Source organism: Carya illinoinensis, chromosome 12 (genome assembly GCF_018687715.1).
Source record: "Carya illinoinensis cultivar Pawnee chromosome 12, C.illinoinensisPawnee_v1, whole genome shotgun sequence".
NCBI lineage: Eukaryota > Viridiplantae > Streptophyta > Magnoliopsida > Fagales > Juglandaceae > Carya > Carya illinoinensis.
In genome coordinates this window covers 15,860,361-16,004,539 of record NC_056763.1, presented here as the reverse complement: position 1 = coordinate 16,004,539, position 144,179 = coordinate 15,860,361, and the positions used below count along the sequence as shown (strand labels likewise).

Here is a 144,179-nt window from a genome sequence, read left to right as displayed (position 1 = left end):
TTCTTTCTTTTCTTCCCCACCCCTTTCCTTTCTTCCCCAACCCCCGAGCCCCCCCGCCCTCCAAACTTACGATAATCACCATCGCCCTCGCCCTGCGACTGCACCGCTTCTCACCATAGTCGCAACCTGCCCCAGTATACAATCTATCCCCAACCCACGCAACGTCACTGAGTCAGCCGCAATTTCCTACTTAATGCCCTAGCCTCCAAAACCACCTTCGCAGGCCACAATTGGTGCATCCCCTCTCTCTCTCGGCTTGGAGATACAGTAAGCCTCTCTCTCTTCTCCATCCGTCTTCTCTCTCTATTGGTAGTATGATTGTTTACCATTTGTTAGACTTTGATATGATTGTGTAAGATTTCTCTACTTCTCTTATGATATGGTTGTGGCAAATCTATGTAATGTAATTTTTTCTCATTGTCAAGATTTTAGAGATAATTTATAACAATGTCCGCTATTTAGGCAGAGGACTTTGTGCTGATTAGCTAGCAATGATTTCTGCCACTATTTTTTATTTATAAGGACATGCTTTAACAGCATGCTTTAACTCCATCCGTTTTCTATAATTCGAGACAATTATAGATCTAAGATAGCTAAGCAAATTATTTTAAAGGTCTCTCTAGAACTCTTTGAAAACAAATCTGTACACAAAAGTTAGAGTGCTTTATTAATGTTAAATCCAAAACCTCAAATTGCCATTACTTCAGGATGCTAATAAGATCCGAATGAATCTATACATATTATTATTCACAGCATTATTAATCATCTTGAGCAGTCCCTACCTTCAATAAAACTCTGCATGTTTTTTCTTTCCTTTCTTTTTGTGGGGTAGAAAAACAGAGAGAGAACATGATGAGCTTGGTATTTAATAACCCTAGGTAAGAAGATGACATTTCTTGAGCAGCCTCGAACCTATAAAAATCCTTGAGGAACAAACCCCGTGTTTGCCGACGAAAGGCAATCTCATTCTTATATTTTTTTTTTTAAAGTACTTTGGGTCTGAAGCATAAATATTGATAGAGAGTCACATACGCACACATTCCTCAACCATCTAACCAGCTGGCTTTTTTTTTTTTTTTTTTTGATATAACATTAATCACTAGAACAAAGTTTGTCATCAGATATGAGAGAAGAAACCACATCCGGTCCTTCCTCAATCCAAACAGTTTCTGTTACAACAGAATAAGCTAATCTAGCTAGTTCATGAGCCACTTTGTTGTTCCCTCTGCTGGTGAAGGACAGATTCCAACTCGGGTGTATCGCCAGCTCATTTTTGAGATCCTCAACAAGCTGTCCATGCCATGCAAAATCTGGACTGGAATTTTTCACAGCATCTACAACCAGCCTTGCGTCCCCTTTAAAAACAACACTCCTCACTCCCATTTCATCACATAGGGTAAAGGCTCTCCATAAAGCATACGCTTCAGCCATGAAAGCTGAGGATACCGAGTGTTTTTGTGCAGCCAACATAAAGTGTGGCTCACCATAAAGTCTCGGGCTATAATGCCCATTCTCATCACCAAATCTGACATTTTAAAACTTGCATCAAAGTTAACTTTTAGCCAAGAAGATGAGGGAGGGTGCCAAAAAGAAGCAGCAGCTTGATGTGTCAAAAGACTTTGTCTCACCAAGCTTTCACTTTGTGCCAAAGAACAAATCTCCAAATCAGAAACCACAGAAGATAAAACAGATTTTGGACCAATGAAATTATTTCTAAAAACAAGGTCATTTCTTCTATGCCAAATTCTATAACAGACTATAGCTACCAAAAACAGGTTCTTAGCTTCGAGTCTATCATAGAATTCAGTCCACGAAGATGCAAAAAAATCAAAAGAGCTTCCCCACTTAGCCACTGGTGATTCCCGATCCCCCCAAACATCTCTAGCTACCGGGCATTCCCATAAACCATGCAGAGTAGTTTCTATCCCCCTATCACACACCGGGCAAAGAGGGCTATCCAAAATCTTCTTCTTGAACAGATTTTCCTTAGTGGGAAGGAGATTTGAGACTGATTTCCAGAGGAAATGCTTTACTTTCCCTATAACTTCCAAGTGCCAAATGGCATTCCACCAATGCACAAATTGATTACATCCTGATGGTTCCCCATACTTCTGATGTTTTGTATCCAGATCAACAAAATAAGCACTTCTAACTGTGAAAATACCTTTCTTTTTATAGCCCCAAATAGATGAATCCGCAGCACCTCTGAGACTAACTGGTAGGCTGCAAATTAGCTGCGCTTCTTCTGGTTTAAAAATAGTTTTGACCATCTCAGTGTTCCACTTCATAAGAGCCGAGTCAATGAGGCAAGAGACTTTAGACTCTGCTGGAATCGTATTGGGGCAAGTCTGTACTTCAAAAGTTTTTTCTTTTGGGAGCCATTTGTCCTTCCATATTCGTATTGAGTTACCATTGCCGACTCGCCAAACTGAACCCTTCCTGACTAGATCCAGAACTGAACATAGACCTTGCCAAATATAAGAGGAACTAGACTTTGTTTTTGCTTCCAAGACTTGGGAGTGCTTAAAATATTTTTCTTTGTAGAGCTGAGACACTAGAGAGGAGGGATGTTTATGAATTCTCCAAACTTGTTTTGCCAATAGTGCACGGTTAAAACACTACATATGGCGAAAACCCAGGCCTTCATCTTGTTTTGACTTTCCCATCTTCTCCCATTTACGCCAATGTACTCCTCTTCCTTCCTTCTTGTGGTTCCACCAGAAATTTGAAAACATCATTTCTATTTCTCTAACCAACCTTATCGGGAGTTTGAAAATGCTCATAGTATACGTCGGAATGGCTTGTAGAACACTTTTTATTAAGATTTCTTTCCCAGCTGTTGAGAGAAAGGAATTTTTCCAGCTATTCATCCGCTTCCAGATTTTTTCTTTTAGACCATGAAAAGTGTTGTATTTTGTTCTCCCAACGAGAGTAGGAAGCCCCAAGTATTTATTATAGTCATCACAAGAAATCCCTGCAGCCCCTTGAAGGATAAAAGCTTTTGTTTCTTCTTTGGTATTGGAGCTAAAGAAGAGGGAAGTTTTCTGCTTATTGAGAACTTGGCCCGATGCTCTTTCATAGATTGCTAGAAGGTACATAATTCTAGTCCATTCCTCCATTTTTGCTCTACTGAATATAACACAATCGTCGGCGAAAAGGAGATGATTGATCTTGAGGCCCCTTTTAGAAGCAGAAACTCCCTGTATACTACCATCACGTTCTGCTATTTGGAGAAGCGAAGTTAGACCTTCAGCACACATAATAAAAAGGTATGGAGATAGAGGATCTCCTTGCCGTAGCCCTCTTGTAGGAGTAAAGGTCTCACCGGGGATCCCATTGACTAAAACTGAGTAACTCACTGATCTAACACACCCCATTAGTAAGCTGGTCCAGTTCTCTGAGAATCCTAGCCTTAGAAGAACCGCTTCCAAGAAATCCCACTCGACCCTATCGTAAGCTTTGGACATGTCAAGTTTAATGGCCATACTCCCCATTTTACCTTTGTGTCTTGAACTCATAGAATGTAGTAACTCATAAGCCACCATAACATTGTCGGAAATCAGTCTATCAGGGATAAAAGCGCTTTGGTTCCAAGATATTATATTATTATCAGGGATAATCAGTCCAACTGGCTTATGATAAGGTGGTACTGTTTGTATAGCTAAATCTTATTGAGTCTGAAGCCCCATATTTGTTTTCTCGAACAGACATGCATGCATACATGCCCAAAGCATAATGTACTGAATACGTGCAAATCCAAATTAAAGTTATTATGGAACTTTGATTATTTTGCTCTTCCTTTTCTCGGCAAGGGAGGTCTCGAGAATTAGTTCTAGTTCCCCCTAATATAATATAAACGTCATAATTCTAGTAAGTTTAAATATATAACAATCCAATGGCTGAGGCTTTGCATTTTTCAATGCACACTTTTGGTCCAAAATAACTTATTGCCTTCAAGAATTCATGTTGGATAACATAATCAATATTAATCTGAATGTATTTATCCAGTTGTCATTTCATGATCTATCGTATCATCTACTTTCCATTTAGGTAAACATATATCCTGTATGTGGTTGGATTCCCTATATATTTGTTCGTGCAACATTAATCATTAATCATTTGTTGTGAAAGCATTACATTGATGGATCGGAATATGGATTGGATAAAGTGTCTCTGCTACCAAATCACACAAGAGAACGGTGATCCAACCAACACACACACATAGAGAAATGCACTCGTGTGAATAATATAATTATATATTAATTATGTTAATAGTTTAGTGTGGGGATTGGTTGCAACATGTTAAATTTTTTCCCCCTTGGTGAAGGGGTTGTCTACACTAGAGTTGCTCTTCTACTTAATTTGACACGTAAAAAAATTGGATTCACACAACTAAATTGGTTTATGCTATCTGGGTTGTTGAATTTGCGGTTTTTATTTATTTTTTAGTTTGTCATTATATTTATCTTTTAAAAATGTTTAAGGGAGTTAAACAAGTGTTTGTAAAAAATAAACCAAAAAAAATGCAATTGTACAATTGGTGAAGAATTTTCGTATTTTAAAAATTAGACTTAACAAAACATCAATAAACCGATTTTTTATTTATCTTTTAAAAATGTTTAAGGTAGTTAAAAAATGTTTGAAAAAAAAGTTTATGCAATCCGTGAAAAATTTTGGTCTATCTTTCGAGGTATAAAAAATATATATATGGCTTTTGATTGATTAAAACTCAAGGCTTTTATTAAAAATAAGATATGCTTTTGATTAAGAAAAAGCTGGTTGATTAGAGGGCCCTAAGGGACGCGTGGTAAGGTGAAATTTCTCTATTAGGGTTGGCTTGGTGCAATTTCTCTATTAGGGTTGGCTTGGTGCAATTGTTGGTATGGCTACCGTCAGGGGTGCTCCTAGCCCCTTAGCGTCGACCGACAAAGCTCAGTCTTTCTCGAAATTGCTGCCTCAATCCCCTCAGGTGAAGATTTCTTTTACGTTTGACAGGTTTCTCTGAAGGCCAATTCCCTGTTAAATATCTTGGGTTCCCATTATAACTGGAAGAATGAAATGATTTTATTTGGAAGAGTTGTTGCAGTGTGTTCCGCATAAAATAGAAGGTTGGAATATGAAGTTTCTGTCCCCAGGTGCAAGACTGATTCTAATAAAGCACATCCTTACTAGCATGCTAGTTCAATTGTTGGCAGTCACAGAAAGCTCCAAAATCTGTTTTGCACAATTTGCACAGGCCATTTAGTAATTTTTTCTGGGGTTCAGCAGATGGTAAGTTGAAGCGTAAGTGGATGTCTTGGAATCTGCTTTGCAAGTCTACTAATAAGGGAGGTATAGGTTTGAGAGGTATCTTTCATATTCAAAAATTGGTTCGCATCAAATTTGCTTGAAAGTTGTTGACTGGTAATATGATAACCTGATCCTTCTTTCTTATATAATTACGAGTCTCGTTTTACGAGCTGTACCTCGATAGCTTGTTTTAAAAGATACCAAGTGGATTTTAAAGCAAGTCTAATATTTTAAAAGCTTACGGATATTTTAAATATTCTGAAAATATTTATATGTGATATTTCCAATATTATTGGACTAAACTTATTTTTAAATAACACAATTATAATATTTTGATGAGCTCTAAAAATATTATAATTGTGAAAAATTATTTAAATAAAATTATTTTAGCCATTTAAAAATATTAAGAGATTTAAATTTATGTTGAAAACTCTAAATTAATTTAAATGATTTTATTCTCCTCGAGTGATTAACGAGACTTCATCATTTTAATTAATGATGAAGGAATATTATTGTATAAACTTTAGTTTATAAAATAATATTTTATCTTAATTCTTCCAGTTAAACTCACCGATAGATCATTTTGAAGATCCCGAACGAATGACCTGGATTAAATACTCAAGTCTCTCTCTTTTTCCCCTCACATTTTCGCTTTCCCTTCTCTCTCCTCTCCCTCCCTTGGACCCAACGTACACAGTCCTCTCTCTCTCTCTCACTGTGTAGCTTCTCCTCTAGCCCACCTCCACCACCGATCTTTCAACTCCACCTCCACCACCGGCAGCCTCCCTCCCTGCTAGCAGGTCCCTCCTCCCACCAGTGAACTCCACGGTAGCCTCCTCCTCCTTCCACGGCAGTTTAGTTAAGATGAGTTTTTACCCTATTTCTCCACAATAGTGCTACCATACACAGCCAGCTTGGCCTCCGACCACTACCAACAACATCCTCACACCATGGGCTTCATTTCTATTGTCTCCTTTCCCCCTACCTCTCTCTCTCTCCGATGGATCACACACACACACACACACGGTTTCACCACCGTGCACGGCTACCCACGCCACCTTACCACTACCACCATGATCCTCTCACCACTAGGACCTCCCCAAGCCATTTTCATGTCCAACCAAGTTACCCACAGCTCTCACTCTCCCTCACTCTCTCACACGGATTACACTACTCATGGCCGATCCACCACCGTGCAGCCACCACCTCGCCACCACACCTCCCTCAAGCTCTTCCATGCCTAGCCATGACATCCAGCCCGTCCCCACTTCTCTCACAGGTGCATTGTTCACAATGAGATGCCACCGTGCTCTGCCACCCAGACCACCATGAGGCCACCTTAAGCCTTTCCAAGACCATGCCTAACTATTCCCAAGCTCAAACTACCTTTTTACGAGGTGGACAGCCACTGTACGTGGCTAACTGCCACTGTATACAGTGTTAACCGCCACATACGACTCCTCCAAGGCCTTGATCGTGAAGGGCAGCAAGCAACGCACGGGTTATCTTATCTATGGTATAACCTTCTATCTCTTATTATTTATGATATATGTTAGTTGGTTGGTTGGACTGTAGACTATGTTATTAGTAATTGTGGAGTTCGCTGCCTAGTTGTGAAGTGAAGTATGGCTATGTAACGAAGTGTTGGACATAACTGTGTAGTATTGTGGACTGTGCTGTAAAGTATGGGCGTGAGATGTATGTCATAGTTGTGATATGGCTTAGTGTGTCAAGGGAGTACATGTGGAGCGTGCTCCATATAGTGCAACGACACACCATGTAACGTGCGCCATAGTGATGTGTGGTATAGAGTGAAGCTAGTGCACATGGCGTATGCCCTATGTTGTGTAGTAATGCACCATAAGGCGTGTCCCGTATAAAAGGATGGTTGCGTAGTTGAGAAGCGTAGAGTGTATCGTGTAGCGTCGAGAACAGTGTAACAATATCCCAAAGTAGCTATGACGTGGCCTGTAGTCCAAAGTGACGGGTGTCATCTTGTGGTTGATTTACAGCTGAGAGTATTTGTGAAGTGGTAGAAAAGTGTAAAAGTAGCACTGCGGAAGCATGACAAGCGTCGTGCCGTAACTCGAGATTAGTCCTAAGCTGCGTGACGTGATAGAGGCACATTTGTGGATGCAGTCCTCTTGTTAAGTGTCGAGATGAACTTGTACAGGGCCGAGAAGTAGGAAGAGTCCTATCAACCGAGTTTGAGCAAGTTGGTATCAGAGTATGGAGCTTGTTTATAAAAGCAGGTGTTCATTGGACTATAAGTTGGTCTTAACTGATAAAAGGGATAAGGTACATGTGCCTCTAGCAAAACACTTATGCCGAACAAATTTACCATATGTAATGAGTAATTTTTCCTCGGCATGGTTGCACGATATTTAAACCTCAAAGTTGGCTTAAAATCATGTGGCTTGTATGGATGGGAATGAGGATTGAGTATGGGCTAGGATACATGAAGGTAGTAATGGATAAGTTGTTTTAGGATTAGGATGCGTGACTTAGTCAGTTTGAGTCATGTGTCGACATGTGGTTGATAGAAGAATAAGATGAAGGTCTTAGTGTCTTAACCCTATGGTGAATCACAGAAGTTCACTTTAAGGAATGAGACTCCGAAGGCTTTAGCATAGTAAATGTCACGTAAGAGCCCAGGAATGGATGGAGAATGTTCCAAGTGAATCATAGTTCTAGTTCTAGTTTAGTTGCTTATGTATTAGATAGAAAATGACGTAAGATTATGTGTATGCATGTAGGTTGTCATCTGACACGCACACGAATAGACTGCATGGAATGAGTATGGCATGAAGTCCAGGTAAGTATTACGTTCATACTCTTCTAGAGTTTTTCTTAAATAAAAGAAGATGAAAACGAAATTTTTCTTAAGATGCTTTATGAACTAACGCTTTTCTCTACAAAACACGTTTTACGAAAATGAAAGCTAAGCATAAGCTTTCAAGTATAAGTACGTAACGGCCTTCCTTGGCAATCCCTTTTTACGCACTCAAAGTAAGTAAATGTATGCATATGGATAGATGCTATAAGTGGTACGTATTATATGTATGTTCACGAAAGGAAACAAACTGATGCTTTAAAAGATGCATGAACTAACGTTTTAAATGGTACCATGAAAGAAAACAATTTTTAAAATGTCCAATGCTTTTAAAATGACTTTTATGAACGAAATGACCGTAAGAACTGTAAAGAACTGTAAGGACTGTAAGAACTGTAAATGAATGAATGGAGTAAAAATGAACAAAATGACTAAAAAGGAATGAATGGACTGAATGTTTAATGTATGAAGATACCAAATGGAAAGGAATGGAAAAGGTACCAAATGACTGGACTGGGCAGATTGCAATGTCGGGTAAGTAATACTGGTAGTGCACCCAGTGCTACACCCTGACGGAATGGATTCCCAACCCATAGCCATGGGCGGAATCATGTCCAAATGACTGCTAACCCCAACACACGGGGTGCAACAATATACAACAGCCAATGAAAGCGATAAGAAAAAATGTATGCATATTAAGAAAGAATGCATGTATGTATGACAAGATGTATGCATGAAAAAACTCTTTAAGAAATGAAGGTAGCAAGGCATGGGAAACTGTTTTACAAGAAGAAAGTATGTTTAAAGAAAAACTTCACCTCGCAACGTTTTAAAAGGAACTGAATGTCCATGCATGATAACTATATGATATGTATAGAGTGATAAATGTATGACTAAAAACCTATGTTATTATATTTTAATTGTATGAAGCAATGCTTATGAGTCATTGACTCATTTTAATTTTTATGTGTGCCCTCCCAACGACAAAATGAGCATGACATGTCAGGATGGGCATAGCCCAAGGGGAAGAGCAGGAAAGCCTAGGCATGATATTTTGTACGGGAGACTTTAATTATGAAATTTAATATTTTCTATTGTAACCCTTTTAATTAAGAAACGAGATTATTTATAAACATGTAGTCTTTTGTATCCTAGCACGAAAGGAAAGAAAATTTCAAAAGGAATCGTAATTCTTGTCTATTTTTATTAAAATCATTTTCTAAAGGACCCACCACAAGGACGAGTGTTACAAGTGACTCTTTGTGGTTTCATTTCTTTCTGGTGAAATATGTGCGACATCAACATATCTCACTTGTAAATCCAAAGAAAGGTACTAGATTTTGGAGGATGGTTATGGCGTCGGTTCCATTTGTTCTTGAAAATTCTAAATGGCTTGTAAAGGAATGTGTTGCCCAGATGACTAACACAAGACGGGGGTGAATAGAGTTGTATTTAAAAAAAATAACAATTATAAATCAAATATACAATATAAAATATAAACAAAGTACGAAACAGTAATAAATATAAAGAGTAAGGGTAAGAGAGAAGCAAACTCAGTATGTTAACGAGGTTCGGCCCCACTGCCTACGTCCTCGCCTTAAGCTACCCCTTGAGGATCCCCAAATTCACTATTCAACCTCCTTCAGGTGGAGATAGAAACCTATTACACTTTTGAACAACACCGCTACAAAGGATCTGTGTAGAACACCCTCTACACTTGCAATCACCTTACACGTGGTGATTTAATTATTCCCTGTGTCAAACACTTTCTACACGCACAAGGGTTATACACACCATTTTACTGATACAAGAGCTGATAGAGGGTAGGTTATTAGAAAACACTCCTCAATGAGTGAAATAAGAACAATATAGCGCAAACTATATCTCTCAAAATGAACAAGAATTAAGGCTCAATGCTTAGAGAAGAGAGAATGAAAGTTTTGAATAAATGTTGTATGCTCTCGGTGTTGTAAATGTGAAACTCTCAAATGATCTATTTATAGGCATATGAGACTTCATATTCAAATTAAAAAAGATTCACATGTCAAAAACAACATCATTCACTTTTTTCAAAAAATTCAAATAAAAGGTTCTTCTTTTTCAATTGTCAAAGACAACATCATTCACTTTTTCAAAAAAATCAAACCTAATATTTTACTTTTGGCATATGACAAAAGGAGCACACTTTCCTTTTCAAAAAATTCAAACCTAATCTTTTACTTTTTGTATATGACAACAGGAGCACACTTTACTTTTTAAATTTTTCAAACAAAATCATCTACCTTTTGTATAAGTCTAAAAAAGAATCAATCACTTTTGAAAATATTCAAATAAAACATGCACATATGAAATATGACAATCAATCATCTTTAATATTTTCAAAATTCAACCCTTTAATCAAGGCATGCACATGTAAAAGATGACAATCAATCATCTTTAATATTTTCAAAGTTCAACCCTTTAATCAAGGCATGCACATGTAAAAGATGACAATCAATCATTTTTCAAAATTTTCAAAAATATTCACGCACATGTGGAAAATGTATTTTAATGCTTTATGATAAAATATTAATTTTGAGCATTAATCCTAATTTTGAATTTTAAGAGATTTACAACATTACTGTATGACTTTAATGTGAACTTGTTTCCTTCTTGCTCATGCTTGGTTCTTTGATGTGCTCGACTCCATTGTGTGGACAACTTGAGCTTAAAACTCCTTTATTCTTTGAATTCATTTATCATCATCAAAATCCATGTGTAGATTTATAATCACGTGAAACTTGAAACCTTGGGTTCAACAATCTCCCCCTTTTTGATGATGACAAATACTTGATAGAACTTGAAACCTGTATTAATACTTAAGCTCCCCCTGAAAATATGTATTAGTTTTTCAAGCAAAAGTATAAATATAATTCCAAGCATATATAACAAGTTTAGCAATTTAAACAATGTTAATGTTCTAGTCTAAAACTTCTCCCCCTTTTGGCATCATTAAAAATGATCGACAGCAAGTAAATGGACTGAAGAAAACGATGCTTTTAATAGTCACTGTAGATAGTTGAAAAAGGAGCCGTCCGTGACCTGACAAATGCTGCAAAGTCTCAAGGCCTAACTCTATGAATTTAGTGCTGCTGGAGATTTAAACAATCGCTTGATGTTGTTGACAAACGTGATTGAAGACTCTAAATTTCTATAAAAAAAATGAGCATTCTCATCTATCAGATGCCAAAAAAATACATCGCTTCTTGACCTGAGTTCTGTTTTTCCACAATGATAGAATAGCTGAGCAATTCTCTTCCACTAATATTCCAGACTTGAATCAGGAACCCTTGACGCATCAATCATCAATCTTCTCTCCTGAGGCCGTCAATACCATGATAGAAGTAGAGAATCGTTTTTCTAGTAAGGCTGATTCTGAGATTATTGCAGAATCAAGAATGCTCAGTAGTCAATATGCTGCCTCTATTACGATCATGTCTCGGAGGTTAATGGCAAGGGTGAGGGAGATTGATCATCTTAACATGCAAATATCTGAGTTACGACAGAAGCTTGCTAATAAGGATAGTGAGAATAAAAGGCTAAAGCAAGAAAACCAAGAGTTGAAAAAATTTGCAGATTGGTATGCTTATGATCTGCAACCACGAATAGAGGAGCTGGAACGAGAAAGGGTTCAAATACAAGGTCAACATCGGCAGATAACAGCAGAGGTTCATCGTTTACTAGAAAAATAGGGACAATCTACTGTTAATCTCGCTGGCTTAGTAAGAAAACTTTTGACAATGTGTGTCTAGCATATTTTGTATTTCTTTTAACTAAATAAGATTTGAAGAGATAATAGTTTATCTTATTCTTTATGCTATCTCTATAAAATCAGTCCTGAAGTTCATCCAATCCGCATCAAGTTTTCTTCTCATCTCTATAACTCATCTACATTCCTTTAACATTCTCGTTTTAAGCCTTCTATTCTTTTCTCAATAGCTCATTCTTCTAACATTTCTCTAGATCCATCCATGAGGTATTCTGCATCTCAACCTCCTGTCCTTTCTACAGCTGCCATTGGTGCCATGTTGCAGCAGGAAAATAATAATCTGACTAATAAGTCAGATTCTGATGCTATTTATGACTTGGTGAGTCTTGGGACTCACTACTCTTCCTCTATTGTTGCTTTTTCTCAGTGGCTACAAGCCAAAAATCATGAAGTTGAAAAGCTCAAAGAACAAATTTTTGTACTTCAACGAATTGTTCAAGAGTCTCACACAAGGGAAGGAATCATTCGGCAGAAGAATAAACAGTTAAAATCTTTATTAGATTCTTTATTCCGCTTGCTGGTTCCCATGGATAAGAATGACATGATATTATATGAAGAGAATGAGCGTCTCAAACATGAGGCTAAGAATCTCAAGTTTATGTAAAAGTATTTAAAAAATCTATCTCTATTTTTATTGACTCTAGTCTATCTTTTAAGAGATATTCATAGCATGCATCATACCTATTTCTCTTCTGATCATACATAATCTATCTTCTGGTAAAGGCTTTGTGAAAATATCTGCTAACTGATCATGTGTGTTTGTGAATTCTAGTACTATATCGCCTTTCTGCACATGATCTCGAAGAAAATGATATCTTATTTCAATATGCTTAGTTCTAGAATGTTGTATTGGGTTCTTTGAAAGATTTATAACACTTGTATTATCACATTTGATTGGAATGTGATTATACATGAGTTTAAAATCTTCAAGTTGTTGCTTCATGTAGAGAACTTGAGCACAACAACTACCCGCAGCAACATATTCTGCCTCAGCAGTAGATAGTGCAACAGAATTTTATTTTTTACTAAACCAGGAAACTAGTGCATGACCTAAGAAATGGCATGCTCCACTAGTGCTTTTTCGATCTATTTTACAGGCAGTATGATCTGCATCTGTGTAGCTGATTAGATCGAAAGATGTGTGCTTAGGGTACCATAACCCTAGGTTAATTGTACCACTAAGATATCTAAGAATGCGCTTAACTGCAATTAAATGTGATTCTTTTGGAGATGATTGAAAGCGTGCACATAAGCACACACTAAACATAATATCTTGTCTACTAGCTATTAAATATAATAAGCTACCAATCATACCTCAATATATCTTCGAGTCAACTGGCTTACCGAATTCATCTTTATCAAGTTTAGTTGATAGGCTCATTGGTGTTCCAATTTCCTTAGCGTTTTCCATCCCAAACTTCTTCAGTTATTCCTTAATATATTTTGATTGATTGATGAATGTCCCACTTTTTGCTTACTTAATTTGCAATCCGAGAAAGAATGTAAGTTCTCCTATCATGTTCATCTCAAATTCTTCCTGCATAGTCTTAGCAAAAACTTGACACATATTTTCATTAGTAGCACCGAATATTATATTATCAACATAAATCTGAATCAAAAGAATATCATCATTTTCATATTTAATGAAAAGAGTTGTGTCAATTTTTCCTCTTGAAAAACCTTTTTCAATCAAGAAACCACTGAATCTCTCGTACCAAGCTCTAGGAGCTTGTTTAAGTCCATATAGTGCTTTTGTGAGTTTAAAAACATGATTTGGGAAAATATGATTTTCAAAACCTGGAGGTTGCTCAACATATACCTCTTCATTTATAAAACCATTTAAGAAAGCACTTTTAACATCAATTTGAAAAAGTTTGAAATCTTTATAACAAGCATATGCAAGTAGCATTCGAATAGTTTCTAATCTTGCGACAGGTGCATATGTCTCATCATAATCGATTCCTTCTTCTTGATTAAAACGTTGGGCTACAAGTCGAGCCTTATTTCTAATAATGACTCCGGACTCATCTTTCTTGTTTCTAAAAACCCATTTTATTCCAATAATAGTATGATTTTTGGGTCTAGGAACAAGTGTCCAAACATCATTTCTTTCAAATTGATTCAACTCATCTTGCATAGCTAGAATCCAAGATTCATCAAGAAGTACGTCATCAATATTTTTGGGTTCAATTTAAGATAGAAAAGCAGTATGATTGCAAATATTTCTAAGATATGATCGAGTACTTACACCTTGTGAAGGTTCTCCCAAAATTTGTTTCACTGGATGATCTTTCACAAATTTTTACTGTTTGGTTGCATCTTGTATTAAATTTTGATGATCTTTCCTGATGGCTCCATGTTGAACTTCCTCTACTGTTTTCTCTTTGTTGAGATTGAGACTTTCCGTGTTATTTATACCTCCTGTTTCTTCATCAATAGATTTCTTGGAGAGTGGAGAATTAGATTCATCAAATACTACATGCATAGATTCTTGTACAGTCAAAGTCTTTTTATTGAATACTCTATAAGTTTTATTATTAGTAGAATACCCGAGAAAGATACCTTCATCAGATTTTGCATCAAACTTGCCTAAATTATCCCTGTCATTCAAAATAAAACATTTGCATCCAAATACATGAAAGTAACCAATGTTGGGCTTTTTCTCATTCCAAAGCTCATAGGGGGTTTTATCTAACTTAGACCTTAGCATAACTCTATTTATAACATAACATGCAGTACTTACCGCTTCGGCCCAAAAATAACTAGGCAAGTTGTTCTCATTGAGCATTGTTCTTGCCATCTCTTGAAGAGATCTATTTTTCCTCTCTACTACCCCATTTTGTGAGGAGTTCGAGGAGTAGAAAAATTATGCACAAAACCATTTTCATCACAAAATGTTTCAATACTTTTATTAACAAACTCTTTTCCCCTATCACTTCGGATACTTGAAATAGTATAACCCTTTTCATTTTGAATTCTCTTGCATAACTTGGTAAAGGCATTATGTGCCTCATCTTTATGAGCAAGAAAGATGACCCAAGTATATCTAGAGAAATCATCAACAATAACAAATGCATAATATTTTCCTCCTAGACTTGCAACTCTATTTGGTCCAAAAAGATCCATGTGTATCAGTTGCAATGGTCTAGTAGTGGAAATATGTTTCTTAGTTTTAAAAGAAGTTTTTGTTTGTTTACCAAATTGACATGCATCACAAATTTTGTCTTTAAGAAAATTTATTTTTGGTAAACCTCTCACAAGATTATTTTTTGAAAGTTTGGAAATAAGTTCCATGTTGGCATGACCTAATCTTCTATGTCATAACCAGCTAGTTTCATTTTGAGTTGAAAAGCAAATAGCATCTTGTGAGGTAATTTCTTCAAAATCGATTGTATAAACATTATTGTTTCTAAAAGCAATAAAACAAATATTACAATCATGATCATTCAAAATAATGCACTTATCCATTTTGAAAGTAACTGTAAATCCTTTATCACATAATTGACTTTCATTGCATGAGCTACTTGAATCATCATCCCTTGTAGCTTTCATTGCTTTCTTGCCCTTGTTTCGATCTTTCTTTAGCAGAGGACAATCTGGCTTGATATGACCAGGCTTATTACATTTATAACAATTTAAAGTGTCATTTTTACTTGAATCTTTCTTGGAAAACTTTTTGAAGAATTTCCTCGGGGGAATTTTATTTTTCTTTAAGAACCTCTGAATTCTTCTTGTTATCATCGCAACTCCTTCATCTTTGTCTTCATTTTCCTCATCTTCATCACTTTCACTTTCATGAGGAACAGCTTTAAGTGCCAAGCTCTTCTTTGGCTTTCCTTCTTCTTCTCCTCTTTTCAATGTGTACTCATGGGTGATAAGTGACCTGATGAGTTCATTCACTTCGAGCTTCTTGAGATCTCTAGCTTCAAGAATCGCTGTCACTTTTGATTCCCAGCGTTTTGGTAGAGAGTTGAGAATTTTTCTTACTATCTCCACCTTAGAATAAACTTTGCCAAGAGCTGTCAACCTGTTTATGATGTTAGTAAAACGAGTGTGCATACTAGAAATAGATTCATCATCATTCATCTTAAACATTTCATATTCATGAGTAAGAATATAAATTTTTGATTCCTTGACTTGCGAAGTTCCTTCATAAGTAACTTCTAAGTTATCCCAAATTTCTTTTGCCGTAGCACAAGTCATTATTCTATTAAACTCATTTCCATTGAGAGCATTAAATAATAAATTCATAGCAGTTAAATTCAAAGTATAAAGTCTATCGTCTTCACGATCAAACTCTTCTTCTTCCTTTTTGACCTTTACTCCATCAACCACTTTTGTTGGAATATAAGGTCCATTTACAATACATTTCCAGGTTTCTCGACCTTGAGCCTGAAGGAATATTCTCATTCTAACCTTCCAGAATGAGTAATTATCTCCACAAAAGAGTGGAGGCCGACTGCTAGATTGACCTTCACCAAATGAAGCTGCAATGTTAGCCATAAGATCTTAACTCAAAAGATAGTTAATCTTATACTAGAACTCTTAGCTCTGATATCAATTGTTGCTCAGATGACTAACACAAGAGGGGGGTGAATTGAGTTGTATTTAAAAAAAATAACAATTATAAATCAAATATACAATATAAAATATAAACAAAGTATGAAATAGTAATAAATATAAAGAGTAAGGGTAAGAGAGAAGCAAACTCAGTATTTTAACGAGGTTCGGCCCCACTGCCTACGTCCTCGCCTCAAGCTACCCCTTGAGGATCCCTAAATTCACTATTCAACCTCCTTCAGGTGGAGATAGAAAACTATTACACCTTTGAATAATACCGCTACAAAGGATCCATGTAGAACACCCTCTACACTTGCAATCACCTTACACGTGGTGATTTAACTATTCCCTGTGTAGAACACTTTCTACATGCACAAGGGTTATACACATCCTTTTACTGATACAAGAGCTGATAGTGGGTAGGTTATCAGAAAACACTCCTCAATGAGTGAAATAAGGACAATACAGCGCAAACTATATCTCTCAAAATGAACAAGAATTAAGGCTCAATGCTTAGAGAAGAGAGAATGAAAGCTTTGAATAAATGTTGTATGCTCTTGGTGTTGTAAATGTGAAGCTCTCAAATGATCTATTTATAGGCATATGAGACTTCATATTCAAATTAAAAAAAATTCATATGTCAAAAACAACATCATTCACTTTTTTCAAAAAATTCAAATAAAAGGTTCTTCTTTTTCAATTGTCAAAGACAACATCATTCACTTTTTCAAAAAAATCAAACCTAATATTTTACTTTTGGCATATGACAAAAGGAGCACACTTTCCTATTCAAAAAATTCAAACCTAATTTTTTACTTTTTGTATATGACAAAAGGAGCACACTTTACTTTTCAAATTTTTCAAATAAAATCATCTACCTTTTGTATAAGTCTAAAAAAGCATCAATCACTTTTGAAAATATTCAAATAAAGCATGCACATGTGAAAGATGACAATCAATCATATTTAATATTTTCAAAGTTCAACCCTTTAATCAAGGCATGCACATGTAAAAGATGACAATCAATCATCTTTCAAAATTTTCAAATTTAATTTTCAAAAATATTCATGCACATGTGAAAAATGTATTTTAATGCTTTATGATAAAATATTAATTTTGAGCATTAATCCTAATTTCGAATTTTAAGAGATTTATAACATTACTCTATGACTTTAATGTGAACTTGTTTCCTTCTTGCTCATGCTTGGTTCTTTGATGTGCTTGACTCCATTGTGTGGACAACTTGAGCTTGAAACTCCTTTATTCTTTCAATTCATTTGTTATCATCAAAATCCATGTGTAGATTTATAATTATATGAAACTTGAAACCTTGGGTTCAACAGAATGACATATTTCTTTCTAAAGGGACAAGTGGCTGGATTTTGGTCCTGTATGTGCTCAACAGGAAACTATGGCTCTTCCGAACATGAGTATTATGCAATGTATGGTGTAAAATAGTTGGGATGTTGATCTCTTAATGTAGCTGGTGGGCAGTGAATGTACTGATCATATTCTGTCTAAGATTGGAGGAACAAAAGAGGGGCTGGATATTTTTATTTGGTTAGGGAACTTAGATTGTAATTTATCAACAAAAAGTGCATGGAAGCTGGTGCATGTAGTAGCTCCGAAAAGGCAATGGTCAAATTGGATATGGCATTCAACGCTGCCTAAGAAGCTCTCAGTTACTATGTGGAAAGCTTTATCTCAAAGCTTGAGTGTTGATGATCGTATACGGCGTATTGGTATACCTTTGGTATCAAAATGTGAGTGTTGTGAGAAGGGTGCTTTGGATGATTTAAATCGTGTTCTTTATAGGGGAAGGGTAGCTACTAATATATGGAGATTGGCCTCTAATGCTTTGGGGATTCCTTATGTTGCTCAAAGAACTTGGAGGGAGTCAGTGGAGGCAAGGTTTAGATGCACACAAAAAAACTTCGCAGGTTATGAATTTTTAATTCCAATAATTATCACTTGGAGCCTGTGGTGTTGGAGATGCTCGACTCGTATGGAAGGGAAAAGGGAAACTATTGTTTCTTTATGGAGGTCGGTTAAGTATTGGATTAGTTGGGTAAGTATTAAACTTAAAGCTATCTCTAGATTGCATTCGAGACATGGAAATTTTGAATATGTTGCATGTCCCTATTCAACCTCCTAAACCGAATAAGGTGATTGTTCTTTCTTGGCAAAAACCAAATTTGGGTCTGTTTAAATTAAACATAGATGGTAGTAGCAAAGGGGAAATCCTAAGGAGTCAGGTGCAAGTGGTGTTTTGCACAATGACAAAGGTATTTTGCAATTTGCATATACTGCCAATCTTGGAGTCTATTATAATAACAAAGCTGAGTTGATGGCTTTATTGCTGGGACTTCGACACTGCAAGGAAATGGGTTTGAACAATCTTATGGTAGAGATGGAATTGACGTTAGTCATTTCTAGGTTGAGGGAGGATCATTGTAGTTTGTGGTATTTAGAGAATCTTTTGGAGGAAATAAGGTGTCTGTTGCAAGAATTGATGGTTCGGGTTTGATTACGCCCAAAGAATAACATGATAATTATAGCACAGCTTTCGAGTGTCAATTCTACAAGGAGACAAATTAAAAGAATAGTAGAAGGAATAAAGAAACTAAAGAAAAATATTAAATAATTAATGGAGGATAACAATTAATTTCAAATGTAAATTAAAGTGGAGCAAAGTTATTAACAGAAGAAGTAATCAAATTGACAAACAGTAAAGTGTCAGGAATCCCTTGCACAATTCTGGTATTTTAATTATTCTTAATTCATTGGATAACTCAATTGGGAACTCAATTCTTGAAATTTCCAATCGGAATGTATAGATTTATAAACCAAAATTAAATCAAATGTAACCCTTTAAAACATCATTCACCACTTTTAAAATACGTAAATTACTATCCCTATTGAGAAAATCCAACGACGACAATATACTCAGGAAACAATATTGCAGCAAAGAACTAAATCAATATAGATAAATAATTGATCCAAACATAATCAAATAACTAATCCATTCAATAGAAAAAGTATGACTGAATCCATAAACAGAATAAATTCTATGATTATTCGGAGAAGAAAACATCAACGACGAATTGAGAATGATAAAATAAAAAAGTTTTAGTAATTGAAAATCAAATACATAAATTAAAAATACCATCTAATGTGCAAGTTCATCCATAACCTTACTTAAGAATTTAGTTACCCATAAATATAATGGACAACAAAAATCTCTAGAGAAAGATAAAGCAAACGGCAGCCATAGAAGTGATTTTCTCCTCTCTTCAAATATGCCTCTTGTGCCTCTCCCCCTCCCATATTTCGTGCTAATGATATGCTTATATATGGTAGAAAAGAAACCCTAATGTCTTCATAATTTTTGCATAAAAAAATCACATAAATTTTAGGACTCATCTTGGCAGCCACGTACACACTTCAGGAGTTCGAATTTGGAAATACTTATTAGAGATAAGTTTATATCCATTTAAGATACTTTCTAATGCATTAAGAATCACATTAATCTCATATGTGAGTAAAAAGTTACAATCAAATTACTAAAATATATCCAGACTGTCTTCTAGCAAATTTCAGATTTGGACTTCTTGCAATTTCCTTTCGTGATTTTTTTTCTTGATCCAAATTGCTCTCAAATCCCATGAAGCTGCTCCTTTGAATTTGATTAGGATTTGACTTGCTCTTTTATAAACTCTGAAATTAAATATAAAAAACTGATTAGGAGTATCGTTCCTAACGTAAATAGAAACTCAATTCAAGAATACACATTAATTCCTATGATTTCTATTTACATTCTAGCATTTTAATCCAATAATAGGGTATTTAGAATGCACTTTCGCGTACTCATCAAGGTTCAACATGTGTTTAGGGAAGCTAATTGTATAGCAAATGGTCTAGCTAGGACGGGTGGCTATGGCTATAATTCTGTCTAGTCTTCAGCTCAACATCTTCCTTCTCGGCTTATTAGTATTCTCAGAACTGATAGACTTGGTTTACCATACTTATGACAGGTTTCATGTGCTAGAATGGTTTAAAGTGGTTCTGGTTTTGCTTTTACCTTTACATGTTTTATACTTTTGCTTATAGGGGAGGAGTTTATATGCAGGGTATATGGTGGCTTTTTTTTTTTCCTTAGAAAGTAGAATATTTATAGATAAACTAACGGAAACAAGATACAAGTTTGATGGGGTGCGAGTCCCCTACAATCTTCCCAAAGCCAACACACATTACAACACAAAAAGAAAAAACAAAGGAGGTGATCGGAACCAAACAAATGGCTCCCACCCAATTCCCACAAGGGGAAAACCGCTTGGTGACGGTTTTTAAATAGTCTAATAAACAAACTATAAAACTGCAGCTGGAAGATGCAGTGAAGAGGGTTGTGCTGCAACGTGTACGTTTGGACTGACTGGAATGAACTATCACATCCATTTTCACTTGATCTTTAGTTAGGAAAAGCAGAAACATAGTGTAGCCTCTGAAAACTGTGTCGAATCTCCGGTGAGCTAGCGGAACACATCTGGAGAGACAAGACTGGTTGGATTTGAAAGATATGATGCCACAGACCCCGAAACTGCAACCCGTGATGGCAGAAAGCTCCCCGAGGCGCAGCGGCGTGTGAAAATCACTCACAGCGTAAGCCGCGGGTGTGACAAACGCGCCGCTTGAATGAGCAGATATCTTCAGCCACTTTGACGATCGGCACCAAGAGAAGCTGAAAATGGGGCGCGTGTCCGCCCTAGGCTGCCGGAAAGCAGTAGATCGACAAAGTTGAACGGAGCAACCGGAAATAAGGTAAAAAAGCAGGAAAAAAACAAAGAAAAATGGAAAAGAAGGCCTTGGCCGGCAAGGAGGGGAGGTGGGTGGTGGAGCCGAAGCACCAAACCCCCTACCCCCGGTGAATGAAAAATTTTTCTGGATTGTGCGATACAGACGCTGGAGAGAAAATCCACTGAGACTTTTTCAAGACCGCATATTTTTGGTATATGGTGGCTTTATTCTTGGTATATAGTGACTTATTTCTTTTTAGAATAAGTTGGCTGACATTTGGAATATATAAGTTATTCATCTACCAAAATTGAGGGTTTATGTTAATAATAGGAGATCTCTCTATCTTTTAAAAAAAAAAAAAAAAAATCTGGTTATGATTCTCCTTAAAGAAAAACTTAAGAATTGGACTTAACAAAACATCACTAAACCAAATGTTAAATTTTTTAATAGTCAAACAGATTTTTTCCTGGTTTAAGGTTTGTATTTATCTTCTTCTTTTTTTTTTGTTCTTGCATTAGCCAATCCGGTATCTTGGTTTTAAATGTGATGTCACTTTTAATTTTTTAGAAAAGTGAAATAGATTTTTTGTGGTTTGAGGTTTATATTTATCGTGCATTAAACTATGGTGTATTTGGAACTAATCTTTTTATTTTCTAATCTATCCAAAGATATTTACCAAAAATTGTTTTGTGCATGAAATTTTTCATTGATCAAATTTTTTGTAAAAAAGCCATATTATTTTTGAAGAAAAACCCTCTCATCTGGTGGTCATCTATTGCTAAGCTCAAAACTATTCTCGAGTATTTTTAGCTCTTGTTGCAACCAAGGGTACTTAAAAGCTACAATACTTGGGGCTTTGGGAATACTACTCAAGGCTTAAATGTTCAACAGAAGACCTTCCACTCCAGATAATCTCCCCTTTATCTGAAAATTGTGTTGTAGTAATGCTTTTGATTTGAGGTTGCCTGCCTCCTATTCTTGTGTTGTTATTCTTTGGGTTTTATTCATTGTGTTGATTTGAAGTTCAGCTCTTGTAATGCTTGTGTTGTTATTCAGTTTGTTTATCTTTATAGTCATTGTTGCTTATGATTAAATAAGAAAATAAAGGCTTTACAGTAGGACGGCACAGTACTCTCTGGGGTACTCTTATGCAATAATTGTAAACAAAAATCCACACTTAAATATGTCTCCATTTGTTTTATGTTCAAGGAACTCCAAAATCCTTCTTCATTTGAATTTCCTCACAACACTAACAATCAAAAATCTGGATCAATTAGCGAAAATATTAAACAATGAATTAGAAAATGAAGGAGAATCCAGAAAGCACAATCCTCACAGTACACAGTTCAACACCAATTCGTATCAATTAGTTGTAAAACTTTTCAAAAGAATAAAGAGATTCATAGAATCTTTTACCTCCAGTCATTTGAGTTTGAAAACTGAAAAGCCTACAAAAGAAAGTATAGGGAAATGACTTCTAGTCTTTAACTTTAGAACTTTATGGGTGAGTCTAATGAAAAACACAAGCCTTTTTATATATAAAAAAAATAAAAAATAAAAAGAGAGAGAAAAAAAAAAACTAGGAACCCTTACTTATTACTCCTACAACTTTTGGGCTACCCTCATTATTTCATCTATCTAGAAATAACAAGGGTTAACTACTTTATTGTCTAAGGGAAATTACCTAATAGATGAAGTGTATCATCTTAGATGAAGTTAACCACCTTAGGAAAGACAAATGGTTTTCTAGGGAAACCAAAAGCCTAACATTCTCTCATTTGATTCGCTTAATAGGTAATTGAAATGGCCAAAAAATAATGCCCTCAATTCTATCAAGGTATCCAATATACGAGCCATGGCGATATTGCTCTCTATAGTGAGCATTTTCCTTCCATGCGTCACAATACATAGTATCCCTTAAAATACTTTATGAACAACTAACAAAATTCATTCAGGCCCAACTTAATCACCCAATAGATATGACGAATTCATTATATTATGCACAAAACTTAAATTGAATTCAACATTATTCTTTGTGGAATATATAGCAACATGAGAGAGATTGCACTTTAGATAGGCCCAAACAATCCACATGACCCTGAAACTGTTTTATCAATAAGCCTTTGGTCATTGGATCAGCTAACATCACCTTCTTCGCAACTATCCAATGTTGAAGACCTGGGTTACTTTGATAGCAACCCAATAATCCAACTGCTAGACATATGTTTTGATGGGTGTAAACTTGATCATACATCAAGATAACCATTGCAGATGCATAAGGCACACTTTTCATCTACTCATGTTCCAATGCATTTTTAAGTGATTGACCTTTATGAAATTTATCACCTTTAATTATGGGAGCTACAAAAGCTTTACAATTTTTCATACCGAATCTCTGTAAAACTTTTTCAATGTAGGCCTTTTAAGACAGTCCTAAGACTTTTTGCTTCCTCTCTCTGTGAATCTCTATGCTAATGACATAAGAGGCTTCACCCATATCTTTTATTTCAATGTTTTGGGAGAGAAATTGTTTAGTCTCATGTAATAAGCCCATATCACTTCTTACAAGAAGAATATTGTCTACATGTAATAATAGAAAAATGTATTTGCTCCCACTAACCTTAAGGTATATACATTAATCAACAAGATTCTCGATAAAATCATATGAGAAAACAATCTTGTGAAACTTTAAATACTATTGATGAGAAGCTTATTTTAGTCCATAAAGAGACTTCTTCAACTTGCATACTTTCTAATTATCATCACTGAAACCCTCAAGTTGTTCCATACCATTTTATCAAGATCTCCATTAAGAAAAGTCATTTTTACATCCAATTGATGTAGCTCTAAATCAAAATAAGTTATTAAAGCCATGATTATCCTCAACGAATCTATCTTAGAGACTGGAGAGAAGGTTTCATGATAATCTATGCCTTCCTTTTAAGTGAATCCTTTGGCAACAAGTCTAGCCTTATATCAGTCAACATTACTCGAAGAATCTCATTTGGTTTTAAAAACCCATTTGCAACCAACTGTTGCCGCCCCTTCTAGCAATTCAACAAGACCCCAGACTTGGTTCTTATAAATAGATTCTAACTCATTCCTCTAGCATCCAACCAAAATATAGGTTTATCTCCACTCATAGTTTGTGAAAACATAATTGGGTCTTCTAGAAGTCCAACATCAAAATCAGACTCGGTTAGGTATATAATATAATCATCTAGAATAGCAGGCCTACGTATTATTAAGGATCTTTTTAAAGCCACTACTTTGTCATTTGGAGATGACTCAATTGGCTTATACTGTAAATGCAGAATATTGAACCCCATTTACGGGGACATGATGTTCTTGAATTGGTGTCACTACATGATCTTGCGATCTATTTTACTTTAAGACAACTATTCTTCTTCCAAAAGAAGACAAAGTAGCATGTTCAGGTATTTCCTCAAAAGTGATCTCTTGAGGATTCACACTCCCACTAGGTTCAACATCCTCAAGAAACCTTGCATTTTTAAGATTCGACAATTCTAGGGCTATAACTAAGACAATAAAATCTATATTCTTTGGAGTTACTTAGATACCCAATAAAGAAACCGTTAGTTATCTTTGGGTCTAACTTCTTTATGTTAGGATCATAAATCCTAACTTCAGCAGGACAACCCCATATGTGTATATGATTTAAGTTAGGTTTCCATCCTTTCCACAACTCAAAAGATGTCTTAGAGACAGACTTGGATGGAACCTTATTCAATATATACACTGCAATTTTAAGAGCTTCACTTAGCAAGGAAAGCTGCATGTTAAATTTACTAATCATGCTCCTTACCATATCCATTAGCCTACAGTTCCTTCTTTCAGCAACATCATTTTGTTGTGGTGTGCTAGGCATTGAATATTGGGCAACAATGCCTTCTTGTTGAAGAAACTTTGCAAATGGACCATTCATTTGTCCTTGTTCTATGTACCTACCATAATATTCCCCTCCTCTATCAGATCTTACGATCTTGATCTTCTTTTCACTTTGATTCTCTACTTCTACTTTATAGGCTTTGAAAGCATCTAATGTTTAAACCTTCTCATTCAGAAGATGGACATAAATATGCCTAGAATAGTTGTCAATAAATGAGATAAAAATATCTCTGACCATTCAAGCAAGGGGTAGAAAATGGTCCATAGATATCTATGTATAATCTCTAGAATACTTGAGCTCCTTCTTGAACCTTTAGAATTTTTGTTGGTCTGCTTACCCTTTATGCAGTCCATACAATTCTTGAAGTCAATAAAATCAAGATCCTATAGGACCCCTTCTTTTACTAACTGTTTCATCATCTCAATAGTGATGTGTCCCAATCTCTTATGCCTTAGTAGAGAAGCTTTTCCATTCAAAAGGTTTCTCTTAATGCCAACTAAATGCAAGGAGAGTAATTCTCATCAAAATCAAGATGAATATCTAATTTAAACAAGTTATCAAATCAAGTTCCAGAACCAACAGGAGTTTTATTCTTAAAAACAATCATAGCATTCTCAAAGAGGAAACTGTAACCTTTGATAATAAGTCTGGAAATAGAAATTAAACTTCTACTAAATTCTAGAATATAAAATACATTATTTAAATCCAAAACATGTCCCGATTTGAGAATCACTCTAAGAACTCCAACTACAACAACTTGTGAACACCCTTTATTTCTGATGAAAACCCAATGTTCACTTGTTGTTGGTTTCTTATGTTGAGAAAACCCTTTCTTTTCAAGCCACTCTTTATACTTGATGCAGCTCTTCTTTACATGGTCCTCTTTCTTGCAAAAGAAACAAGTCACCTTTTTGCCATTAGATCCATTGAATTTTGATGGCACATTATGCATTCTTTTCTTTTGAAATCCACCTTGGCCTTTCTCAGTCTTAACCTTTTTATTCATGATCATATTTATATTTTCATATCGATCATGCTTCATCATTTTCTCTTCTTGTACACACATGGTCAAAAGATCTGTAACTGACTAGTTTTCCTTATATGTGTTATGAGAAAACTTGAAAGGTCTATTCTCAAATGGCAATGAGTCAAGGATGAAATGGACCAAGAACAGCTTAGATATCTCTATCTTTAAGCCCTCAAGTTGAGAAACAATGTTTCTCATTTTCATAATGTATGCACGCATACCATTAGAACTGTCAAAAGTTTTAGTAGTGAATTTCCTTATAAGAGTGTTAGCTAAAGCCTTATCAGAGCAAACAAACTATTCCTCAATGGCCTGCATTAATTCCTCAATTGTAGTGCAATCACCAATAGAACGTCTAATGCTCTTACTCATACGAGACTTTATGAGCATTAGACTTAGGCGATTAGATCACTCCCACCATTGGCGATTTTCGATGACTTTTTGTGTATCCGTATCTATGGCAGCTCGTGGTTGCTCCACACAGAGTGCATCGTCAAGGTCCATATACCCTAAAGTAAAATGAACCGAATCTTTCTAGTCAGAATAATTAGTGCCATCAAGTATTGAAATAAAATAAACATCATTAGCTAAGGATTGTGGAACAATAGCAGCAAAACCAAAAAAAAAAAAACTTTAATGCTATGAATTCAAGTAAATTTTAACTTTTTGTGGGAAAATGTTGCATAATAGCATAATTACCTATCTTTATTTATAAGACAAATTATTCTAAATATTAACAAATAAAACTATCCACACCTATAGGCAAAAGACAAATTTTACCGTCAGTACCGAAAATCATTTTCTTATGTTAATTCAATCACAAAAATTAAAGATTTCCCTATAAGGATATATCCTTAAAACTTATTATTTAATTCTAATGAGATTCAAAGTTTATTTATGTATTCTTTTAAATAATAAGAATGTTGTAGCATTACCATCATTATTTAAAAGAAATACAACTAGACATCTACTAAAATAGGTAAAAACCTATTAACTGTAAATTAGCCCAAAGGTCCATAAATATGTACAAAGCTTGAAATTAAGCCGAAAGTCAAAACATGCCTTTGAAATCCATTAATATAGTTATGAGCACATAACCATCCAGATAAGAATTCAAAGACAAAAACTTAAAAGCCAAAAGTCAAGCCCATCTCTGAAATCATTAAAGACTCATTCATCAAGCCCACAAATGTTTGAACAAACGACAACAAATCATGGACAGAATGGATAACATTGTTCTAATACATGCGAAAAGACTTCAATAATCAAAATTTTATTTTTCCAAAAAAGATGCACTCTAAATCATACCCAGCTACTCTCGTACGATACAGATTATGATAAAATCCATTGATCATGCCAAGAGAATAAAAAAATGAAAAAAATTAGATTTCAGAAGCCCACTATATGAACAAAATTGAAATGCTAATCATTCAAACACAAAACTAAAAGGTACGGCTCTGATACCAACTGTAAAACTTCTCAAAAGAATAAAGAGATCCATAGAATCTTTTACTTTCAGCCATTTGAGTTTGAAAACTAAAAAGCCTACAAAAGATAGTAGAAGTTTTATGTAGGGAACGGAATTCTAGTTTTTAGCCTTAAAACTTTATGGGTGAGTCTAATAGAAAGCACAAGCCCATTTATATAGGCAAGACTAGGGACCCTTGCTTATTACTCCTACAACTTTTGGGCTACTCTCATTATTTCATCCATCAAAAAATAGCAAGAGATAACTATTTTAGTTATTAAAGACAATTACCTATGCTTGATAAATGAAATGTATCATTTTAGATGAAGTGGACCACTTTAGGAAAGACAAATGGTTTTCTAGGGAAACCAAAAGTCTAACATTAGTGACATACTGTAACAATGAATAAGAATTTATAATTCTAGAAAGTACAGTTCTTTGCTTTTTATTGTTCTTGCATTAGTCGATCCGATTTCTTGGTTTTAAATGTGATGTCACTTTAAATTTTTTATAAAAGTGAAATAGATTTTCTCTGTTTTGGGGTTTATATTTATCTAAAAAACATAGATGGTTTTTAGGTTTTTTTTGTTGACAATGTTTTTTTGTTTCTTGAAACACTTTTTGTAGAAATCACTTGATTGTTATACGTTTGGTTTATACAAATAGTGATGTAAGGGGATTTTTTCCTCAGGTCAATGGTCCAGAATATAGGCCAAGAACACGGGAGGCCCAGGCCCACTAAGTAGCCTTTGGGCCAATCAAGAAGTCCCCAACCTTGGAACAAAGGTCCATCCACAAATTTAAAAGCATGAGAAACCCCCATAACGTAAAGACAGAACATGCCACCTCAACAGCCTCCAATGGAGCCTAGTCCCATGTAGCCTTGAGCAGACAGGCAAAGGGGAATCACGAAGAGCATTTTATATTCTAACAAACAAAGAAGGGGGAGACCTAACGGCATGAACCCAAGCGATGAATGGGATAGGGAGTCACACCACATTTATTGCACCACACCAGGGAGCCACGCCGCATTAAAGCAACCTGACTAAAGAAACTACTAAAAGGACACATCCTCCTGGCATTGTGCATGGGCAGCTAACCCAGGAATCAGGTATAAAAGGCAGATTCCCAAATACAAGGAACTCTCTCTAAAATCTCGATACTCTTGCACTAAACTCTAAAACGATACTGACTTTGGCATCGGAGACTCTCTAGCTCCCACTATGGCCCCATTTCACAGTGTTTTCTTTGTTTTCGCAAGCCCAAGACCAAAGACTCAAGTTACTAAGAGCCTGGTATAAAGGCATGCGAAACACGACATTAACAGTGGCGTCATATGTGGGATCTTCATAGACTTCACAGGTCTTTCGTATGCCTACAAGAACTCGTTCTCAGATAACTCGGGGGTATGAGGAAGTAGTGTCAACAAACACGGAAGCTAGATTAGCAACAATAGAGAAACTGTAGAAAAATTGACTACTGAGATAGGTGTCCTCTGAAAGGAGAAGGCGACGTAGAGGAGGAGAGGGAGAATATGCAAAACGAGCTGAGTAACCTCAAGGGAAAATATGAGGAGATGACAAGGAAGATAGGCACCTCGTCATCAGTGGACCAACTGCTTACCAGCACGAGCCTACCATACAACAAATAGGTGATGATGGTACCCTTACCACTGAAGTTCCATGTCCCCCTCATGGAAATGTACAACCGGACTAGGGAGCCGTTTGACCACCTAGAAACCTTCAGGACATACATGACCTTGCACGGTTTCCCAGGGGAGGTGGTCTGCAAAGCCTTCCTGCTAACTTTGAAGGGACCAATAAGAGTGTGGTTCAGGTCCCTAGTGCCTGGTTCCATAGACAATTTCGAGAAGTTAGTCCGATTGTTCCTTACATAGTTTATGGCAAGTAGGAGAAGAAGGTGCCCTATGGCGTACCTCATCACCATCAAACAAGGGGAGGATGAGAACCTGAAGGCACACCTATCTAGATTCAACAAAGAGCGCATGATGAAGAATGATCATGATGGAAAGATCACCCTGAGAGAGCTTCTTGGAGGAATATGGCCTTGGTCCCAGTTCATGGCAAAGCTAGCTAGAAGAACCCCCACCACACCACATGAGTTCATGGATCAAGCCGACAACTTCATCAATGCAAAGGACATGCTTCACACCCTAACCAAGCTAAGGAAGAAAGAACTCGAGTGGGTGAACAAAAAAGGGAAAGCCCCGGCTAAAGGCCAAACTCAAGAGAGGGCGAAGCGAAGACCCCACGATGAAAGGAGGGAAAAAAGCCCCCTCGAAGGGCTTGGGATTTTGGCTAGACTAATCAGTGCACGCCATCCAAAAAGATGACCCCCAGCTCCCTGCTACTACACCTACCACCAATCCACCACCCACAACATAGAAGACTACCACTGCTTAAGAGGAGGAAAGGACCAAGCAGATCGGCCAACGCCGAGGTATCCTCCTGCTCGTCGGCTAGAGCAAGTGTGAAGGAGGCGGTCCCAAGAGAGAAGCACCAAGAGAGGCAACAGGCCGAGGAAGGCAGAAAGCCCTCGACAAAGGGAAGCTAAGTGAAGGCCTTTGCGTGGCTACTTCCAATCACCAAGCCAAGAAAGACCCATACTGGGCAAGATCAAGACCATTATAAGGGGTTTGCCAATAGAGGTGCGACCACTTCTGAGAGAAAGGCTCATGCCAGGGAGGCTCAGTACAAAGAGGTGTACTCGGCTAAGTACCACCTAGCTAAGTACAGGAAGAGTGAGCCATTCACCATAATCTCCTTCAAAGAAGGTGACGAGGAAGGGGTTCTTTACCCACATGCGACACCTTAGTGGTGACCATGCTAGTCACCAACTTCACTAGAAGGAGAATCCTCATCGAAAACGGCAACTCGACAGACATCCTCTTCTAGAAAGCATTCACTTGGATGGGAATAAATGCCTTCCGCCTCCAACCAGCTTCAATGCCACTCAAAGGCTTCTCTGGGGAGACAGCTCAACCAGTCGGGACCATCACACCCTATCATGGCAAGCAACGCCCCTTGCACGACCTCTGTCATGGTTGGCTTCCTAGTAGTAAGGGCCCTATCATCTTACAATGCCATAATTGGTCAACCAACCCTCAATAGCCTGAAGGTGGTCACCTCCACCTACCACCTAAATATGAAGTTCCCAACCTCTAAAAGAGTAAGGGAGATCCAGAGAGAACAGATCCTGGCAAAGGAATACTACGTGCAAAAGCTGAAGCCAAGAGCTGGCTAGGTACACACGACGCTCCCCCCGACCCATTAAGAAGATGAAGCCGTGAGTGAGGAGGTCAGCGGGGAAGTTATATATGCGCCTCATATAAAGCCACAGATAGTCTTCGTTAACGAGTCCCCGTGTAGGGCTGTGGGAGGAGTGGAGGGCACATATAGCAAAGAACAAGGGGAGCAAACCGCCGCACTCTCAGGGGTCTTATAAACTTGTAATTTTTTTTTGTTTGTGTATAAACTTTATTAATGAAAGCACAAACTTTTCAAGAACACAATGTGTGAATTCAATATCTCCATCAACATATATCTCCATCAAGAGAATCCCCAACGATAACCTACCTCCCCACGAGGTACTAAGGAGATAGATCACACTTAAGTGTTGCTCTATCCTCCCCGTGAAGGAGTACGGGCCAGCTTTGGCTACCTTCAACTTACCTTCCTCATGAGCGTCAATAGGTAGGAGCAAGTCCAATCTCAAACTGCCTGATACTTACCTCCCCGTGGGTGCCAAAGGGTAAGAAAAGCCTTAAGGCCATCCTCTCTCTCCTACAAGGGAGAGTGAGTCAGGCCAAACCCGATAACTTACCCCGACCTCCGCTGCGAAGAAGAGTGGGGTTAGCACCGACCTATCCCTCACTTACCTTTCCTATGATGCCAATGGTGGGTCGAGCCCCTCTAGCGACCAAGCCTACCCCACTAAGGAGAGCTGGCCTAGCCTCTCGACCACCCAAACTTACCTTTCCCATGGGATACCAAAGGGGTGGGTGTAATGCCTAACTAAGGCTTCTTGATCCCTCCAATAGTGAAGTGCGGGCAATCCTCAAACTTCAGTTACACGTCAACGTACCTTCCCTATGGGCATCAATTGGCAGGAGTGGATCCAATCCCAGACTACCTGGTAACTTGCCTCTTCGCGGGGCTCCAAAGGGTGAGATGGGCCCAAGGCCATCTTATCCCTCCCATAGGGGAGAGCGAATCTAACCCTCTGGTCCCTGACAACTTACCCCGACCTCTCCACGATGAAGAGTGAGATCAATGCTAACTTGACCTTCACTTACCTTCCCTGCGATTCTGACGGATGGGATCGAGTCCAAAACTACCCAAGCAACCTACCTCTCCATGAGGATTGATAGGCAAAACCAACTCCCTGGGTGGCCTAACCTCCCCACTGAGGAGAGCGGGCCCAACCTCTTAGTTGCCCAAGCAGCTTACCCCATCCCCATCGCTGCGAAGTGCAGACTAACTCCTTAGACATTCGATAAATTACCTCCCCAAGGGACAAAATGAGAGGGCATGGCCGGAGGCAGCCCTACCCCTCCCTCGGCGGAGTGCAGCTTAGTCCTTCGGCTACCCGACATAACTCTAGAACGCTATCTCCAAAACCCAGGGCCCCCGACTTCCGCCACTCCTTAGTATAACAGCTTAGGTATCCAAAATTTTGAAAGTTATTTAAACTAACCAAGTTTTTTTTTTTTTAGAAGAAAACTTTGACATTCATGCATAGATATAGTAGTCAAATACATAAGTCACCATCATGGTGACAATTACAGCAACTAATAAGCAGCAATTAACAATAAACACCAGTTGCATCCACTTCAAGTCCACTGCAGAGAAAGTATGGAGGGTCATTCAACAATGCAAAGTATCAACCACAAACTGAGCTTGACGAGCTAGAGTGTGCACACCCTCATTTCCATGTCTTCCAACATGCAAAACCTCAAAAGAAGGGAAAGTGCACAGCATCTTCTTCACCTCATGGATTACAATACTGCACCGATTTAGATCCTCTCCCCTTGAGCATATAGCCTCAATCACAGCAAGTAAGTCCCCTTCTAAAATCAATTGAGATATACCCAAGTGAGAAATTAATTGCAAGCCCCATAGAGCAGCAAGTGCTTCTATATCTTCCACTCCATGAATACCCAACTCCCTTCTTGACAAGGCCATAACCATACAACCCTTGTCATCCCGCAGTACAGCACCCACCCCACTAAGATCTAAGGAACTAAAAATAGCTCCATCTAAATTTAGCTTAAAAGACCCACATGGTGGAGGAAGCCAACACAATATGGAAAGCTTGTTATGAACATTGACATGCTTTTGAATTAACTGATAGTTCTCAACATAATCAAAACAATTTCCAACCACAACACACGCATCAAGGTTTGTCTATCGAAATAACTTCAGATTTCAAAATTTCCACACACCCCAGGCAATTAACTAGAAGCGGATCAAAATAAAAGGATCATTAAGCCTCATAACTGCTCTGACAGCATTATCAAACCCAAAATACCCATGTATCAATCTCAAATCTCTTCCAAAATACGTTTCCCACACTCTAAGAAAGTAAGGACACTTACATAAAATGTGGAAAACATCTTCACAAGTACCATGACAAAAATCACATTTGGAAGAAACCAGAATATGCCATTGGAATAAAAGCTTCTTTGTAGTTTGAGCATGCAACTCCTACCTACCTTTCCATCGAGGACCAATAGGCCAGACTGGCTCCATTGTGGCTTGGCCTGCCTCACACCAAAGTATGGGGCTCAGTCCCTTGACAGCCCAACATAACCTAAGGCAAGCTCTACCTTAACAAGCCGCTCAGCCCCCCATTGCAGCAAAGTGCGAATTAGCTTCTCAACAGTCTGATAGATTACCTCCCTAAGGGGACCAATGGGGAGGGCATGGCTTGAGGCATCCCTACCCCTCCCTTGGCGAGGTAGGGGTTCCACCCTTTGACTACCCAATGTAACCCCAGGGCGCCATCTTCCACAGCAAAACACTACGAGCCTAAGGTACATGACAGCAGCTCTACCAAGGTCAGTAAATCTTAAGAGTTGTTCACGCTAATTAATTTGACTATTTGCAATGTGGACAAGCATCCCCCGCTTATCTTCTTGTTGAGAACCGATAGGTTGGTCCAGCCTTAAGGTGGCCTGACTTGCCTCATGACAAAATGCAGGATCAATCCCTCGACAGCTCAACGCTGCTTAATGAGGGATCAGCCTAAATACAATGCCCAAACACCTCTAGAGACTCGTGTTGACCTTGGCCCTATGACGAGGCAGATGAACAGGAAAGATCAAGAACCGCCCGACCTCTTAAGTGCCTGAAGGGCCAACTTGGATACATCCTTACACAATTGGCATGGCTGCACACATGTGCACTCTGCGCAAAGGAAGGGACGACCCAAGATGCCTAGCTTCTCCCCCCATAGAGAAGGAACCCAATCTCCCTCAATGCAACTCGAGCTACTAAGGATATGTGCGCACAAAGTATAAGAAAATGAAGGGAACTAGCTTATAAAGGGGTCAGCAAGGAAAGGCAAGTACCACATCCCCACAGGCATGCCTCAGCCCTAAAGTGCACTCTTAATACTCTATTATTTGATTAAAATGCTAAAACTTAAATAGAAATAATAGAAATTAATGTGTATTCTTAAATTAAGTTTCTATTTATTTTGAGATACTCCTAAGCAGATTTTTATATTTAATTTTAAAATTTATAAAAGAGCAAGTCAAAACCCAATCAAATTTAAAGGAAGACTTTCCTGGGGTTTGAGAGTAATTTGGATCAAGAAAAAAAGAAAAAAAATCATAAAAGAAACTGCAAGAAGTCAAAGTCTGAAATTCTCTAGAAGATAGTCTAGACATATTTTAGTATTTTAATCGTAACTTTCTGCTCACATATCGAATTGATGCCATTCTTAATGTGTTGGAAAGTTATCTTAAAGCACTATAAATTTGTCTCTAATAAGTATTTTCAAATTCAAACTCCTAAAATATATACATGGCTACCAAAATGAGTCCTCAAATTTAGGTATTTTTTTTATATGGGAATCATGAAGACATTAGAGTTTCTTTCTTACCCTATATAAGTATATCATTAGCACAAAACTGGGGGGGAGAACCAGCAGCGCCATGGTGAGAGGAAAAACTGAAGAACAAAGAGACGAAATTAATTTCCATGGCCGTCATTTGCTTTATTTTTCTCTTGAGATTTTTGTTGTCCATTATATTTATGGGTAACTAAATTCTCAAGTAGGGTTAGAGATGAAATTGCACAGTAGATGGTATTTTAATTTATTTTTAATTTATGTATTTAATTTTTAATTACTAAAATTCTTTTATTTTATCATTCTCAATTTATTGTTGATGTTTTCTTTTCTGAATAATCATAGAATTTATTCTATTTATGGAATTAGTCATGCTTTTTCTATTGAATGGATTAATTCTTTGATTATGTTTGGATAAATTATTTATCTATATTGATTTAATTCTCTGATGCAATATTGCTCCCTGAGTATATTGTCATCTTTGGATTTTCTCAATAGTGATAATAATTTATGTATTTTAAAAGTGGTGAATGATTTTTCTAAGGGTTACATTTAGTTTAATTTTGGTTTATAAATCTGTACCTTCCGATTGGAAATTTTGAGAATTAAGTTCCCAATTGAGTTATTTAATGAATTAAGAATAATTAAAATACCCAATTTGTGCAACGAATTCTCGGCACTTTACTGTTCTTCAAAATTTGAGTACTTTTTCCATTAGTCACTTACTTCACTTTAATTTACATTTAAAATTAATCTTTGTTCTCCATTAATGATTTAATATTTTTCTTTAATTTCTTTGTTCCTTCTGCTATTCTTTTAATTTGTCTCTTTGTGAAATCAATACCTCAAAACTGTAGCTACAACTACCACGTTATTCTTTAGGTGTAATCAGACATCAGGGTTGAGAGGAAGCTGGCAAACGTTGAGGGCTCGCAAATATGCCTCAAGCGCCTAGGAGCTTGCTTGAGGGTTCAAAATGACATAATTTCACATCTTCTTGAGGCCTTCAATGTACCCATGCACCCAAGCCTAGTCACATACAAAAAGGGTTGTCCCAATTGCCTACTTAGGTGTGAAATGATGTCCTGCACCTGGGTCAGGTCATTTTGCAAGTCAGCAATAACCATGTCCTAAGCGGTTACCCTTTGTTGGGCTTCCTTTAACTCCTTCAATGCCTCCTCAGCTCTCATCTTCTCATGCTTGGTCATGGTTTAAGCAGCCGATAATGAGCCCTCTCGCTGCTTCAAAGCAACCTAAAGGGATGAGCACTCTCCCTCTAGCAATTTGAGTTGTTGGGCATCAGAGTCTTGGTGGCCCCTCAGCTCCGCGCTCTCTACCTAAAGCTAACCAACCAACTCTTCCAAGGCCATCACCGAGGCGAACAGCATGCCAACTGACTTCTGGGCCGAGGCAATCACTAACTCTACCTCCAGGCGCCTTTTCTCCTTCCTCTCTCAACTCGTGCAGCTAAGGGCCACCTGCACCAAGGAACGAAGGTCCCACATCTCCACTTCAATCAACTCTTGGCTACTCATAATGAAGTCAGCCAACAGGTTTGCTTCCTGCAACCCACCACAGCATAGGCGAGAAGGGCCAAGAAAAAGAAAAACAAACAAAGAATGGAAAAGTAGGTCAAAGAACAAGGAGAAACCTCAAAGAAGAAGCCCCTCAGGGAGTCAACCACCCATTCTAGGGCCTCCGCCCGAGCTCCCCTAACTTTAAAGAGGGTGGACATAGGGATGGCCTCCGCTAGGCTACCTGTAAGAGATGACCGCTCAGCCGCACCTGCACTCTCGGCTCCACTCACGACCTCTTCAGTTGTACTAGTGTCTAAAGAATGTGAAGGGCCCCCAAAGCTAGGTGGTTGCTCATCCCGGGGAATGGTGCACTTCATCCCCTTGTCAAGAGCAAGATCCTTTTGTGAAGTCCCCAAAAGTATCCCCGAAGACTTGGTCCCTGACTGCAAAATAAGCAGTGGAGGCCAAGGAAGGGATCATCTCCACGTCCATCTTGGGAGACGACTCAACCAAGGCTGATTGCCATGGGGCCTACTCCAGGAGGGCTCCCTAGAAATGCATCTGGAGTGTGTTAGCCAACCAAGACAATTTGGCAGCCGCATGGGCACGGCAAGCACCTATGGAGAGACAATCAACACAAGCTCCACAACTAGAGCTACAACGGGAGAAGGAGCAACTGACGCACTAGGGCTAGCGGGGTTTTCTCCCTATAGCCTAGGCACTGGAATTGCGAGAGACACTTGGGTGGCTAGGTGTCAAGCAAGCGTCAAGGGTTTTGGCTGCCACACTTTGACAGCCTTCGAAGATTGGCCTAGAGGGTGCTGAGAAGGAGACTTGGGGTTGCTATCGGCCTTTACCTTCTCTGCACGAGGTTTCTTCCCCTTGCCATAACGGGAGGGTTGGGGGAACGCTCCCTAGTCAGGGTAGCTGACGACCAAATATAAATATCATGGTTGGCATGAATGGTGTGACTGAGGGGAGATAGATGCATGACTATGTTCTCCTCCCCAAGGAGAGCCTTCAAGAGAACAATGACTAGGTGCTTCTTCACCTACTCCTTGACAATGACTATACGACGTAGCTCGTCGAGAGTAGCCATCGGGCGTACTACCTTGTCATCAGGAACAACACCCCATAAGGCCCTGACAAGGAACTCAGCATGGTTAATTTTCCCAATGGAAAATTCCCATCCCCAGCCTGACACAAAGAAGAACTTCCCGGTCCAGTCTTTGACTTTGCAATACCACTACTCCAATATGACGAGGGCATTCACCACCCTGAAATTGTGGGTTAGGAGGAACTCACGGTTGGTCAAGTTGGCATGCTCTGGAACAAACCTCAACATTGCAGGCTGCCATAAAATCCAACAACACATCAGAATCCACCAAGCATTCGGGTGAAGTTGGGACGGAGCCAGCCTAAGACAATCAAAACTTTGCGAATGGGGCAAGGGAAAGGCAACCTTAGCCCACAAGAGGAAATGCTAGGGAAAAGGGCAATGCGCAAGGCAGAACCATCGACATCGTCGGACCCTTCTCTTAGCCACCATGTTTGAGATGCGGTAGGTAGAGATCAATGACAGCAAAATTTTGTGAGAAGCCCCCAAGCGCAAGTGGTGACCGACGTAGCCCGACTCCAGAGAATCAACCTCAGGCATGTCTTGCTCCCCAAAAATCGTAGGTTCAGCAATCTTATTGGCAGCCATTGGAAATAAAGATGAGAAAGGAGATAAAGAAATGGGGAAGTTGAACTAAGAAAGGTAAGGGAACAAGGATGCAAAGAGAAGGCAAATGAAGTGAGAGGAGAATAGCAAGAGCAAGACGAAGCTTATATAGAGGAGCAACAGTTGGCCTTCCAACTTCTACAAACTGGATATGAGAAATGGAATGGTTCGAGTCCCACAAGACAAAATGGCTGTAATCAAGTACCAGAACCCAACCGTTGAAGACCTTGTTAATAAAGTTGGAGAGTAAAGCGTCACACATCGCATCAAATGATGAAAAGGAGCCCAGAGGCCTGACATGTGGAGGAGCCGGGTGGTGAAAGGATACCAAGTGACGACAAACGCCTAAAGACATCAAAGGAGAGGAAAAAATGAATTCCCGTCAGACTAGTCTGAGGGGAATTGACAGGATAACTGTAAGGGAATTTTTCCCTCGGGCCAATAGCTTAGAATATAGGCCCAAGAACACATGAGGCCCAAGCCCACTGAGTAGCCCATCAACCCAATCAAGAAGCCCTTGACCTTGGAACAAAGGGCTGTCCATGAATTTAAAAGCACGAGAAATCCCCATAACATAAAGAAGGAACACGCCACCTCGATACCCTCCTACAAAGCCTAGTCCCACGTAGCCCTGAATGGATAGGCAAGTGGGAATCGTGGAGAGCCCTTGATACTCTTGCACCAAACTCTAAAACGATACTAACTTTGGCATCGGAGAGTCCCCAGCCGCCGCCACGGCCCCCGTCCCCCGTGTTTTCTTTGTGTCCGTAAGCCCAAGACCAAAGACTTGAGTTGTTGAGAGAGAGTCTGGTCCAAAGACATGCAAAACATGATGTTAACAAGTGGGATTTAAAACTAAAGTAGGAGATTCCAAGAAGAAAAAAAAAACAAAAACCTAAAGAAAATTCCAAGTTTGATTCTTGCAAGCATGAACCAGACCACAGTCTATAACAGAAAGGGGAATGATTTTTTTTTTTTTTTTTTTTTGGTTTCTATTCATTAATTTATTCAATAATCAATTTTTTGTAAAAAAAAATGGATGATTCAACTTGGTGTAAACCCTAATCTACTCAAGCAACAGCAATACAAAAACTTCAAAATCCTCTTAATTGATCCCATACAAGATAACACAAAATGATCAATTATACTACAAACAAACCAACCAGCATTTTGAACTAATCTTTCTGTTAAATTTGTATTAAACAAGTTTAGCAAAATGATCAATTTGTTAAACTTGCATTAGACTATGATGTATTTTGAACTAATCTTTTTATTTTATAATATATCCAAATATGTAATTATTATATTTCAATAATCTATTATTATCCAAAGATATTTATCAAAAATTATTTTTTTGTTTCTATGAATTAAATTATTCATTAATCAAAAGTTATCTACAATAATATCGTTCACATTTTTTTTTTTTTTTTGTTTAGTTTTTTAACGTAGGAATCGGCATCCTTGTCACCTCATGACCTCTTCTTCACCTACCACATCGTTGGACAACGTTATTCCTCAGGAAGGTTCTGGTGCTTATCCTTTTTATTTTGTTCTTTCATATCATAAAATTTCACCATTTTATGAAGCTTTCATAGCTGCTTTCTTAATTGAAATTGAACTTCAATTTCTTCACCAAGCTGTTAATCTCCTTACAGGTGTAAGGCTATGGCAGTAGAGATCAAGGTCCAAAAGGCAAATGCCATTCAGATAGGCCTATAGAATGCTACAAAATTAGATCAGTAGTTACGAGTTATACCCGAAAGAAACGACTTCACTTTATAAAAACCCTCAAATACTTGGGGCTTTGGGAATGATACTCAAGGCTTGAATGTTCAACAGAAGAGTTTCATTCAAAGCCATTGACATTTTTGTAATGGCATGTATGTGTGTGCGCACACCAATAATATCGTCTGAAAAGAAAGATCAAATGATAAAAAATGACTTTTTAATTGGTGTGTACAGCTCCTATTCTAGCTTGCGTGAGCTGATTTTTTCACCGCCTGATGGGAGGCTGCCGCTACCTAACCTGAAAAAAATATTAGCACCCTTTGCTAGTCAAACCATGCGATGCAGAACCGTTCAATTAGGTGATCAGCTATGCCGCTCCACCATATATGATCTTAACACTAAATAAATAGAAAGACTAAGTTGATTATTGTAATTTTGGTCGTTTTATTATTTGTATCGTAGCAGATAACGGTATGAAAACTTCCTAGGAAGCACTTCCTCAGCTTATAGATTCTTTTCTGACAAAATCCAACCAATTTCCAGATGGAACTTTTCTGCTACAAACTCATTTTCTATGTGTTCTTCTGGACGTTTTTGTATCCCCTACATCATTTGAATTGGTCGTTATGATGTTTGCCTCGGATAAATTAAAATGATAAAGATGAAGACTAGTGGGATTTTCAGGAGAGGAAAAGTTCTATATATAGGACCATTATTCCCAACCTCTGGAGTATCCCAATAGTTCTAAAAACCAAAAGCCGATTGCAGCCATGAAGATTCCATCAAGTTCACACGTCCATATGCTGCCATACCTCGTTATGTTGTTGCTTCTCCCCTTGCTTTCCTTCTCAGCCGACCCCGATCCATTACAGGATTTCTGTGTGGCGGATCAAAGTGCCAGCTCTATATCAGTTAATGGCTTCCCTTGCAAACCAGCCTCAAATGTAACTTCAGATGATTTCTTCTTTGATGGTTTGACCAAAGTGGGTGACACATCAAACATCTTTGGCTCAAACGTTACTGGAGGTAATGTCCTTACTTTTCCTGCACTCAACACGCTTGGGATTTCAATGAACAGAGTGGACTTTGCTCCGGGAGGACTTAATCCACCCCATACTCATCCTCGTGCAACTGAGAGCGGCGTGGTCATCGAAGGGCAGGTACTTGTGGGGTTTGTGACAACTGGGAATGTATATCACTATAAAGTCTTGACTGCTGGGCAAATGTTTGTCATTCCTAGAGGACTTGCACACTTCCAAAAGAATGTTGGGGTAGGGAAGGCCTTTATCATCACGGCTTTCAACAGTCAGTTACCAGGGGCTGTGGTCCTTCCCTTTACTCTCTTTGGTTCAACACCCTCGATTCCAGATGATGTCCTAACTAGGGCCTTCCAAGTAGAAGAACAGGTTGTCGAATCTATTAAGTCGAAGTTCAGTTCTTGAACTAAGACCTTCCACTCCAGATAATCTCCCCTTTATCTGAAAATTGCGTTGTAGTAATGCTTTTGATTCATTGTGTTGATTTGAAGTTCAGTTCTTGTAATGCTTTGTGTTGTTATTCAGGTTGTTGTTTATCTTTATAGTCATGGTTGCTTATGATTAAATAAGGAAATAAAGGCTTTACAGCAGGATGGCACAATACCCTTATGCAGTAACTGTAAGGTCCCTTGTACTAGGAAGTGAAAGGAATTCACAGGTTAATTTTAACTAATAGTACACGGTATTCCTCCACCAAAAGTGAGGGCTATTAATAAAATTGAAATTCTGTCTTCTTCTTAAAAAAAAAAAAGTTTCCATTTGTTTTCTGTTCAAGGAACTCCAAAATCTTTCTTCATTTGAATTTGTTCCCAACACTAATAAACAAAAATCTGGATCGCTTAGCGACCATATTAAACAATGAATTAGAAAATGAAGGAGAATCCAGAAAGAACAATCCTCACACTACACAGTTCAACACCAATTCTATCAATTAGTGACATACTGTAACAATGAATAAGAATTTATAATTCCACAAAGTACAGTTCTTCGCTTACATGTCTTAACAACTAATGTTAACCTAGGAGATTTTTTCTGCATACTAAGGTAATTGTATAAAGTTAAAGTTTATCTAGTTAATGATACATGAGAAGATCAATCCATTTTCTACATAATGATATCATCTTAGTTCAGACAGACAGGAAACTCATTTCAACACCAGATGATGAGAAACCTTCGCAAAGCTGGCCATTGATTATGGATGACGAACTGAAGTACCAATAATCCTGCTCCTGATCCGCTTATGCCCACGATACTAAATTGCTCTTTCGAAACGACCACCAACTTGCATGTGCAACCATTTAGGCTGTGAGGTTTGAGCATATTCCCTTGTTGCTTGTGATCCAAATATAATTCCAGAAGCATCAAATGGATGTGCACCAAGCTGAAAATCAAGATTAATTGGTTAAAAAAGCATAAAGCATATAACTCCAGTAAAGTTTTGGGGGAAATACGTTTTCTGTCCTCCAACTCACATGTTTTCACTTGACACCCTAAACTACACAAACTAGTGTATCGCACCCTGCAATCAAATTAGCACCCTCCATTAAGAGTCGATAGTCCAGATTGTGCCATGCCCTCTATTTCTCGCCCTCTTCCCAGTCAGACTTCGATAAAGAATGCAATTCAAGAAAAAGTAATAGTTGGAGGGACCAATATGTCAGTTTCGGTAGTTCAGCGTAAAACATATGTTAGAGGATGTAAATTATGTTGATCCCTATTCTTTTATTTTCTGATCTATGTGCTACAATTGACAAAAATAATAATACCCTTCACAAGAAGAAGATTTATCATATATATTACCGACCAAAAAAAGAAGATAATTTATCATATATTATCTCCTCAGTGTATCCAACAAGAAACTGTGCAACAAAAGACTCAAGTATGATTTGGAAATAACAAACAACCTAACATTATGACATTGAACCAAAAAATAGTCATGATAAACGTGTCAATGGACGAAAGGCATTCAGGGGAATCAGTATGAGGCAAGGAAAAAAAGGGCACCGATTGGTAAAAAGGAGTTGGCATAGACACGCACAATGAAAGCCAATGATTGCATCACTGCACAAGAAGTCAGAGTTCTGCAGCTCTGGAAAGGGCAAAAAAATGAAATATAAACTAGAAAGAAAATAAAAGGACGGGTTGATCAACATATGACTTCATGCAGATGAGGACTAACAAAACAGGTTCTTGTTGCCAACCCCAATTACTTGGAAATAACCTCACTTGAGTGCCTTATCAACATCTTAACAATATTCACATATTTCCTCCTTTTGTGATGGGTTTTTCAACTGCCGCAATATTGTCCAATGGGGAATGAATTCATAACTTAAATACAACTATTTCCATCGTGACTATGTCCTTTGGAAAGCCTTGCAACGACTTACAAAGCTAAAATCTGAAGGCATTATAGTGAAAAGATAACTGAAATGAAACAAGGACAACAGAATATATAGGACATTGGTGTGGTTACTCAAATCTACAGTAGACAAGACAAAACACGAGGATGATGGGAGCTTCAAGCTATGCCACACAAAATTTTGGTTAAAAGAGCAGAGAGATCACGTTGGTCCAGGCCTTCGATTTTTACAATAGAGTACAAGACCATAACTTGCATCTATGTTATATTTGTTCTTATGTGCTACAAATTATTTTTAAGCAATTATATTATATGTGCAAGCTGCAAGGGGCGCAACCCAAGTATACCAGAAGTATTCATGAGAAGAACCATAAAAATAAAAAATACTGAGCATATATGCTACAAATATATACACATGTATGTTACATATGAGAAGAACCATCAATAGCGCTGTGGAGGAGATGCGAGTTTTAGGAACTGGTGTGGAGGAAGGGATGGGTTTGTCATTGGTGCCTTGCAAGGTGGGCTTTTTAAGGCCTGTCCACAGTTTGGAGCGGAGTCTGCAAAAGATGTTGTCCCCCTGATAGGTCTCCCACCGATTAGCAATATAGCTGATTCATCATGAAATTGGGTTTTGGACAAGATAAACGAGATACAGCAGTGCGTGGGGATTACTTGTGAAGGATTCGAGGACCAATTCATAGCATTACTCACTGCAATAGAGATGGGTCATGTAACAGCACAAAATCCAGATCTAAGAAGATCAAAGAGCTAAAGCATCTTACTTGGGCAATCAACTATGACGATAAGGGAGGGAGGACCAGAGGGAAGACAGCACCAATTGTATATTTTTAGTAGGCCCATTCAGAGTTTACAAGTACCGAGAAGTATGGGAAATTTACAGTGGCTTGGTATATGGGCAAAATCTGGTTTGGTGGGATATGAGGCATTGGTGCACTGGTGGTGGTTTGGGGCAGGCACATCTTTGGGCTTGGGCTAGGGCTTTGTTAGGTTCATTTTCCTAGATGGGTTTGTTGTTGGGCTAGGGCTTTGTTGGGTTTATTGTTCCTTACATCTTTTTTGCACCCCAACTAGGTGTTTTCTCTTGTATACACATCCAGTGTACTTGGCTACACCTATTGGTATTAATAAATTTTTTACTTACCAAAAAACAAACTTATTCTTGCTTTGTTTGACTTTTATCTGTTGTTGATCCAAGGGTATTTTGATTAAAACTGAATGGTGTAAATTTAAATCGGTAAAGAACACCTCTTCACTTCTTCTAGGTGCATTCAAATCTAATCCACTGAATTTTCAATTTGTATGTATATGGCTATATGCACCATATTATAAATAAAATAGATCCAGTGTACTTGGCTACGCCTATTGATATTAATAAAATTTTACTTATAAAAAATATATATATAATAGTATATTCTATAACATAAATGTGTTAATAAGTCTTAAATAATTACATTTGTACAAGTTATTATACAAAATATACAGTATAAATATATAGTGTAAGTTAGACTTGTAAAATGTATGCATATGTATAATATCGGAATTCAACAATCAGAGATAAGTTTATATGCTATAATATCAGTATACAGTATTGGATTTTGCTCAATATATCAAATTAAACCACATGCTCAATTACTTGTGCAGGCCCCCCATTAATTCCTTTGAATTCCCTTTGAGTTTCGGTCTTGCACACTTAGGCAGAGTGTTTCACGGATCAGCTAGGCCCCTGATCCGCATATACCATGAGTAAACACTCATCATTAATGGCATGGAATACTAACGTATCTAATCCCGTTCACTCCACATGCTTTTACATTCTAGAGTCGATAGGAGCTTCAAGAGCTGCATTCAATGCCTTAGACTGGCGTCAAATAGGCGGTATTTTACGCACCCTTAAAAGCAATAACGTAATTTCCCCATTCTCCCTGTCAATGGCTAAATAAAAGAAATGAATTCAAACATAACGCACCAAAAACGTTTTTATAATTAAATATGAATTTTATTGATAATAACAAGCGGCATAGCCCAAGCACTAATGCCTCAAAAGGAAATAAGCAACCACAAAATTCCAACTTGCTAATTTTATCTCATCTCTGTCCTACCAAAAGTATAGCGTCTTACAATTATCAAAACCACAGTAAGGAAGAAATGAGATGCTTTTAGCTTTAAACTATTGTAAAGTTGCTCCTGTTGGTGGTGACATTATTTTTCCATAAAAATACACCAACATTGGACCCTTTCTCACTCAATAAATGGAACTGTGATGTTCAATGGTTCAGCTTCGAACTTTGAAGTAGCCAATAAGTAGTTAAGGCTGGGTTCAGTTTAGTTTCCGCTCAGGTTTGATAAAGTCTAATACTTGGTGAATGAAAGTCCATTTCAGAAGTGTTGACAGTGGCCATGAATTATTTTCCCAAAATTAGTCAATAAATGTTTTACGTCACCAAGGCAGGGGCCCTTTCGACCTATCCTTGAGGAGTAAACCCAAGATAAATGGCCCGTCGCCAATCTCCAAAACATATGTCGGGTAATCTGGGAAAACTCCTAGTGGAGAATTGAGTGTCTGCTTGGGATTGCTGCAGCTATATAGAGCTTTTTATTGGAAAGATTTTAATTGTAGAACTTTGTTAGTTCTGCTGAAAAGTTATTTACTGTTCGGTAAACATACACCTAAAGCACTTTTAAAGTCAGTTACAATGGTTTTTATGTTATCTGCAGGAGCTTTTCTACTCATCAAAAAAAAAAAAAATCAGCAGAAGCTTTTCAACAAAAGCTTCAATTTGATGCTTTTTAAAAAAGTTTATCTTCAGCATTTTTTAGGTGCTTAAAGGACTTTTTATAAATATACCAAACATACCATTTTTTTTTATAAAAGAGCTTCTAGACTATTTTTTTTTTTTTTTTTTATAAGTAGAGGTTCTAAACTATTAAAAGTAATTTTTAACCTTCCAAACTCAAAATCAAACAGGCACTACATCCAGCACATGTGAGACTACAGCTCATCCCAAGCCTATCCTTTGACCACTAGGTTACACCCCGATGGGTAACAAATAGATGATAAATTAATGAAACAAAAACACATACCTAAGAAGATATACCATAAAAAAATAAATAAATAAAAATTAAAAAAGAAATCGAAGCTATTTGCATAAAAAGGTTTATGATAAAAAACTATGTCAGGTAACCAAGCAGTGTACATAAGCTTACGTCTTTTGGAGCAAATCCCTCAATGGTGGGGCTCGTATTCATTCTTGAATTAACTGCTTCAAGCTTCATTGAGAGGAACTGCAAAACCCAATAATTACAGCAAAGGTTCAGGATCAGGAATGGAAATTATCATAAAGCGGCAATGGAGATACACACCTCAACCTGGTGTTGCAGCGACTGGACATAATTAATAATCTCATCAAGGACAAGTGCTTTTCCAATAACCTGTTCAGTGGGGAACCACGATAAGTCAAGAAAAGCTGAATTTGAACTCGCCTTTAGATTTTTGCAAAGTTATAATTGGTTTAATCTATTCATGAGGTAAGAAAAGTGAAATATGGAAAACAAATCACACAGAACCCTTAATTTATTTTCATATGATAAAATTGTATATCACTAATCAGAGTAACGAAAGTAATGGTACCTCTACTAAAAACCAACACAAAACATTACATACCTTGTTGCATCCAGGGACAAAAGCTTGGAGAATTTTCATCCTCTCACTGATCTTCTCTCTCCTTGCCTGCCGATTCAGGTAGGTAAGTAATATGTTTCCAAATATAAATATGTGCTGTTAACCAGCTTTACCACCACACACGTCCTAGACAACAGTGACCCAAAGTAAATTACTAAAGACATATCTGGATCTAGAGCTCCTGTAACAGAACGAAAGTCTAGTTTATAATTTTCAGGAATTACGTAATTAAATGGAATGCTGAGTTCAAGGAGACTGAACGGGATTACCCTCTCTGCTAGACTGTGGCTATCAGTAGCTTGGCCCCTTCTCGCCCTCACATGAATATAGTCTTGCTTAGGTGACTCAGAAGGTTTAGAGCTTTCTTCAGCTCGCTTGTTTCCAGCCGCTGAACTAGCTTGCGCTTTAGCTATTGAACAAGCATTCTCCTCTCGGGATCCAGCTAGTTTCATCCGTTTACCATTTAATTCTTTCTGTTCGAAATGAATAAGCACTGTCAAACTAGGGTGTGAAAACTTTAAAATTAAGCAAATTCACAAGCTAAATTACTCTTAAAAAATTGCAACCAATTCCGTAAAAATTCAAAATTACACTCCATTGTTTTACATCACAATCTTAGTTATAAGCCAAATAGGAAGAACAAGACAAGAAATTCCTGAAAGTTTGCAAAAGTTAAAAGAAATCTAAATCACACGCAAATAACCCAAAAACCCAGTTAAATTGCCAAGAAAGCGTAGTAAAATAAGCCCTTTTAACCCAAACGTTCACATTCAGGCTCAACCGCAGTCGAAGACAAAATCCACTTAGAATAAGTTTCTTTCTTTTCTTTTTTTTCTTTTTTTGGATAAATGAAATGCAGAGCAAAAAATTTTGAACCTTTGTCCAGTTTCGGAAACTACACAGGAAAAGATACCCACTCAAACCAGCTTAAACCGAAAATTCAGGCTTTTCATCCATCCAAACATAAAACCGAGAACAACATAAAACATTAGACTGAAAATCTTATCATTTTTTCTGCTTTTGTTTCCTATCACTTTCCTCATTTTCCCGAGATCCAAACAGAGAATTGAGGCAAAGAAAATCAAAGCGAACGAGTGTAAGCGAGAGACCGACCAAGTTGTTGTCACTACCACAAGAAACCATCTTCGACGACTCGCCCTCCGAGCTCACTTCTTTCCTCTTCTTCCTATTACCACCGCCACCGCCACTCTGCTCAGTCACCGTAGATTCCTCGGCCGAACCGTCACGATTAGCGGAGCTCTCGCGGAACGCTAGAGGGGCCTGACCAAAGTTTCCAATCCGGAGCCCCAGTCCCCCACCACCGGGATCCGTAACTAGTGGCCAAATCTCCGCCAAGCTGTAGGCGGAAGGGTTGGCAGCCGGGAAAGAAGATTCGTTTACCAGTGGAGGATCCATTTCCACAGACCCAAACTCATCCAACTTGCCACGACCTGAACGAAGATTCAGGACTTGGTCTAGAATCCAAATTGAGGTTATAACTTCCAAGTTTCAACACAGAGAGCCAGAGAGACAGAGAGAGAAAAACTGAGAGTGTGAAGCAGTGGAAGCGGAGGAATTTTTGGTGGGAGTGAGAGAAGAGTGACTGGTGCGCGGTACGCCCAGTGTACTTTATAGTGTCCATCCGTCACATTCAGAACTGAACTACCAAAGAGGGAAAAGGGCGGGTCCCGTTCCTTCGGAGAAAGGGATTTGCTTTCCTATTTTTGTACAGGGTGTCTCACTGTCTCTGCAGTCGCTGGGAGCCGCTAGTTATTTTTATTTTTATTTTTATTTTTTAATAATTTTTAATATTATTAAAAATTATTTATATAATTATTAAATAAATTAAAAGTGTCGATCCGCACTAGATTTTTTTAAGACCAGATCCGAAATCCGGAATCCGGGTATAATCTAGGCGGTTATATTTTTTAATAATTTTTAATATTATTAAAAATTATTTATGTAATTATTAAATAAATTAAGGGTGTGCATCCGGACCGAATTTTTTTTCAATCTGGATCTGAAACCTGGAATCTGAGTGAATCCGGGTGGATAACCGCCCGGATTACACTCGGGCGGTTGAGAAAAAACCGGATCCAGTTTTATAATCCGGTAATCCATAACCGGATATTACGTTCGGACTGTTTCTTTACCCTTGCCGAAACGACGCCGCTTATTTCCATCTCACATTTGATTTCCTCTCAACCCGAACGGATCCTCACTTCGGTCATTCTCCTCAGTCTCTCGTCTCTCAAGTCCTCATCCAAAACCCTAGCCGTGCCTAGCCATGCCGATTGCAAATCTCTGTCTTTGTCTTGAAACCGAATGTATGCTAATCTCTCTCTCTCTCTCTCTCTCTCTCTCTCTCTCTCTCTCTCGATTTGATTGGATTTTTCTAAGTTGTGTTTGATTTTCACTTGGTCTGTTTGGGTTGTGTTTGATTTTCGCTTGGTGTTTTTGTCTTTCTCTAGGTTAGGTTGGATTTTTCTAGGTTTGTGTTTGCTTTTTATGCTATGAAATATGAAACTGCAGGCTATCCAAAGTGACGTCCTAAGCCAGGGAAAATTTTGTGAAATTATGAGGAGAAAGAAAGAAAGATAACCTTTTGATGAACACATTGGTCTGCAAACTCCTACTGACATTTCGATAGTGTGCCGTCTTTCATTAAAAATTAAAAAATTAACAGCTAAAATGAAAAAAGGTGGGGCAAATCCTGTATGGGTATGAACATATGGAAACTGGGCTCACCTATGATGCCTGTGCCCACAGGAGATCAGCGTACATGATCCAGTATACATTCACCACAACCATGTGGGGCATGCTAATGTACATACTAATGCCAACATAGCAACATTTCTACTTGTTTCTTGGATTGTATGATATATATTATTTGGAGTGAATGTCACGGAGACTTTGGAGTGAATGTTATGGTTTGTTGAAGTGCCAGAGTAGATTTTATTTGTTTTGGGTTTGGCTTTGAATAGTTTATTTGTTTTATTTATTATAATTACTTATAATAAATAAAAATAGAGACAGATTACAAGCAGTTGATTTCATTGAATTTCGCATCTATTTGGGTTTTATTTGATTTGTTTTGGCAAAGCTTTTTTTTGTTCGTATTTTTTGCTAGAATTGACATTGAATTCTTTATTTATTTGTTCTGTTTTTGCCAATGACTGGCATTTGGGTTTGGTGGTTATGATTAATAATTAATATTTCTGGTTAGGAAGTTGTAAAACATGGATTTGGCTGTTTTTAATGTTTTGGCAAAGAGACAAAGTCATGATTATGGTCACCTATACTGTTACCTATACTGTTTAAGTTCACTATATGTATGTTTTTGTAGTCTTCATGTGACATTGTTTTTGGGTTAGGAGAAGCTCTGATATTACCATAAATTTGTTGGTCTGACCTGAAATTTAGATTCAATGGATGCCCAATCAATGAAATTTAGAAAGTGGTTGATTTTTATTTTCTGGGATGATGAAGTAGTCATTTATATCGTCCCTTCCTGGGAACAAAAACCATCTTCTAAACTTTCTTGGGGGGTTTCATCCGAAAAAACAGAGTTTTTGGTACACTTGATGCCTATTTCTTCTTGTAACATTGTTGGAAAATCATTAAATAATATATTTAAGAATGTAAAAGAAATATAATTTTTTTTTTCTCTTCCTTCGTTAATGGTGTTTGATGAATGTGGCTGCAGCCCAATATATAAGCATTGATTTCCAGGAACCATACCTCGAAGCACATCTTGACGTTGAGAATGGAAGTATAAAGAGTTATCCAAGCAATGGGATCAACTTTGCTAGTGCTGGCAGTGGTGTTTTCCACAAACAAACCAGGACAAGGAAATTAAGAAGATAGACTATCTGCTTTTATTTGGAGTTGATCATACTGCCAAAAAAAAAAACCTTCCCTTTTAAATTTTTAATCATCCGAGAATTGATGATATTTATTTAGGCATGCATGGGAACTGATCTTAATTGGCTGTCATGGAATTTTCTACTTGCTTTTCTGTGATGAGAAATGCTTCATGTCCCGATAATGAAAGGAGGTATTACTTTCTTAAGATTTATTTTGTTCTTATAAAAAAAAAAAAAAAGATTTATTTTCTTCATACTTTTAGCATAATCTTGATCAAAACAATGGTTCTTATCTGCCACTAATATATTCCTTGTTTCCTTTTTAGTTTCCCTAGTTCTCACTTATATTTTCAATTGAGAATGTTGGTAAATATATATTGTGAAGTCCAATGCTTTCTCAATATAATACATGTGCTTAAGCCCTTTGCTTCTTAATTTGTTGATTACAGGCCATCCATTTATCAGATCAAGGTGAAAGAAATCAAATTTTTTTTCAAATTCAAGATTCAAGCTGTGAAGAGTTTTGATATTGTGTTGATTTAATTAGATGTGATGTATTATTATTTATTTTGTTCTTTGTAAATTTATGTTTTGTATTGTGATGTAACAACACTATTATCTAGCTTGCATTTTTATTTATTTTGTTCTTAAATTAATTTTTTTAGAAAATTCTTTTAAAGTGTGTTAATTATTTTTTTAAAAAAATATGGGCAATTTAAATTTGAGATCAGATTTTTTTTTAAAAAAAATGCTACAATTGTTTTAGAATTTTTTTCAAAACCGGGATTGAATCCGGGTATAACCCGGATATCCATGATTAAAGCCAAAAAAATAAAAAAAATCTGGATATCCGGTTACAATCCGGATATCTGGATTGAATCCGGTTATCCGCCCGGATTGAGTCCGGATAACCGCCCGGATTTTGAAATCCGGATCCTAGTATCCGGCCATAACCGGATCTGGATCCGGATGCACACTCCTAAAATAAATAATAATAAATCTCAACCATAATCTGAACCAGCGAAAAGAATACATTTTCCGTTACGTTTTCTCCGCACAACCTTTTGCTTTTGGAAAAAGTTATACAATTTCTTTTTATTTACACAATCTCGACCCACCATATTTTTTTTATCAAATATTTAATATATAAATAATAAATAAAAAATTAATTAATTTAAAAAGAATAAATTCATAAAAAGTTTTAAAAAAATATGAAAATATATAATATATAAAGATTGGAGAGAGGTTGAATAGTATTCTATGTTTTTTCTAGACTGATAATTACGAATAGTCTGACATTAAGGGAAAGCTTTTAGAACATTCACATTCGTTATTCCAAAGCACTGGATTTTCTATAATTTGATATTTGTTATACGGTTTTGATCAAAATACTCCCTACATCTGGATTCTTATTTTAGAAAAAATGTTTATGAAATGAACAGTAATTTCTCATATTTAGGAAATCACTATTTATTTCCTAAACTATTTTTATCAATATTTTATTCTAATACATAAAATAAATTATTCTTTCAATCATCTATATTTTCTATCATATTCGTATCCATTATAGTTTTAAATAATAATTTTAAAAATAATTTAAATAATTACAAAAATATAAAAAAATAATTTTAAAAATATTATCATACCCATAAAAAAATAATTGAAATTTGTTTAAAATATTTACCAGAGTAATAGTTCAAAATATTTAAAAAAAAAAGTAATTAAGTTTGTAAATAAAAGTAAGAAAAAAGTAATAGAGAAATAATAGAGAAATATTATTTTAATAGAATAGAAAAAGTATAGGGAATAAAATATAAGAGATTTTTAAAAGATGAATAAAATTTAAAAAAAAATTAAAAATATCATTTTTAACTAAATTATATAAAATTTTATGAAAAATCCATGTGAATGCTCTCGAACATGTATGTAATTTTCCAGACTGATGATTACAATATATTTTATCTGATATGCAGGAAAAGCTTTCTACATGTATGTAATTTTTTGGCGATAAATTTTCCTTGCTGTACCGTAAAAATCAGACTGTATACTTTAATAACGAGCAGAAATTTAATTTCTAATTCATAATTAGAATGTATATTATAATAAAAATCTTTATTTTTAAAAATTATTGATTAATTTAAATTCTAGAAAAGATTTGTTATGAATTATGTGATTTTAATATTTTTTTAGTATGTAATTTATTAATGGAAAAAGATATTATGACAGCTAAATATGTCCATCAAATATATTCAATCATATAATTTTTTTTTAATAGTTAAGAAAGTGACTATTCATGAATTTATTTTTTTTTATTTTTTTCTTAATAGTTAAGGATATTTAAAAAATAATTATAAATAAATAAATAACTCATTTATACTAGTGTACACATTTGATAGTCACCTTAATATTGTCCTTTATGAATTGCTATATTAATATAAAATATATATATAAATAATATGAAATAATTTCTGAAATCCACAACTATCAAATCCCTCAAAAAAACTCTTTAATTTAGTGAAAACAATGATATAATAATACCATATATAGATTATGGATAGCAATATATGACACGATCCGTTAAACAAATGCAAACACGATACAATAATAGCGGGTTTGGATTTACTCTTAATGGATTCAAGTCAAAACGGGTTGACGCATTAAGACGTCATTGTTTAATGGATTAATAACGGGTCAACCTGTTTTAACACGTTATAACCCATGATGACCCGTTAAAAAAGTTAAAATTATAATTATACCCTTATACTTAAAAGTAACATTTTTTTATTTTCATTTCGATATTTTTGTTGTTTGGACTATAATTTTAGACTTGTAGTTAGTTTTATAATTTTCGTAAATATTGTGATTTTAACATTTATCTAAAATTATACTAAATTTAATCAAGTCAAACCAGTTAATTTCGTATCTATTCAATCCATTTACATAAACGGGTTGAAACAAGTTAACACAACACGACTCGTTACATTAATGAATCGTGTTAGGGTTTGATATTTTGACGCAATAAGTTTAACAGATCGAGTCCTAGGTTTACCTATATGGTATAATATATATGTCTTGACACGATATAAACACGACCCATTAACACAATTTAACGACTCTAATATAGATTGGAGTGACTGACAAGCAAAGGGAATAGAAGAGGCTTAACAGGAAATCAATGCATTTTGACACGAGAGAAATGATATTTGCATTATTAAATTGTGCAAGTTTCAGAAATGATATTTGTATTATTAAATTGTACAAATTTCGTACATTCTTTTTAAACAAATAGATAAATATGGAATACAAATGAAAAATCCCTTTTTAGAAAAGAGACCCTACTTTTCCTCCAAAAAAAAAAACTAAAACAAAAACAAAAACAAAATTTACACGTCTTAAAATTGTATCTACCGTTGCTCTTGCATCTCATGACCCTTGGTTATGTTGGGCAATCTCCAACGTGCCAAAGACTCGGGATCGATTGGTCATAACCATGTATTCAACAGAAATCACACGACACTTTTGATATATTATTTTCTTATTAGGTACTTCAATGCCGTGGGTCCTCCAGAGTTTGGCCGCCATTTCAGTTTAGTGCAACTATACCCAAATACAAACAAATTTCTACGTTAGATTCCGCTGAAAAATTAGCAGAAGGCGAGGTAAGATGCCACTCTTTAGCAACTCTATTTACGGCCAGATTGGTTAACCCAAAAGGATTATGCAACATAAGAACTCCATGGCTGGCTTCGCTTCTTAGAGAAACGAAGTGAAAATATGATCTTTTTACAGCACGTGTGCTTACAGTTTGTCTGAAAGCAAGATCTGAACGTCACATAAAGGTCCAAAGTACAGATTCATTTGTTCAATATAGTGATCGATAGATGGGAAGAGATTCTTTCAGTGAAGAGGTAAAGAGGTAAGCCTACTTGAGGAGCACATCTATTTCGATTCTACCAACAGATTGAACATCAAACATAAAAGTAATGATCTTTCTCATATCGTCAAACGGTAGACAACATCATAAAATCTGAATACTACAATAAAAGAATAGAGAGAAAATAACCTCAGCCTCGTTTGTTCAACTCTTTAAAATCTTTCTTTTGTACATGTTGAACCTGTGAGGAGTTGTTAGTTATCAGGGATTGGTAAGAATAATGCATTGTTGCTCTGATACAGCATGGATGTTATAAAAACATAAGTGTCTGATTTTCCCAACATACCATAGCAATAAACCCTGGAGTTCCATTTTCCTGAAGAGAGGCTGTAGCAGGGGCTCTTGGCAATCAAAACAAAGAGGTGCTTGACCGATCAGAACTCAACGTGGTAGCACAGCTCGATCAGAAGATTTTGTACCTCGGTGGGAGCTGAAAACAGAGCTTGACGTCACATGAAGTATGTTGATGGGATGCCTTCTAATTCCATGGACTTGGCAGCCGAGCATCTCTAAAAGCGGAGGTACCACCAGAAGCTGCAGGAGAAGGAGAGGATGCCATGTAATTTGTTCCTGATACAGATAATGTGGGCAGGATTGCAGGGTGCCCTGTGGGAGCAAAGCGTGATGGACTACCCGTTACCCCAAAACTAGGTCGCGAGGGGTGTGAAACCTTCATATAAAATTGACATCCAAAAATGAAAATATTGGACTTTCATCATAAGAGACCAAAAACAAAACTCATAAACTAAAAGAAAACACTATCACCACCTATATTAGTTATTGCATTGCTGTAGAAAATATTTATTGCATCATCGTAGGTCTTCTAAGATGCATGAAACATGGTCATATGTTTATCCATGATTTATGCTATTGCAAAATATTAAATAGGCATAAAATTGTGCAATAACAATAACTTAAGGTCCTACAAATGTTGTTTATGCACAAATCCTAATACAATAACATTAGCAATATTAGACAGATACTACAAATGAGAAATATGCAAACAGAGGCTTTGTTTCACAATTCTAACGTGCATGCAACACTTCAATACATTGACAAACAATAATGCATCATTAAATGAGTAACTTTACAATCATCACGCTTTTTTAAAGGAGAAATCAATATGTCCTTCCTGCTGGAAGTTTATTTAGAAATTCAAACAGCTGTATCAACACTTACTTCTTCATCCTTTTTTTTCTATTCTAACCCGAGTAGACAAAAACTAAATCAGTTCTTTCTTTCTTTTTTTTTTTTTTTTTTATAATGTGGAATAACCTCACCAAGACAGAATCCTTCAGACTCATTCTCAGGGAATAAACCCCACGCCAGAATCGTGCATTAATCAAAGGGAACTACCAGTGTGGCAAATATGACAATCCTTATCAAACAATGATTCCTACTGTTTCTTAGCTTCTTTTGAAAAAAATGTATTAGAACATGGACTGGGCCTTTTACACCTTATTTAGGACCTAAACAAATTTTCTAATACACCTTAAAAGCCTATACAATATGCCTAAGACAATATAAAAACAAAAAACCAAAAATAAAACAAAACAAAATTCCCATTATAAACTTTAATGAAGTCTTTTTTCCCCCTTTTGAGAAGTAGCGTGGTGTGACAAAATATTCTAAACTCACTAGAAGGGAACATCTTTGCAATTAATGTTCAAGATACTCCTTTTTGTTGCCATTGCAAGCATGGCCATTAGGCACAAACAATTTTTTTTTTTTTTTTATAAGGCACAAACAAGTTTACTACTTCAAATGCTAGATGTAGAAATAACCTCAAGTCTGAAACTTCTTTTTTTTTTTTCTCTCTCTGATTTTTATCTAAGATTCCTTATTTTCTCACTTAGTCATGTTATCAGATCAATTGCAAACATATATACACGTACCATATACCAGACATACCACTGTCCTCTTTCTTCATATATTTGAAGGAAGTGCTGCTTGAAATATTATTCATTGGCTGCTCTAAAGCATCATCATTTTGTTTTCTGTAGTTAATTTCAGACACTAAATTTGGTCAACAGCTCATATCTTATTTTTTTATATATAAGTAACAGCTCATATCTTACAGGGGCTAAAGGTTGGGCCTGCCATATGGCACTAAAGGTTTTAAAAGGAAAAGTGAGATGAAAATGAGAGTACTTCTATTAGCATGTGACCAACTCAGCTCAGCCAACCCTGATTGAAAGTCCAAGCTAAAACCTCCAGATAGGAAATATGTATACTCACTTTAAAAGTTCACACCAAACTCAAAAAAATGAAGAAACAATAACGAAAGTAAGAAAAGGTTCAAAAAAGTTTGAAAGAAAACTAGAGTAAATTCAAGCTGATAAAGGCAACATGCATAGGTACTTTGCCAGATGATACATTTTTTTTTTTTTCTTAATCACTTTGCCAGATGATACATGTTGTGGTAATTAGTATGCAATACCATGTTGAGTTGATTAGAGGCAGGCCTTCTGAGAGGAGACTCTGAAGATGGTGACATACTACTCATCCGAAACGTATGGCGAGGATTAGTGCTATGGTTTAAAGGGTCATCAGCTTCTCCCCCTTCCATATCTCCACCAAGATTGGTCTCCGAGCCCGTCCTAGGAGTGGGCTGCCTAGTCAATGACCCAGTGTCATTTGCAGCATCCACTTGAAGTGGAACAGATGGGCGAGTTGTCATTCCTTGCATGCTATTTCGCCTCTTTAATTCCTCCTCTGCACTCAAGATCTGCCAACCACAGCCAGTTAATTTTTTATTTATGAGAATCATTTTTGGAGAAAATAAAAATGTAAAACACAAGTCTTATACCAACAAAAAGCATATAGGCATGCCCATAACATCTGTATATCTCTTGTCCCATGCTTGAGAAGTACAAAACCAAAGCTTACCTGCTTCAGCGCTTGTACGAGATTATGTTTCTTTGCATTCAGACTTTGTAACTTATCCTCAACTTCCCGTTTCCTCTTTTCTCTGCCATTTAACAAATCTACTTTGTTGGTTACCTAGCACGTAAGATTAAAAAAGAATGGTTAACAAGCGTAACTAAGAGCACGGAAGATTCATAAACATGCACTTAAAAAATTAAAATTCATGGTTAGTTAATGTGTCACGACATCTGTAACACAATCAAGATCTCAAGGTTAATGGTCATGGAAAACATTCGACCTCTCAAATAGGGTTGAGAATCGACTTTTCAAGGGACCGGACTCATTTGGTCTGGTCCCGGTCCGGGGTGAAACGGTCCAGTCCCTGTCCAGGTCCAGGGGTTTTTCACCCCGGACCGGACCAGACAGAATAGAATTTAAAAAAAAAAAAAAAATCTTTATATATATTATTCATATAATAGTTGTATATAATTAATTACATAATTATATATGGTATCAAAAAAAAATACTAATAGTCTAATATAGACTGTAGTTATACTTATACTAATATAATTATACTAAATCACTATAACTAATACTAATATATAGCTATACTAATAGTCTACTATTAATACTAATATACTATTATATCATTTATATAGTTATACTAATCACTATATTTAATACGATGTATAGCTATACAGTATACTTATCACTATAATTAATATAATTTAATTATCACTATACTTATATTTAATTAATATAATTATCACTATACTATAATTTATATAGTTATTAATACTTATATAGTTATTTATACTAAATTACTAATTCACCATAACTAATATTACTAATATATAGCTATATTAATAGTCTAATACTATTATAATTTATAAAGTTATACTAATCATAATAAGTTAATAACTAAATCACAATAACTATATATATTTAGTATAAATGTATCATTATATTCTTTAATGTATAACTATAATATATGGTACTAGTATATATTAATATATTAACATATTATAAAAGTTATAGTATAAATTATAATATACTAAATCGCTATAATAATATAACTAATAATATATAGCTATACTAATAGTCTACTATTAATACTATTATATAGTTATATTAATCACTATAATTAATACTAATATATAGCTATATAGTATACTTATATAGTTGTACTAATACTATTAGTCTATTATATAGTCTAAGACTCAATTCTAATACAGGCTATATAGCTATAACTAATACTAATATTTATATTAATACTAATAATGTAGAATACAGTTATACTAACTGACTGATTCAACATAACTAACATTACTATAACATAGCTATACTAAATTATTAATAGTTTAATATTAATACTATTATATAGTTATACTAATCATAAATTCATAATAACTAAATCATTATAAGTCTATTACTATATATATTTAGTATCAATGTATTATTATATTCTTTAATGTATTACTATTAACTATAATATATAGTACTAGTATATATTAATATATTAACATATTATAAGATCTATAGTATAAATTATAATATATCATATATGTATAAATTTATAATAGTATTAGTATAGTTAACTTAATATGTAATATGTTAGTATTAAATTACTATAACTATATAGAGTATTAGTAATATAGTATTTAATATAACTACATAGAGTATTAGTAATAAGAGTATTACTATTATTTAATATAATATTACATAGTGTCATAGAGTATTAATAAATGTGTGGAGTTTGAAGAGATATAGTAATACTAGTATATTACATATGGTATTATTATTACATATAGTTATTAGTTATAGTATTAGTACTAGTGTATTATTAGTTATAGTAAATAAGTTAATAACTATTACTAATTTATTATATACTAATGGACTAATAGTATTAGTGTATTACTAATATATACAAATATATTAATACATATATAATAGTATACTATATGTATATATACCAAATATATCACAATATAATTACATAAGTATTAAACAAAATGCCCTCATATAAAAATTAAATTTTAAAAAAATAAAAAATAAAAAAAATAAAATGTGTCTAGGGAGAACCTAGTGGGAAAATCCCAAACCGAATAGGTCCGGTATAGTCCACAAAACCTCCCAGGACCGGACTGTACCGAACTCCCCCTTACTCTCAAACAAGCTAAGCTTTTTTTTTTTTTTTTTTTTAAATAAAAGATTTTATTGATCCACATAAATAAGCAGAGAAACAAGCTAAGCTTCTTAAGATACATGATTGATATTCATCACCTTCTCTGCATTATTCTTTACCAATCCATACGAATGAACTAATGCATATTTTCCACCAAATTCTAACCAAATTATAAATGATTCTTTGATTACTTTCCATGGCTTTGAATTTTGTACCGTACCGACCGATATGGCCGAAATATGCCATACCGGCCAGGTAGTCAATACAAAGAAGACCTTTGTTTCGTACCGGTCAAAATTTCGGTCGTTTCAGCCTATACCGAACGATATTTCGGCCTTTACTTTTTTCTTTTTTTTTTCATTTCTTTAAACTGTAAGCTCATTTTTTAACTCTCAATTCAAACCAAGCTATTTATAATTTACATATATGTATATATATGTAATTTATTCATATATAAATTATTATTTTATAACATAATTTTTACATATATATAATTTATTCATATATTGACTATTCTAGAACCAAAATATTTCGTTACAGTGCCTTAAGCGGTACGGTCTCCAGTTCGGTATTCAAAACTTTGTTACTTCCATCAAAACGTAATTGGTTTCACTGCACATCTCCTCTCACCAAAATCACCGCCACCAATTAATCGTTTGTAAAAATATTACCTTCATCGACGATTCATAACGAACTTATCATAATAACGGTGTTCTCCATTAAGATTTGGAAAATCACAAGCGGATTCGGCTAAGACGAAGCATACTGTATAAAATCATTGATAATCCATAAACATAGCATGAACAGTACCTCCAAATTTGGGGTTGCCAGGTCAGCCGGTTTCGTTTGGACGGGCAAGGCTTTCTCATTGGCACCACCAGCAACCGCACCGGAGCCTTTCTCAGGCAACGAATCAGCTGCATCAACTTTCACAGGGAAATCGCCGCCGCCGTACGATTCTTTCTGATCTTTCTGGTCTTTTTCCTCACCAGAAGGCCCTTCTCCACAATAACCGGGATTTTTCGCTTCCAGTTTAGGCTCAATAGAAGACTCATTCTCTTTCAGGCATTCACTCTGTTGCTTCTGTTCGGAGATGGGATTGGGGTTAGGGTTAGCGGTGGTAGTGGAGGAACAGAGGCGAGAGAGGGCTTTGGAGCGACGCTGAAGAAGGGATTTGAACACTCCGAGGGAGATTTTAGGGGTTGGCATACGCCATTCTCGAGGCACGTCGGGAACTCTGTGGAGGTTCCCTCTGTACAGCGAAATCGCCCCCATTTTCCCGATTCTGTAAGCCCTAATCTTCTCTCTTCTTCTAAATACGCAACTTTCACGTTGTCCTACAAGTCGTTTGACACAGAAATGAAGTTGACTACATGTCGTGTACGTCATGAGCTGTACTACGAGTCGTTTATTTGCAGTTGTGCCCTCGAGTTTGGAAAGCAAATCCTCCTCAACTCATTTCATCTCATTATTACATTTTTTTTAAATCTTCATATATTTTTTCAAATTTTTATATAAAATATAATAAAAAATTTAACTTTTTCAAATTTCAACACACTCATAATATTTAAAACTAATATTCTAATAATATTTTATTCAACTCAACTCAACTCAACCCAACATCCAAATCCAAGAGTCATTCAGATCATCTACATTTTCATAGCTAATTTTATTAGAATAATGATACACTTACTTGTGACGCCCCCAAATCTCCACGCACAGACACGGGAAAATCGAGACGTCCGGATGGTGACAACCCGGGTCACCTTCCTAACGACGAGTGCCAAGTGTGTGCAAAAGCAACATATGTTGTGACACCCAGTTTTTACGTGTATTTTCACTGAATGAATATTTTAATTTAATTAATATAATAGTTCTTTTATTTTAAATTATCGGATTTTAATTGAATTTTAATTGCTGTTGAATTTAAATTGCTGTTTAATTTATTTTAGCTTGTCTTTGGATTTAAAATTAAATAGTTTGTTTTTACTAGTTAATTATTATATTTTAGCTTTACGTTGTGTTTAAAATATTTTCTTAGTTTTATTGCTTTTAAACTTATTTTCGTTGGATCAGTTGTTGGACTCCAGAGGTGAGGATTGTACCTCATTTCTTTTCTTTTATTTTTCTTTTTTCCTTTTTCCTTTTCTTTTCTTCTTTTCTTTCTTTTCTTCTTTTCTTTCTTTTCTTCTTCTTCTTCTTCCCGTTTTCCTCCTCTCCCACGTACGCACATTTGCCCCTTTTTCTCATTTCCGTCGCCGACACTTTGACCGGCCATTTCTCCACCGTCCGGCCACCGTTTAGTGCACCGTCACCACCATTCTCTTCCCCTTCCACCAGAGATCATCCCCACCAATTTTCAGAGCCATCGGACCAGCCGTTAGCCTTCGAGAGCCGCCGGAAGTCGCTGCACCTGCTCTGTTTTTGCCCCTGTCGCCGGTTGCTTTCGCAGCCCAAAACCGCTGCTCGCGGGCGGCGTGGCCTACACCACCTACCCAGTTTTCTTCCCCTCTCACCGGTGAACATCCCCACCAAGTTTCACCTCCATCCGAGCCACCGTTAGCCGCCACGAGCTCCTCCAAGCCATATGGTTTTTCACCGTTTTCGGCGCCGTCGCACCACCTCCGGCCACCATCTTTTCACAACTTCTTCCCCTACCTCTTGCCGACCTAAACCACCCATTTCCAGCCTCGATCCGTTGCCGAAGCAGCTCCCATGAGCTCAACTCCGTTCAGCCCTTTTTTGGCCTTCGACCGCCATTTCCACCACCACCCACAGCCAAAACTCGTTTCCTTTAACTTCATAAATATGTCAAGACCACTCCCTATCAATTTCGTGCCTTGATTTGTCCCCGTTCGAAAATGGGTAATTTATTACCCACGGCAACAGTGTAAATTACACTGTTACGTTGCTCTTCCTCTGCCGTTTGCAACGCCGCGAGCTTTCTAAAAATACCGTATAGCGCTGTAAGTATTTTCCAAACCCTATTTTCAGATTTAAATACATATTGCTTTTTCAATTATTTTATCTGCTGTTGGTTGGTTGATTCCGGACTGAATCCGAGGAGTTCGGGGGTCGGATGGATGGAGGACGGAGTTGCTTGTTTATTTGATTTATGTGTTGGATTATTTTATTTTGCATTGATATAGCATTTCATGGTGCATGCACGTGTGTTTTTGTTTAAGTGTGAAAAGCCTGTGTATTGGCGTGAGTGGTCTTACGGGTGCGTATGTATCACGACCCCAAGCCGGGATGGGGTATTATCCCGGTGGAGCTCCTCTGGTCACTCGGGAGCGGAATAAACTGAGTGATGTCCCCTGAGTTGTCGCTAGACGACGGGAGCGGGGGCTAGGGGTTGCTTGGCTACGAACGCGCCGGGCGCGGAACCGGGCATCGCTCTACGCACCGACTCCGTGGCCCTTCGCTGGTGAGGGCTAGAGGATGCTTGGCTACGAACGTGCGGGGCACGGAACTGGGCATCGCTCGTTAGGTGTCACATGCGTGGTGGTACTCTGCGGTGTGGCACTGGAGCCAGGGTGTGCAGATGAACCCTAGGGGAGGTCATGGTGCATACGGATAAAATGGATAATGGTTTGAGTCGGATAAAGGCCAAATGTGACTTTTGGCGTGTTTTTCAGAAAGGATGTGTTTTTAGGCCAAAAAGGGTTTTTTGGCGTGTGTGGAAAACTGTGTCTTTGGGTTTTGTGCATTGGGCATGTTTCATGCATGTTGTTCGAGTTCTATGTGTTTTTATCTGGTGGTGTTTGGGTTTTACTTACCTGCGGTACCATTTTTGGTTCCGTAGCTTTTGGTGCAGGTTTTGAGGATGAGGAGGAGGAGGCTGAGCCCGAGGATGCGGCTCCGCCGGGTTGCTGATGTTATGCTTTATATTTGATTTTAAAACTATGTTCGTGTTTTGTAATATTTTATTTAGGTATGTTTTAAACAACTTGTATTACGTTAAGAAAAAAATTCTGGTACTTAGTTATGCCTTTCGTTATCCGCTGCGTGTTTCTTCATGCACATATGTTGCTTTTGCACACACTTGGCACCCGTCGTTAGGGTGGTGACCCTGGTTGTCACCATCCGGACGTCTCGATTTCCCCGTGTCCGTGCGTGGGGATTTGGGGGCGTCACATATGTGCATAAAGAAACACGCAGCGGATAACGAAAGTCATATAACTAGGTACCAAAATTTTTCTTAATATAAAACAAGCTGTTTAAAACATACATAAATAAAATATTACAAAACACGAATATAGTTTTAAACCAAATTATAAAGCATAACTTCGACATCAAAACTCCGGCGGAGCCGCATCCTCGGGCTCAGCCTCCTCCTCCTCCTCGAATCCTGCACCAAAATCTACGGAACCAAAAATGGTGCTGCAGGTAAGTAAAATCCAAACACTACTAGATAAAAGCATATAGAACTCAAACAATATGCATGAAGTGATGCCAATGCGCAAACCCATAAAAACATATTTTTCCACACACACCAAAAATCTCATTTGGCCCAAAAACAAACCCTTTCCAAATATCATGCCAAAAGTCACATTTGGCCTTTATTCATCTCAAACCATTATCCATTTTATCCGTATGCACCATGACCTCCCCTAGGGGTCATCCGCACACCCTAGCTCCAGTGCCACACCGCAGAGTACCACCACGCATGTGACACCTAACGAGCGATGCCCAGTTCCGTGCCCCGCGCGTTCGTAGCCAAGCATCCTCTAGCCCTCACCAGCGAAGGGCCACGGAGTCGGTGCGTAGGGCGATGCCCGGTTCCGCACCCGGCGCGTTCGTAGCCAAGCATCCCCTAGCCCCCGCTCCCGTTGTCGCCCAGCGACAACCCAGGAGACATCACTCAGTTTATTCCGCTCCCGAGTGACCAGAGGAGCTCCACCAAGATAATACCTCATCCCTGCTTGGGGTCGTGATACACACGCACCCGTAAGTCCACTTACGCCAATAAACAGGCTTTTCTCAATTAAACAAAAACACACATGCATGCACCATGTAAATGCCATATCAATGCACAAAAATAATCAACCAACATAATTCAATAAAACAAGCAACTCCGTCCTCCATCCATCCAACCCCCGAACTCCTCGGACTCAGTCTGGAATCAACCAACCAGCAGATAAAATAATTGAATGAGCAAAATATATTTAAATCTGAGAATAGGGTTTGGAAAATACTTACAGCGCTATATGGTATTTTTAGAAAGCTTGCGGCGTTGCAAACGGCGGAGAAAAAGTAACGTAACAGTGAAAATTCACTGTGGTCGTGGGTTGTAAAATACCCACTTTTGAACGGGGACAAACCAGGGCTTGGGATTGATAGGGAATGATCTAAGGATGATTATGAAGCTATTGGAAGTGGTGGTTGGCCGTGGGTGGCGGCGAAAACGGCGGAGAGAGGCCGGATTTTCCAAAATGGAAAGCTAGCTCATGGAAGCTGTTCCGGTGACTATTGGAGGCCGGAAATGGATGGGTTAGGACGGCAAGGGACCGATGATGAAGTGGTGAAGAGGTGGTGGCCGGAGGTGGAGCGACGACGGCGGATCGAGGCAAAAACCGTGGGAGCTTCAAGGGCGTTTTCCGGCCAAACGGCTGGCCGGATGGGGTTGAGATTTGGTGGGGGGTTGTGCCGGAGGGAGGGGCTTCGACCGGTGGGAGCAGTGTGCCGCACGGCGGCCGGACGGCGGCAGGTCGAGGGGTTGGGTGGCTTACGGCGTGGGAGAGGAGAAAGAGAGGGTCGACGGGCGCACGGGGAAGAGGAAGGAAGAAGAAAAAAAAAAGAAAGAAAAAAGAGAAAAAAAAAAAAAAAAAAAAAAAAAAAAAAAAAAAAAAAAAAAAAAAGAGAAAAAAGGAAAAATGAAAAAAAGGGAAAAAGAGATGTAGGAAAGAGATGAGGTCCAATCCTCACTCCGGGAAAACAAAACAAAACCGCCGAAACGAGATTAAAAACCGTAAAACAACTAAAATAAATAAAACACAACATCAAATAAATTAAAAAACCAATATTAAAGCGCAATAAATTAAAATAAATAAACTAATATATTAATTAAAATAAAAACAACCCTTCAGCGAAAATCCACGCGAAAGCGGGTCATCACATTACCACTCTTTTACCATTATTTTACCACTTGTACTATCTTTTTATTATTTTCTTTTAAATATTTTTTTAACATCCTTAGCCATTAAGAAAAAATTTAAAAAATATATAATTTTAGTGATAGTCACTTGCTTTATTATTAAGTAAAAGAAAAAATTTTTAAAAATTAAAAATTAAAAAAAATGATAAAATAGTGGTAAAAGAGTGGTAAGTGTATCATTATTTATTTTATTATAACGTTCATAGAACTTTAAAAATTATTTCTACCAATTCAAGAACTTCAAAATATCTTGATTCATAATTGATCAAGCTTTAACTTCAATAAAAATTTCATACAAACTAAGGGGTTTTATTCTTATGGAGGTTCGTGTGAGAAGAATTCAACTTGCACAGAATTTAGTTTCAATAAATTCAGTAGAGTATGGTCTGTTGGGAAAAGATCAAGCAGTGATTCACCCAATTACATGAACTTATTTTCAGGAATAAGCTATTAGATATCCATAATTGAAACACTATGCTAAAAATCTAGCCCCTCTGCCCATAAAAGGTTTTTCAGAAAGTCCTTATTCTTAACCTATTATATAGGTTAATACTATAGTATTAATCTCATCAATCAACTTGGAGGGGACTTTAGTAGTAGAATGGTTCCTCCAAAAGGTTAGGGAAGTCTAAGAACATTCGATATTCTTGATCTAGCATGGCTTCCACAAAAGAGATTTCAGAGGATGAAGAGGGTTGAAAGTCATTGCTTAGGATTTCACAATCTGTTCCTTTAGCTTGAATACATTCTTCTATAGCAGCCTCCTTATTTGTCTCATTTTTCTGTATCACATTTTGGTTTTGGCTTGCAAATTCCTTTGATGAATGCTCAGCGATGATTTCTTGTTCTTGAGGATCAGCTGGTAGAAATGCATCATCGAGAAGAAATTCATGCCAACTTAAGTCAAGGGGTGAGTTCTCTTGCGCTGCAGTGGAACAGGTTGGAGATGATGATGACGACGATGACAAGGAATCTTCGAGGAAGATTGGTGGTGGGTGGGTGGGGTTGTGGCTGCAATTTGAGACCTCCGTGACCAGTTTTATGGCTTGGAGCTCGGCAAGAAGATCAAATGAATGGTTGTCGTTAGCTTGGTTTCTACTCAAAAAGGTGTCTTGGATTGGTGCTGTTTGGGGTGATGTTGTTGAGGGCACCAATTGACTGCTGATGTTTGGGAATCCTTGTGGTGGGCATGGATATGGTTCAGATTTCAACATAGTTACATTCTTAAAATCTTTATTGAGAGATCCAATTCTGCTGCCAGGTTTTCGAAGGCCTCCAATGTTTCCATACTCAGCAAGTATTTGAGAGAAAGGCTTATGAGTGACAGGATCGATTCCCATTTCAGAAAGCTTCTTTCTCAACTTGGTATTCCAGTGGTTCTTAACGTCATTGTCTGTTCTTCCAGGAAGTTGTTGTGCTATTATGGACCACCTGGACATATAAACCATGAGAGAGAAGCCATTATCCCTTAACTAGTAACAGAAGCCAGACAACTACAATGGTTGGTAGTTATGTTGGGTATGACTTCTGAGTAATGACACCACTTTCCCCTACTCCATACATAAAAAATGCAAAATAGTTAAAAGGCATCCACCCCTCAACAAGAAGAGTGTGATGTTTGGATTTTTTTTCTAATCCTTAAGATATGGAGAAATATTTAGGTTTAATGCTCAATGCTCATCCTAGAGAGAGAAGGCCAAAACTGCTCATTGCATAAAGATAAGTGTGGGAAAGTAGCTTTAAAATATGACGATTAATAAAGACATGATTATAGATTCTGATGGATAAAACATAATATGGAAGTATTGAAAAGTGGTTTGGTCTCACTGCATCAATATGAAACTTTTTAAAAGAAGTAAGCCTATACTCATGGTAAGTGCCGGAAAACAAATATGAATGCCTTAGGAATTGCAAGTGAATGCATATGATAGCCTGCTTCAAGAGAGACTATTTCTTTCAAAGCAATTAGAACTGAAAAACTTCGGCAAAAAAAATGAAAAGAGAACGAAAATGTTGGAAGAGCAACAGGAAGTTGGAAAAAAAAAACTTCCTAGATAGATATATATAGAGAGAGAGAGAGAGAGAGAGAGAGAGAGAGAGAGAGAGAGAGCTAGGGTAGAAGTTTGAGACTAGATCACCTGCTACCTATGGCTGCATGAAGCATAACAATCATCTCCTCTTCTTGGGGAGTGAAGCTGTCATGCTTAAGGTCAGGCCTCAGGTAGTTAGTCCACCTTAGCCTGCAGCTCTTCCCACATCTTTTAAGACCTGTGAAATGTTAAAACCATCACATACAGCGCACCGATCATAACACAATCCAATTACAACCATGTTCATGTAATCCAGCCCATATCACATTAAGCTAACCTGCTTTTTTGGGAACAGCTGTCCAGTTTCCTGTGCCATGCTTTGAAACATATGCAAGTATCTTTGCATCTTCCTGTGCAGTCCAGAGACCCCTTTTAAGGTTCAGCTTGTCACAGCAAGGAGGTCTTACCATCTTATCTGCTCAAAACACATTGAAAAGGAAGTGGGTAAAAAAAAAAAATAAAGGGAGTTGACGTTGTGAAAGCTAGATGACAGTGATGCTACTTCAAATAATTTCTTTTGCAAAATGCTCTTGAAGAGGAAAGAGAGGATGGAGGAGGGGTTTAAAGGTATAACAAGTGTGAAGGCAAGAAAAGCATGGGGCTTGCTCCCATGTGAACTAAATTTGCATGATGAAAATAAAGATCACTCACTTTTCAACACCTCCATACTCAAATGCTTGGCCTACTCTTAGCATTTTAGTCAGGTTCGAATCAGGTGAATTATTTGGTTAAACCAAAAGATTAATCTAAGTAAGTTCAAATAAAGTACTGATTTGTTTATATTAGTTAGTTCAGAGTGCAAAGGAAATGACATCTGCTTTAGTTTCTAATAATCACAAGTTTGATGAGAAACACTATTTTAGACAAGGATTCAACTAATTATAGAAAATGGTATTCAAAATCCATACCAGTATCTTTCAACACGCAAGAACCGTGCTTGCATGAGTACCGAATGTTTACAATCCATAATTTGCAGATCTCCATTCATAAGAAAAAGATTAAAAAAAAAAAAGAGCATAGAAATTAATGAAGGAGACAAAAGATAAAACCAAAAAAGTCAAACTTTGAATTATCAACTTGATAGCAAGGTCTGTAACTAATTTAGATGCTATCGCAAAATGATGATTTTGCTGTTTTGCCCACATCTTCGGGCCAACACGCCATTTGCAGGGACTTGAACAGAAGAGAATGCAGCCTTGTGGGGCCGTGGGGTGGAGGCCGGAGACAAGTACTATCTTGCAAACAAAGAGAGCATATGTTACATTACTCATTATCTTTACATCACATGATTTTTTTATTTTTTCGAATTATTCTCTTATACGTAAATTCTTACAATTAAATTCTTTAGTCCCTCTCCCGTCAAGTCATCTAACAAGTAGGTTATAACGTGCCATTATTATCATGCAGTAGTCAATCAGAACTCGACATGTAGCATTCCAATTCAATGTCAGCAACTTAATGAAGAAACTAATTAAAAATCTAAAAACCAGAATAAACATACATGTTAGTTAAAATAGATTTAAAAAAGTAAAAAATGAAGATAAATATATGAATAAGTGTAAATATTATTTAAAGAAGCTACAAATATTTAAACAAAATTTCAAAAATCATTAATAAAAAAAGTATTCAAAAGAGTAAGGACAACAAATATAGGAAAATACTATAAACACAAAGGAATTCCATACACTGACGTGGCACACTGCCATGTCTTCCCCTATTTTTTTCTTCTTCCTTTCTCTCCCCTCCAATTTTTTTTTTTTCTCCGCCTTCCCCCATGCCCTCTCTCCTGCACCAGGCATGAAGAGCATAGGTGGCTTCGACGATGGCTGGCAGAGAATGGGTTGGTCGCCGAAGGAAAAGGAGCTCAATGGTGGTGGTCCAATGGCATGGGGATGGTGTTTGAATTTAAATCTAACCCAACATCCCAACGCACAATTCTCAAATTACTAAACATTACTCAACTGAGGACTTATTTACATATGGGACTTATAACCTTTTTCAACTCAACATCTCTTTACATGTAAGACCCATAATATTTTTCAACTTTCCATAAAAATATCTAAACTTATCTTAACATCCAAATACATCTAAATGCATCTTAGATGAATCCTATAAAACTTACTACACCATCTCAACTCACTATTATTCATAAAAAAATCCAACTTATTTCAATTCAATTCAACATCCAAACATAGACATACAACAACCAACAACTTTGTATCACAACTTTGAAATATGTTGAGCCAACTAGCTAGGTAAGTATGTTTAGAGGTAAGATTTATTAGGCTTAGTTTAGATACAAAACGGTTTCATCTCATTTCATCATTACAACTTTCTCAAATTTCTACCTAAAATATAATAAATTATTCAATTTTTTTAAATCTCAAAATAATAATAATATTATAATAATATTTTATTCAATTTTTATATAAAACCATCACATCTCATCTCACTATTAGGAGTTTAACCGGTTCGGTCTTATTTTGTATAAATTTTGGGACTGAACCGGTATACACCAATTTTACATTTTCAAGAACCAATTCTGGAGCGGTTACCCTCCTAAATTGATACTTTCAGTTTTATCGATTTCGTTCTAATTTAGTCTAGTTTTCCGGTTTTAATCAAGTGTCAATATAATTATATATATTATATATAAAAAAATTATATATATTTAATATTAAAATTTTATGTTATAAATTATAATATAAAATTATTTCATATAACATTATATATATTATATATAAAAGTTTTAAATATAATTATATATTATACATATAATATTTTATATAATATTAAAAATTAATTTATACATATATATTTTTTATAAACTGGTCCGGTCCGGTGCTGGAAAGTCAAGAACTAAAACTAGACTGGATTTAGTCGGTTTTTAAAATGTAGAAATTGGTTCCAGACCCATCTGGGTCAAAACCAAGCCGACTGATTTGGGCAAATTCTCCAATTTTTCAGTTCAAACTTTCACCTATATCCACTATCCAAACTATGCATTAAAGTTTTGAGAAAACTTTTAGAGATGAGTTTTAAAAATGAATCTTTTCATCCATTTACCTTTGAAATTTGAATTCCGATCGTTTTATCCTTTTGTTGCACAACCCTTAAACGCACTAAAAGTATTAGTATTAGATTAGTCAAATGTCAATGTTCTTCATATTTTATAAAATGTTGATGAAATTAAGTCCACATTGAATTAAGTAAATACTTTTTATATGAAAATATTAGCTACAGTAAATCCATCCTACATTAATCCATATATGAGAAGAGCTATAGCTTCTTCAAACTAGTATTTTATTATTTCTTGTCCCACATTCATCCCACATTTGAGTTTATTATGTTATAGATATGAGATTTTTTGGAATTGTTAGTATGAGATTTTTATTTACATATGAGATTTCACCATCTATGTACATATAAGATTATTATATTATAGATTTGTTGGATTATGAAAATGAAAATGAATATGATTGTTAGAGGTTATTGAAAATTATGACAATAAAATAAAAAATTAATTAAAGAAATATAAATAATAAAAAATAATAATATTGTATTATTATAGATTTTAAATATTGAATGATTAACTAAAAGTTAAAAAGTTATATATTTTTAAAATTTTAAAAATTAAGATGATCAATCCAATAGCTCTAACAAAGCTCCTAGAATATGACTAAGCCACGTCATTATTAATAGAAATGCACGTCGTAATAATAGAAAGTAAAATATAAAAATTAAAAACTAAATAAGAAATATATATTAAAAAAATTAAAAAAACCATCGTGTCCCATCGTGATATGTAATTTATTATTTATTATTTATATTTTTTAAATATTTATAATTTTATTATAACATGTGGAATAGCGCACACAACTAAATACGACAAGTGGCATATTTCTCTAGGCGATGACGTGGCTTAAGCCACGTGTCAAATATTCCGTTAATGGGTCAATTTACGGAAAGGATCAAAACGATTTAAGTTGAAGGTACAAAATGAAATATTTCTTTATTAAGTCAGTGAATGATCTATCTAAAACCCAAACCATATGGACTATTTTACTGTTTAACGGTTCAAACTTTGTTAATTTTAAAATCAGTGATGGTAGCTACCATCTTAATGAATAATGTGTGTAACTTTCATATACACTTTTTTAAAAAATGTAGGATTCATCGTTAAAAAAATAATTTTTTCATGCCGGTCTCAAATTTATCCATTATTTTTAAAGTGAGCGGGATTTATATATTCTAAGACTGTGAATATTATTTTTTTTAAAATTATTAAAAAATATTGATTTGCTGAATTCTTTAGACAAGATATTATTACCTTAAATTTTTTACAAAAAAAAAAATGTTTGAATATATCATTTGAACTGCTAAGTTTGGATGTCAAAATAAGTTGAATTAAGTTGTGAATAGTAGTGTTTTATAAATTATATTGAGATGGATTTAACTTTTTTAAGTTGAGATGAGTTTAATTTAATAAAATGTATTAAGTAAGTTGAGCTAAGTTTAACTTTTTTATGAAAATTTAAAAATGTTATGAATCCCATTAATAATTAGTTTAAGATGGACTGAGTCTAGTTAAACAACCAAACACAATCTAAGAGACAGTTGGATCATGGATGTTGTTAGAACAGATGACCAAAGTAGGCATTAACAGTTTGGTATAATGCTAAAACTCCAAATTAGATACCATTAAGCTACACAAAACTCCAATGTGCCCCAACTGGTCATAAGACACGTTAAGGTTATGCAAAGTGGCAATTAAATATGCTCTAAAATTTGGAGTATTATATATATACTAGGTCAGACCAACGTGCAGTACGTTTATCTAATGGGTGAGATAAGATTTTTAATAAAAAAAATTATATAATATTTTACAAAAAAATTAATTAATGCATAATTTAATGCAAAAATAAAAATAAATTTTAATAAATATCTTTATATAATAATAAGTTAGTAAAGTATAATATCTTTCAATATGTATATTCTGGCTAGATGTCATAATGGTTAATCTACGCTTGTAGTTAAATTATATTTTAGTTTAAAATCAAATATTCAATATTATATATATACATGTAGGTACTAACGTTCAGATTATTTTTTTTCCTCTCGTCTTCTTTCTCTGGTCTGTTTGTTTGTTTTTATTTTTATTTTTATTTTTACAAATATATATATATATATTAAAAAATAAAAATATTAGCTAGCACATCTTGATCATACGATCTTCGTGCTTATAAATTAATTCCTATGCTTTGCATGCATGTGTTTTAATTAGCAATTAATACTTGTATTAGCATAACACCATTTATTCCCAAATTGTCCTAGAATATTCTAGAATGTATTTCTGATTTTCTGTTATTCTTTTTTGTTATTCTCTTGTAACAGAATGATTCCTTTGTAAAGTGTATAAATATACACTGCCTCATACTATCAATACAACTTGGAAATTCAGTAAAGTTGTGCCTCTTACAACTTGTGGTATTAGAAGATCAATGGACAAAAACGTAGCTACATAACAAAAACAAGAAAATTTCTATTCATTACTATTCATATGATATAGACATTTATTATAATAGAATAAATATACATATATATATTTATATATATGCCTAATCAATTAATCATAACATTAAACTTATTAGAAAAGATTTACACAAAAAGATACTATTATTCAGCTACCCATTTCACAATCCATCAATATGCATGATGGTTTTATTTCATAAAAAGTTATTAAGTTTTTTTAATTTAATTTTGATTTTTTTATTTAGTTAAAATTTTGAATTTTACTATACCTTTTAATATACATTAAATTGTAAAATAGTTATAAAAAATATTATGTATGTATTATTAATTTTCTTTTTCCTTTCAAATCGAACTTGTACAATAAAATAAACAAAAATGATATTTGCAATATTAAATTGTGTAAATTTTACATATTTTTTTTAATTATTTAGAACCCACGTACAAAAATATTACTGTAAAAGAAATAATCAAGTTTTGAGAAATATTTTTAAAAGTTAAAAAAAATGGTAGGAATTTTGACACTCAACCTGCCTATTTCTGTATTTTTTTGGGATATGGGAAGTTTAATATTGTGAGTTGTAAGTGGTGGGGGGAAAGAATGAGTAATGCAATCAAACTATCAAATTTCAAAGCAATGGGATCAGATGGAATCAGTGTCGCTTAGACCCCCACCTAACTACTACGAAATATTTTTCATCTCTACATTTTGGAATACTGTTTAATTAATCTCAAGCTCATAAATATTAAAAATAATTATAATAATTATTTAACTAAGATTAAACACAAAAAAAAAAAAAAAATCTATGTATTAGAAGATCAAAGGACAAAAAATTTTAATTAGCATTTAATATTGGTTGTATTAGAAGATCAAGGGGAAAAAATGTAAAAGTAAAAGCAAAGTTTTTTATTGGTTTAAAAGTAAATGCAACTTAGGGATAAAAATATAACTATATAATAAAAAAAAGAAAAATACTGTTTATTACTGTTAATTTGGCATAGACACTTATTATAATAGCTAGATATATATATATATATATATATTATACCAGAATAAAAGGATCAAATATATAGTTCTTTTTGTTATTATATTTCCTATGTTTTAGAGAGGACAAACATTCAGCTATCCATCTCAAATAAGAGGTTCAAACAAGTTTACACGACTAAACAATAAATAAAAATTTTATGTACAGTTAATTTTATATATTTTTTATACATTTCATTAATCTGATTGGTTGTGTTACTTTTTTTAATATAAAATAACTATTTTAACCAATCAAATCAATGCAGTGCATAAAAAATATGTAAAAGTAACTATACATAGCATCACTCAACTATAAATACTTTCTTTCATTTGGCTATTTTCTCTTATGTTAAAATAGAGAAAAAGAAAAAAAAATATATTTTTTTTGTTCATATACCTAACAATTGTTTTACATTTTGTACTCCTAATTATCAAATTTGATACACTCTACCCATCGCTTATCATCGAATAGATCCAACTATTCATCCAAGCCTAATAGTTAATATGTTTAAAAAATAAGTGACATCACACAATATTGGTTGATAGAGATAAGAATTTTGAGTTTGAGATGAAAATTTAAAATATTACTTTTAGTATTATTTATTTTAAAATTTGAAAAAGTTGAATTATTAATTATATTTTGTATGAGAATTTAGAAAAGTTGTTATGATGAGATGAAAATTTCAAATTTAAGATGAAAATTCTCTACCTCCAAACCTACCCGAAGGTGCTATTTGAAGTCGGAGTATCCGAATATAAGTGCAAAGCGCAGCTCGTTTGGTTGCTAGGATTATTTAAAAATATTTGTGAATGATAATAAAATAGTTTATGAAAAGTAATAACATAGTTTGAATTAAAATGTTTTATTGAATTTTGAAAAATGGAAGAGAAAGTTAAATAAAAATATCATAAGATTAAAAAATTGTTTAAATACAATTTTTTAATATAGTTTTTGTTTTTAAGTTTGAAAATGTTGTATAAGCTTTCGGGCCTATTTGGCCTTTTAGGGTTGCAGTTAGAGTCTTAAAAATTGATTAAATAACCTTAAAAATTCTTTAATGGAAAAATTAAGTTGTTTAAGTATAACACTCAAATATTTTGATACTTTTCTTCAAACGTACTTTTTTAGATAATGCGAAACATAATTCAAATTTTAAAAAAACTATCAATAGATAAAATTACTCATACAATTTTAAGATAATTACAGCTTTCAAACATTCAAGGAAAATATCATATTCTTTAAAAAAATCAAATCATCATCATTTCTAATTCAAAAAGTACTTTTTTCCAAACAAATATAACATATTTGAAAGTGTTTTAAACATATGGTTATTAAATAGTATATAATTTTTTAATAGTAAAAATTATTACTTAAACTATAAGTTATAAGTCCTAAAACTATAAGCTATTTTTCTCACTACAATTCCAAAGATGCATTTTTTGTTTTGCTTAAGAGTTTTGGAAAGCTGTAATGATAGGTAATGATTAGATAAAAAGTTAAATATTTGAAATTGAAAAGTATTTTGTATTTGAGTTATGTTTAGAAATTAAATATCTGCAAATATTTTAAAAACCCTAAGAACAATTGTGTTTTCAAACGAGCCCTAAAACTCATGTTACTCGAGATAAATTTTAAAAATAATAATGATCTTTTCATTTACAAATCATTATTCTATTTTTTTTTAGAATTTTACTACTTATTATCTCGGATTCTCCACACACTACACTTATTTTTATTTTTTTAAATTCTTTTTGTTTTTTTGTTTCTAAACTAATTAATTTTTTCTACTCATCATCCATACACTACACATTTAGTAAGAGAAAAAAATAAAAATAAAAATTATGTATGGTGTGTGGTGTGAGAATAATGAGTAAAATTTTTCTTTTTTGAGACAAAATATAATTTTGAGTGATGCTATCCTGTCGCCCAATAATGACCGTTGTGCATGCCACCTAGCACAAATTTGTAATTTTATTTTATTTATTTTCATATTTTTTAACATATTTAAATATTTAAAAAAAACACTAATACACTAAAGGTCACTTTCTTAATTATTAAGTAAAAAAAATTAAATATATGAGCGGTTCAAGTGAGGAGATAAATTCAAACAACATACTTACATTTTCCTATATCTTTTTTTTTTTTTTTTAAAAAAAGAGTTTTCTTTACAAGAAATTCTATTTACAGTCTCCACTTAGAAATTTCCTGTGTAAGCATTTTATTAAATAAGAAAAAATATCATTATAAAAAATATATTTTATAATTTTAAAAAAATTTAAAAATAAAATTATATAAACCTACATTATAATTCTTAAATAAAAACTATACGTAACATTGGCCTTTCTTTACTCAAATAATTTGGATTCGTATCGGGTTTAGAAGTAGCGAAGAGGCACAAAAAGCCTATGGGTTAGTTGGCATGCCAAAAAAAGAAAAAAAAGAAAAATAAAAACAGTTGGCAAAGACCAAAGAGACAAGAATTCCGGTTCATTAATTTAGTTATTGACTCATTGGCACCTACATTGTACTAAGTAGTTGTACGTTGTTGCTAATTTTACAATAGAATTCAAAGTTGATCTGTTGGTGCCGTCACAACCTCGTATCTAGACGGAGTTTTTAATGATCTCATGGTCACATCCTGTGTACGATATTCTAGATTCCTAATTTTTTACTATTTTGTGTTTGATTATATAAATGAGACATTTTAAATAATAATAAATTAAATATTATTATAATATAATTTTTTAATATTAATTTTGTATTAAAATTTAAAAAAATTAAATTATTTATTATATTTTATATATAAATATGAAAAAATTATAATAATGAGATGAGATAAAATTTTTAATTTTGTGTAATTAATCCGAACCGTAATGACTGGAAAAGATAGAGATATTTTGGAGAACCTTTAAATTTAGAGAGTATTTTATTTTATTTTATTATTATAATTTTTAAAAAATTTTACATAAAATATAATAAATATTTTAACTTTTTTAAATTTTAAAATCATAATAATTTTAAAAATAATTTTCTAACAATATTTTATTTAACTTTCTTATAAAACTATATTATATCATCTCTGAATCCAAACGACTTTCAAGCTTATAGAAAGGTAAAAGTTACAAACTAACGTGATTTAATAAAAAAATATTTTATTTGTTATAATAAAATAAATTTTACAATATGATATTTGACATTATAAATTTATAAATTTATTTTTATATAAATTAAATATTTCTCTAAAAAGATATATCACCCTCAGTAATCAGTATTTATCTCTCTTCTAATCAGTCTAAGATCTTTGTATGTGTCACACTTTCATGCACCGCCTCCGTAACAAGTGCCGCACCTAGGCTCTTGTGATCGTTCCTTTAATCGGCTTTTTCTCACCCATAGCGTACACTCATGCCTAATAATTAAGAGAGAAATTCACATAAATTATACCACATTGATAAATAAGACAAGAAAATAACAAATTTTTAAATCAAAAATAAAATATATATGTAAGTACTTTTGACAGATTTTATCTTCTTCAAAATACTTTGCTTACGCTAAAGAAAATAATTTGTACATGATTAAGGCATTGCAAACTTCAAACATATCCTTTGAAAAGAATTAAAACAATCAAAAAATTTTGAAATATAAAATGTGCGAGTGCCGCACCTTTTTTTATTTTTTTTAAAAAATAAATTTAAGATTAACGTGGAAAAATAAAATTTTTAATAATATAGTCTAACTTTTTTTTAAAATAATATGCAGCATCACTAAAAAAAAAAATTAGATTAGACTCGTAAAAATTATAGTTTATAAAAAATTTTATTTATAGTAATTTTTATATATTTTTTATGTATTTTTATTAATATAATTAATTACGTTATTTTTTTAATATAAAATAATTTTTTAACTAATTATATTAATAGAATATATATAAAAAAAAAATATGACTATATATGATACAAATGATTTGAGATTCTCATAAACACCGATCTAAAGTAAGTACAAAAGTTGCAGTTCCTATCTATGGTTCGAGCCCATAGAGTAGTTTTGATCGGAGAGGCGGAGCTTTCGAGTAACGTTTCTAATTATTAAAGTCCCATTAATGCCCTTTTGATTCCCCACTCGCTAGAGTAAGTACTACGGTAGGTACTTGCATCGTTTCTTCGCCGTCTGGCAATTTAGCTACGCTACATGGGAAGTTTTTCCTTTTGGCATGTTGGATTATTTGCAATCTACACTAGATGGAGGTTAATAAATTCTTGCAATGGCCTTTTATTAAGCTTGAGTTGACCTTGGTATGTATGATGAAATAAAATAATTGAGATTTTTTTTTAAACATTTTTCAAAAATTTTTTCTTAAAGTTTTAGGCTTTATTTAGACATTAAAATGAGTTGTAATGAATTGAATTATTTATTATTAATAATAAATTAAGATGATAGAATGAATTTTGTGAAACTTATCTATGATAAATTTAGATGTGTTTAGATATTAAGATAAGTTTATATGTATTTATAAGAAATTAAAAAAGATTATAGATCTCACGTGTAAAAATGTGTTGAATTGATAAATGTTATAGATCTACATGTAAAGAGGTTTTGAATTGAATGATATTTAGTAATTCAACCCACCCTTTTATAAAAATGTAGGAATTAACTTCTATGTACAAACCGTCCAAGAAATGAACTCTTATTTTATTTTTACTATACAATAAGGAAAAAAAGAATGAAAAATGATGGATTACTATTTGGATCAACTCTCGTAGACTTTGTCGTTCATGTCTCTTTTCAGCCACAAAAGTCAAATATAAAAGATTTGGTTGTGGCGATTCTTGTGATTCGGCACGTGTGGTAAGAAGAGCTATCGGAAGAGGTGACGCGTGAGGACCAAGCGCAGTTGTGAGCAGTGTGTAAAGATCACGCGTGGTGATTTATGCAAAACTGGCACTATCATTTGAACGATTTATAGTTTGTGAGTTTTCTTGTACTGCACGTATTTTTTGAGAGTTATTGAAAAATTGTAGATCTAATTTTTTGACTTTAAAGCAAAAAAATAAACTAAGAAATGAGAGAATAAGAGAGAGAAATATGAGAAGAAATGAGGAAACGAAAAGGAAAAGGAGGACAGAGACGGCAAAACTCAAATTTGGAGGCTTTTTTATTTTTTATTTTTTTTATAGACTAAGAGAGAGGATTCTAAAAGGGAAAATAGAACGCATTCTTTTCAATTTTGATTTTTCAAGAGATGAATTTTGATTTTTATGATATTAAAGTTTATACATAAAAGACTAACATTTAAATTCATGACATCACATTTGTTTAGAATCATCTTGTGTACAAATGGAGAGACATATCCTTTTAACGGTAGAGAGTTTTTTTTTTTTTAAGTAACGCTTTATACAATTTTAGAATATGTTTAATTCTACCATTTGTTTGAATAAATATATAAAGTTTATCCTTTTTTACAGGGAGCACATATAAGCAAAAATGTAGGTTATAAAAATAATTTATATTCGAATTTCTTTATTTTCAATTTCTCATGTGGTAAATAATTTGGCATCGTGTTAAATAGACATATATATTTTTTCTTATCTTAAGTTGGTTATAAATTAGGATCCATTTAGGTAAATAGTTATGCTCTATATACTCTTATTTTACTATCATTATACTATATTGATGTAGTATCTTTCATCAACTTTTATTTTTTTAAATAATAAGTTTGAAAATTGATAAATAATATTATATCAATTCAATAATATGTGAGTTGAACCAAAAAAATATAAAGTAATTAAAGAGACATATTCATGTTTGAGAAATGATAGTTGCAGTCGTGAATGTGTAAGCGTGATACAATCATTTTGAAAAAAGTAAATAAATACCATTTTTAATAGTAGACTCTACTTTTTTTTTCATGTTTTCAATCTTTGTACAATTTTATTTTTAAACAACACTAGTTTTTGTCAAGTAAGAACACTCTCACAACCATATTTTATGAAAATACTCTAAATTTAAAATAAAATTTTAAAAAAGTTGTTATTTTTTAAAAATATAGCCATGTTTATTTCAACAAATTTTCAAAACCTTAGAAACCCAAAAAGTTAAGGAAATTGCTATTTGTATTTATAGTTTTTACTTACGTAACAATGTGTGCTGACATATCAGCTATTTATATATTGAAAATTATGGAATTTAAAGTTTGAATTTAAAAAGAAAAATGATTAAATAGTTATTGTACATAATTCTTTTTTTAACTATTTCAACATTTTCATCCAATAATCTACTTAAATCTAAGTTAAAAATTAAAAATATAAAAACCAACATAACTTTTAGTGACATCTCAAGTAGAAATATCTTAAAAGTTCCAATTCTTCACATTCATTTTCATAAATCTTAATATAAATCGTATTCAAAGAGACTTATTCAAATTTTCTTATTTATGTTGAAAATCTAAATAAAAAATTACATATCAAATTTTTCAAGAAAGTCTTAAAACTTCATTAACAGCTTCCATTGGCAAATGACAGCCAGCCAATTATGTGCAATATCAGAAAAAAGTGAAATGATATTTGTAGTTTTAGAATATGCAAGCGATACTCTTTTTGAAAAAAATAGATAAATCTGAAACTTACCTAAAAAAATTAATTTTTTAAATAATCAAATTTACATTTTTTTTTAAAAGAGAGTACGAGAGATTTGCGTAACCTAATATTTTATCTATTATTACTTGGGAAAAAATATAGATAAAGAAAATATTAAATAAAAATATTATAAAGTTTAAAAATTATTTGAATATAATTTTTATTTTATATTTTGAAAATTTTGTATTGATTTTTGTGTTTTGTTTTGAAGTTTTTACAAATTATAATAATTAGATAAAAAATTTAAAAAAGTATTTTATTTTGGAGAAATAATTAAAAAAATAAAAAATAATTTGTAAGAAATTTTAGAAATGATATATACAAAAATAATGTTACATATCGTTCTAAAATATGCAAATTTCATGTATTCATTTAAAAAAAAAGTTAAATCTATCATTTAAAAAATAATTTTTTTATGTATATTCTATATTTACTTATTCTTTTTAAAAAAATACACAAGATTTATACATTTTAAAATTATAAATATTATTTTTCTATATATAAATTCTAAATGCACAAATTTTAATCGTTTGTGCTTTTTTAATAAGGCCCACATTTTTACAATCTACATTTACGATCTACAAAGTAGCTTTTTTCATTCTCTTTTAATCGTTCATTGCCAACACTACATAAATAAGAAGTGCCACCTGGTTGCGAGTGTGTTCTCCGTCTTCTCTCGTTTCTTGATTTCTTCGGCGTCTTCTTGCTTTTACCATTTGAAAAGTCTCAGGACTCCATCTAAACTCTCTCGAAGCCCTTGGAAGTTGGAACTTCTTCTCTATTTCCCTCAAGTCTGTGCGCTTCTGCCCATTGCTACTGGCCTACCTCTCTTTACTTTCCTTGTAGTTCTTCATATATGTATATATATGTGTATCGTTCTGTGATTTTTTTCTCGTATTAAAAAATCCGAACTTCAACCCAGTGGAGTATTGGGGATTCCCTCTGGGGTTCCGGGCCTTAGTTTTGTTAAAAAATGGGGATGAAGAGGGGAAAACTGGAAAAGTTCAACATGGTCGTGTCTCTGAGTAGGCAAAGATTGGTTCAGATTGTGATCGGAGTGGGGCTTTTGTATATTCTTATGGTCTTCCTAGAAATCCCCTTTGTGTTCAGGAGTGGGTTCGGTGTGTCTCAGGAAGCTCTCTCTCGGCTCTCTTGGCTCGAGTCCGAGGAGGACTTGGAAGAACGGGATGCCCCGACTCGCCCCAGTAAACTTATCTCCCTTAACTCTCCTCAGCCTAGTCAGTTTCAACCCCTCGAGTACAGAATATTATCCGGCTTGGCGTTCGACCCCAAAACTTTCATTTCGGGTCGTGGCGACGGGGCTTCGGCACTTTACAAGTCGGCGGGGGTGGCCTGGGAAGTGGGGAAAACGTTCTGGGCAGATATGCAATCGGGAAAAACAAAAGTTACAGTCGAAAATATCGAGAACCGGTCGGTGGAGCGGTGCCCGCATTCGGTTTCGCTATCCGCGTCGGAGTTCTTGACCCGGAAGCAAGTCGCAGTGCTTCCGTGCGGGCTCACATTGGAGTCGTACGTGACTTTGGTTGGGAAGCCAAGGCCAGCGCATGTCGAACACGAGCCGAAGATAGCGATGGTGAACAACGACAAAGACTCAGTGATGGTGTCGCAGTTCATGGTGGAATTGCAGGGCTTGAAGACTGCTGAGGGCGAGGGCCCACCTAGAATTTTGCATTTCAATCCGAGGTTGAAAGGGGACTGGAGCGGGAAGCCCGTGATTGAGCTCAATACTTGCTATAGGATGCAGTGGGGGTCAGCGTTAAGGTGCGAGGGGTGGAAGTCCAAGGCTGATGAAGAAACCGGTGAGTGACTGGTAAAGATTTTGTTGTTGGTTGCACGTAGTATTTGAAATTGAACTGCATTTTGCTGAGTTTTGTTTCCTGCATCTTCTTGAGTTATTGGGTCAATTGATTTAAGTACTTTTGACGCAAAAGACTGTAATAGTGTGGTGGTTTCTTGTTAAGGATCCCTACCACTGGTGAAGAATTTATGGATGGTAAAGAAACTACAGATGATTGGTTGGTATTCATCGTAAGTTTTGAAAATTGTTTCTTGTTGAGGCTTTGAAACCCGATTTTGAAAATTGAACGGACTCACTGCATTTGTAGAAAGATTTCTTCTTCTTATTCTTCTTCTTTTTTTTTTGGTCTCAGCATAATGTGTTGTGTCTTGCTGTTTTGTCATAATGTTTTATGTAAATTGTTCAGTTTTCTAGCATTTAATGGTTGGATATCAGTATTCATGAGAGTTTTTTAAAAGAGAAATGCTAAATGACCCCATCATTTTGCTCCCTTATTTTGACCGCTCCTTTATTTTATCTTTTTATTTTTATTATTATTATTATTATTATTATTATTATTATTTTTAGTGGTTAATAAAGTGACTACTAGTGAATTTGTATATTTATTTATTTTTTTAAAATGTTTAAAAAATGTTTGAAAGAAAAAGGGAAAAAAAAAAAAAAAAGTGCAATTGCACTAGTGGTAACTATGAGGGGGTAAAATGTTGGGGCTGAGTAGCATTGCCCTTTTCTAAAATCTAACCCGTACATTACAATTCATCATGATTCTTTTGTTTTCTTTTCCGAAAAAAGGAATTGATCTGTTGTTCGTGGTAAATTTCAGGAAGTGAATTTTGCTCACTTCATTTTTAATCTGGACTCTCCCCAATTAAACTTTATGAACCTCTCAATATAAATGCAATCAAACCTTGCCCACGCTAGGGATTGGCCAGCAGGTGGACCAATGGGGAAGGGCAACAAGGTTTGTATCCTGCATCCCCAGGTGGCCTTCAGAATATTGCCCATGAGAATGCAGCAGAAGTATTTTCACACGTTGATAATTAAATTGAAGCGGAAACATGCGTCTCTGTAGCATGATGCTTATATTGGTTAAAGGGAAGATATGGAAAAAGAATAGGTTACTTGGTATTGGAAAACTGTTCTGGGTTGGCATGGTGGTCACAAGATTTGACCATCTATTTCTGTCATGTTAGCAACTCTAATGCTTTATAGGGGGAAAAATATTCCATACTGAGGATTTTGTGGGGGTTCTGTTCTTTGATAATGTTTTTATTACTATTTTTTAATCATATTGGCCATTTGCTCTCTGCAAATTTGCATTATCCCCTTTGTATTCTAAATTTTTTCCTAAAACAACCAAATAAAAAATATTCTCTTGCCTCATCCGTTTTCATACTGGTAGCAACAAATTCCTTTGACTGGCTGCAGTTGATGGTCAGGTGAAGTGTGAGAAGTGGATTCAAGATGATCACCACGGAACAGAGGAGTCTAAGGCAACATGGTGGTTGAATCGGTTAATAGGCCGAACAAAAACTGTTACTGTTGACTGGCCATACCCATTTGCAGAGGGCAAGCTATTTGTTCTAACTCTTAGTGCTGGATTAGAGGGTTATCATGTTAATATTGATGGGAGGCATGTCACCTCTTTCCCTTATAATACAGTGAGTATTTTCCAGCAACTTGCTTTTCTCAGGATGAATGCGAATTTATTCTAAGATTGTCTGTTTACTGAAACAGGGATTTAGTATGGAGGATGCCACTGGGTTATCAGTGATTGGGGATGTTGATATCCACTCTGTATACGCTGCCTCTTTACCTACATCACATCCTAGTTTTTCTCCACAGAGACATCTTGAATTTTCAAACAGATGGAAGGCTCCACCACTTCTAGATGAGGATGCAGATCTTTTCATTGGTATTCTTTCTGCTGGCAACCATTTTGCTGAGCGGATGGCTGTAAGGAAGTCTTGGATGCAGCATAAGCTTATCAAGTCTTCAATTGTGGCAGCTCGCTTCTTTGTGGCATTGGTAATTCTTGACAATTTTGGCACTTGCAGTTTTGATGGTTTTGGTTTGATGTACGAGATTCAAGTTGGAGATTATTAAATACCTTTTGAATTGATATTCTGACAGCACACAAGAAAGGAAGTGAATATTGAACTGAAGAAAGAAGCAGAGTTCTTTGGAGATATTGTTATTGTCCCGTACATGGATAATTATGATCTTGTTGTGTTGAAAACTGTTGCCATCTGCGAATATGGGGTGAGTTGTGGGAAAAATAAAAAATAGAGACTGAAGAATTTAATATTAACTTGTAGGTTATTCTCCAAGGAGCATCACACTTAGTGTCGTTTTCTGTTCACAGGTTCGCACAGTCTCTGCTAAGTATATAATGAAGTGTGATGATGACACATTTGTGAGAGTTGATGCAGTTTTGAATGAAGCAAACAAGGTGCCTGAGGGTAGGAGCTTGTACATTGGAAACATAAATTACTACCATAAGCCCTTGCGCTATGGCAAATGGGCAGTAGCATACGAGGTAGGAAGAAACCATTGGTTCTGGTACCAGAAGGATAATTAACTAGTTTATTGTTCTGTAGTGTGCATAATTTAACTTGTATGTTCACTTAATGCATTCTTATTTGGATGCTATTTTTTAATTTCCTTTAAGTTCTCTGCATTTCAATGCAATACAGCAACACCCTCTATCTCTGGCACAGTCGGGGTTCTTCTGCGGGTTATAGCATCCAACTGTTCCATGACCTGCCCTGTTTTTCTTGTAGAACTGGTTGGAGATAGGAAAGTTTATGACTTCAATTTTTGGGTTTTCCATTTTTTTCCCGGGTTTTGTTTGTGAGGAGGAGATTTCAATCATGTTTCACATAAGAATTTTTCTAGCTGTAGTTTGGATATGTGAGAATTACTGGTGTTACGATTGTACACTACATTATATGTTAATTTGTTGAGATTTTTTAATGCACTTTCGATATTGACTCTCTTACCAATCTCTGTCATTTGGTGTTGGTTTCAGGAGTGGCCAGAAGAAGATTATCCGCCCTATGCAAATGGACCAGGCTATATTTTGTCATCTGACATTGCACACTTTATTGTATCTGAATTTGAGACACATAAATTAAGGGTACTCGACTCTCTCTCTCTCTCTCTCTCTCTCTCTCTCTCTCTCTCTCTCTCTCTCTTTCCATGTCACGTGACTGAAATCACACTGATTATGAAGGAAGTGTGTGTGTGTGTGTGTTTGCTTGCCTTGATATTGTTACAACTTTGTGTAGATGTTTAAAATGGAAGATGTGAGCATGGGAATGTGGGTGGAGCAATTCAACAGCTCAAAACCGGTTGTGTATGTGCATAGTTTGAAGTTCTGCCAGTTTGGTTGCATAGAAGATTATTATACGGCCCATTACCAGTCTCCAAGGCAAATAATGTGCATGTGGACCAAATTGCAATCGCAAGGAAGGCCTCAGTGCTGCAACATGAGATGATGAATGACTGTGGTGTGTGACCTATCATCATGTTCAGAATCCAGTATAGAAAAAGGAAAGAAACAAGTACAAGTTTTGCAGTCGGCATAATGTTATTGTATACTCTGTGGAGGTACCGTATAAATACCCTTCCAAATTCTTTCATTTTTTCTTGTTCTTTGTTCTGGTTTTCTTTTTCACTGCCTCCTTGCTTGGAGGGCCTGGTGTTTGAAGGTGATGAGATTAGATGTGGAGGGAACAAATTCAAAGGGATCCAAGTTCTGTAATTTACATTCGAACCACATAGCTAATGGAAATGATTAATAATTATCATTTAGACTCGGTGCTTATATTCTTGTGTACTTAATATTGTTTGGATTTATTGTAGATTTGCTTTTTATTTTTGGTAGTCGAACGATGCCGCTCAATTTGTCCACTTGATGTGCCTCTTAGTGTAGATTGCTTTCTATCTGCATTTTATGTATCACTCTTATCCTACTTTTATCTTACGATAATTAGGTGTCATTATTCATCAACTTTTAATTTTTTCGATGAGAATCCTCGGTAGCTATAGTAGGGTGAGGAATATAATATAAGAAATATAAACCCACACGTAAAATCGTGTGAGGAGCCATCAACATTCAAAAGTAGAGGTGTAAAAAAAATCGAAAAACCGCTTGAACTGGATCAGACCAATGGATTCGGTCTGGTTTGTAAGTAATCCAATGTGGTATGGATTTTAAGAATCAAACCAGTCTTAAACCGATTTGGTATCGATTTTCAAAATACGATCAAATCAGATTACTGAATAAAACCTTTCACATTCATTATATTATAATTTTAAAAAAACATTATCAACTCCATTTAATTAATAGAGAAAAATGTACTTTACTTAATATAATGCTTTACTTTCTTTTTTAATATAAAATAAGTTTTGAGTTTCACCATATCAATATAAAAGTGATTATATGTAACAAAATTAAGTGTACATTTATACCTTAATTTGTAGAATGCAAGAAAATCAAGTAAAATTTGTAAGAATATCTATTACCCCTTTAAAATTACATTTGAAGAATTTATTAACATCCATAAAAATTTACACTACTGGGCTGCTTATCTCCGACTCCTTGCTAGTTTTATTTTGATAGCTTAATGTTATTACTAGTGTTTTGAATTTCATATTATATCAGTCGGTACAGCCGAAATATGTCTTACCAGTCGGTATAAAGAAGATCCTTATTTCATATCGGTCAAAATTTCGACCGTTTTGACTCGTATTGGCTGATATTTCAGCCTACCAATATTTCGACATTTATTTTCTTTTTCTATTTTTTAAATTGTAAACTTATTTTTTGACTTTCAATTTAGATTAGATTATTTATAATTTATATATATGTATTATATATAATTTATTCATATATAGACTATTATTTTAGAATACAATTATATATATAATTTATTTTAAACCAACGGTCACTTGCAGGTAAGTTGCAAGCCCTTGGCATCTCTCTTTCCCGTCTGAGTTCGGTTCCTCTTCCTCTCAGTCTATATTGCTTCCTTATATATAAGATGAAAAATTCTATTCATAATCTTCATATATCATATACTATTTTTTTTTTTATTTTTTTATTTTTTTTCTTATCCATATGGATGATTAGTAAAAAAATTTAATTATTTTAAGAAGAATAAAATTAAATAAAATTTTTAAAAATAAAAAAATAAAAAATTATGTGATGTGCGGAGTAGGGGTTAGGCCTGCAACCCGATCCACCGAATGCATATTTTGGTCCGACCCGACCCGATACGCAAAGCAGATTAGTCGAAACTGATATGGCCCGACCCAACATGTTGCGGGTCGGATCAAAAAATTCTAGAACCGAACGCTCCTTTTCCCTTTTTCATTTTCGCCGCCCCACGATCCAATTTCGCCGTTCTCGCTACCAAAAGCTCAAAATTGAGTAGATGTTGTTTTCGAATCCAGAGAAAATCGAGAGGGGAGTATGGGCGAGGAGACGGAATACGATCTTGGAGCAGCGATCATGGGGGGGAGAGAGAGAGAGAGAGAGAGAGAGAGAGAGAGAGAGAGAGAGAGAGAGAGAGAGAGAGAGAGAGAGAGAGAGAGAGAGAGAGAGAGAGAGAGAGAGAGAGAGTAGGGTGTGTTTTCTCTTGTGGGAAGAAAGGCTAAAACAGTGGGGTTTTTTTTTTCTGAAATTCTAAAATCGCTGCTCCAAGATCTTGATTTTACTGAAAAGTATGACTAATACAAGTGGTATTAGTAATACGTACGGAGTTTAGATGTGGAACCTCAAGCTGCAGCCAGTGAATCATCATGAAGCTGGGTGGAATGTCCAAAAATGTTTAATGTCGAAACGGGCAAGTTTGTGAAATACCCAAATGGTGCTTGGTTCTCGCGAGCTCAGACGCTAGTCATATATGCCTCCCTCTCTCCAGTAACCTCATCGTCGGCATCAGGCTCTGTGATGGCCAGCCTTCGGATCGAATTCCTCAGGTAGCAGCTCGATATTCTCATTGTTAAGATCACCGAAACAAGCCTCAACACCGCTAAACATTGCTACAAACAAATTAAGCCCCCAAAAAACATAGAAATGGAAAAGCTTATAATTATCATAGATTTAATAGAATAAAGAAAAAGAGGAGAGATGGATATGCAAAAGGTCAGTGTGAGGAATACTGAGAACTGGGTAAGAGAAGGAGCTGTTTGGTGGAAACGCAAGGAACGAGGAACGTGTACGTTGGGAGAGACGTCAGGGAGGCGGCGATGCAAGAAATTGCTTCTAATCGGTTTCGACGGGTTGGTCGATTTCGACGTGTAATAAACCCGTAAAGGGTTTGACCCGCTGAACCCGAATTTATCCGGGTTAGACCATAACGGATCTGTCGGATTAATCGGGCCAAGCCCTTTTCTGCACAGGCCTAGTAGGGGTAATGATATATGCCGTTGAAGCCTACTATCCTCTACGTTTCTCTTTTTCCATGGAGTTTTGCTACATGCAAGCAAGGTCACGTATTAATATGCATATCAATACTAATTTCTTTATAATTAAAATTTAAATTAACACTATTTTTAATAAAATTTATTTTTTAACTAATTATAATAAATTAATCTACATATTAATACATAATTGTAATTAGGACTAGATTTTTCCGTTGCTGATATTACAAGTTTATTTTTTTGAATTTCTTCCATACTGTTCAAGCCTCTACCCACCCCCAACGTCTCTCCTTCCCCCTCTGTAATCGTTTCCTCTCGATTTTTCTCTCCACATCTCTCTGCCGTCACTGCCCTTACACGCCAGATTACCGCACTTCGCCGTCGTCGCTCAACCACCGCTCTGCCACCCATACCGAACTACGGCAACAACCCCTGCTTTACACCACAGAAAACAGAGCAGCGCTCCTTTCATCCACCGCAAACCTCCCAGTCGCACCTTCTCGTTGAATCCACACCACGACAATCCCAGACTTAACCACCACCCCACATCATCCGAAACCCAGCACCACGCCTCCACCATTGTTGCCTCCGTTCTAAGCAAGGAAAAACAGAGCACGGTTGTTTTCCTCAAAGCACGGCAAACCAACGACAGCAACACCCTTCAGCCGTCCAGCACTGAAACGGCACCACCACGTCGGAACCACTGTGGTAAGCCTCCACTGCCAGAGCCGCAGCCGTGATCACCTCTGCAAGCCCTGTACATGTTGTTTTTATTCTTTTTGTTCTTTGCCTTATTTTATTATTGTTTTTATCTATTAAACCTCAGTTAATGTTGCCCTGTACATTTTTATATGACTTCTTCCTTTTTTGGGGATTTATTTTTTGATAGTTTTTGCTTTTCTGGGATGAAGTGTGGGTATATGCTGAACCAGAAAAAGTCTTGTTATGACTGTACATTTCCTATTAAGCTCTCTTTCACCTTTTTTTTTGTTTTTTTGTTATATGCCAAGGAAGAAGATGTTATGCATGCTTTCGGAGGGAGACATGAACCAGAAGCAAGAAAAGGAAACGATCGATTGGGGGTTTTCCGAAATCAAGGCTCTGCAGGGGTCTGCACTCATTGATAAGAAGCGTATCAAGAAAATCAGATTTGCTGCTGTTGTTCAGTCGGCAGAGGGGTTCAGTGCAGAGGAAGCCAGCACGTACGATATATTATGTGCTGTTTCTTTCTCTTCTAATGGTTTGAGCTTCCGTCTGGAGGAAACATGACTGTTCCTTTTGCAAGGCTGTTCATGAGCGGTTTGGAGGAAAGTCTGCATGTTCCATTCTTATTAGTTGCAGTTTTGTGTTTTCTGTCTTCTCTTGGTTTCTTTGGCCTAACTCTTTTGTTTCTTTAATCTTTTTGGAGGTCAAGTACGGAGCAAATTTGAGTGTTCTTTTCTAATGGTCTTCGTCTACTGTCGGGAGAGTATCTGTCCGTGTTTTATTTTCTACCGACTCATTTCATGCGTGTGGTTTTCTCCCTTCAGTTTTTGGCCTTATTTTATGTCATCTCTGATCTTGAATTCTCTGTTGTGGTTGCCATGCTCTTCTTTTGTTTGGAGAGGTTGAAAGCATGGGATTGACTGAGATGAGTACGTAGGACTGCAGGTGATGAGATGATTTATTTGTTTCTCTTCGTATGATTCAAGCTTCATGTGGGGTTATCATGGTTGATGCCTGATGGTGGGAGTCGTTGCTTACCTATTTGTTCTTGTTACCGGATTAGTATTGGTGTTTAATATTTTCTTATTTGCATTTTGCTATTAAATTGACCTTCTTCTTTATGGTTCATTTCAGGAATCGTAAGTTTTTGAAGCTAGATTAGATCATTTGTTTATTGCCAATTTGGGTCTATTAGAGTGAATAAAAAAATGTGAGAGTTTTTCCTATGTGGACATTGTGGCCTTTTTATCTTCTCTTCCACAGCCTCTTTCACTGATCTTATTTTTCCCAACATTTGATACTCTATTTGCAGGGAAATTTCGATGAGATCCTCTTCTTCAAACAGAACCTGTGTGAATGTGGGAACTATTAGGCATTTTGATCATGAGACAACCTCATTCGTTGCTTATGTGGATGTTTTAATTTCCCCAATTGTTACCTGTCTTATTTCATGCTTTTCTGAAGTATTAAAATTTGGACTTGTGATCATATTGCATGGAATACAAAATGCTTCACTAACCTTGATTCTGGAATTTTCATGTGATGCTTTTCAAGGGGCTGTTAGAAGAGGCAGACCTAAGGCTGTTGCCTTCGATGGAATTGACAAGGCTCCAGAAGAGAAAAAGAGAGGAATTACAATTGCAACGGTTGGAATACTGTTTTTAAATCTTATTCATGCGTTTTGTTTTTGGTTTTGCTATGCCATTCCATCTTGATTCTTTGAAGAGATTCATCCAGAAGAGCATCTCTGTGTTTTTTTTTTTTTTTTTCTTATGACTCATTTCATGTGAGTGGTTTTCTTTCTTCTGTTTTGGGCCTTATTATTTTTCGTCTCTGATCCAATATTCTCTGTTGTGGCTGCCTTGCGCTTGTTTTTTCTAGAGAAGTTGAAAACACGGGATTGACTGAGTTGTGTAAGTAGGACTGCAGGGGCTGAGAAGATTTATTTGTTTCTCTTCTTATGGTTCGTGCTTCAGTCTAGATGAAATGTGGCTGTTCTTTGTGTAAGTCTGTTCATCTGCATTTTGGCGGAAGTCTGTATGTTTTGTTCTTACTAGGCCTTGTGTTGTGTTTTACATCTTTTCTTGGCTTTTTCGCTTAATCGTTTTGTTTCTTTAATCTGTTTTGAGGTCAAGTGTGGAGCAAATTTCAGAGTTCTTTTTGCAAGGCTGATAATTTGTTGGGGGGTCTTCCTCTACGTCCAGGAGAGTATCTCTCTGTGTTTTTTTTCCTTCCGACTCATTTTGTGCGTGTGGCTTTCTGTCTTCAGTTTTGGGCCTTATTTTTTGTTGTCTCTTATCCAATTTTCTCTGTTGTGGCTGCCCGCTTGTTTTGTCTGGAGAAGTTAAAAACATGAGATTGACCGAGCTGTGTAAGTAGGACTGCAGGGGCTGAGATGATTTATTTGTTTCTCTTTGTATGGTTCGTGCTTCAGTCTAGATGAAATGTGGCGGTTCTTTGTGTAAGTCTGTTCATCTGCGTTTTGGTGGAAGTCTGTACGTTTTCTTCTTACAAGGCCCAGTCTTGTGTTTTATGTCTTTTCTTGTTTTTTTTTTTGCCTAATCGTTTTCTTTCTTTAATCTATTTTGAGGTCAAGTTTGGAGCAAATTTAGTGTTTTTTTTTGCAAAGTTGATTTGCGGGGTGCTTCATCTATGGCCGGGAGAGTATCTCTCTGTGTTTTTTTTTTTCTTCCGACTCATTTTGTGCGTGCGGTGTTCTGTCTTCAGTTTTGGGCCTTATTTGTTGTCGTCTCTGATCCAATATTCTCTGTTGTGGCTGCCTTGCGCTTGTTTTGTCTGGAGAAGTTGAAAATATGGGATTGACTGAGCTGAGTAAATAGGAGTGCAGGAGTTGAGATGATTTATCTGTTTCTCTTCGTATGGTTCGTGCTTTAGTCTAGATTAAATGTGGCTTATCTTTGTGTAAGTCTATTCATCTGCTTTTTGGTGGAAGGTCTATATGTTCTGTTCTTATGTGGCCCAGTCTTGGTTTTTTTTGCCTAATTTTTTCTTTTCTTTAAATTGTTTTGAAGTAAAGTTCGGAGCAAATTTGAGTGTTCTTTTTGCAACGCTGGTAGTTTGCTGTTTGGAGGAAGGTCTCTATGTTCTGTTCTTACTAGGCGTAGTTTTGTGTTTTTTGCCTAATTCTTTTGGTTTCTTTAATCTTTCTATAGGTCAAGAATGGAGTAAATTTCAGTGTTCATTTACTCTGGCAGAGACTATTCTCATTTGTGGTTGCCATGCGCTTGTTTTGTCAAGAGAAAACACAAGATTTACTTATCAAATAAAAGAAAACACAGGATTGATGGAGCTGAGTTAATAAAAATGCAAGAGATGAAATCATTTGTTTCTTATTCATATCATTTGAGCTTCAGTCTAGTGATGTGACGGTTCTTTTGAAAGGTTGTTCTTTTGCAGTTTTGAGGAAGTGTCTCTATGTTCAGTTCTTACTAGGCTCACTGTTGTGTTTTCAATCTTCTGTTATTTTTGTTTTTGCATAATTTTAGTGTGCTACTGGCTCACTGCTTTCGATGAATTTGCCAAAATGGGGGTTTTCCTTTTTCACAGAACCCTTCGTGCATAGATGCAAGCTTCCTATCCAAAGAGACCTGAAACTAAAACCTCTGGAATTCTTTCTGAACACAAACCAATTTTGATTTACTTTTATTTTTCTCATATGTTTTTCTATTTTCTCTTATCGATGAAAAAAGAAATATTTTTTTCTATTTTCTCAATCAGTGGCTTTCTGCTGTCTTGGCAGTAGGGGAGTTGTTTTGACATGGCTGATTGGGCTTAGCAGGGGAATTACATTTGCAAAGGTTGTAGTTTTCCCTTTTTTTTTTTTTTTTTTTTTTTTTTTTCGCCTAGATCTTTTGTTGCTTTAATCTATTTGGACGTCAAGCTCAGAGCAAATGAGGGTTCGTTTTGCAAAGCTGTTCATCTGCGTTTTCAAGGAAGGTCTCTATGTTCTGTTCTTACTAGGCCCAGTTTTTTGTTCTTAGTGTCTTCTCTTGGTTTTTTTGCCTCATTGTTTTGTCTGTTAATCTCGATTTGCTTGTTCTTTTACTAAGGGTTTGCATTTACAGCCGGGAGATTATCTCTCTTTGATTTTTTTTTTTTGCTTCCATATCTTTATGTGCGTGTGGTTTTCTATCTTCAGTTTTCTGCCTTGGTTTTTGTCGTCTCTGATCCAATATGCTCTGTTTTGGCTTCCTTGCGCTTGTTTTGTCAGGAGAAGTTGAAAACATGGATTGACCAAGTAGAGTAAATAGGACTGCAGGAGCTGAGATGATTTATTTGTTTCGCTTTGTTTGGTTCGTGCTTTAGTCTAGGTGAAATGTGGCTGTTCTTTGTGTAAGTTTGTTCATCTGCATTTTGGTGGAAGGTCTGTATGTTCTGTTCTTACGATGTGCAGTCTTGTGATTTATTGGTTCTTTTGCCTAATTATGTCATTTCTGTAATTGTTTTGAAGTCATGTTTAGAGCAAATTTGAGGGTTCTTTTTGCGAGGCTGATCATTAGCGGTTTGGAGGAAGGTCTCTATGTTGTGTTCTTACTAGGCCCAGTTTTGTGCTTTTTGCCTAATTCTTTTGGTTTCTTTAATCTGTTTAGAGGTCAGGAACAGAGCAAATTTGAGTGCTCATTTACTCTGAGTATTTGTCTGTGGGTTGAGAGTATTTCTCTGTGGTTTTTTTCTTCCAACTCGTCTTGTGTGTGATTTTGTCTCTTCAGTTTTTGGGCTTATTTTATGTTGTCTCCGATCTGGTGTTCTCTGTAATTGATGCCATGTGTTTGTTTTGTTTGGAAAAGTTAAAAAGACGGGATGTACCGAGCTGGGATTGACCAAGCTGAGTAATGGATGTGGACCAGGTTTTCTTTTCATGCAAATCTGTGGATAGTATAACAAATTGGAATTGGGTGAATGTGGTTGCAGAACTCCCATTGGCATGTGTGCTTGAAATTTCCTTTCCCATGTCATGTATGTGCCGCATAGTTACTGCACGTTCTTTGATCCTTGTCTCTGTGTAACTCAAGTTGATTTTGGGATGCATGGAAAGCTTATTTTGTCATAGTTTGGTCTTATGAAAGGGTTGATTTAGGGCGGCTGGTGTGGCACAGTCAAGACTTCCCCTTTTGTTTTGTTTTCTGATTTATAAAAGTTTTTTGAACTCTTGCTTCTTTGAAAATCTTTACTCTGGTCATTGCTAAAAGAACAGATCGCATTGTGAAGAGAACAAGTTTTTTTAATGCGAAATTTCCATCCAGTCCTCGGGGGGATTGTGCTTTGCTTACTTCTTGTTTGGCATTTTCCTCTTTCCACTTCTACTGGATCCACGTTCTTGGGATATGATTTTATCTTGTGCAGAGAGACTGAACAGCGCATGAGTCGTGTCGAGAAGTTGAACGTCGAGGATTGACCAATGAATAGACCTGCATGAGATGAGATGATTTGTTTTTGTCTCTTCGTATGGTTTGAGCATCAGTCTACAGCAAACGTGAAGGTTCCGTTTGCAAGGCCGTTCATCTGCGTTTAGGTGGAAGGTCTTGATGTTCTATTATTATGATGTGCAGTATGTGCTTTCTTCCTCTTCTCTTGGTTTTCCTTGCCTAATTTTATTGTTTCTTTTATCTGTTTGCGTATCCTGTGTGGAGCAGATCAAATTTGAGTGTTATGTTTTGATGGGTCTTTATCTATGATTGGGAGAGGAGCTGTCTATGATTGTGCTTTACAGATACTTTGATAAAATTGAATAGGATTGTAACTTCTAAAAAAGAAGATTTTTTCTAGAATCAATATCTGCAAAAATTTTGTTCCTGAGGTTGAGTTTGTTATTGTAATTCCAGTATTTGCCAACTTCTCAGCTTTAAATTTAAGAAGGTGGTAGCACAATTTCCCTTGATTGATCTAGGTATGATTTTCAATTTCCTGACAAAGCAACAGATCCCATTTGTTTTAGTCCCATTTTTTCGGTATTCTTTTTCATGATAATTAAAAAGCTTTGTTTTTGTCTCTTGTCACTCTCACTATTTCTTTGTATCCATATAAACTTTACTCATTTTCTTTGGTTGAAGATTTTGTTAGCAATATACTTCATATGCCTTCTTTTGTTCAGTAATCTTGGTTGTATCTTTGTTTCAGCAAAATATCAAGCAAACCCACCAATCATTTACGCAAGCACTAAAAGTAAAGAATTCTTTTTGTGTGCTTTACATCGTAGTGTTATGTGCTCATCTCTTGGTTGCCTTATAGACCATGCTCGGGAGCCTTGTTTACTCTCTGGAGCAATGCTGGAGGAACAGCTGACACACATACTGTGTTCCAACTTGGGTCAATTTAATGAGTCAAATAGAACTTCCAAGCATCTATAGAGTATCCCTAATAAAATATCGGAAGCAAATTGATTAGCATTGCTTTTAGGTTTGGAGGAAGTGCTGTTGTATATTCTTTCTTATTGCTTAATGTTTCAAACGCTACTTTTTATTGAGTTGTTGGGAGAAAACTTCATATTGATGTGTCATTGCAACTCATATTGATGAAATTTGACGTTTCATTTTTAGAATGTCTTTGTGTACATTTGGGAGAGATGGTTTCTGTGTTGTTTCTTCAAATGCTTCAGCTTTGTGTGCTTTCTCTTTCTTTTTTTTCTTTTGCCTTATTTTATTATTGTTTTTTATCTATTAAATCCCTGTTAATGTTGCCCTGTACATGTTTATATGACTTCTTCTTTGTTTGGGGATTTATTTTTTGATAGTTTTTCTTTCCTGGGATGATGTGTGGGTCTATACTGAACCAGAAAAAGTCTGCATGTTCTATTCTTAATAGGGGCTGTTTTATTTTTCTGTCTTCTCTTGGTTTTTTTTTGCCTAATTGTTTTGCAAGGCTGCTCGATGTTCTTGTCTTACTCGGTCCAGTTTTTGGTTTTCTCTGTCTTCTCTTGGATTTCTTTTCCTTATTTTTTTTGTTTCTTAATCTGTTTGGAAGTCAAGTCCAGAGCTGATTTGCTTGTTCTTTTACTAATGGTCTTCGTCTACAGCCGAGACAGTAAAAGAACAAGGATGATCATTTGTGCGGGGAAAGGGGGGGGGGGTCCTTTGTCTACGGCCGGGTGAGTATTTCTCTCTGCTTTTTTTCTTCTGACTCATTTTGTGAGTGTGTTTTTCTGTTCTTACGTGGCCCAGTCTTGTGTTTTACTTCTTTTCGTGGTTTTTTTTGCCTAATCATTTTGTCTCTTTAATCTGTTTTGCGGTCAATTTCGGGGCAAATTTGAGTGTTCTTTTTGCAAGGCTGATCGTTTGTGGTATGGAGGAAGGTCCCAATATTCTGTTCTTACTAGGCCCAATTTTGTGTTTTTTGCCTGATTCTTTTGGTTTCGTTAATCTGTTTAGGGGTCAAGAACGGAGCAAATTTGAGTGTTCATTTACTATGGGTCTTTGTCTATGGTTGGAGAATATCTTTTGGTGTTTTTTTTTTCCCTTCCATCTCATTTTGTGTGTGTGGTTTTGTCTCTTCAGTTTTTGGGCTTATTTTATGCTGTTACTGATCTAATGTTCTTTGTAATGGATGCCATGTGCTTGCTTTGTTTGGAAAAGTTGAGAACACGGGATTGACCGAGCTGAGTAAGTAGGACAGCAAGAGATGAGATGAGTTGTTTGTTTCTCTTCTTATGGTTTGAGCTTCAGTCCGGAGGAATCATGACGGTTCTTTTTGCATGGCTGGTCATCTGCAGTTTGGAGGCAAGTCTGCATGTTCTTTTCTTATTAGGCCCAATTTTGTCTTTTCTTTGTCTTCTCTTGGTTTTTTTTTTTTTTTGCCTTATTCTTTTGTTTCTTTAATCTTTTTGAAGGTCAAGTTCAGAGCAATTTCTCTGGTTCTATGTGCATCTCTGTGCTGCTGACCTGAGCTTCAACCACTGTGGGGACGTTGTCACCTTCTAGAAGAAGGGCCTCGAGCATGCCCTCAACGGTGATGCCTTCAAATCTAGCTTGGTCAGTGCCCAGTCCACCGCTGTGACCTAGGACCCAGTTTTGTGTTTTCTGTCTTCTCTTGGTTTTTTTGCCCCTTTGTTTTGATTCTTAATATGTTTGGAGGTCAAGTTCAAGTCGATTTGCTCGTTCTTTTACCAAGGGTCTTTGTCTACAGCCGGGAGAGTATCTCTCTGTGTTTTTTTCCTTTCATCTCATTCCGTGCATGTGGTTTTCGATCTTCAGTTTTGGGCCTTAGTTTTTGTCCTCTCTGATCCAATTTTCTCTGTTTTTGCTGGCTCACGCTTGTTTTGTCTGGAGAATTTGAAAACACGGGATTGACCAAGCTGAGTAAATAGTAGTGCAGGAGCTGAGATGATTTATTTGTTTTTCTTCGTATGGTTTGTGCTTCAGTCTAGATGAAATGTGGCTGGTCTTTGTGTAAGTCTGTTCATCTGCGTTTTAGTGGAAGTCTGTATGTTCTGTTCTTACGAGACCCAGTCTTGTGTTTTACATCTTTTCTTGGTTTTTTTGCCTAATTGTTTTGTTTCTTTAATCTATTTTGAGGGGAAGTTCGGAGCAAATTTGAGTGTTCTTTCTGCAAGGCTAATCATTTGCGGGGGGTCATTGTCTACGGCTGCAGAGTAGGGGTCATTTTCTAGGGCCGGCAGAGTAGTATCTATGTGCGTTTTTGTTCTTCTGACTCATTTTGTGCTTGTGGTTTTCTGTCTTCAGTTGTGGGCCTTATTTTGTTGTCTCTGATCCAATATTCTCATTTGTGGCTGCCTTTGTGCTTGTTTTGTCGGGAGAAGTTGAAAACACAGTATTGACCGAGCTGTGTAAGTATGACTTCAGGAGCTGAGATGATTTATTTGTTTCTCTTCGTATGGTTTGTGCTTCAGTCTAGATGAAATGTGGCTGTTCTTTGTGTAAGTCTGTTCATCTGCATTTTGGTGGAAGTCTGTATGTTCTGTTCTTACGTGGCCCAGTCTTGTGTTTTACGTCTTTTCTTGATTTTTTTTGCCTAATCGTTTTGTTTCTTTAATTTGTTTTGAGGTCAAGTTCGGAGCAAATTTGAAGTGTTCCTTTTGCAAGGCTGATCATTTGCGGGGGGCTCTTCGTATCTTTAATCTGTTTTGAGGTCAAGTTCGGAGCAAATTTGAAGTGTTCCTTTTGCAAGGCTGATCATTTGCTGGGGGGTCTTCGTCTACATCCAGGAGAGTATGTCTGTGTGTTTTATTTTCTTCCGACTCATTTTGTGTGTGTGGTTTTCTGTCTTCAGTTTTGGGCCTTATTTTCTGTCGTCTCTGATCCAATATTCTCTGTTGTGGCTGCCTTGCACTTGTTTTGTCTCGAGAAGTTGAAAACAATGGGTTGATTGAGCTGTGTAAGTAGGACTGCAGGAGCTGAGATGCTTTATTTGTTTCTCTTCATATGGTTTGTGCTTCAGTCTAGATGAAATGTGGCTGTTCTTTGTGTAAGTCTGTTCATCTGTGTTTTGGTGGAAGGTGTGTATGTTCTGTTCTTACGAGGCCCAGTCTTGTGTTTTACGTTGTGTTGCCTTGGTTTTTTTGCCTAATTGTTTCGTTTCTTTAAATTGTTTTAAAGTCATGTTTAGAGCAAATTTGAGTGTTCTTTTTGCAAGACTGAGCGTTGGTGGTTTGGAGGACTGTCTCTATGTTCTGTTCTTAATAGGCCCAGTTTTAAGATTTTTGCCAAATTCTTTTGGTTTCTTTAATCTATTTAGAGGTCGGGAACAGAGAAAATTTGAGTGTTCATTTACTCTGAGTATTCGTCTATGGGTTGAGATTATCTCTGTGTTTTTTTCTTCCAACTCATTTCGTGTGTATGATTTTGTCTCTTCAGTTTTTGGGCTTATTTTATGTTGTCACTGATCTAGTGTTCTCTATGATGGATGCCATGCGCTTGGTTTTTTTTGGAAAGTTAAAATGACGGGATTGACCGAGTTGAGTAATGGATGCGAACCAGGTTTTCTTTGAATGCAAATTTTGGATAATATAACAAATTGGAATTTGGTGAATGTGGTTGCAGAACTCCCGTTGGCATGTGTGCTTGAAATTTCCTTTCCCATGTCGTGTATGTGCCGCATAGGCATGTTCTTTTATCCTTGTCTCTGTGTAACTCGAGCTGATTTTGGGATGCATGGAAAGTTTATGTTGTCATAGTTTGGTCTCGTTGATGGGGTTATTTAGGAGCGGCAGGTGTGGCGCAGTCAAGACTTCTCATTTTGCTTTGTTTTCTGATTTTAAAAGTTTTCTGAACCCTTGTTATTTTGAAAGTCTTTACTCTGGTCATTGCTAAAAGAACAGATCGCATTGTGAACAGAACGTGTTTTTTTAAAGCGAAATTTCCAACCTGTCCTCGGGGGGATTGTGCTTTGTGTTGTTGGGATATGATTCTATCTTGTGCAGAGAGACTGAACAGCGTATAAGTCATGTCTTGAGAAGTTGAAAGTAGGGGATTGACGGATAAATAGACCTGCATGAGATGAGATGATTCGTTTGTCTCTTCATATGGTTTGAGCATCAGTCTAGAGCAAATGTGAAGGTTCTGTTTGCAAGGCCGTTCATCTGCGTTTAGGAGGAAGGTCTCAATGTTCTATTATTATGATGTGCAGTATGCGATTTCTTCCTCTTCTCTTGGTTTTCCTTGCCTAATTTTATTGTTTCTTTCAGCTGTTTGGGTATCCTGTGTGGAGCAGATCAAATTTGAGTGTTCTGCTTTGATGGGTCTTTATCTATGATTGGGAGAGGAGCTGTCTATGATTGTGCTTTACTGATATTTTGATGAAATTGTCTAGGATTAGAACTCCTAAAAAGTAGGATTTTGTCTAGAATTAATACCTGCCAAAATTTTGTTCCTGAGTTGGAGTTTCTTATTATAATACAAGTATCTGCCAACTATTTCCCATTTTTTTGGTATTCTCTTGCATTATAATTGAAGAGCTTTGTTTTTGTCTCTTGTCACTCCCACTATTTCTTTGCATCCATACAACCTTTACTATTTTCTTTGGTTGTAGATTGTTTTTTACCAATATAGTTCATATGCCTTCTTTTGTTCAGTAATCTTGGTTGTATCTTTGTTTCAGTACAATATCAAGCAAAGTCACCAATCATTTACACAAGCACTAAAAGTGAAGAATTCTTTTTTGTGTGCTTTACATCATAGTGTTTTGTGCTCATCTGTTGGTTGCTTTATAAACCATGCTTGGGAGCCTTGTTTACTCTCTGGAGCAATGCAGGAGGAACAACTGACGCGCTTACTGTGTTCAAACTTGGCTCAATTTAACGAGTCAAATAGAATGTCCATGTATCTATTGCGTATCCTTATTAAAATATCCATAGCAAATGAGTTTCACTTTCTCCGTATGGTTGAGAGTTGTTCATCTGTGTTTTCGAGGAAGGTCTCAATTTTCTGTTCTTACTAGGCCTAGTTTTGTGTTTTCTGTGTCTTCTCTTGGTTTTTTTGCCTCATTGTTTTGTTTCTTAATCTGTTTGGTGGTCATGTTCAGAGCTGATTTGCTTGTTCTTTTACTAAGGGTCTTCGCCTGCAGCCGGGAGAGTATCTCTCTGTATTTATTTTTCTTCCCACTCATTTCATGCTTGTGGCTTTCTCTCTTCAGTTTTGGGGCTTATTTTTTGTCGTCTCTGATCCAATATTCTCTGTTGTGGCTGGCAATGTGCTTATTTTGTCTGGACAAGTTGAAAACATGGGATTGACCAAGCTGAGTAAATTGGACTGCAGGAGCTGAGATGATTTATTTGTTTCTCTTGTATGGTTCGTTTTTCAGAATAGATGAAATGTGGCTGTTCTTTGTGTAAGTCTGTTCATCTGTGTTTTGGTGGAAGGTCTGTTTACTATTCTTATGAGGCCCAGTCTTGTGTTTTACATCTTTTCTGGTTTTTTTTTTTTTTTTGCATTGTTTTGTTTCTTTAATCTGTTTTGAGGTCAAGTTCGGAGCAAAATTGAGTGTTCTTTTTGCACGGTTGATCATTTGCAGTTTTGTGTTTTCTGTCTTTTGTTGTTTTTTTTTTCCCTAATTCTTTTGGTTATTTTGGAGGTGAGGTTCGGAGCAAATTTGAGTGCTGCTAAGGGGCTTCGTCTACTATCAGGAGAGTATCTCTCCGTGTTTTATTATTGGTGTTTAATTTCTTCGTATTTTCATTTTGCTTTTAAATTGGCCGACCTCTGATCTTGGTCTTTTTCTCTATGCTTCGTTTCATGAAAATGTTAAGTTGTTTAAGCTAGATTAGATAATTTGTTTTTTGCCAGTCTGGGTCTATTTGAGTGAATCTCAAAGCGTGCGAATTTTTCCTATATGGATATCGTGGCCTTTTTATCTTCTCTTCCACATCCCCTCGCTGATCTTATTTTTCCCAACATTTGATACTCTATTAGCTGGGAACTTTTAATCAGATCCTCATCTTCAATCAGAACCTTGTTTGAATGTGGGAACTTGTCCCAGTTTTGTCTTTTTTGTCCTCTTTATTTTTTTGGCCTCATTGTTTTGTTTCTTAATCTGTTTGGAGGTCAATCAGAGCTGATTTGCTTGTTCTTTTACTAGGGGTAGTCGTCTATGGCCGGGAGAGAGTATCTCTCTGTGTTTGCGGTGTGGACATTTGCGGTCTGCAGGAGATGATTCTGTTGATAATTAAGGATTTAGAATCTACAGGAATTAGGGTATGTGTCTTATGAAATTTGAGGTTTTAGATCTTGCAAATGTTTAGAACTGATTTCATGACATTTAAGGTTTTTAAATTATGTAGGCTGATTCTGTAGACTCTAAAAAAACTATTGATTTTGATAAGATTTAAGGTTTAGATTTTGAAGGTGCACTTAAGCTTGATCGAAATCCAAGTTTGAGGTTTTGTAGACTCTAATTTATGAGGTCTTGGATTTTTGAAGACTTTAGGAAATAATTTTCAGATTTGATGTTTAGAATTCCGAAAACTTCATGAAATAATTCTGTTGGTATTTAAGGTTTTTGATTCTGCAGACTTTAAGGAATGATTTTTAGGAAAATATGAAGTCTTTGACTTTGTAGACTATAGGAAAATATCTGTATTACATTTGAAGTTTTAGATGTTGCTGACCTTAAGGATGATTTGATGGTAGTTACGATTATTAATTCTACTAACTTTAAAGAAGGATTTCAGATAGGATTCAAGATTTTAGATTCTATGGGTTTTAGCATATAAGTTTCGATAAGATTTAATTTGTTGTGTTGAGGTATTTCTTTGGTATCCCTGTGGAGGAACATATATGTTTGAGCTGAATAAATAAATTAATAATTTCTGGAGTCTTTAGAGAATATATAATTGTGTTATGAGAGATGATTTTAGGTAATGGGAACCAACTCTCTGGACCTCCAGGATCAGGGCGTTGCAGTTGGTATCAGAGACAGGTTTGAGGTTTTGCAGACTATATGTGAGGTTTTGAATACTTGTGGGTTTTAGGAAATAATTTTCAGATTTGAGTTGTAGACATTTGCAGACTGCAGGAGATGATTCTATTGATAATTAAGGTTTTAGAATATGCTAGCATTAGGGAATGTGTCTTATGAAATTTGAGGCGTTAGATTTTGCTGATATTAATAACTGATTTCATGAAATTTGAGGCTTTTAAATTCTTTAGGCTGATTCTGTAGACTAAAAAAAAAAGAAAAATTGATTTTGATAAGATTTAAGGTTTAGATTTTGAAGGTGTAGTTAAAGCTTGACCGAAAGTCAGGTTTGAGGTTCTATAGATTCTAATTTACGAGGTCATGGTTTATGAAGACTTTCGAAAATAATTTTCAGATTCGATGCTTAGAATTAAAAGAACTTCATGAAATAATTCTGTTGGTATTTAAGGTTTTTGATTCTCCATATTTTATGTAATGAGTTTTAGGAAAATACTTAGACTCTATAGACTATAGGAAAATATCTGTATTACATTTGAAGTTTTAGGTGCTGCTGACCTTAAGGATGATTTGATGGTATTTACGATTTTTAATTTGATAGGATTTAAGGTTTAGATTTTGAAGGTGTACTTAAGCTTGATCGAAAGCCAGGTTTGAGGTTCTATAGACTCCAATTTATGAGGTCTTGGATTTTTGAAGAGTTTTGGAAATAATTTTCAGATTCAATGTTTAGAATTCTGAGAACTTCATGAAATAATTCTGTTGGTATTTAAGGTTTTTGATTCTACAGACTTTGTGGAATGAGTTTTAGGAAAATATGAAGTCTTAGACTCTATAGACTATAGGAAAATATCTGTATTACATTTGAAGTTTTAGGTGTTGCTGACCTTAAGGATGATTTGATGGTATTTATGATTTTTAATTTGATAGGATTTAAGGTTTAGATTTTGAAGACTTTTGGAAATAATTTTCAGATTTAATGTTTAGAATTCTGAGAATTTCATGAAATAATTCTGTTGGTATTTAAGGTTTTTGATTCTACAGATTTTATGGAATGAGTTTTAGGAAAATATGAGGTGTTAGACTCTATAGACTATAGGAAAATATCTGTATTACATTTGAAGTTTTAGGTGTTGCTGACCTTAAGGATGATTTTGATGGTATTTAAGATTTTTTATTCTACTGACTTTAACAACTGATTTCATGAAATTTGATGTTTTTAAATTCTATAGGGTGATTCTGTAGACTTAAAAAAAAAATTGATTTAGATAAGATTTAAGGTTTAGATTTTGAAGGTGTAGTTAAAGCTATATCGAAAGCCAGGTTTGAGGTTCTATAGACTCTAATTTATGAGGTCATGGGTTTTGAACACTTTCAGAAATAATTTTCAGATTAGATGTTTAGAATTCTGAGAACTTCATGAAATAATTCTGTTGGTATTTAAGGTTTTTGATTCTCCAGATTTTATGTAATGAGTTTTAGGAAAATACTTAGACTCTATAGACTATAGGAAAATATCTGTATTACAGTTGAAGTTTTAGGTGCTGCTGACCTTAAGGATGATTTGATGGTATTTACGATTTTTAATTTGATAGGATTTAAGGTTTAGATTTTGAAGGTGTACTTAAGCTTGATCGAAAGCCAGGTTTGAGGTTCTATAGACTCCAATTTATGAGGTCTTGGATTTTTAAAGACTTTTGGAAATAATTTTCAGATTCAATGGTTAGAATTCTGAGAACTTCATGAAATAATTCTATTGGTATTTAAGGTTTTTGATTCTACAGACTTTGTGGAATGAGTTTTAGGAAAATATGAAGTCTTAGACTCTACAGACTATAGGAAAATATCTGTATTACATTTGAAGTTTTAGGTGTTGCTCACCTTAAGGATGATTTGATGGTATTTATGATTTTTAATTTGATAGGATTTAAGGTTTAGATTTTGAAGACTTTTGGAAATAATTTTCAGACTTAATGTTTAGAATTCTGAGAATTTCATGAAATAATTCTGTTGGTATTTAAGGTTTTTGATTCTGCAGACTTTGTGGAATGAGTTTTAGGAAAATATGAAGTGTTAGACTCTATAGACTATAGGAAAATATCTGTATTACATTTGAAGTTTTAGGTGCGGCTGACCTTAAGGATGATTTTGATGGTATTTAAGATTTTTTATTCTACTGACTTTAACAACTGATTTCATGAAATTCGATGTTTTTAAATTCTTTAGGGTGAATCTGTAGACTTAAAAAAAAAAAAAAATTAATTTAGATAAGATTTAAGGTTTAGATTTTGAAGGTGTAGTTAAAGCTATATCAAAAGCCAGGTTTGAGGTTCTATAGACTCTAATTTATGAGGTCATGGGTTTTGAACACTTTCAGAAATAATTTTCAGATTAGATGTTTAGAATTCTGAGAACTTCATGAAACAATTCTGTTGGTATTTAAGGTTTTTGATTCTCCAGATTTTATGTAATGAGTTTTAGGAAAATACTTAGACTCTATAGACTATAGGAAAATATCTGTATTACATTTGAAGTTTTAGGTGCTGCTGACGTTAAGGATGTTTTTGATGGTATTTACGATTTTTAATTGTACTTACTTTAAGAACTGATTTCATGAAATTTGATGTTTTTAAATTCTTTAGGGTGATTCTGCAGACTTAAAAAAAAAAAAAATTGATTTAGATAAGATTTAAGGTTTAGATTTTGAAGGTGTAGTTAAAGCTATATCAAAAGCCAGGTTTGAGGTTCTATAGACTCTAATTTATGAGGTCATGGGTTTTGAACACTTTCAGAAATCATTTTCAGATTAGATGTTTAGAATTCTGAGAACTTCATGAAATAATTCTGTTGGTATTTAAGGTTTTTGATTCTCCAGATTTTATGTAATGAGTTTTAGGAAAATACTTAGACTCTATAGACTATAGGAAAATATCTGTATTACATTTGAAGTTTTAGGTGCTGCTGACCTTAAGGATGATTTGATGGTATTGACAATTTTTAATTTGATAGGATTTAAGGTTTAGATTTTGAAGGTGTACTTAAGCTTGATCTGAAGCCAGGTTTGAGGTTCTATAGACTCCAATTTATGAGGTCTTGGATTTTTAAAGACTTTTGGAAATAATTTTCAGATTCAATGTTTAGAATTCTGAGAACTTCATGAAATAATTCTATTGGTATTTAAGGTTTTTGATTCTACAGACTTTGTGGAATGAGTTTTAGGAAAATATGAAGTCTTAGACTCTATAGACTATAGGAAAATATCTGTATTACATTTGAAGTTTTAGGTGTTGCTGACCTTAAGGATGATTTGATGGTATTTATGATTTTTAAGTTGATAGGATTTAAGGTTTAGATTTTGAAGACTTTTGGAAATAATTTTCAGATTTAATGTTTAGAATTCTGAGAATTTCATGAAATAATTCTGTTGGTATTTAAGGTTTTTGATTCTCCAGATTTTATGTAATGAGTTTTAGGAAAATACTTAGACTCTATAGACTATAGGAAAATATCTGTATTACATTTGAAGTTTTAGGTGCTGCTGACGTTAAGGATGTTTTTGATGGTATTTACGATTTTTAATTGTACTTACTTTAAGAACTGATTTCATGAAATTTGATGTTTTTAAATTCTTTAGGGTGATTCTGCAGACTTAAAAAAAAAAAAAATTGATTTAGATAAGATTTAAGGTTTAGATTTTGAAGGTGTAGTTAAAGCTATATCAAAAGCCAGGTTTGAGGTTCTATAGACTCTAATTTATGAGGTCATGGGTTTTGAACACTTTCAGAAATCATTTTCAGATTAGATGTTTAGAATTCTGAGAACTTCATGAAATAATTCTGTTGGTATTTAAGGTTTTTGATTCTCCAGATTTTATGTGATGATTTTTAGGAAAATACTTAGACTCTATAGACTATAGGAAAATATCTGTATTACATTTGTAGTTTTAGGTGCTGCTGACCTTAAGGATGATTTGATGGTATTGACAATTTTTAAGTTGATAGGATTTAAGGTTTAGATTTTGAAGGTGTACTTAAGCTTGATCTGAAGCCAGGTTTGAGGTTCTATAGACTCCAATTTATGAGGTCTTGGATTTTTAAAGACTTTTGGAAATAATTTTCAGATTCAATGTTTAGAATTCTGAGAACTTCATGAAATAATTCTATTGGTATTTAAGGTTTTTGATTCTACAGACTTTGTGGAATGAGTTTTAGGAAAATATGAAGTCTTAGACTCTATAGACTATAGGAAAATATCTGTATTACATTTGAAGTTTTAGGTGTTGCTGACCTTAAGGATGATTTGATGGTATTTATGATTTTTAAGTTGATAGGATTTAAGGTTTAGATTTTGAAGACTTTTGGAAATAATTTTCAGATTTAATGTTTAGAATTCTGAGAATTTCATGAAATAATTCTGTTGGTATTTAAGGTTTTTGATTCTCCAGATTTTATGTAATGAGTTTTAGGAAAATACTTAGACTCTATAGACTATAGGAAAATATCTGTATTACATTTGAAGTTTTAGGTGCTGCTGACCTTAAGGATGATTTGATGGTATTGACAATTTTTAAGTTGATAGGATTTAAGGTTTAGATTTTGAAGGTGTACTTAAGCTTGATCTGAAGCCAGGTTTGAGGTTCTATAGACTCCAATTTATGAGGTCTTGGATTTTTAAAGACTTTTGGAAATAATTTTCAGATTCAATGTTTAGAATTCTGAGAACTTCATGAAATAATTCTGTTGGTATTTAAGGTTTTTGATTCTGCAGACTTTGTGGAACGAGTTTTAGGAAAATATGAAGTCTTAGACTCTATAGACTATAGGAAAATATCTGTATTACATTTGAAGTTTTAGGTGTTGCTGACCTTAAGGATGATTTGATGGTATTTATGATTTTTAATTTGATAGGATTTAAGGTTTAGATTTTGAAGACTTTTGGAAATAATTTTCAGATTTAATGTTTAGAATTCTGAGAATTTCATGAAATAATTCTGTTGGTTTGTAAGGTTTTTGATTCTGCAGACTTTGTGGAACGAGTTTTAGGAAAATATGAAGTGTTAGACTCTATAGACTATAGGAAAATATCTGTATTACATTTGAAGTTTTAGGTGCGGCTGACCTTAAGGATGATTTTGATGGTATTTAAGATTTTTTATTCTACTGACTTTAACAACTGATTTCATGAAATTCGATGTTTTTAAATTCTTTAGGGTGAATCTGTAGACTTAAAAAAAAAAAAAAAATTAATTTAGAAAAGATTTAAGGTTTAGATTTTGAAGGTGTAGTTAAAGCTATATCAAAAGCCAGGTTTGAGGTTCTATAGACTCTAATTTATGAGGTCATGGGTTTTGAACACTTTCAGAAATAATTTTCAGATTAGATGTTTAGAATTCTGAGAACTTCATGAAATAATTCTGTTGGTATTTAAGGTTTTTGATTCTCCAGATTTTATGTAATGAGTTTTAGGAAAATACTTAGACTCTATAGACTATAGGAAAATATCTGTATTACATTTGAAGTTTTAGGTGCTGCTGACGTTAAGGATGTTTTTGATGGTATTTACGATTTTTAATTGTACTTACTTTAAGAACTGATTTCATGAAATTTGATGTTTTTAAATTCTTTAGGGTGATTCTGTAGACTTAAAAAAAAAAAAAAATTGATTTAGATAAGATTTAAGGTTTAGATTTTGAAGGTGTAGTTAAAGCTATATCAAAAGCCAGGTTTGAGGTTCTATAGACTCTAATTTATGAGGTCATGGGTTTTGAACACTTTCAGAAATCATTTTCAGATTAGATGTTTAGAATTCTGAGAACTTCATGAAATAATTCTGTTGGTATTTAAGGTTTTTGATTCTCCAGATTTTATGTAATGAGTTTTAGGAAAATACTTAGACTCTATAGACTATAGTAAAATATCTGTATTACATTTGAAGTTTTAGGTGTTGCTGAACTTAAGGATGATTTGATGGTATTTATGATTTTTAATTTGATAGGATTTAAGGTTTAGATTTTGAAGACTTTTGGAAATAATTTTCAGATTTAATGTTTAGAATTCTGAGAATTTCATGAAATAATTCTGTTGGTATTTAAGGTTTTTGATTCTGCAGACTTTGTGGAATGAGTTTTAGGAAAATATGAAGTCTTAGACTCTATAGACTATAGGAAAACATCTGTATTACATTTGAAGTTTTAGTTGTTGCTGACGTTAAGGATGATTTTGATGGTATTTAAGATTTTTTATTCTACTGACTTTAACAACTGATTTCTTGAAATTCGATGTTTTTAAATTCTTTAGGGTGATTCTGTAGACTTAAAAAAAAAAAATTGATTTAGATAAGATTTAAGGTTTAGATTTTGAAGGTGTAGTTAAAGCAATATCGAAAGCCAGGTTTGAGGTTCTATAGACTCTAATTTATGAGGTCATGGGTTTTGAACACTTTCAGAAATAATTTTTAGATTAGATGTTTAGAATTCTGAGAACTTCGTGAAATAATTCTGTTGGTATTTAAGGTTTTTGATTCTCCAGATTTTATGTAATGAGTTTTAGGAAAATACTTAGACTCTATAGACTATAGGAAAATATCTGTATTACATTTGAAGTTTTAGATGCTGCTGACCTTAAGGATGATTTGATGGTATTGACAATTTTTAAGTTGATAGGATTTAAGGTTTAGATTTTGAAGGTGTACTTAAGCTTGATCTGAAGCCAGGTTTGAGGTTCTATAGACTCCAATTTATGAGGTCTTGGATTTTTAAAGACTTTTGGAAATAATTTTCAGATTCAATGTTTAGAATTCTGAGAACTTCATGAAATAATTCTATTGGTATTTAAGGTTTTTGATTCTACAGACTTTGTGGAATGAGTTTTCGGAAAATATGAAGTCTTAGACTCTATAGACTATAGGAAAATATCTGTTTTACATTTGAAGTTTTAGGTGTTGCTCACCTTAAGGATGATTTGATGGTATTTATGATTTTTAAGTTGATAGGATTTAAGGTTTAGATTTTGAAGACTTTTGGAAATAATTTTCAGATTTAATGTTTAGAATTCTGAGAATTTCATGAAATAATTCTGTTGGTATTTAAGGTTTTTGATTCTGCAGACTTTGTGGAATGAGTTTTAGGAAAACATGAAGTCTTAGACTCTATAGACTATAGGAAAACATCTGTATTACATTTGAAGTTTTAGTTGTTGCTGACCTTAAGGATGATTTTGATGGTATTTAAGATTTTTTATTCTACTGACTTTAACAACTGATTTCTTGAAATTCGATGTTTTAAAATTCTTTAGGGTGATTCTGTAGACTTAAAAAAAAAAAATTGATTTAGATAAGATTTAAGGTTTAGATTTTGAAGGTGTAGTTAAAGCAATATCGAAAGCCAGGTTTGAGGTTCTATAGACTCTAATTTATGAGGTCATGGGTTTTGAACACTTTCAGAAATAATTTTTAGATTAGATGTTTAGAATTCTGAGAACTTCGTGAAATAATTCTGTTGGTATTTAAGGTTTTTGATTCTCCAGATTTTATGTAATGAGTTTTAGGAAAATACTTAGACTCTATAGACTATAGGAAAATATCTGTATTACATTTGAAGTTTTAGGTGCTGCTGACCTTAAGGATGATTTGATGGTATTGACAATTTTTAAGTTGATAGGATTTAAGGTTTAGATTTTGAAGGTGTACTTAAGCTTGATCTGAAGCCAGGTTTGAGGTTCTATAGACTCCAATTTATGAGGTCTTGGATTTTTAAAGACTTTTGGAAATAATTTTCAGATTCAATGTTTAGAATTCTGAGAACTTCATGAAATAATTCTATTGGTATTTAAGGTTTTTGATTCTACAGACTTTGTGGAATGAGTTTTCGGAAAATATGAAGTCTTAGACTCTATAGACTATAGGAAAATATCTGTTTTACATTTGAAGTTTTAGGTGTTGCTCACCTTAAGGATGATTTGATGGTATTTATGATTTTTAGGTTGATAGGATTTAAGGTTTAGATTTTGAAGACTTTTGGAAATAATTTTCAGATTTAATGTTTAGAATTCTGAGAATTTCATGAAATAATTCTGTTGGTATTTAAGGTTTTTGATTCTGCAGACTTTGTGGAATGAGTTTTAGGAAAATATGAAGTCTTAGACTCTATAGACTATAGGAAAACATCTGTATTACATATGAAGTTTTAGTTGTTGCTGACCTTAAGGATGATTTTGATGGTATTTAAGATTTTTTATTCTACTGACTTTAACAACTGATTTCTTGAAATTCGATGTTTTTAAATTCTTTAGGGTGATTCTGTAGACTTAAAAAAAAAAAAATTGATTTAGATAAGATTTAAGGTTTAGATTTTGAAGGTGTAGTTAAAGCAATATCGAAAGCCAGGTTTGAGGTTCTATAGACTCTAATTTATGAGGTCATGGGTTTTGAACACTTTCAGAAATAATTTTTAGATTAGATGTTTAGAATTCTGAGAACTTCGTGAAATAATTCTGTTGGTATTTAAGGTTTTTGATTCTCCAGCTTTTATGTAATGAGTTTTAGGAAAATACTTAGACTCTATAGACTATAGGAAAATATCTGTATTACATTTGAAGTTTTAGGTGCTGCTGACCTTAAGGTTGATTTGATGGTATTTACAATTTTTAAGTTGATAGGATTTAAGGTTTAGATTTTGAAGGTGTACTTAAGCTTGATCGAAAGCCAGGTTTGAGGTTCTATAGACTCCAATTTATGAGGTCTTGGATTTTTAAAGACTTTTGGAAATAATTTTCAGATTCAATGTTTAGAATTCTGAGAACTTCATGAAATAATTCTGTTGGTATTTAAGGTTTTTGATTCTCCAGATTTTATGTAATGAGTTTTAGGAAAATACTTAGACTCTATAGACTATAGGAAAATATCTGTATTACATTTGAAGTTTTAGGTGCTGCTGACCTTAAGGATGATTTGATGGTATTTACAATTTTTAAGTTGATAGGATTTAAGGTTTAGATTTTGAAGGTGTACACTTAAGCTTGATCGAAAGCCAGGTTTGAGGTTCTATAGACTCCAATTTATGAGGTCTTGGATTTTTAAAGACTTTTGGAAATAATTTTCAGAATCAATGATTAGAATTCTGAGAACTTCATGAAATAATTCTTTTGGTATTTAAGGTTTTTGATTCTACAGACTTTGTGGAAGGAGTTTTAGGAAAATATGAATTCTTAGACTCTATAGACTATAGGAAAATATCTGTATTACATTTGAAGTTTTAGGTGTTGCTGACCTTAAGGATGATTTGATGGTATTTATGATTTTTAATTTGATATGATTTAAGGTTTAGATTTTGAAGACTTTTGGAAATAATTTTCAGATTTAATGTTTAGAATTCTGAGAATTTCATGAAATAATTCTGTTGGTATTTAAGGTTTTTGATTCTGCAGACTTTGTGGAATGAGTTTTAGGAAAATATGAAGTCTTAGACTCTATAGACTATAGGAAAATATCTGTATTACATTTGAAGTTTTAGGTGTTGCTGACCTTATGGATGATTTTGATGGTATTTAAGATTTTTTATTCTACTGACTTTAACAACTGATTTCATGAAATTCGATGTTTTTAAATTCTTTAGGGTGATTCTGTAGACTTAATATAAAAAAAATGATTTAGATAAGATTTGAGGTTTAGATTTTGAAGGTGTCGTTAAAGCTATATCGAAAGCCAGGTTTGAGGTTCTATAGACTCTAATTTATGAGGTCATGGGTTTTAAACACCTTCAGAAATAATTTTCCGATTAGATGTTTAGAATTCTGAGAACTTCATTAAATAATTCTGTTGGTATTTAAGGTTTTTGATTCTCCAGATTTTATGTAATGAGTTTTAGGAAAATACTTAGACTCTATAGACTATAGGAAAATATCTGTATTACATTTGAAGTTTTAGGTGCTGCTGACCTTAAGGATGATTTGATGGTATTTACGATTTTAAAGTTGATACGATTTAAGGTTTAGATTTTGAAGGTGTACTTAAGCTTGATAGAAAGCCAGGTTTGAGGTTCTATAGACTCCAATTTATGAGGTCTTGGATTTCTGACGACCTTTGGAAATAATTTTCAGATTCAATGTTTAGAATTCTGAGAACTTCATGAAATAATTCTGTTGGTATGTAAGGTTTTTGATTCTACAGACTTTGTGAAATGAGTTTTAGGAAAATATGAAGTCTTAGACTCTATAGACTATAGGAAAATATCTGTATTACATTTGAAGTTTTAGGTGTTGCTGACCTTAAGGATGATTTGATGGTATTTATGATTTTTAATTTGATAGGATTTAAGGTTTAGATTTTGAAGACTTTTGGAAATAATTTTCAGATTTAATGTTTAGAATTCTGAGAATTTCATGAAAGAATTCTGTTGGTATTTAAGGTTATTGATTCTACAGACTTTGTGGAATGCGTTTTAGGAAAATATGAAGTCTTAGACTCTATAGACTATAGGAAAATATCTGTATTACATTTGAAGTTTTAGGTGTTGCTGACCTTAAGGATGATTTTGATGGTATTTAAGATTTTTTATTCTACTGACTTTAACAACTGATTTCATGAAATTCGATGTTTTTAAGTTCTTTAGGGTGATTCTGTTGACTTAAAAAAAAAAAAAAATTGATTTAGATAAGATTTAAGGTTTAGATTTTGAAGGTGTAGTTAAAGCTATATCGAAAGCCAGGTTTGAGGTTCTATAGACTCTAATTTTTAAGGTTATGGGTTTTGAACACTTTCAGAAATAATTTTCAGATTTGATGTTTAGAATTCTGAGAACTTCATGAAATAATTCTGTTTGTATTTAGGGTTTTTGATTCTGCAGATTTTATGTAATGAGTTTTAGGAAAATACTTAGACTCTATAGACTATAGGAAAATATCTGTATTACCTTTGAAGTTTTAGGTGCTGCTGACCTTAAGGATGATTTGATGGTATTTACGATTTTTAATTTGATAGGATTTAAGGTTTAGATTTTGAAGGTGTACTTAAGCTTGATCGAAAGCCAGGTTTGAGGTTCTATGGATTCCAATTTATGAGGTCTTGGATTTTTGAAAACTTTTGGAAATAATTTTCAGATTCAATGTTTAGAATTCTGAGAAATTCATGAAATAATTCTGTTGGTATTTAAGGTTTTTGATTCTACAGACTTTGTGGAATGAGGTTTAGGAAAATATGAAGTCTTAGACTCTATAGACTATAGGAAAATATCTGTATTACATTTGAAGTTTTAGGTGCTGCTGACCTTAAGGATAATTTGATGGTATTTACGATTTTTAATTTGATAGGATTTAAGGTTTAGATTTTGAAGGTTTACTTAAGTTTGATGGAAAGCCAGGTTTGAGGTTCTATAGAGTCCAATTTATGAGGTCTTGGATTTTTAACGACTTTTGGAAATAATTTTCAGATGCAATGTTTAGAATTCTGAGAACTTCATGAAATAATTCTGTTGGTTTTTAAGGTTTTTGATTTTTCAGACTTTGTGGAATGAGTTTTAGGAAAATATGAAGTCTTAGAATCTATAGACTATAGGAAAATATCTGTATTACATTTGAAGTTTTAGGTGTTGCTGACCTTAACGATGATTTTCATAATATTTATGATTTTTAATTCTACAGACTTTAAGAACTGATTTCATGAAATTTGAGGTTTTTAAATTCTTTAGGGTGATTCTGTAGTCTTAAAAAAAAAAAAAAATTGATTTTGATATGATTTAAGGTTTGGATTTTGTAGGTGTAGTTAAAGCTTGATCGAAAGCGAGGTTTGAGGTTCTGTAGACTCTAATTTATGAAGTCATGGTTTTTGAAGACTTTCGGAAATAAGATTTAGATTCGATGTTTAGAATTCTGAGAACTTCATGGAATAATTCGGTTGGTCTTTAAGGTTTTTGATTCTACAAACATTGTGGAATGAGTTTTAGGAAAATATGAAATCTTAGACTCTATAGACTATAGGAAAATATCTGTATTACATTTGAAGTTTTAGGTGTTGCTGAGCTTAAGGATGATTTTGATGCTATTTGCGATTTTTTATTCTAGTTACTTTAAAAACTGATTTCATGAAATTTGATATTTTTAAATTTTTTAGGGTGATTCTGTAGTCTTAAAAAAAAAAAAAAATTTGATTTTGATAAGATTTAAGGTGTGGATTTTGAAGGTGTAGTTAAAGCTTGATCGAAGGCCAGGTTTGAGGTTCTGTAGACTCTAATTTATGAGGTCATAGTTTTTGAAAACTTTCGGAAATAATTTTCAGATTCGATGTTTAGAATTCTGAGAACTTCATGAAATAATTCTGTTGGTATTTAAGGTTTTTGATTCTCCAGACTTTATGTAATGCATTTTAGGAAAATACTTAGACTCTATAGACTATAGGAAAATATCTGTATTACATTTGAAGTGTTAGGTGCTGCTGACCTTAAGGATGATTTGATGGTATTTACGATTTTTAATTTGATAGGATTTAAGGTTTAGATTTTCAAGGTGTACTTAAGCTTGATCGAAAGCCAGGTTTGAGGTTCTATAGACTCCAATTTATGAGGTCTTGGATTTTTGAAGAGTTTTGGAAATAATTTTCAGATTCAATGTTTAGAATTCTGAGAACTTCATGAAATAATTCTGTTGGTATTTAAGGTTTTTGATTCTACAGACTTTGTGGAATGAGTTTGAGGAAAATATGAAGTCTTAAACTCTATAGACTATATGAAAATATCTGTATTACGTTTGAAGTTTTAGCTGTTGCTGACCCTAAGGATGATTTTGATGCTATTTACGATTTTTTATTCTACTGACTTTAAGAACTGATTTCATGAAATTTGATATTTGTAAATTCTTTTGGCTGATTCTGTGGACTTTAAAAAAAAAAATGATTTTGATAAGAATTAAGGTTTAGATTTTGAAGGTGTAGTTAAAGCTTGATCAAAAGCCACGTTTGAGGTGCTGTAGGCTCTAATTTGTGAGGTCATGGTTTTTGAAGACTTTCGGAAATAATTTTCAGATTCGATGTTTAGATTTCTGAGAACTTCATGAAATAATTCTGTTGGTATTTAAGGTTTTTGTCTCTAGACTTTATGTAATGAGTTTTAGGAAAATACTTAGACTCTATAGACTATAGGAAAATATCTGTATTACATTTGAAGTTTTAGGTGCTGCTGACCTTAAGGATGATTTGATGGTATTTACAATTTTTAAGTTGATAGGATTTAAGGTTTAGATTTTGAAGGTGTACACTTAAGCTTGATCGAAAGCCAGGTTTGAGGTTCTATAGACTCCAATTTATGAGGTCTTGGATTTTTAAAGACTTTTGGAAATAATTTTCAGAATCAATGATTAGAATTCTGAGAACTTCATGAAATAATTCTCTTGGTATTTAAGGTTTTTGATTCTACAGACTTTGTGGAAGGAGTTTTAGGAAAATATGAATTCTTAGACTCTATAGACTATAGGAAAATATCTGTATTACATTTGAAGTTTTAGGTGTTGCTGACCTTAAGGATGATTTGATGGTATTTATGATTTTTAATTTGATATGATTTAAGGTTTAGATTTTGAAGACTTTTGGAAATAATTTTCAGATTTAATGTTTAGAATTCTGAGAATTTCATGAAATAATTCTGTTGGTATTTAAGGTTTTTGATTCTGCAGACTTTGTGGAATGAGTTTTAGGAAAATATGAAGTCTTAGACTCTATAGACTATAGGAAAATATCTGTATTACATTTGAAGTTTTAGGTGTTGCTGACCTTATGGATGATTTTGATGGTATTTAAGATTTTTTATTCTACTGACTTTAACAACTGATTTCATGAAATTCGATGTTTTTAAATTCTTTAGGGTGATTCTGTAGACTTAATATAAAAAAAATGATTTAGATAAGATTTGAGGTTTAGATTTTGAAGGTGTCGTTAAAGCTATATCGAAAGCCAGGTTTGAGGTTCTATAGACTCTAATTTATGAGGTCATGGGTTTTAAACACCTTCAGAAATAATTTTCCGATTAGATGTTTAGAATTCTGAGAACTTCATTAAATAATTCTGTTGGTATTTAAGGTTTTTGATTCTCCAGATTTTATGTAATGAGTTTTAGGAAAATACTTAGACTCTATAGACTATAGGAAAATATCTGTATTACATTTGAAGTTTTAGGTGCTGCTGACCTTAAGGATGATTTGATGGTATTTACGATTTTAAAGTTGATACGATTTAAGGTTTAGATTTTGAAGGTGTACTTAAGCTTGATAGAAAGCCAGGTTTGAGGTTCTATAGACTCCAATTTATGAGGTCTTGGATTTCTGACGACCTTTGGAAATAATTTTCAGATTCAATGTTTAGAATTCTGAGAACTTCATGAAATAATTCTGTTGGTATGTAAGGTTTTTGATTCTACAGACTTTGTGAAATGAGTTTTAGGAAAATATGAAGTCTTAGACTCTATAGACTATAGGAAAATATCTGTATTACATTTGAAGTTTTAGGTGTTGCTGACCTTAAGGATGATTTGATGGTATTTATGATTTTTAATTTGATAGGATTTAAGGTTTAGATTTTGAAGACTTTTGGAAATAATTTTCAGATTTAATGTTTAGAATTCTGAGAATTTCATGAAAGAATTCTGTTGGTATTTAAGGTTATTGATTCTACAGACTTTGTGGAATGCGTTTTAGGAAAATATGAAGTCTTAGACTCTATAGACTATAGGAAAATATCTGTATTACATTTGAAGTTTTAGGTGTTGCTGACCTTAAGGATGATTTTGATGGTATTTAAGATTTTTTATTCTACTGACTTTAACAACTGATTTCATGAAATTCGATGTTTTTAAGTTCTTTAGGGTGATTCTGTTGACTTAAAAAAAAAAAAAATTGATTTAGATAAGATTTAAGGTTTAGATTTTGAAGGTGTAGTTAAAGCTATATCGAAAGCCAGGTTTGAGGTGCTATAGACTCTAATTTTTAAGGTTATGGGTTTTGAACACTTTCAGAAATAATTTTCAGATTTGATGTTTAGAATTCTGAGAACTTCATGAAATAATTCTGTTTGTATTTAGGGTTTTTGATTCTGCAGATTTTATGTAATGAGTTTTAGGAAAATACTTAGACTCTATAGACTATAGGAAAATATCTGTATTACCTTTGAAGTTTTAGGTGCTGCTGACCTTAAGGATGATTTGATGGTATTTACGATTTTTAATTTGATAGGATTTAAGGTTTAGATTTTGAAGGTGTACTTAAGCTTGATCGAAAGCCAGGTTTGAGGTTCTATGGATTCCAATTTATGAGGTCTTGGATTTTTGAAAACTTTTGGAAATAATTTTCAGATTCAATGTTTAGAATTCTGAGAAATTCATGAAATAATTCTGTTGGTATTTAAGGTTTTTGATTCTACAGACTTTGTGGAATGAGGTTTAGGAAAATATGAAGTCTTAGACTCTATAGACTATAGGAAAATATCTGTATTACATTTGAAGTTTTAGGTGCTGCTGACCTTAAGGATAATTTGATGGTATTTACGATTTTTAATTTGATAGGATTTAAGGTTTAGATTTTGAAGGTTTACTTAAGTTTGATGGAAAGCCAGGTTTGAGGTTCTATAGAGTCCAATTTATGAGGTCTTGGATTTTTAACGACTTTTGGAAATAATTTTCAGATGCAATGTTTAGAATTCTGAGAACTTCATGAAATAATTCTGTTGGTTTTTAAGGTTTTTGATTTTTCAGACTTTGTGGAATGAGTTTTAGGAAAATATGAAGTCTTAGAATCTATAGACTATAGGAAAATATCTGTATTACATTTGAAGTTTTAGGTGTTGCTGACCTTAACGATGATTTTCATAATATTTATGATTTTTAATTCTACAGACTTTAAGAACTGATTTCATGAAATTTGAGGTTTTTAAATTCTTTAGGGTGATTCTGTAGTCTTAAAAAAAAAAAAAAATTGATTTTGATATGATTTAAGGTTTGGATTTTGTAGGTGTAGTTAAAGCTTGATCGAAAGCGAGGTTTGAGGTTCTGTAGACTCTAATTTATGAAGTCATGGTTTTTGAAGACTTTCGGAAATAAGATTTAGATTCGATGTTTAGAATTCTGAGAACTTCATGGAATAATTCGGTTGGTCTTTAAGGTTTTTGATTCTACAAACATTGTGGAATGAGTTTTAGGAAAATATGAAATCTTAGACTCTATAGACTATAGGAAAATATCTGTATTACATTTGAAGTTTTAGGTGTTGCTGAGCTTAAGGATGATTTTGATGCTATTTGCGATTTTTTATTCTAGTTACTTTAAAAACTGATTTCATGAAATTTGATATTTTTAAATTTTTTAGGGTGATTCTGTAGTCTTAAAAAAAAAAAAAAATTTGATTTTGATAAGATTTATGGTGTGGATTTTGAAGGTGTAGTTAAAGCTTGATCGAAGGCCAGGTTTGAGGTTCTGTAGACTCTAATTTATGAGGTCATAGTTTTTGAAAACTTTCGGAAATAATTTTCAGATTCGATGTTTAGAATTCTGAGAACTTCATGAAATAATTCTGTTGGTATTTAAGGTTTTTGATTCTCCAGACTTTACGTAATGCATTTTAGGAAAATACTTAGACTCTATAGACTATAGGAAAATATCTGTATTACATTTGAAGTGTTAGGTGCTGCTGACCTTAAGGATGATTTGATGGTATTTACGATTTTTAATTTGATAGGATTTAAGGTTTAGATTTTCAAGGTGTACTTAAGCTTGATCGAAAGCCAGGTTTGAGGTTCTATAGACTCCAATTTATGAGGTCTTGGATTTTTGAAGAGTTTTGGAAATAATTTTCAGATTCAATGTTTAGAATTCTGAGAACTTCATGAAATAATTCTGTTGGTATTTAAGGTTTTTGATTCTACAGACTTTGTGGAATGAGTTTGAGGAAAATATGAAGTCTTAAACTCTATAGACTATATGAAAATATCTGTATTACGTTTGAAGTTTTAGCTGTTGCTGACCCTAAGGATGATTTTGATGCTATTTACGATTTTTTATTCTACTGACTTTAAGAACTGATTTCATGAAATTTGATATTTGTAAATTCTTTTGGCTGATTCTGTGGACTTTAAAAAAAAAAATGATTTTGATAAGAATTAAGGTTTAGATTTTGAAGGTGTAGTTAAAGCTTGATCAAAAGCCACGTTTGAGGTGCTGTAGGCTCTAATTTGTGAGGTCATGGTTTTTGAAGACTTTCGGAAATAATTTTCAGATTCGATGTTTAGATTTCTGAGAACTTCATGAAATAATTCTGTTGGTATTTAAGGTTTTTGTCTCTAGACTTTATGTAATGAGTTTTAGGAAAATACTTAGACTCTATAGACTATTGGAAAATATCTGTATTACATTTGAAGTTTTTGGTGCTGCTGACCCTAAGGATGATTTTGATGGTATTTACGATTTTTAATTCTACTGACTTTAAGAACTGATTTCATGAAATTTGAGGTTTTTAAATTCTTTAGGCTGATTCTGTAGTCTTAAAAATAAAAAAATTGATTTTGATAAGATTTAAGGTTTGGATTTTGAAGGTGTAGTTAAAGCTTGATTGAAAGACAGGTTTGAGGATCTATAAACTCTAATTTATGAGGTCATGGTTTTTGAAAACTTTCGGAAATAATTTTCAGATTCGAGGTTCAGTATTCTAAGAATTTCATGAAATAATTCTGTTTGTATATAAGGTTTTTGATTCTCCAGACTTTATGTAATGAGTTTTAGGAAAATAGTTAGACTCTATAGACTATAGGAAAATATCTGTATTACATTTGAAGTTTTAGGTGCTGCTGACCTTAAGGATGATTTGATGGTATTTACAATTTTTAAGTTGATAGGATTTAAGGTTTAGATTTTGAAGGTGTACTTAAGCTTGATCGAAAGCCAGGTTTGAGGTTCTATAGACTCCAATTTATGAGGTCTTGGATTTTTAAAGACTTTTGGAAATAATTTTCAGATTCAATGTTTAGAATTCTGAGAACTTCATGAAATAATTCTCTTGGTATTTAAGGTTTTTGATTCTACAGACTTTGTGGAATGAGTTTTAGGAAAATATGAAGTCTTAGACTCTATAGACTATAGGAAAATATCTGTATTACATTTGAAGTTTTAGGTGCTGCTGACCTTAAGGATGATTTGATGGTATTTACAATTTTTAATTTGATAGGATTTAAAGTTTAGATTTTGAAGGTGTACTTAAGCTTGATCGAAAGCCAGGTTTGAGGTTCTATAGACTCCAATTTATGAGGTCTTGGATTTTTGACGACTTTTGGAAATAATTTTCAGATTCAATGTTTAGAATTCTGAGAACTTCATGAAATAATTCTGTTGGTATTTAAGGTTTTTGATTCTACAGATTTTGTGGAATGAGTTTTAGGAAAATATGAAGTCTTAAACTCTATAGACTATAGGAAAATATCTGTATTAGATTTGAAGTTTTAGGTGTTGCTGACCTTAAGGATGATTTTGATGGTATTTACGATTTTTAATTGTACTTACTTTAAGAACTGATTTCATGAAATTTGATGTTTTTAAATTCTTTAGGCTGATTCTGTAGTCTTAAAAAAAGAAAAAATGATTTTGATAAGATTTACGGTTTAGATTTTGAAGGTGTAGTTAAAGCTTGATCGAAAGCCAGGTTTGAGGTTCTATAAACTCTAATTTATGAGGTCATGGTTTTTGAAGACTTTCGGAAATAATTTTCAGATTCGATGTTTAGAATTCTAAGAACTTCATGAAATAATTCTGTTGATATTTAAGGTTTTTGATTCTCCAGACTTTGTGTAATGAGTTTTAGGAAAATACTTAGACTCTATAGACTATAGGAAAATATCTGTATTACTTTTGAATTTTTAGGTGCTGTTGACCTTAAGGATGATTTGATGGTATTTACGATTTTTAATTTGATAGGATTTAAGGTTTAGATTTTGAAGGTGTGCTTAAGCTTGATCAAAAGCCAGGTTTGAGGTTCTATAGACTGCAATTTTTGAGGTCTTGGATTTTTGAAGACTTTTGGAAATAATTTTCAGATTCAATGTTTAGAATTCTGAGAACTTGATGAAATAATTCTGTTGGTATTTAAGGTTTTTGATTCTACAGACTTTGTGGAATGAGTTTTAGGAAAATATGAAGTTTTAGACTCTATAGATTATAGGAAAATATCTGTATTACTGTTGAAGTTTTAAGTGTTGCTGACCTTAAGGATGATTTTGATCGTATTTACGATTTTTAATTCTACTCACTTTAAAGAAGGATTTCGGATAGGATTCAAGTTTGTAGATTCTATTTGTTTTAGCATACAAGTTTCGATCAATCTCTAAGGTTGTAGATTCTTCAGACTTTAAGAAATGACTTTTATGAAATTTATGGGTTTAGATTCAGAGGACTTCGAGTAGTGACCTCGATAAGGTTTAAGATTTGGATTCTGTAGATTTAAAAAAACAAATGACTCCTTTTGAGATTGCAATTTTACGTTCTGCGGATTTCAGGAGAATGATTTTTATAAGATTTAAAGATTTTAGATCCCTCAGACTTTAATAATGAGTTGGGTGAAATTTAAGGCTTTAGAGTTTGCAGACTTTAAGCTACAATTATTTTTAGATGTAAGGTGATAGACTTTGCAGATTTTGGGCAAATGATTATCATCGAATTTGAGGTTATAGGTTTTGCAGGTTTTAAGAGATGATTCTTTTCATATTTAAGGTTATTGATTGCAGCTGAGAATGAAAGAGAGTATTTAAGAGTGTAAGTGGGTGTGCATGGATTTGGGGGACGAGAAGTCGGGTTGCTACCAAAGTGTGGTTGGAGTCATCTTGGTAGATACTAAAATTGATTAGACTCCTAGTTTTAGTCATTGTGGCAAAGTTGCTAGAGTGCGCAACGGAAGCGTGTATTTTGGTAATATGATGGTTTGAGAGTAAACTTCATGAGGTTTTAAAATGAGTGAATTGAGATCACTTTGGACTTAACTTTAAAGAGTTTTATCTTACCGTTTAGAGGAGGTTAAGACTTAATGTGGAGAGTTATTTTTACAATTATATATGAGGCTTAGCAAGGAAAAAAAAAATTGAGGGGAATTATTATTAGGCTTGTAATTCTGTCGTTGAGGTTTATATTTTTAGGCTTTAACTGGATACCGAGGTATATGAATATCGACATTCTGTGTGTGAATGTGTAGGCCAAGAGGATTAGGAGATATTTAAGGCATCGGGTGAAAATATTGGAAAGTTAGAAATCTTGCAATATTAGGTTCAACAATATGATTGAGGATTGAAATAGGCATGGAATGGATGTGGGGGGATATGTATTTTAGACTTTGCTCTTGGTGCAGCAAATAATTTCTTGGACGAAACTTTTTTTAAGGGGGGCAGGCTGTTTCACCCGGACCAAGCTGCGTTCTATAAATGTTTTTTAGGTTAATATGTGTCGGAAACCCCCTTGAGAATCAACAAGAAACTTTGAATAGACTATGGGCCCAAAAAATTTATTGGGCTTGATAATTAGGTTAAAATCATTTAATATTTAAAAATCAAGTGGAATCTATTTATTTGGTAATTGGAAAAGTTAATGGGACGAGCAGGGTTATTTTAGAATTTGAGAAGATGCCCATTCGAAATTTTTTGGAGCTTGGCACATAAAAATATGGGCAAACCTGGCAATTTTTGGATCAGTTAAAATGGCCCAACTCACTTTTAAACCCCAAAAGCCCACGAAAAGGCCAAAGTCCAGTTACCCAACATCCAGACTTGTATACAAGTCCCTTCCTCCTCTTTCTTTCTCTAGGGTTTCTAGCTGCCTATTATTTTATGTTATTTTGGTATTTTGAGACATTAATATTTCTGACTCTTTATGGAGAATTTAAGTTGTTATGTTGAGGTATTTCTTTGGTATCCCTGTGGAGGAACATATATGTTCATGTTAATTAATATTTTATGGAGTCTTTAGAGTATATATAATTGTGTTATGAGAGATGATTTAAGGTATTGGGAACTAACTCTCTAGACCTTGTGGTGTTGCAGTTGATATCAGAGACAAGTTTGAGATTTTGCAGACTATATGTGAGGTTTTGGATATTTGTGCGTTTTAGGAAATAATTTTCAGATTTGAGTTGTGGACATTTGTGGACTGCAGGAGATGATTCTGTTGATAATTAAGGTTTTAGAATCTGCTAGCATTAGGGAATGTGTCTTATGAAATTTGAGGTTTTTAAATTCTTTAGGCTGATTCTGTAGACTTTTAAAAAAAATTGATTTTTATAAGATTTAAGGTTTAGATTTTGAAGGTGTACTTAAGCTTGATCGAAAGCCGGGTTTGAGGTTCTATAGACTCTAATTTATGCTTGATCGAAAGCCGGGGAGGTTCTGTAGACTCTAATTTATGCTTGATTGAAAGCCGAGTTTGAGGTTCTGTAGGTTCTGTAGACTCTTAGTTTTAGACATTGTGGCAAAGTTGCCAGAGTGCGCAAGGAAGTGTGGTTTTTGGTAGGTAATATGGTGGTTTGAGAGTAAACTTTGTCAGGTTTTAAAATTAGTGAATTGAGATCACTTAGGACTTAACTTTAAAGAGTTTTATCTTACTATTCAGAGGAGGTTAAGGCTTAGCAAGATTGATAAACAAAAATTGTTTGGAATTATTTTAACAATTATACTGAATAGTAAGTTTTTGAAGCTAGATTAGATAATTTGTTTATTGCCAATCCAGGTCTATTTGAGTGATTCGAGTGAATCTCAAAATGAGAAAAATTTTCCCATGCAGACATTGTGGCCCTTTTATCTTCTCTTCCCCAGCTCCTCTCGCTGATCTTATTTTTCCCAACATTTGATACTTTCATTTTGCAGGGAAATTTTGATCAGATCCTCTTCTTCAAACAGAACCTTATGTGAATGTGGGAACTATTAGGCATGTCGATCATGAGATGATTGCATTCGTTGCTTCTGTGGATGTTTTAGTTTCCCCAATTGTTACCTGTCTTACTTCTTGGTTTTCTGAAGTATTAAAATTTGTACTAGTGATCATATAGCATGATATACAAAATGCTTCACTAACCTTGATTCTGAAATTTTCATGCAATGTTTTTCAAAGTGCTAGCAGAAGAAGGGAGACCTAAGGCTGTTGCTTTCGATGGAATTGACAAGGCTCCAGAAGAGAAAAAGAGAGGAATTACAATTGCAACGGTTGGAATACAGTTTTCGAATCTTATTCGTGTTTTGTTTTTGGTTTTGGTATGCCATTCTATCTTGCTTCTTTGAAGAGATTCATCCATCTTCTCAGAGACCTGTTTTGGCTTACGTTAGTGCAAAATGATTTTGCAGGCACGGGGAGTATGAAAGTGACACTATGCACGTGTTGACTGTCCAGGACATGCAGATTTTGTTAAGGTATGCTGTACATTTATACCCCCAGTTTGTAGAATGCAGATAAATCAAGTAAAATTCCTCGGAGTATCTATCACCCCTTTAGAATTACTACATTTGAAGAATTTATTAACATCCATAGAAATTTAGTGCAAATCTTCCCATCCCATCTGGACGCGTTTCAATCCAGTGTAGCTTGGAGTGCTACTTGGCTGCTGATCTCCGACACCCACAAAGAATGGATAAAATATTTTTTTTTTCTTGCCAGTTTTATTTTGATAGCTTCTTTATATTGATGGTATTACAGAATTAAGATGTTTATTTTTTTGAATTGCTGCCATACAAGATATAAGCCCCTTCCCAAACCTTTTGGGGAACTGAAATCCGATAGCTCCCATTTACTTGCCTTTTCCATTTATTGAGAGTTGATACTCATACGGTAATGTTATGATTGATATGAATGAAAAGTCTTACTCTATTCAAAGGTTAAAAGGTATTTTCTGTTCTTACTAGACTCAGTGTTTTCTTTCTTCCCTTTTATTTTTGCCTAGATATTTTGTTTCTTTCATCTGTTTGGAAGTCAAGCTTGGAGCAAATGAGGTTTCGTTTTGCAGGGCTGTTCATCTGCATTTTCAAGTAAGGTCTCTATGTTTTGTTCCTAATAGGCCCAGTTTTGTGTTTTGTTTCTTATTCTGTTTGGAGGTCAAGTTCAGAGCTGATTTGCTTGTTCTTTTACTAAGGGTCTTCGTATACAGCCAGGAGAGTATCTCTTTGTGTGTTTTTTTTTCCCTTCCAACTTGAAATCACACAAAGATTTATTAATTCACTCAATCAATTGGTTAGTTGATATTCGTGCTATTATACGATAGGAAAGCATTAACATAAAATAAATAAATTGTATAACACCAAGATCGGTAACGAAGGGAAACCCTTTAAAGAACCCTTAAAAAGTAAAATCCTACGGGGTAGCTGAAACCAGAAAAGTTAATTTTATTATTTGAAAACCCGTTACAAGTAAGTTTCAATTACAAAACCTTTGCAATTGACACTCTTACTTGACTGTTTGTCTCTACTGCAGTACCAGCCAGAACCTCTAACAATTTTGCACTTGTAGTTTTGATGGTTGTGGTTTGATGTACAAGATTCAAGTTGGAGATTATTAAAAACCTTTTGAATTGATATTCTGACAGCACACAAGAAAGGAAGTGAATATCGAACTGAAGATGTAGTTATTGTCCCGGACATAAATAATTATGATCTTGTTGTGTTGAAAACTGTTGCCATCTGCGAATACGGGGTGAGTTGTGGGAAAAATAAAAAATAGAGATTGAAGAATTTAATATTAACTTGTAGGATAATCTCCAAAGATCATTACACTTAGTGTCGTTTTCTGTTCACAGTTTCGCGCAGTCTCTGCTAAGTTTATCATGAAGTGTGATGATGACACATTTGTGAGAGTCGATGCAGTTTTTAATGACACAAAGAAAATGCCTGAGGTTAGGAGGTTATACATTGGATACATAAATTACTACCATAAGCCCTTGCGCTATGGCAAATGGGCAGCAGCATTCGAGGTAGGAAGAAACCATTGGCTCTGGTCTAGAAGGATAATTAACTAGTTTATTGTTCTGTAGTGTGCATACTTTAATTTGTATGTTCACTTAATGCATTCTTGTTTGGATGCCATTTTCTAATTTCATTTAAGTTCTCCGCATTTCAATGCAATACAGCAACACTCTCTATCTCTGGCACAGTCAGGTTCTTCTACGGGTTATCGCATCCAATTGTTCCATACTTGCCCTGTTTTTCTTGTAGAACTGGTTGGAGATAGAAAGTTCAGGACTAGAATTTTGGGGTTTTCCATTTTTTTTCCTGGGTTTTTTTTGTGAGAAGATTTCAATCGTGTTTCACATAAGTATTTTTGTAGTTGTAGTTTGGAGTTGTGAGAATTACTTGTGTTACGATTTTACACTACATTATATGTTACTTTGTTGAGGTTTTTTAATGCACTTTCGATATTGACACTCTTACCAAATCTTTGTCATTTGGTGTTGGTTTCAGGATTGGCCAGAAGAAGATTATCTGCCCTACGCAAATGGACCAGGCTATATTTTGTCATCTGACAGCACACTATATAGTATCCGAACTTTTTTTTTGATCCGTGGGTGTCTGGGCCAGATTACGCATAAATTAAGTGTACTCAACTTTCTCTCTCTCTCTCTTCTCTCTCTCTCTCTCTCTCTCTCTCTCTCTCTCTCTCTCTACCTATATGACATGTGACTGTAATGATGCTTGATTATGAAGAGGGTTTGTGTTTGCTTGCTGATTCTTGATATAGTTACAACTTTGTGTAGATGTTTAAAATGGAAGATGTGAGCATGGGAATGTGGGTGGAGCAATTCAACAGCTCAAAACCGGTTGTGTATGTGCATAGTTTGAAGTTCTGCCAGTTTGGTTGCATAGAAGATTATTGTACGGCCCATTACCAGTCTCCAAGGCAAATAATGTGCATGTGGACCAAATTGCAATCGCAGGGAAGGCCTCAGTGCTGCAACATGAGAAGATGAAGAACGACTGCGGTGTGTGACCTATCATCATCTTCAGAATCCAGTATAGAAAAAGGAAAGAAACAAGTTTTGCTGTCGGCATATTAATGTTATTGTATATTCTGTGGAGGTACCGTATAAATACCCTTCCAAATTCTTTCATTTTTTCTTCTTTCTTTGTTCTGGTTTTCTTTTTCTGTCTTCCTCCTATGCTTGTGGAGGGCCTGGTGTTTGAAGGTGATGAGATTAGATGTGGATGGAACAAATTCAAAGGGATCCAAGTTCTGTAATTTACATTTGAACCACACGGCTAATGGAAATGATTAATAATGATCATTTAGGTTCAGTGCTGATATTCTTGTGTACCTAATATTGTTTGGATTTAGTGTAGATTTGCTTTTTATTTTTGGTAGTCCAACCATGCCCCCTCAATTTGTCCACTTGGTATGGCTCCAAGTGCAAATTGCTTTCTATCTGCATTTTATGTATCACTCTTATCCTACTTTTATTTTACTATAATTAGGTATTATTGTTCATCAACTTTTGATTTTTTCGGTGGGAATCCTCGGTAGCTGCAGTAGGGTCCAAAAAAGCAAAATACAAAAACAATAGAAGAAATATAAACCCACACGTAAAATCGGGAGGAGCCATCAACACTCATAGGTAGAGTTGTAAACAAAATCGGAGAACTGCTTGAACTGGACCAGACCAGTGGGTTCAGTCCTATTTGTAAGTTATCCAATGCGGTACCAGATTTTAAGAATCAAACCAGTCTTAAACCAACACGGTACCGATTTTCAAGATATGAAAACCATTTTAAGTCAAACCGGGCCGGTATATATGTATATTTTTTATATTATATGTTAAATTGCTAGTTGATATAATATGAAATTATGTTCTTATTATTTAAGTCTATTAATCATATAACATAAAATAAATATAACATGTGATATAATATAAAATTAATTTTATAATTTTTATTATAATATTTGATATAACATATAGATTTTAATCTTATAATAAAAAATTTTAATCTTAAACATAAACATTAACATTAAAACTTACTTTTAATGTCAAGTGGCTTCCAAGTCCTTCTACATTAACATTGACATTAAGTGGCTTCCAGGTCTTTCTACCTTTAAAGTGTAATCACCTGTAAGAATTCTGAAGGTAGTGGCAACAGTAGCAGAACTCATAAATCTAGACACTAGGCAGTGGAACTTAAATCTTATCCATGCCATTTTTTTAGAACCTGAGGCCAAGGTAATAAGCAAAATGACTATTAGCCAGTGTGGTAGTTAGGATGTGCATACGTGGAGGTGTTTAGAAAATGGGAAATTCACTGTTAGAAGCGCATACCATCTACAAGGAACAATGGCGGAAGTTAGGAAGGGGCAGTGCTCAAGTTTGAATCAAGTGTCGAAGACCTGGAGGAAAATGTGGAGCTTGCAAGCACCTCAAGCCACGAAGTCCTTTATGTGGAGAGCAGCCAAGGAGTCCCTTCCCACGTGTTTGAACTTGTATAACAGGAAGATAGTTGATTCTCTCCTTTGTCCAATCTGCTCCAGTGCTCTTGAGTCAATTACTCATGCCATTTGGTCATGCTCAACTACACAAGATATTTGGTCTATGAGTTCTAGAAGAATACAGAAACTAAATGTTCAAAGTGGCCCTTTTTAGAGGTTCTGAAACCTATGTTAGAGAATCTCTCCTCCCATGAGCTAATAGAAGTGGCAGTTATAGCAAGAGCTCTATGGAACAGGAGGAATTTGTGGCTGTTTGAGCAATTATTTCATTTACCCTTCCAGGTCTCTAAGCAGATCCACACAGAGCTGTCAGCAATTAATTAGTGGACAAATACAAGGGACAAAGCTTCTGTGACTCAGGTGATAAGCAGGACTGAGTGGACTGCCCCTCCACCAGGTTTCTACAAGGCTAATTGGGATGCAGCAGTGGATAAAGAGAACTCCAAGATTGGTGTGGGAGTGGTTGTAAGAGATTTGAGTGGTTTGGTCATAACTTCAATGTGTTCATCCATGTCCTTAAATCCAGATCCTTTGCTGGGGGAAGCAGTAGCAGCTCTTAAAGCATCTACACTTTGCTCTGATATAGGATTGAATCAGGTCATGTTAGAAGGAGATTCATCAGCAGTGGTTCAAGCTGTCCAACGTAGAGATGAGTGTTGGAGCCCCACGGGTCTTGTGGTTAGAGATATTAAGCTTGTTTTGTCTAGAATTCGTTCTTGGTCTATTCATTACATTTCTAGGAAGTTCAATGTAGTAGCACATGTGCTAGCTAAGTTTGCTTTGACATGTTCGGGGGAACATACCTTTATGGAGGACTACCCTCCATGTATTCAGAATCTACTTTAGTGAAATGAAAACTACCTTTCAAAAAAAAAAAAAAAACATTAAAACTTACTTTTGATATGTCTCTCTATAAAGTAAGTGCGAATGTCTGATGAACAGCATTTTTGTCCAATATTGATTTCCTTGTTTGGCCTCTAATTTTATGACACATTTATGTTTTATTCTATTTTGATTATTTCTCCACCGGCTGACTCGTCTTTATACATTTGTATATTTCTATATATTTTGTACTTATTTCATTTTAAAAACATTTCAGAAACTGTATCTTTCATATTCTTCGTGTGTTCATTTTTTACTTCTTACTTTTCCACACAATGTCATCAACATATACTAGAAGCAATATAATTCCTGCAGAAGTCTTGCGAAGAAATTGAGAGGAATCAAACTGACTCTGATTAAAGTGAAAAGCAAGCAGAGTAGAGCGAAATTTATCAAACCATGCACGCGGAGCTTGTTTCAGCCCATATAAGGATCGGTGTAGTCGACAAACTTCTGAGGAAGGTGTAGTAAACATGCCAGGAGGTGGAGACATATAGATTTCTTCCTTCAAATCCCCATGTAGAAAAACATTCTTCACGTCCATCTGCCAGAGAGACCACCCCTGCGACGCAGCAAGTGCCAAGATAGTCCATATGGTAGTCATTTTGGCAACAGGTGCAAATGTCTCTTCATAATCAATACCATACTCTTGCCAGTTTCCAAGGACCACGAGACGGGCCTTATATCAATCCAGTGAGCCATCAGACCGAAACATGACTGAGAATACCCATTTACAATCAATATGTTTTACACCAGAGGGACAAGTCACAAGATCCCAAGCGTGATTGTCTTGAAGAGCATGGATTTCTTGCATGGCCTGCTGCCAACATGCTTGGGTGGCTGCCTGAGTATAAGAGTGAGGAACAGAAACAGTGTTGAGAGTGGCAGTAAGCGAGGTATGAGAAAAACCATATCTATCTGGTGGATGTGTAACCTGGGTGGAGCGCCTAGGAAGCGTAGAATCAGATGACGGATCAGCTTCTGGAAGAGGCATTGAAGGAGGATGTTATGATACACCACACCTGGTTTAAATCGCTCAATAGAAGAAGACACATCATCAAAAGCAGGTAGAAGGGTAATGGGAGGATCAGAGATAACTTGAAACTGAAAGAAATATTGATTTTCAAAGAAAATCACATTCCGGGAGATTCGAAATTTGTTCGCATGAGCATCATAACAAACAAATCATTTCTAAGTAGGGCTATATCCCATAAAAGCACACGTGATAGATTGGGCAGCAAGCTTGTGATGATCAACAGGTGGCAGATGAACAAAACAAACACACCCAAAAGTATGAAAGGATTGATATTTAGGAGATACGCCAAATAATCGAAAGTATGGAGAATCATAATTTAGAGTGGTAGTAGGCAAACGATTGATCAAATAAATAGCAGTAGATAAAGCTTCTACCCAGAACTTAGAAGGTATAGACGAATCAATTAGCAAAGTACAAACGACGTCTAAGAGATGATGATTCTTACGCTTAGCGGCTCCATTTTGTTGAGGGGTATAGGCACAAGAACGTTGGGAAATGATCCCTTTTTGCTGAAGATAAGTCTAAAAGGAATGAGATATGTATTCCCCCCCTGAGTAGGAGTGTAAGGTTTTGATACTAGTACTGAACTGTGTCTCAACAAGTGCAACAAATTTTTGAAAAATAGAGAACACGTAAGCTTTAGAACGAAGGAAATAGATCCAAGTAAATTGACTATAATCATCGATAAACGTCACAAAATAACAATACTGACCATGAGAAATAATAGGACTAACACCCCAAACATCAGTATGCACAATCTCAAAGCAAGTAGAAGCACGACTACTATGCGCAGGAAAAGGTAATGTTTTACGTTTACTAAGATGACAAGTAGCACAATCAAAAGATACAAAAGATGAAGAATCTTTATTGCCCAATAAACCATGTTTCAAAAGATGAGTCAAGACAACAGAATTAAGATGACCCAATTTCTTATGCCATACTTCATTATTATTGGTAGTAGCCGTACAAGCAAAAGAAAGAACATTAGGAATAGAAAATTGTAACGAAAATAGAAGTCCCACTTTAGGCCCATTTGTGATCACAGTCCCCGACACCTGATCCTGCACAAGACAACCATCACAAGAGAAATGCACATCACAGTTATTATCCACCAATTGTCCAACATAAATCAAATTGGTAGATAATCCAGGAGAGACAAAAACATTTTGAAATGAAGAGCCCAAAGTACCAACAGCAGTAATAGGAAGTGTACTGCCATCAGCAATCTGAATAGTTTGTGTGCCTCCATACTTACAAACACTATGGAAACTTGTACTACCAGTCATATGATTAGAGGTACCTGAATCAACAATCCAAGAAGAAGTGGAAGTAGGATCTATACCTTGTAGGCCTAAAGCCGTAAAAGTAGAAACAATCATCTGTTGGACCATGGCAGGTGTGAGAATAGAGGACTCAGAGCTTATAGTGGTGGGTGCAGAAGAAGACGAGGCTGAACAACAGCTTGAAAGGCTTGGGATTGGAAATTTTTTCTTTGTCTTCTCTTGTTTTTTTTTTGCCTAATTGTTTTGTTTCTTTAATATGTTTTGAGGTCACGTTCAGAGCAAATTTGAGTGTTCTTTTTGCATGGCTGATCATTTGCAGTTTGGAGGAAGGTCTCTATGTTCTGTTCTTACTAGGCCCAATTTTGTGTTTTTTGCCTAATTCTTTTGGTTTCTTTAAACCGTTTAGAGATCAAGAATAGAGCAAATGAGTGTTCATTTACTATGGGTATTCGTCCACGGTTGGAGAGTATCTTTGTGTTTTTTTTTTCCTTCCATCTCATTTCGTGTGTGTGGTTTTGTCTGTTCAGTTTTTGGGCTTATTTTATGTTGTCATTGATCTAGTGTTTTCTGTAACGGATGCCATCTGCTTGCTTTTGTTGGAAAAGTTGAAAACATGGGATTGACCATGTTGAGTAAGTAGGACGGCAAGAGAGGAGATGAGCTATTTCTTTCTCTTCTTATGGTTTGAACTTCCGTTTGGAAGAAACTTGACGGTTCCTTTTGCAAGGCTGATCATCTATGGTTTGGAGGAAAGTCTGCATGTTCTATTCTTATTAGGCGTAGTTTTGTATTTTCTTTGGGAAAAAACTCCAAGCCGGACTGGTGCTTTTCTAATTTTTCATTGGCCAATGTTGCTCTGCCATGTAGGAGGTGCAGAAACCTCAATTTTACACTCGCATGCATGATAAAAAATTTTTCATTTCTCCCCTCTCTCATTTCTCTCCCCTCTGCCTCGCGTATCCCCTCTCCTTTCTCTTCTCCTAAGTAGCCATTTCCTCTCCCCTTCTCCATTCATACAATACGATTTGAAACATTTTTATAGAAATTTTTCTGATACTTCTTATTAGCATAAAATTATGAGAAAGTATTTAAACAACATGCATTCTCTCTGCTCTTGCTTCACCTTTTATCAAATGAGTTCATTTCAAAAAATTAGACTGTCAATTTGTAGTCTAGGCATATAGGGTGGAGCTAAAAACTAGAAAAAGATGGGCTTGATTCTCTTTAGTTTATCATGCTGTCTTCCACTTGTGAAAAGAAAAAGAATGCATAGGCATGAGAAGCTAAAATGACAATCCAAATCCAATTTTGAAATTTGCCTAAATGGATTCCAAATCCATTGACAGATATGGATTCATAGCGATGCTCTATGGTTTGATAGATTGAGACAATTTCTTAAGAAGCTCAAACACTCCAATGGATTAAAATTGATCGTCCACTGCAAAAAGATTATCATTATTCATGAAGAATTGAGAGAAATCTTGCTTCCTCCCATTTGCGATCTTAAGCTTGAAATTGTCAAACCATCAACGAGCTTTGAAGATCTATTAGATTAGTTGTTGAGAACATGACACCCAAAGATTCTATCAATAGTGTCGCCTTCCAACAGCAAGAAAGAAGGGGGGAGAGAAGTCGTCAAGTTTGGGGGAGGGAGAGAGGGGAAGATGTTGTGAATTTTTTTTCTCATGCATCTAGGTGTAGAATGAAGTTTCTAGCGCCTCTCACGTGACAACAAGTTATTGGTGAGTGTAGAAAGGGGATTGGCACCCGACTGGCCTGTAGCTTCTCCCTTTTCTTTGTCTTCTCTTGGTTCCTTTTCTTTTTTTTTTTGCCTAATTCTTTTGTATCTTTAATCTTTTTGGAGGTCAAGTATAGAGCAAATTTGTGTGTGTTTTTGGTACAAGTCTTCATCTACTGTTGGGAGATTATTTGTATGTGCTTTATTTTCTTCAGATTCATTTCATCCAGGTGGTTTTTCTCCCTTTAGTTTTTGGCCTTGTTTTTGTCAATGGACAGTGTTGCTGTCCATTATTGTTCATTATTCTTTCCTTATATAAACTCTTTCCTCTTTCTCTACGTACCATTGTATAGGGCTAAAATTAGGTGTATACTTTATTTGTTTCCATGTATAGAATTGTTTGTAAAGAATATATAATAAACAGAGCTCTATAATATACAGAGCTCTCAAGGCCAAGGCATTCGTCCATTCTCACAAACTTGACATGGTATCAAGAGCCGTTGACTAACAATTCAAGCATCCTTTGATTTTTTTTTTCTCTCTCAGCTTCAATGTCTCTGTTTAATTTCGACTTGCACTTCTTCTTCTTGGTGGTTTCTATGCTGGTTCTGACGTGAACCTTCTCTATTTTGGTGGTCTCTGTGTTGATTTTGGGTGTCTCCAATGTCATCTCCTTTGTCTTTCAGTGCAAGTCTATTTTTTGGGTATTTTTTTTTTTGTGCAAGTCTTTTGGTGCTCTCTATTTTCTATTTTGGTGGTCTCTGTCAGTGGTTTACAGACGAGGTGGCTGTCGGTGCAGTCTTCCTTGGTCTTTTTCGACATCTCTGAAGCTAAGTGGCTATCAGAATAGCCTTTTGGTGGTATTTATGGTGTTCTTCTGCGAGTGTGGCTCTTGGAACAGTCCTCTATGGCTGTTAGCAGGTGATGTGTGATGCATCTTGCAGGTTTTGGTTCTTCGGTCTCACATTCTTTTGCTGCTTACATTATTTTTCAGTGCTCTTGCTTCTCAGTTTGCTGTTCTTGCTTCTCAAAACCATTAATATATTGGGTGCTATTTGCTTCTTGGCTTTGGTTCCTTTTTTTTGGTTATTTCGGCCTCTATTTTTTTTTTGTTTTGGTTTTTGTCTTGGTTTTCATTTCTTTACGATGGGTCAAGTTTACAGGAAAAAACTACTCTTCCTGGGCTTTCAATTTGAACTTTTCAAGGAAAAAGGTCTTTAGGGTCATATTGATGGCACAGATTGCACACCTAATCCTAATAAATCCAAGGAACTAGTATCTTCTCCTTCTTTAGTTGTGCTTGATGCTTAGATTATGTCTTGGCTTTTTGATCGGTTGAGTCACATATTGTCACCAACTTGCGGCCTCATTGCATCGTACAATCCATGTGGACTTACTTAAAGAGCGTTTATTATCAAGATAATGCTGCTTGTAGTTTTCAATTAAAGCATGCGATTGCCACGTTTCAACATGACAGACTTTCCATCCAAGATTACTATTCGGGTTTTCTGACCCTTTTGGAACAAATATGTTGATCTGGTTACCGCGGATGTTCCTATTGCAGCTCTTTCCATTATTTAGAAACTTCACGAGACTAGTTGTTGTGATTAGTTTCTAATGAAACTACGTCCTGAATTTGAATCTGTTCATTCCTCTTTGCTGAATTGCTCTCTAGTTACTTCTCTTGATGTTTGTTTTGGTGAGTTACTTCGTGAAGAACGTCTTAAAACTCAAGTTACTCTAGAGCATTCCCATGGTAGTTCAAGATCGCCCATTGTGGCTTATGCTGCTTAAGGGTGAGGACCACCTATGAATTTTAAAAACTTGCAGTGTTTTTGCTTCAAGGAATATGGGCATATTGTTGCCAATTGTCCTAAGAAAGACTGCTCTTATTACAAGAAGAAGGGTCACATTATTAAAGAAAGTCGTATCTGCCCCCAGAATCGTTAGGCCCAAACATTTTAGACTTCTATTCTTGCCCCTCCAGCAGCGACTTCTGCAATACATGGCTCTTCTTCTGGTGCTTCCTCTAATCTTGCAACTTTTGTCCCAAATTACTACACATTAGAAATAGTTTAACAGATGCTAATTTTGGCATTATCAGCAATGAGATTCCAAGGTAACCATTCTACTAAACTCTGGTATGTGGACTAGGGGGCTTCTAATCACATGACGAATAATCCCACTACTTTGTGTCATGTCCAACCCTAAGCTGGTCAATTTAATATTCAGATTGCCAATGACAGTTCTTTGCCCATAGTTGCTGTCGAAGATACCTCTTCTAAGTTCATTGATGTGTTTCTTACTCCTAAGCTTTCCATGAATCTTCTTTTTGTTAGTCAATTAGTTAATAACAATTGTGTTGTTAATTTTTTTAGTAATGGTTGTGTTGTGCTGGAACAGGTAATGAGGGAGCTGATCACGAAGGGACATAAAGTGGGGCCCTTGTTTCCACTACTTTTGCCTGTTCTAGTAATTTCTTTAGTTTCTTCTATGTCTTTTGCTTGTAATAATGTTCCAGATCTTAGTATTGTGTGGCATCGTCGTTCTAGATCTTATCTCTTATTGAACTCTAGTTTACTTGGTAATAAAGAATGTTACTCTTTATCTCTTGAGTGTGCGTCTTCCAAACTTGGTAAAAGCAAAACTCTTCCATTTCCTTTGCTCGGTTAGTTCACATGAAAATTTAAATATTATGTGACTTTCATTGATGATCATAACAGATTTACTTGGGTTTATTTTCTTCGTTCTAAATATGAGGTTTTTTGTACTTTCACTGAGTTTTTTTTGCATATGTTGACAATTAGTTTTCTACTTCTATTAAGACATTATGCATAGATTTCGGTGGTGAATTTTTGTCTACTGAGTTTTAGGCATTCTTGGCTTTTAAAAGTATTATTCACTAACATTCATATCCTGCCACTCCACATCAGAATGGAGTAGCTGAACGCAAAAATCGTCATCTCCTAGATGTAGTATGTACTCTCTTGTTAGAATCCTCTATTCCATCCATGTTCTCTTTATAGTTTTCCTTTTTGACTTCACATGTGTGTAAGTTTCATTGCTCTCTTTATAGTCTCAAACGAGCTTCAAGGGTCTGGTTTGATAAATTCTACATCACTTTATTACAATTTTCATTCAAGCAGAGCAAGTATGATACTTCATTGTTTCTTCAAAAATCAGACATGGGTATTGTTGTTCTTTTGGTTTAGGTTGATGACATTGTGATCACTGGTTCTGACTCTGTTTTACTTAGCCAGCTTAAGACTCATCTCCCAGAGTCCTTTGATATAAAAGATCTTGGGTCGCTCACATATTTTCTTGGTCTTGAGGTGCATCGTAGTCCCTTTGGTATTTCACTTAATCAACATAAGTACGCTAATGACCTAGTGGCTACAGCTGGCCTATAGGAGGCTACCTCTGTTGATACTCCTGTGTAATTAAATGTCAAGTTTCACAAAGAGGAATGTGACTCACTTGCTGATCCCAGTTTATATTGGAAGTTAGTGGGTAGCATTGTTTATCTCACTATTACTAGACTAGACATTTCTTTTACTGTACAATAAGTCTGCCAATTTCTTCAGACTCCTCATCATCTTCATTTGGCTGCTATCCGTAGGATCATACACTATGTTTAGGGCACTTCTACTCATGGATTATTCTTTCCTGCAGACAATTCTCCTCATCTTGCCACTTATAGCGACGCTGATTGGGCCAGTTGTGCGGATACATGTCGCTCCATAACTGGTTGGTGTGTGTTTCTAGGTGATGCCTTGATTTCCTAGAAGAGTAAGAAGCAAGACAGAGTTTCTAAGTCATCTATCGAGTCTGAGTACCGGGTGATGTCTCTTGCTTGTTTTGAGATTATTTGGTTTTGAGGCTTGCTTGTTGAGTTACTTCTCTGAGACCAATCCTACACCTCTACATGCAAATAATATGAGTACTATTTAGATCACGGCCAATCTTGTCTATCATGAGCTCACAAAGCATTCTGAAGTCGACTGTCACTCTATTCGTGAAGCATTTGAAGCTTGTGTTATCACTCTTCCATATATTTTCAGTAAGCTCCAAATTGCTAATATCTTCACCAAAGGTCTCACTCGGCATCGATATTGCTTCTTAAGTAGCAAATTGATGCTTGTTGATCAACCCGCATCATTTTGAGGGGGACTATTAATGGATAGTGCTGTTGTCCAACAATTTCCATTATTGTTCATTATTCTTTCCTTATATAACTCTTTCCTTCTCTCTACATACCTTGTATAGGGCTAGAATTATTTGTTTCCATGTATATATAATTTTTTGTAAAGAATATATGATATACAAAGCTCTCAAGGCCAAGGCATTTGGCCATTCTCACAAACTTGACAGTTTTATGTCATCTCTGATCTTGTATTCTCTGTGGTGGTTGCCATTCTCTTGTTTTTTCTAGAGAGGTTGAAAACACGGGATTGACCGAGATAAGTAAGTAGGACTGTAGGTGTTGAGATGATTTATCTGTTTCTCTTCGTATGGTTCAAGCTTCATGTGGGGGTTATAATGGTCGATGCCTTATGGTGGGAGTTGTTGCTTACTTATTTGTTGTTCTTACTAGATTTTTATTGGTGTTTTTTATTTTCTTAGTTTCATTTTGCTATTAAATTGGCCGACCTCTGATCTTGGGCATAGGATTTATGATGAGGAGACAAGTGATTATATGAAAGATATTGATGTATAGGATGTGCAGTACAAGAAGAGAGAGCACAAGGATTGGTAGTGGCAGGAATGGCTTGGTAATGGTAATCTTGTAAGTATGTGGTTGGTTTGCTATGTGATCTTCGAAGATTGGTGGGAGGTGTGATATTAGCAGGAGAAGGAGTAGAATTTTCATGAGTTGGTGAAGATGGAGCAGGATTTTCATGGAGAAGAGGAGAATTGGACATAGGGTTGTGAGCTTGATCTTGTGATGTATTTTGTTCAATGGGGGGTGCATTAGAAAGTGGAGGCATGACATGAGAGGGATAAGAGGAAGAAGATGATGATGAATCTGGTAGGATAGGAGGAAGAACTAGGTCATTGATATGGTTAGGATGAGTGATGTTTGGACTTGAGCTATGGAATGGGAAGACAGGTTCATAGAATACAACATCCCTTGAAATGAAACATGAATGGTCTTCGAGATCATAGAGTTTATAGCCTTTCACTTCAACTGGATAGCCTATAAAGATGCATTTCTTTGCTTGAGGGCTCAATTTAGTTCTAGTGTGTTTGAGAGTAGAGGCAAAGCAAAAACATCCAAAGACTCTTAGATATGTATAGGATGGAATGGAAGAGAATAAGACCTCATAATGGGACTTCTTGTTGAAAACTGGGGTTGGAAATTGATGAGGTTGGTTGCAGTCAAAACTGCATCTCTCCTAAATTTGAGTGGAAGTGATGCTTGATAAAGAAGGGCCCAAGCAACTAAAAGAAGGTGTTGGTGTTTCCTTTCTACCACCCCATTCTGTTGTAGGGTGTAGACACAGGATTTTTGATGCAAAATACTATGAGATTTGTAAAAATCTTGCATGTGAAATTCTAATGCATTATTAGATCGTATTTGCTTCATGTTTGCATTGAATTGAGTCTTAATCGTATGGATAAAATTTTGCAAAAGAGTTCTAGCTTCAGATTTGAACTTTATTGGGTATAACAAAGTGACCATACTATAATCATCCGCAATAGTTAAGAAATAATGGTGACCTTGAATGGATGGATTAGAGTATGGATCCCAAGTGTCACAATGCATTAATTCCAAGGGAGAAGAAGTGGAAGATATACTTAAATGAAATGGTTCTCTCTTTTGTTTAGCCAAATGACATATGGTGCATTGCATATTTTTACTTTACATTAGAAACATGGGATTGGATTACATCTAATCTTTGATGAGATACATGTTCTAATCTAAAGTGCTAAAGATCAAAATTCTGCACTCTATTTGCACTGAAGGCTTGACTAGTGACTATTTGACTAGAGGAGAGAAAACTCTTGATAGCATTGCAGGAAATGGAGTGATGATTGAGAAAATAAAGACCATTGCAGATCTTAGCAAGACCAATCGTTATCTATGAAGATAGGTCCCGTATGAAACATAATTTTTCCAAGAAAACAAGACAAAGAGAAGAGTTTTGAGTGAGCTTACTAATAGAAATGAGGTTGAAGGTGAAAATAGGCACACAAAGAACATTGTTGAGGATGAGGGAATATGAAATTCTTATGATACCAATGTGACTAACTCTAACTTGTGTTTTATTAGGCAAATGAACATAAGCTTGAGTTTCACAAGTGATGGTGGTGAGAAGGGAAACTGAGCATACAATATGGTCTGTAGTCTGGTGTCAAGAATCCAAGGTGTGAGTTGTGGTTCATCAAGTTTGTGATGCATTAGAGAAAGAAAGTGCTGATTATGACTAACAGAAAAAATGGAGCTAACTGGTGTATTAGAGGCAGTTGACAAGTAGAATTTTATACCTACCATGTTGGAGGAATGAGAGGTGCTAGTTGCAGCATTGGTTGGCATGGTGGAATGTGTCTTGGATTGATTTGCTAAGGAGGTGGATTCATTGAGGTTGAGCTGATTAGATGGGGCATTGATGAGTAATGAGCTGCTGAATTTGAACTTCAGTAAGAGGCAATCGTGAACCACTTGGAGATCCTTTTTCCTAGCCTTGAGAAGTCACTTGGTTGGCTGAGTGTGCGACTGAGGATGTGCCAAAAGAGTGTCCAGGTTTGGTCTTGGTGAACTTGAAATTAGGGGGAAAACCAATTAATCGATAACATTTTTCCTTGGTGTGGCCAGTTTTGTCACAGTGGTAGTAGGTGATTTCAGCTCTCTCTTTGTTGACTCAACTGTGAAATGCAGCCAGAGTAGAAGATTCAGGACTAGGCATTACCAAAGTCCTAGCTTGTCTTTGCCTTTCCTCCTGCAAAACCAGAGAAAAAATCCTATCCAATGTAGGCATAGGACTCATGAGAATAATTTTTCCTCTGATATTATCATATGTGTCGTTTAGGCCCATTAAGAACTTGAATACATTGTTATTTTGCCGAGTCTCACAAAGGGATTTTAAGATTTTACAAGTGCAAAGTCCACAAGAATAATGAGGGTGAGGTCTATAGTTGTGAAGCTCTTCCAAAACAGCATTAAGTTGGGTAAAATAATCACTTACAGACTGATTTTCCTGCACTATTGATCCAAGTTGTTGTTGAAGTTGATAGATGCGAACATTATCAGGTTGTGAGAAATGTGCCTTAAGCTTTTTCTAGACTACTTTGGCCGAACTGATGTATAAGACATTAGATGCAATTTCCTTTGATTTAGAGTTGAGAATCCAAGAGAGGATTAGATTGTTGCACCTCAACCAAGAAACATAAAGGGGGCTAGCAAGGTTAGGTGTCTCAATGGTTCCATCAAGGAATCCAAGTTTGTTTTTGATTGAAATGGCTAGAGTAAAAGATTGATTCCAAGAGAGGTAATTAGAACCTTTCAAATATGGTGTGACCACCACAGTGTTGGCATGGTCATTGTGGTGCAGATAAAATGGGCTATTGGAATCCTCAGAAGGAGCAGAGTTTGAGGAGAAGAGCTCATGGAATCAGATGTTGAGGGTTATTGTTCTAAATGATACTGAAAAAGAAAGTAGAAAGTAGTGATCTTTTAGATTTGCAGGAAAAAAAAAGGGATCACATGTCACAGAACCTTGCCCTGATACCATTTTGGAAAAATGAATGAAGATGCGATGATGAGAAGAAGGAAGAAACAATGACACACAGAGAGCACTATGATGGAGATTTGAGAAAATGTTCTCTATGTTTTGTTTCTTCATTACAGATTTCCTCTATAGATAGAAAGTAGACAAAAGAAAAGTAAGACAAAAGAATGCTACTGTTGTACAGATGTAAAACAACAAAGGAAATTTTCCTATACAATTCTGCCAAAGGATAGCAGCAGCCTGCTGCATACTATCATGTGCTTATCCACTCAATTGCCATTTCTCTGTGCATGCTGTATTTTTGTCTAGTGCAGCAGCAGCTGCATTCGATTCCTACTCAGTGGACCTCAACTTATGCAATTCTTATGATCATCAGTCAAGCATGGGCTCTTTCATGGGATCTAGAGCCGAAGATGGTTACGGCGAAAAAATTCTCCAATCTATCTTTGATCAATAAGCTTGTCTATGCAAAGCCTCTCAATAAAAATACTTTCCATGTGACTATAAAGGCTGTATGGAGTTTCGTAATAGGGCTTATGATTGAGGATATTGAAACAAATACCTTCCTCTTTACATTCCCATCTCAAATAGATAAGGAAAGGGTACTAAAGAATAGACCCTGGAATTTCAAAGGGTTCCACATGGTCCTAAAAAACTGGTCACCAGGTTTGAGTACCTAGGAAGTGTAGTTAAAAAAATCTATTTTTTGGATCCAAATCCATGGTTTACCTCTAGAAATGCTTACTAACCAAAATGCGGAACATATTGGCATTGTGCTAGAGAACTTGCTTGATGTTGACTCAACCTCCATATTTGGTGTAGCATTGAAGAGATATTTGCATGTTAAGGTCAAAATAGATATAGAAAAACCTCTTCATAATGATTTTGACTTGAATAGACCCCGGAGAGCTCTAAAAAAAATCTTGCTTAAATATGAGTGTCTGTCTGATTCTATTATTGCTATGGCACCCTTAGGCCATGTTGCTCAATTATGTCCTTTCCATGCATCGATTCCTAAACAGTCCAGATATGGACCTTGGATGAGAGTTGTAAACTCCAATTATCGGTGTACTCAAAGGCAGCTTGTGGAAAAGCAGCAATAGGTAACTGCGGGACCTCATCTGGGGTTACAATTGCTTGTAGATGAAGAAAAGAATGAGGTGCAACTCCCACACACACACGGTGCTCAAGCAGGTAATTTGGAGCATTTGCAAAGGTAGAATACTTCTAACGTCCAAGGACCCACGAAAGTTTGCAAACAATTTGTTCCTCATGCATCGTTATCACCAGTTTTGTTAAGGGCATCCTCCATTAACATGTGTCAATGAAAAGCATCAACATAGAAGACTATTTTCACTAAAGGGAAAGGAAAAATGTTCATTGATGAAGTTAACTGTTATTCAAAGCTTTAGAATAGTGGTAACACAATAAAACACTTTTGCTGGGGGTCTCTAACATGGATGCATGAGGTAGTCAAGCTCGTGGTAAAGCTCCAATGGGGTCTGAAAACCATCTGGAACTGTTGAAGCAAATAGGGAGAGAAGATGACCAATGGGCCACAAAAATCTCTGCCAACCCAATTAATTTCCTA

The 144,179-nt window shown here is 35.0% G+C and overlaps 8 protein-coding genes and 2 long non-coding RNA genes across 28 annotated transcripts; 6 read left to right on the top strand and 4 right to left on the bottom strand.

Moving 5' to 3' along the window:
• Positions 1-1,092: 1,092 nt before the first annotated feature.
• LOC122289281 lies at positions 1,093-3,494 on the bottom strand. The gene is made up of 3 exons (XM_043096264.1): positions 2,636-3,494; positions 1,774-2,455; positions 1,093-1,525 (listed from the first exon to the last, which is right to left on the bottom strand). Exons 1-3 carry the CDS (start codon positions 3,492-3,494, stop codon positions 1,093-1,095), a joined length of 1,974 nt encoding a protein of 657 aa, XP_042952198.1.
• Positions 3,495-40,255: 36,761 nt separating this feature from the next.
• LOC122290321 (germin-like protein subfamily T member 1) lies at positions 40,256-41,379 on the top strand. Its single transcript, XM_043097955.1, has one exon. It carries the CDS (start codon positions 40,523-40,525, stop codon positions 41,192-41,194), a length of 672 nt encoding a protein of 223 aa, XP_042953889.1. The 5' UTR covers positions 40,256-40,522; the 3' UTR covers positions 41,195-41,379.
• A 321-nt stretch (positions 41,380-41,700) lies between these two features.
• LOC122290320 (transcription factor bHLH79-like) lies at positions 41,701-48,560 on the bottom strand. The gene is made up of 6 exons (XM_043097954.1): positions 47,965-48,560; positions 47,121-47,324; positions 46,834-46,899; positions 46,533-46,601; positions 46,377-46,454; positions 41,701-42,170 (listed from the first exon to the last, which is right to left on the bottom strand). Exons 1-6 carry the CDS (start codon positions 48,265-48,267, stop codon positions 42,042-42,044), a joined length of 849 nt encoding a protein of 282 aa, XP_042953888.1. The 5' UTR covers positions 48,268-48,560; the 3' UTR covers positions 41,701-42,041.
• Positions 48,561-48,946: 386 nt separating this feature from the next.
• On the top strand, positions 48,947-51,373 carry LOC122289444. Of its 2 annotated transcripts, XR_006236161.1 has the most exons (3): positions 49,024-49,178; positions 50,558-50,908; positions 51,167-51,373. It is a non-coding gene; the product is annotated as an uncharacterized LOC122289444 (long non-coding RNA). The 2 variants fall into 2 exon arrangements; XR_006236160.1 differs by lacking the exon at positions 51,167-51,373 and having other exon boundaries at positions 48,947-49,178; positions 50,558-50,923.
• Positions 51,374-54,068: 2,695 nt separating this feature from the next.
• On the bottom strand, positions 54,069-61,005 carry LOC122290085. Of its 5 annotated transcripts, XR_006236293.1 has the most exons (6): positions 60,515-61,004; positions 57,541-57,654; positions 57,092-57,379; positions 54,938-55,321; positions 54,781-54,832; positions 54,069-54,314 (listed from the first exon to the last, which is right to left on the bottom strand). XR_006236293.1 is itself a non-coding variant. In XM_043097622.1 (4 exons), exons 1-4 carry the CDS (start codon positions 60,977-60,979, stop codon positions 55,033-55,035), a joined length of 1,020 nt encoding a protein of 339 aa, XP_042953556.1. In that variant the 5' UTR covers positions 60,980-61,005; the 3' UTR covers positions 54,693-55,032. The 5 variants fall into 5 exon arrangements, 2 of the variants coding, with proteins under 2 accessions (XP_042953556.1, XP_042953555.1); XR_006236294.1 differs by lacking the exon at positions 54,069-54,314 and having other exon boundaries at positions 54,693-54,832; positions 54,938-55,185; positions 60,515-61,005; XR_006236292.1 differs by lacking the exon at positions 54,069-54,314 and having other exon boundaries at positions 54,693-54,832.
• Positions 61,006-66,231: 5,226 nt separating this feature from the next.
• On the bottom strand, positions 66,232-68,399 carry LOC122290423 (transcription factor MYB35-like). Its single transcript, XM_043098083.1, has 3 exons — positions 68,229-68,399; positions 68,000-68,129; positions 66,232-67,292 (listed from the first exon to the last, which is right to left on the bottom strand). The coding sequence occupies exons 1-3, from the start codon at positions 68,359-68,361 to the stop codon at positions 66,452-66,454; spliced, it is 1,104 nt and encodes a 367-aa protein (XP_042954017.1). The 5' UTR covers positions 68,362-68,399; the 3' UTR covers positions 66,232-66,451.
• Positions 68,400-81,786: 13,387 nt separating this feature from the next.
• Positions 81,787-86,785, top strand: LOC122290444 (hydroxyproline O-galactosyltransferase GALT6-like). The gene is made up of 7 exons (XM_043098126.1): positions 81,787-82,957; positions 84,385-84,617; positions 84,694-84,984; positions 85,090-85,218; positions 85,322-85,495; positions 85,988-86,095; positions 86,247-86,785. Exons 1-7 carry the CDS (start codon positions 82,111-82,113, stop codon positions 86,454-86,456), a joined length of 1,992 nt encoding a protein of 663 aa, XP_042954060.1. The 5' UTR covers positions 81,787-82,110; the 3' UTR covers positions 86,457-86,785.
• Positions 86,786-89,659: 2,874 nt separating this feature from the next.
• Positions 89,660-97,826, top strand: LOC122289947. 4 transcript variants are annotated; one of them, XR_006236264.1, is made up of 10 exons: positions 89,660-90,096; positions 90,399-91,113; positions 91,228-91,303; positions 91,406-91,739; positions 91,975-92,096; positions 92,229-93,911; positions 94,325-95,070; positions 95,458-95,662; positions 97,127-97,198; positions 97,683-97,826. It is a non-coding gene; the product is annotated as an uncharacterized LOC122289947 (long non-coding RNA). The 4 variants fall into 4 exon arrangements; XR_006236262.1 differs by having other exon boundaries at positions 90,399-91,038; positions 94,325-95,662; XR_006236263.1 differs by having other exon boundaries at positions 92,015-92,096; positions 94,325-95,662.
• A 110-nt stretch (positions 97,827-97,936) lies between these two features.
• On the top strand, positions 97,937-128,748 carry LOC122289946 (hydroxyproline O-galactosyltransferase GALT6-like). 11 transcript variants are annotated; one of them, XM_043097393.1, is made up of 8 exons: positions 97,937-98,495; positions 98,628-98,737; positions 98,867-99,275; positions 125,576-125,715; positions 125,806-125,871; positions 126,399-126,483; positions 127,909-128,043; positions 128,202-128,748. In XM_043097393.1, the coding sequence occupies exons 4-8, from the start codon at positions 125,615-125,617 to the stop codon at positions 128,412-128,414; spliced, it is 600 nt and encodes a 199-aa protein (XP_042953327.1). In that variant the 5' UTR covers positions 97,937-98,495; positions 98,628-98,737; positions 98,867-99,275; positions 125,576-125,614; the 3' UTR covers positions 128,415-128,748. The 11 variants fall into 11 exon arrangements, with proteins under 11 accessions (XP_042953327.1, XP_042953328.1, XP_042953329.1 ...); XM_043097394.1 differs by having other exon boundaries at positions 97,937-98,737; positions 98,867-98,983; positions 99,117-99,275; XM_043097395.1 differs by lacking the exon at positions 98,628-98,737 and having other exon boundaries at positions 97,937-98,078; positions 99,117-99,275.
• A 1,019-nt stretch (positions 128,749-129,767) lies between these two features.
• On the top strand, positions 129,768-130,765 carry LOC122289280. Its single transcript, XM_043096263.1, has 3 exons — positions 129,768-129,960; positions 130,074-130,201; positions 130,280-130,765. Exons 1-3 carry the CDS (start codon positions 129,768-129,770, stop codon positions 130,763-130,765), a joined length of 807 nt encoding a protein of 268 aa, XP_042952197.1.
• Positions 130,766-144,179: the final 13,414 nt, after the last annotated feature.

Coding starts and splice junctions, on each gene's coding strand:
- LOC122289281 (XM_043096264.1), bottom strand. CDS start 3,494: ATGGGGAGTATGGCCATTAAACTTGACATGTCCAAAGCTTACGATAGG. Junction 2,456..2,635: donor AAAACAAGATGAAGGCCTGG/GTTTTCGCCATA, acceptor GTCTATGTTCAG/TTCTGGATCTAGTCAGGAAG. Junction 1,526..1,773: donor AGACTCGAAGCTAAGAACCT/GTTTTTGGTAGC, acceptor TTAAAATGTCAG/ATTTGGTGATGAGAATGGGC.
- LOC122290321 (XM_043097955.1), top strand. CDS start 40,523: ATGAAGATTCCATCAAGTTCACACGTCCATATGCTGCCATACCTCGTT.
- LOC122290320 (XM_043097954.1), bottom strand. CDS start 48,267: ATGGATCCTCCACTGGTAAACGAATCTTCTTTCCCGGCTGCCAACCCT. Junction 46,602..46,833: donor TTGTCCCTGGATGCAACAAG/GTATGTAATGTT, acceptor CCCACTGAACAG/GTTATTGGAAAAGCACTTGT. Junction 46,455..46,532: donor CGCTGCAACACCAGGTTGAG/GTGTGTATCTCC, acceptor TGGGTTTTGCAG/TTCCTCTCAATGAAGCTTGA.
- LOC122290085 (XM_043097621.1), bottom strand. CDS start 60,979: ATGGGGGCGATTTCGCTGTACAGAGGGAACCTCCACAGAGTTCCCGAC. Junction 57,655..60,514: donor TGGCAACCCCAAATTTGGAG/GTACTGTTCATG, acceptor CTTACGTGCTAG/GTAACCAACAAAGTAGATTT. Junction 57,380..57,540: donor TCGTACAAGCGCTGAAGCAG/GTAAGCTTTGGT, acceptor TGTGGTTGGCAG/ATCTTGAGTGCAGAGGAGGA.
- LOC122290423 (XM_043098083.1), bottom strand. CDS start 68,361: ATGGTAAGACCTCCTTGCTGTGACAAGCTGAACCTTAAAAGGGGTCTC. Junction 68,130..68,228: donor AGCTGTTCCCAAAAAAGCAG/GTTAGCTTAATG, acceptor AACATTTCACAG/GTCTTAAAAGATGTGGGAAG. Junction 67,293..67,999: donor CATGCAGCCATAGGTAGCAG/GTGATCTAGTCT, acceptor TTATATGTCCAG/GTGGTCCATAATAGCACAAC.
- LOC122290444 (XM_043098126.1), top strand. CDS start 82,111: ATGGGGATGAAGAGGGGAAAACTGGAAAAGTTCAACATGGTCGTGTCT. Junction 84,618..84,693: donor CCTCTTTCCCTTATAATACA/GTGAGTATTTTC, acceptor TTACTGAAACAG/GGATTTAGTATGGAGGATGC. Junction 86,096..86,246: donor TTGAGACACATAAATTAAGG/GTACTCGACTCT, acceptor AACTTTGTGTAG/ATGTTTAAAATGGAAGATGT.
- LOC122289946 (XM_043097395.1), top strand. CDS start 125,615: ATGGAATTGACAAGGCTCCAGAAGAGAAAAAGAGAGGAATTACAATTG. Junction 125,716..125,805: donor GTGTTTTGTTTTTGGTTTTG/GTATGCCATTCT, acceptor ATGATTTTGCAG/GCACGGGGAGTATGAAAGTG. Junction 128,044..128,201: donor AGATTACGCATAAATTAAGT/GTACTCAACTTT, acceptor AACTTTGTGTAG/ATGTTTAAAATGGAAGATGT.
- LOC122289280 (XM_043096263.1), top strand. CDS start 129,768: ATGGCGGAAGTTAGGAAGGGGCAGTGCTCAAGTTTGAATCAAGTGTCG. Junction 129,961..130,073: donor CCTTTGTCCAATCTGCTCCA/GTGCTCTTGAGT, acceptor GGCCCTTTTTAG/AGGTTCTGAAACCTATGTTA. Junction 130,202..130,279: donor TATTTCATTTACCCTTCCAG/GTCTCTAAGCAG, acceptor TCTGTGACTCAG/GTGATAAGCAGGACTGAGTG.